The sequence below is a fragment of the Sprattus sprattus genome, assembly GCF_963457725.1.
Source record: "Sprattus sprattus genome assembly, chromosome: 2".
NCBI classification, from domain to species: domain Eukaryota; kingdom Metazoa; phylum Chordata; class Actinopteri; order Clupeiformes; family Clupeidae; genus Sprattus; species Sprattus sprattus.
Genome location: NC_137921.1, coordinates 37,232,834 through 37,363,423, shown reverse-complemented (window position 1 = coordinate 37,363,423; position 130,590 = coordinate 37,232,834). Strand labels below are relative to the sequence as shown.

At 43.6% G+C, this 130,590-nt stretch overlaps 4 protein-coding genes across 7 annotated transcripts; 2 read left to right on the top strand and 2 right to left on the bottom strand.

Moving 5' to 3' along the window:
- Positions 1–2,437: 2,437 nt before the first annotated feature.
- LOC308360014 (retinoschisin-like) lies at positions 2,438–5,619 on the top strand (the record flags this gene model as incomplete). Its single annotated transcript, XM_080831745.1, has 6 exons — positions 2,438–2,492; positions 3,076–3,101; positions 3,240–3,471; positions 4,617–4,758; positions 4,956–5,151; positions 5,467–5,619. 6 exons carry the CDS (start codon positions 2,438–2,440, stop codon positions 5,617–5,619), a joined length of 804 nt encoding a protein of 267 aa, XP_080687871.1.
- A 5,650-nt stretch (positions 5,620–11,269) lies between these two features.
- Positions 11,270–62,500, bottom strand: LOC308361348 (cyclin-dependent kinase-like 5). The gene is made up of 18 exons (XM_080833681.1): positions 62,452–62,500; positions 57,846–57,880; positions 41,558–41,603; positions 40,304–40,440; positions 39,924–40,044; positions 38,509–38,568; positions 36,913–37,003; positions 35,681–35,870; positions 22,971–23,051; positions 20,484–20,647; positions 19,219–20,359; positions 17,999–18,103; positions 16,731–16,836; positions 16,494–16,614; positions 15,325–15,430; positions 14,555–14,677; positions 12,766–12,933; positions 11,270–11,755 (listed from the first exon to the last, which is right to left on the bottom strand). Exons 1-18 carry the CDS (start codon positions 62,486–62,488, stop codon positions 11,393–11,395), a joined length of 3,195 nt encoding a protein of 1,064 aa, XP_080689807.1. The 5' UTR covers positions 62,489–62,500; the 3' UTR covers positions 11,270–11,392.
- A 9,095-nt stretch (positions 62,501–71,595) lies between these two features.
- LOC308361104 (sex comb on midleg-like protein 2) lies at positions 71,596–97,399 on the top strand. Of its 3 annotated transcripts, none has more exons than XM_080833359.1 (15): positions 71,596–71,680; positions 78,572–78,666; positions 78,783–78,851; positions 79,547–79,626; positions 81,425–81,659; positions 82,038–82,126; positions 82,348–82,591; positions 87,882–88,171; positions 88,416–88,536; positions 88,816–89,019; positions 89,514–89,681; positions 90,542–90,667; positions 91,466–91,684; positions 93,532–93,695; positions 95,497–97,399. In XM_080833359.1, exons 2-15 carry the CDS (start codon positions 78,636–78,638, stop codon positions 95,620–95,622), a joined length of 2,166 nt encoding a protein of 721 aa, XP_080689485.1. In that variant the 5' UTR covers positions 71,596–71,680; positions 78,572–78,635; the 3' UTR covers positions 95,623–97,399. The 3 variants fall into 3 exon arrangements, with proteins under 3 accessions (XP_080689485.1, XP_080689486.1, XP_080689484.1); XM_080833360.1 differs by having other exon boundaries at positions 91,463–91,678; XM_080833358.1 differs by having other exon boundaries at positions 91,463–91,684.
- Positions 97,400–99,079: 1,680 nt separating this feature from the next.
- On the bottom strand, positions 99,080–113,236 carry rai2 (retinoic acid induced 2). 2 transcript variants are annotated; one of them, XM_080833658.1, is made up of 2 exons: positions 112,971–113,236; positions 99,080–104,153 (listed from the first exon to the last, which is right to left on the bottom strand). In XM_080833658.1, exon 2 carries the CDS (start codon positions 104,061–104,063, stop codon positions 102,378–102,380), a length of 1,686 nt encoding a protein of 561 aa, XP_080689784.1. In that variant the 5' UTR covers positions 104,064–104,153; positions 112,971–113,236; the 3' UTR covers positions 99,080–102,377. The 2 variants fall into 2 exon arrangements, with proteins under 2 accessions (XP_080689784.1, XP_080689785.1); XM_080833659.1 differs by lacking the exon at positions 112,971–113,236 and adding an exon at positions 112,430–112,745.
- Between the last annotated feature and the right edge of the window lie 17,354 nt (positions 113,237–130,590).

The window sequence follows — 130,590 nt, the reverse complement described above, 5'->3', positions numbered from 1 at the left end:
TGATAGTACATGTACACGGTTTATATCTCCTACCATTCAAAATAAAACAAAACACCACGCAAAATTGATTCATGACAAAAATAGAAAAGGGTGAGGCATATTAATGCAATCAACAAGTATGGTGCTTCACCCACGTAATGGACAGTGGTAGAAGTGTTCTGGCTATGCTCCTTGCTAACTACATTTCATCATCTCTATTTAACTGGAAAAGATTCACTAACCGCCAATGACAGACCTGCACGCAGAGCCATTCTCTACTGGCACCAGGTAAAGAAAAGTATTTGGGGGTTTGTCGTTACCTCCCAATGTTACAAAACTGATAGATCTTTTGCTACAGATATTAAACCTACATTAAATTGCCACCTGCATTGGTTTGGTCTGATCTTAGCTCTCTGCAAACTGAGCATCTATGGGATCCCTGAGGTCTGGGTGAAATTCCACACAGGAAGAGTTGCAAACTCAACCCTCAGCCTTTCCCCTTAGCTATGCGGGTACTCTTCAGGTTCTAGTGAGAGGGGGGAGAATAAATCATGAATGATGGATAAAAGCAGTTATTTTTACATCGAGGCAGCTGCAAAACCAAAAATGGGTCTTCCAGAGGCAGTGCTCGGATCACACCAGGTTACTAAGCAACAGCCACATATGCAGGATTCCCCCTCCAACAGACAGTCAGTAAGGTCTTTAAATACAGAGCAGTTTTGAAGCTTTTACAGCTCTGAACCTATACCATGACTTGACCAGTCAGACCACTTGGGGCAAACGCATCGGGGGGAGGGGAAACATCATAGGGAAAGTAGTGCAGCTTGTGTTTGGTTGCAGGAGCAGCATAATGGTAAAGGTCACTTGGCTACACTTGTACTTGGAAGCAGTGGTGTAGTCCTTGGAAGCATGGGTGTAGTCCAGGGTATACGCAGGTATAACCACTTATTTTTCAGTCAGCATTGAGTATACCCACTTCTCAAAACAGGGCGTTTATCCTGTGCTGTATGGGCTGCTTTAAATTAAAAAAAAAAACAAGAGTATACCCACTTCTCCAAGGACCACTACACCACTGCTTGGAAGACAATCATGAGGACGCCTCAAACCCACCTAAATTTAAACATTGACATTTGACCAGTCAACATAACCACACTCTAGAACATTCACCAAGGCATTCTCTTCAAAGCAGAAACACTTTTATTCAAAACATAACCGAATTAGTCATAACGGAAACATTTACATTACATCAACATAAAAAGGTTTTTTTTTTTTTTTTTTTAAAAACGAACAAAAACTCAGGTTCGGTCAGTGTGGACGTCATTCCCCGCCTTGAACCGTATCATAGCTGAGACAACCTCTAGTTGGGTGATGGCACCCCGCTTGTTGAACTTCGACAGCCTGGCCGCTTCAGCACCAATCCACTCGCTCACTTTTGTAGCATCTCGTTTTGAAACGCACAACGTGTCGTTCACGTACGGGTGACTACCCTGTACCAAAGTGAAAATCATTGATGATCAGAAATCACATATCATGAGTTTATATAGCCTACCACATGGATAATGTTTCAACGAGGTTTTTTAACCAACCTCTTTCTGAAGCTTGTATATATAGTTTGAAAAAGCCTTTGTCCTCTTCTTGTCACTTCTCTTGACACTCCTCGGTTTCCTGGATTGTTTTGGGCACGGGGTCTTCATGTTTAAGATTTAGATGTGCCAAAAACCTCAAAACGGACGTTGTGGAGTTTTTGATGATAGGCTACTCTGCGGTGCGTCCTCTTGGGGAACAGGTGTAAGCACAAGCTTTATCCATGTATCTATTATAAAAGCAGCAGGTGTTTTCATTTTCAGATAATTAGCCTACTTCATCATGGTAGATTGCTGGTCCCAACACAGGAAAACGGGCTGTCTTCTCAACTTTTGCACACTTCGTCACGTAATCGTCATGAACACATCAATTACTGAAACTAGGTGGGAAAGAGGTATAAGATAGCTGTTTAAACTAACTGTCATTCAAGGTATCGTGATAAACAAATGTGATTTTTTTAATCAAATCTTTCGATTCTCTTCTGGTATCATCTAATCAGTTTGGCTCATCCTGTCCTTCCTCTGAGATTGCCAAACAGCTGGTCATACATTATTCTGCATTATCGTCCCCCAGCCCCTACCTTCCAAACACCACTTTGGACTCATGTAGCTTCGACCTGAGAAAACAAGTGAGCAATGGTATTATTGCCATAATCAGGCAATCAGGATGTAATTTATTTATTTATTATGTTATGTTTCTGTTGTAGTGTTACTCCACACTAGATTGGCCAAATTGCTGGTGAGCAGCTTTGGGTGGGGTTGCATTGAGAGATAAAGGGTATTAGGTGAGGCAACGGGAGCTCTCTGGATTATCCTAATCCAGTACAGTTGCCTCAGCCATCAGTGCTAGTCCTGCATTCAAGCTTGGGACAGCCATGAAGATCAATGCAAGATGTGTGGCTCTGTTGGCCATCCTGCTCTTAACCCAAGGTATGTGTACCAATCTGTGCGGTGATCCTCAGTAACGTCAGTGGCAAACGTGGGCGCAGAGGCTCAACTCCTGCCCTCCAGCCCAAAGATGGCCTTAAAATGGTCCTGAATGGATCCGTGCAAAATCCTCTGCTTTCTGCTCCTCTTTGTGCTGTGGCTATCGATGGGTCTCAATTTTGGTAAAGTAGTGAGTCTGCAGTTACTTTGGGTTTACATAACCCAAAGCCTTGCCCTGTAACATAATTTAACAAGATTATATGTTATTGTTTAAATTAGCAATGTCAAAAGAGGCACCGTCATGTCATTTTCAGGAGGAAAGAAATATTAATAGGTATCACTCAGGTATTCAGTTTGCATGCAGAGTTTAGTGCAGAAAAGTATGTATATATTCATGCACATTGCATGATAATGTGGCGTATAACTTTAGTGCTATTTCTTGTTAGCAGAAATTGGTTTTAAAAGTCTGGTAATAGCAGATGGTCTTCTCAGGTCAGGTCACGTCTAGTAAAAGTGCTTGTCATGTTTTAATGTCACTGATCCCTTTTTCGAACTGTCCTTCCATGCTTTCTACTTACTGGGACAGTCTTAATTGGAGTTAACACTCAGGAGGTAAGAGCTGCTCATCCCCCTGCTCGCTCTCCATACTTGCCACACTATATTATTATGTCCATGGGATGCACAGCACCTTCAGATTAACTGTTGATGCCTAGCACTCCTCTTTGATTTGTGAGTCTGTTTGTGCAACAGGAGGAAGAGCAAGAGGAGCCGGAGGTAGAGCAAGAACAAGAGCAAGAGGAACAAGATGTCGAAGATGTCGAAGATGTGGAAGAGGAGACCATCGAGAGGTGGACTGGGAGGGCCTGCACATGCGACTGTGAAGGCGGTTCCCCGTCCGGGATCCCCACCTTCACGGTTTCTACGCCCATCACCACCGTGGCTCCGCCCCTACCCTCCAGCCGCTTCCTGGAATGCATGCCAGGTGAGCCCTTGGCGTGATAGTGTGAGTGAGTGTGCATGGCATAAGCCAATCCGAGCCAGCGGGCTGTCTGCGGCATGTGACTTGGGCATGCAGCGGTAGGGGACAGCTATGATGGCAGTGGCATCATGCCATCGTGAGGTGCCTCTGTGCCACCGCTGTTTTGAACCTTGAGCAGATGAGGTATTGCTGTTGATGGATTGCAGCTATGTGCACACTAGTACACCTAAGAGAACATGACAGAGGGGCATGATTGGTGCTGCTAAGATACCCTGAGCCATGACATCACATAATCTATAGTACGAATAGTCCTCTCGACAGATCGTTAGATGAGTGGGGGCGATAAGGAAGAGTGAGAATGGATGCACTGAGCCTGAAGGAAAAAGCAAGATGGGTAAATAAAGCAAGAGGGAAAGACAGGATGGCAGAGAGGCAGGGTGCCAGGAACTAAGCTCATTACTTGTGCAGCAATGTGATGCACAGATTACAGGGCTGAAAATAGGGCCTGTCCTTCTCCCAATCCTAAAAAGAAAGCAGTGTAATGAAGGCACGAGAACGCACACAAGGAGCAAATGGGAGTCCCTGCTCTCTGAAGGGAGAATTAAGAGATAGATTGATACATTGTCTTTTGCATGCATGATTTATGTTGTACGGTCATTAAAGAGATAACATATCAGCAATTAGCTTTATTATGCTGTAAATACAATGAGCAGGATACATCTAAATTAATGCAAAGCAAATCAGTGCATTCATTGGTGAGCTTTGGGTTTTCAAGACATGCGACTGACTGCTATTTCTTTAAGTCTTATGAGCATCTTTGCCATGACCACAGATGATGCACTGTGCATAGTTGAAGCCCTAGTGAAAGGAAGCACACTCCAACTGCATGTTTTGTAAAGCACCCAGCCACACAGCTGGTACTTGGACCACATGCTGCTCTAAACGGCTTTCAGAGGAGTCACTCCAAATATCCCTCACCATGACATGAAGGCACGCATGCCACGAGATGGAGCTTATCTTGAGCTACTCAAAGTAGGAAATGCATAGGAAAACACAGAACAGTTGTCATGTTCTGAAATAGTGAATTTGTTTAGATTTGAATAATGAAATGTATGTTAAGCATGACAGTGACCTATGTTTTCCCTCAGAGTGCCCCTACCACCAAGCCCTTGGCTTTGAGTCCGGTGCCGTGACCTCCGATCAGATCAGCTGCAATAAAAACGAGCAGTACATTGGCTGGTTCTCCTCGTGGACCGCCGACAAGGCTCGCCTTAACAGCCAAGGCTATGGGTGAGTGCCTCCTCTCAGGTCAGCAGAGCTAATGGACATCTGTCCATCAGGGACGCTAAGGAAATCAAGGTCATGGAAAGTGGGGGACACTTTTAAATAACCTATTTTAAAATCTAATCTAATTTGGATTGTAATTTAAGTCGAATTGAGAATGTAGACACAAGATATACACTTAATATCAACTTTTATTTTCCAAGGTGTGCATGGCTTTCTAAATTCCAGGACATCACCCAATGGCTTCAAATCGACCTAAAGAGGGAGGGTGTGGTTTCTGGCATCCAGACCCAGGGCCGCTGTGATGCGGACGAGTGGATAACCAAATACAGCGTCCAGTACCGCACAGATGAGAACCTCAACTGGGTGTACTACAAGGACACGACAGGAAACAACAGGGTGAGGCACACTGTCATATTTAATAGTGCTACCTTTCCTGTACTCACATGGTGATCTGTTTTATCCAAAGCACTGGCAGTCCGGTGAAATCATCCCACGTTATCAATGCTCTCTACTGTACCCCCGCAACCTGTGAACTCGCCATTGATAGGCGACAAACATTCCTACTCTGCAAAGAGTAATTCACATACTTAGCCAGTGGTACTGTAAGTGACTACTCAACACAGCATCTGAAGACTGTTCAGATGGTTTTGTGAGGGGGTTATAGGAGCAAATCTCTGCCAGTTTTCTCATTGGCCCTTCCTGTTGCACTAGGTGTTCTATGGGAACTCAGACAGGACCTCGACGGTGCAGAATTTATTGCGCCCACCGATCATTGCGCGCTACATCCGCCTGCTACCCCTGGGCTGGCACACGCGCATCGCCATCCGTATGGAGCTGCTCATGTGCCTGAACAAGTGCACCTGAGCTTCTGGAACCTTCTGGGCCCCGGCCAACCACCCCTGATTTCCCCACCTTCCCCATTTTCCTTGACCTGGTAAATAAACCCTCAGAAAAGGTAGTCCTAACCATAGACATACGTATATACATAGTCTATGTATATACAGCCGCGGAAAAAATTAAGAGACCACTTCAAAATTATCAGTTTCTCTGGTTTTACTATTTATTGGTATGTGTTAAAGTAAAATGTACATTTTAGTTTTATTCTATAACCTACTGGCAACATTCCTACCAAATTTCAAATAAAAATATTGTCATTTAGATAATTTATTTGCAGAAAAATGACAATTGGTCAAAATAGCAAAAATGATGCAGTGTCTTCAGATCTCGAATAATGCAAAGAAAACAAGCTAATATTCATTTTTAAACTACACAATACTAATGCTTACACTTAGGAAGAGTTCAGAAATCAATATTTGGTGGAATAACCTTGATTTAAAATCACAACTTTCATGTGTCTTGGCATGCTCTCCACCAGTCTTTCACATTGCCGTTGGGTGACTTTATGCTACTCCTGGCGCAAGAATTCAAGCAGCTCGGCTTCTTTTCATGGCTTGTGACCATCCATTTTCCTCTTGATCACATTTCAGAGGTTTTTTATGGGATTCAGGTCTCGAAATTGGGCTGGCCATGACAGGGTCCTGATCTGGTGGTACTCCATCCACACCTTTACTGGCCTGGCTGTGTGGCATGGAGCATTGCCCTGCTGGAAAAAACATTTCTCAGAGTTGGGGAACATTGTCAGAGCTAAAGGAAGCAAGTTTTTCTTCCGGGACAACGTTGTACTTTGCCTGGCTGAGGTTATTAAAAGACCATAAGGATTGAAAAAAGCGGACTGGAGGGTCTTCTAGTTCGTCTTCTCTGATGAGTCCAATTTTCAGCTTTGCCCAACACATGGTCGTCTGATGGTTAGACGGAGACCTGGAGAGGCCTACAAGCCAGAGAATCTTGCACCTACTGTGAAATCGGACTCATCAGAGAAGACGAACTTAGAAGAACCTCCAGTCCGCTTTTTCAATCCTTATGGTCTTTTACAAACCTCAGCCAGGCAAAGTACAACGTTGTCCCGGAAGAAAAACTTGCTTCCTTTTGCTCTGACAATGTTCCCCAACTCTGAGAAGTGTTTTTTCCAGCAGGGCAATGCTCCATGCCACACAGCCAGGCCAGTAAAGGTGTGGATGGAGTACCACCAGATCAGGACCCTGTCATGGCCAGCCCAATTTCGAGACCTGAATCCCATAAAAAACCTCTGAAATGTGATCAAGAGGAAGAGGGATGGTCACAAGCCATGAAAAGAAGCCGAGCTGCTTGAATTCTTGCGCCAGGAGTAGCATAAAGTCACCCAACGGCAATGTGAAAGACTGGTGGAGAGCATGCCAAGACACATGAAAGTTGTGATTTTAAATCAAGGTTATTCCATCAAATATTGATTTCTGAACTCTTCCTAAGTGTAAGCATTAGTATTGTGTAGTTTAAAAATGAATATGAGCTTGTTTTCTTTGCATTATTCGAGATCTGAAGACACTGCATCATTTTTGCTATTTTGACCAATTGTCATTTTTCTGCAAATAAATTATCTAAATGACAATATTTTTATTTGAAATTTGGTAGGAATGTTGCCAGTAGGTTATAGAATAAAACTAAAATGTACATTTTACTTTAACACATACCAATAAATAGTAAAACCAGAGAAACTGATAATTTTGAAGTGGTCTCTTAATTTTTTCCGCGGCTGTATGTCTATGGTCCTAACAGCCAACCATGTCCCTTTGTGTCTGTGTCCCCACCTCTATACAACTTCTCACTTCAGTGATATGTTACACTTAAACATGTGGCCAATGGTGACGACGCACAAGAGCTTTCACTTGATAGGGTGGGGGGTAAAGGAAGAGTTAAAATTGAGTTTGAAGAATGTGTAATGTTATCTGTCTTGACCATGTGCACTTTCTGGATTAAACATTGGTGAGGTGATACAGTGTTGAAAAGTAGGGGAGACCAGGTACAGTAATAACATGGGGACAGTTGTAACTTGCTTATTTTCTCAGCTTGTGTGTAACGTAATGCGACGAAACTCACAGACAACCCAAAATAATGGCATCAGCATGCTACTTCAACAATTTCATCTTGTGTCTCTATGTTTGTCAAAAGTTATGGACATAAGTAGTCTTGTAGGGTAAAGACAGAAACACAAGTAACCTTACAAAGTAACCTTACAGCTGGTTGTAACCACTTATTTCCAAACTAGCTGCCAGTATAATTATTAGCTGCATACAATGTGCTATTCTAATTTTTTTAATCAAATTTTAAGAGAGGTCAACTGTAACACACAATACTATCAGCTGCAACCACCAAGTGTAGTTAGCAAGTGCAATAGTGAAACTCTTGGTTTGTAATCTCACAGGCATTCTGAAAACAAACATTAAAACAAATGCTGTGAACAGTACATTTTACAGGAAAACTCATGTCCATCACTATTTTGGTTTCAATAATTAAATAATGCTGGCAAGTAATTGTCCTTGGCCACTGTTACGACTGTCCCGAACACGTTTCAACTGTTTCCAAGGTGAATTAGAGAAGAAGAAAGACACATGTGCTAGTACCTGGTCTCCCTTACATTAACATGCTGTTAGTCTAATGAACTAAGCCAAGTGAAGGTTAGGATGGCTATACTTTAGCTTAACGTGTCTTGTTCTCTGTGTATGCTCTGTACTGTATGTGTTATCAAGTGTGTTTGTGATGTGTGGTGCTACCTGTACTGTGTATGGTGGTGTTTGTTATTTCTCTTGTGATGTATGGTGATAAAATAGAGCAAAACCTCTTCTGTTTTCCTGCAAAGCGGCTGTGTCTATTTTATACATTTCTGCGAGAGTAAGTAATGATAATTTAAGGGCAGTCATGTCCTTCAATAAACCAAAATTGAACTTGATCCTCATCTGAGTTTCTTTTGTCCATCTTAAATATTACATTTCTCAGAATGTAAATGTATCATTGTAATGGTATCAAAACTATGTGTACAATGCAATGTATAAGGAATCAATACTGCTAGCATTCCTTAGTACATATAAACTGTGATAACTTTCAGCTCTTGATGAGGGAGTCTTCACTTCCATGTGGCGTGAACAGTGTTTACAAGAACTATTACCCTTCATACGTTAGGAAATGCTGAAACTGATGGACAGCACTGTATATCTATACTTGCAGAGAATGCTGAGCACTTTTAATAATTTTGCATGGCAGAGGTTAATGAGACAAATAGCCTGTAACGCCACATAGCACACAAGCACAACATGGAACAGCTATTGTCATAGCGGGTGATGTGAACCTCTCTTTAAATGGCAGCCATGCAAGAGCCCCTGGAGCAATATAATTAATGTTCAGAACTGGGTGGCAGCTGAACATTAATATTCATTGTTTACAGTAACGGCACTAAACATGCTAATTGGACTCTAAGCTCCACTAGACAAAAGGATATCTGTGTAGGACAACTGCAAGGGGTTGGGTTGGTTCGTTCTGACTATATGAAGGAAATATGTGACTTTAATTGTGGTGTAAAATATAAGGGTGGCACTATTTATTCTAGTTGACCTCCAAATCCTCTTATGGTGGGACAAAGAAAATCCAGCGTTTTTTACAGCGGTACAACTCTGAGTCAGTTATTTATATTGCAAGTTTTATTGAGTCACTGTCGGTAACAGATGTAAACATAAAAATTGTTGTATAGCCAGGTTGCCAATAATATACCAATGAAAACAAGTGAACTGCTGCAACAGACCATACGTTAAAAGTCTACCAGTATGCTACTAGGTCATGTCTGTGTCTTATAATAAAACAACACATTTTCCAATACCTGTTTTCATTTCATTGCAGATAAACCTTTTTTTATAAATATTTCCAAAGACATGTTCTCACATTGGTATTAATATAATACATTTTTTTTAAATCCCAAAATAAAACATTTCTTCTATAAAGTAAAGTCAGTGACTGGTGGTTCTGCAGTATTATGTACTGTCATCACATTTATTTTAAATTGATCTGGGATATACTATATGTATACAGGGTATGTTCTATATACCGAACAGAAATACAATACAAAAGTTTGATTGCAGACAGCCTTGAGATCTGGCTATACGAGGCCCACCCCTGTGTTAGATAGTCATTTCACACTCAGCTGAGCACTGACCAAGAGTGGGTGGGGAGAAAGTACAAGAGTTCATTATCTGAACATATCCATGTAAGGTGCACCAATAAGGACCACAAAGTGAGATTTGTTTTTGCCAAGCTACACCATTGTAGACTTTGTTTGTTCTTCTTCCTAAAGTACTCTGAGACAGTTGCATTTCTGGGTCCTTCCATCTGACTGTGGATGCCCTCGGCCACAGACTGATATGATGAGGTCTTGAACACACTGGCCTACCTGTACCCAACTTCAAACTATCTCCCAGTATGAGTTTCATGTTAACCTGACCGGAGACGAAATGCCCTGCCTAAGGGATCTGTGGTGATTATCACAGTTGTTAACTGGTAGAGGGGTTATGCTGGTCTCACATAAACTAAGAGAGACTAAGAGAGAAAAGCAGGCTCTTGTGGTCAAAGGAATTACTCTAAAATTGGGAAATGCCATCCCGGATGTCTAAGATATAACAAAATAAACAGAAATGATGAGCATCTATCATTGTAGCAGTGCCCTTTTATAATTTTATGGGTGAAATAATTTATATAAAAAATTGCCTAGCCATTCATTTGTTAATATTGTCATACTTTAGTTTAAATACCTTCTGGTTACTTTACAACAGTAAAATACCTTTTTATTATCAATCTTATAGCAGATATAAAACAAAGTCTAATCTTAAAAATACAGTAATATATCTCTGTAGTCTTACATATCTATGATGCTTTAAAACGTGTAAACCACAGTGAGGACTAGGAACACATTTGAATGGTTCTACTGGTTCTAATATCTCAACAATGGAAGGATGATATCTTGTCTTGCAATGGCAATTTCCGACCAAAGAGTGGCACCAGAATGCAATAGCACCACTTTGGCCGCATCCCCTGGTGCATCAGGTAGACAACACAGAGGATGACCTTCATTTGTTCTCATTAATGGCTGGCCTTCATGAGCATGAGCTCAGAAAATCAAATCAGCACAAAAATGCTTATTTTGAAAATGGTTGTGCATCAGAAATCAAACAAGTGGCGCCAGTGAAAGAGCAGGGGCTGGCTTGGATTACCAGTCTGGGGGAGGACATCTACAGACAGACTGCCTTCATCAGTCCACAACTGAGCACAGGCATGTCTACAACAGAACGTATGTATATCTGAGATGATCATTTTTCATAAACTTAAATACTGCATACACATACCATTAAATACTCTTAATGAAATATATAATTATTATGCAGGATAATGTAATATTTCTCTCTATTATGTAGAAACTAAAGCTTTCACACTTATACTATACATCTTAGATTGCCATATACATATATTCATCATCTGTATCATATTTATTTCATAACAAAAATGATAATAATAATAATAATAATACATAAATAATATTACAAATTCTATCAAATATGGAAGCTTAAAAAAATTAAGACATTTATTAGGCCCACCGTTTCCCTGCATGAACAGAGTGCTTCCCCATCCCACCAGTGGCTCAGAGGCAATCTATATGGTGCAGTCATGGTCATACAGGACAGCAGGGGTCACTGTGGTGACAGTATGATAATGGCTCTTTCTCTTAAAGAGCTGTCTCTTTCAGGTCGTTGAGGTTTGGCATCCGTGAGCGAGGGGGCCGGCCAAAGCCGTGACCGTTCTGGCCCCCCTGGGCGGCCAGTTGGTCAGGGTAGGGGTTCCCCTCAGCGCGGCCCAGGGCCGAGGCGTGCCAGCTGGACTCCAGCTGCCCGGGGAGGGGGTACACGGCCTGCCTGCTCTTGGACTGGGCAGGGACCCCCCCTGGGTGGCCGCGGGCGTCTGCGAAGCCCCCGCTCTTGGAGGACGGCGGGTTGGGCAGTGCTTGGAAGCGCAGTTCAGAAGGAACAGTCTGGTTGGACGAGGAGCTGGAGAGGTGCAAGAGCTTCCTCAGGGACCTGAGATGCTGATTCTGAGCCGGGGAACACAAACAGGACTGTGAGCAACCAATCATAACGGTGAATAATGAGGCCTAACAATGTCTTCACAGTGAAAGACATTTACATAATATCTACATAAACAATGCCAGCTGAGATCTGAATTCGTCATCATATTTTGCGGTATCATGAACATTTGGGTCATTATAACCAAAGGCAGAATGATTAGGGAATCACTCTAACCATCCAGCAAAGAAAAACATCCCTCATTATCAAATACCAATACATTCAAGACTACTGCATGCTATGGAATCAGGGTGTATATTGTATTACAAAGCAAAACTTGTTTGTTACCTCAAGAAAACAAACAGTTTAAACATAGCACCATCAACTGGTGTAGTTCTGTCTGATATTCTCTACCAGACAAATTGCATTGGCTTAGGCCTATTAAGCACTTCATTACTCGCAGCCGAAGGAGAACCACTCCCCTAAGACCACCAGCTGAGCTGAGCTGGGCTGAGTCTGCCACCCTGTGAGCCACATCAGATGCTGCTGACACACACTTTCTGTCTCTCACACTGTAGAGTCTGGGTTGAGGCGAGCTCTGTGAGAGCGAGCATGCATGTACATATGTGTGTGCGCCTGTATGTGTTGTGTGTATGTGTTTAAGTATGTGTGCGAGCGTGTGCGTGCGTGTGTTTTTGTGTGTGTGCGTGTGTGTGTGTGTGTGTGTGTGTCTGTGCGTGCATGCACAGTGCTGGAGCTAGAGGTACACACACCTACACAGTGCTCTTTCAGCCACCTCCAGCTCTGAGGCTGTCTCCGCTACAGTCAGCCCACACCTTAGTCATCGCTGACTGTTTCCACAGCAGCAGAGAGGGCCTGCCCGCTCCCCAGACACTCTGCACAGCCAGTGCTCAGATGCTGGCTGACTCTGGGATGGATCTGTCTCAGATCTGTTCCAGATCCGGCTTTTGGACCGGACCTATTCCAGAATCAGCTTTTGTGTGAGAGACCCACTTGTTTTTGTCACAAGTTGCTGTACCTGAGGAGGAGGCTCTACTATCTTGTCGATGGGCCACTCGTCTCGATCTCGGTCCCGCTCTTGCTCCAGGTCTCGATCCCGCGTCCGGTTCCGATGACGGCTGCTTTGGTGTGAGGATGACCTTACCGACTTCTGCATGACCACAGGATCCGGCCCGTCGGTCGGGACCTGGCCAATCAGACGGAATTGTCAAAAAAAAACGTAACATGGCCCAATCACAGCACAGAATCAGCCAACTGCTTCAGAGCTCAAGCCTTAAATACCCCATAGACCATGAGGAGAGGACGGTACAGCGCAGCTAATGGCCACCTTGTTCTCATTAGACATGTGCTTCCTGTAGAACACAGGACATGACTTCCTCACTGCTTCTTCCATTAACAAAAAAATTGCTGGTCTGACATTCATTAACGCTCCAAGAGAGTTACGTTTGCGGCTGAAGTCTGACAGAATGGTGTGGAATGAAATGAATATTTATTATAATTAATTACACACACTGAGCGTAAGCCTCCGCAAACTGGAACAGAACTGCTGGGGGGACCTCTTGAGGCTGGAAATTAACTCACAATGTCACCATATGGAGGAGTGGGCAAGCTGTTGAGGCTTTCCGCTTTGGTATCACACTTGGCCCAATCATCCGGCGAGAAGAGTAATTTTTTTTTTTTAAACTGCCAACTGTCTCTCTGCTGTTTAAGCACAGGAACTGCATCCACCGCCCCCACCCCCCTGCAGCTTGCTCCCTGACATAGACAAGAGACGACGACCTGAGGCTGAGCTGGAGAGGTTATTAACATAAGAGGTTGACTGAATCTATTCTGGCCGTCGCCACTCTTTAAAACTCTTCCTCCCATCATCCCCCCCAATCGTCGATCACAGCTGGGTGATAAACGGGGGTATGGGGGGCTGGTAATTGCTAAGGCTTTTGTCTTGTTCCTCCGAGCTGAAACCGTACCATTTGTGCAGTCGGCACCCACTCTTGTCCAAGGCTAAAATAAGTAAACTCACTCATTGCACTTCTTCAGTAAATAATTCACTCAGATGAAGAACCCATTAAGCTACTTATGACTAATTGATCTGGCAATAGACATAGCACAGTCCAGCTCGAGTGTGTGACCTGTGAAATTTTGGGACTGTTGTTAGTGGCTGGCCATAGCTGGCTGTGGGACACTCCTCTCTCTGGTGTGATGTGGTGTGTTTGTAAAGGCGGCAGACAGGACTGTTGTGCATGTAAGCAGGCACTCGCTTCCAAAATGGCCTCTGAAATCATGCAAACCTTGTTCCGAGTAGACAGTCAACAGACGGCAATCCCCACCCCACCCCATCCCACCGACCCACCATCCCATCCACACACATGCTGAAGTCAGTTGAGATGTCACCACCCACCCTGTTACATCACTGCATGACCCCTGAAAAACACTCACTCCACCAGATCCACACTGGCTTGCCCCAAGATTGCAAAAGAGAGACATGGCTTTTCATAATCAGAGAAGTAAGCTCTCGGTAAACATCTGGTTGGAAATGTCTTTATCCATAAAAGACAGCAGGCACGGCTAAGGCTGTCAGTGTTTTAGAGTGCTTTTTGCCCTGGCAATATGTGACTGAGAGCTATCAGGGCTACCTCTCTGTAAGAGGAGTTGGAACCTCAAGGATCTGGTGGAATGTTGTAAAACAAAATTGGCCAGCAAGATTTGGGAGAAAAATAACGTTGATTAATTAAGTTAGTGGCATGCAATGGCACTGGATTGGTTTAGGCTAGTTAATGGTTCAGCGGTTTATGAATGTACAGATATACCATCGGTGAAGAGACTACAGGGAGGACTTTCATAGAGGAGTTATGCTTTAAGTGATTCTTTGAGTTAAACAGGGGGAAAAGACATTTCTTGATGATGGGACTCCGTCCTTCTGCGACATCCGCCTGGAATACAAGAGGCACAAGACCCAGGTGGAACATTTGGACAACAGAGCAGCATGATCCGACAACAGACAATATCTCACCTCACAGGGGTGTCTTGACACGACATGAGTAAAGCATGTTTCAGCTACTGACTGGTGAGTATACCGTGGTATTGCTAATTTACACCAGACGTACTGAGACAACACACAGAAAACATGTACATTTATAGACAATAACTCACAAAAAGCTAAATGATATAAAATATTGTCTACAAATAGAAAAGTGACTGGAGTTTTTTTTCTTTCTTATTCTTATTTCTTGATTCTTGCTCAGGGACAGATAAACACACATACACATACACATACACATACACATACACATACACATACACATACACATACACATACAGACACTCACAAACACACACACACAGACACAGACACAGACACAAACGCACACACACACACACACACACACACACACACACAAACACACACACACACACACACACACACACACACACACACACACACACACACACACACACACACACACACACACACACACACACACACACACACACACACACACACACACACACACACACACACACACACACACACACACACACACACACACACACACACAGATGTGCATCTGAGACCCACCGTCTGGGACTTCTTCTTTTTCTTCTTTATTGCTCTGAAGAAGCCCTGCTTCTCTTTCTCTTTGGCTGGCTCAGGGGGGTTCATGCTGGCTGCCTCCGGTCCTGTCCTGCACACATCAAACACAGAGCGCAGACTTGGTACAGGCCAGGGGTAGAGGGGGACTCCATGGAACACTCATAGGAAGGCTGAGACCCAGAGGGTCGCTCCTCTGCGCTGGGTTTTACCATTTTGTTTAGATTCAATTCATCTTCAGAGACATATTGGCCCTGCAGTCTCTGAGTATGCTTGTTTATGTAAACAAGGACATTTAATTCCGTATTTTTAGCTACGCTCATGTTTTGCTGTAAATATTCTAGATCTTACAAACACTACCATAGGTTCTATAATCTTACCTAACCTTACTGGCTACTTACTAATTATGCAACTAGTTCTACACAAGAAAATACATAGCACCTGAGTGGTGTATGGGGATAAGGTGAGTTCAGGTGTCAAGGTTAGCGGCCATTAGCACAATGGATATCCTGGGTTTGGGTCAAACATCTATTTTAGACTAGTGTAAATCAGAGAACTCCAATGCCCAGGACTGTATAGGGATTATATATATCTAATCATAGATTAGTGTACATCAGAGAAGGCCAATGCCCAGCACTGTATAGGGATTATATACCGTATATCTCTTATCATCTGTTATAGAGTAGTGTAGAGAAGGTCAATGCACAGGGCTGTATAGGGATTATATATCTCTAATCATCTGTTATAGATTAGAGTAGAGAAGGCCCATGTCCAGGACTGTATAGGGATTATATATCTCAAATCATCTGTTATAGATAAGAGTAGAGAAGGCCAATGCCCAGGACTGTATAGGGATTATACTGTATCTCTAATCATCTGACCCTGACTGTAAATGCAGGACCTTTCGTGACATTTGCACTGTGAAACCCAAGAAACTGTGGTTTATTAATAAAACATGGTCACCCCAAGTGCATTTAACCCCTGCATCTTTGAAGAGTATCTTGTTCAACCCATAGCTTAAATGCCCCTCCCTAACAAGGACACTATCTGTTAGAACTGCCTGAGATGGCATGACAGTCTTGTAACACTGTACACACAGGGGGCGGCACTCATCATAGTGTTAATAAACTGCTAAATCATGTGGATTGCACACTCACCAGGGGTCAAAGGCAGGCTGGCGTTTGGCGTGGTTACTCATGGAGCTGCTGTCTCCTGTCATCCCAGACCCACGACTCTGGTTCCCGCCATCATGAAAGTTATCTGGCCTCGGAGAGGGCACTGTCACCAAACCAACAAGGGGAAAATCATTACGCCTTAACCATGAAGGCAGACCAGCTCATATAAAACACCAAATAAAAGAATGTTCCAGAAGAGATCTGTGGGTGCCTGCTCACCCCTGTAGAAGCTGCCCACCCTGCGGGGCATAGACTCGCTGTAGATCATGCGGTTCTCCTTCGAGGAGCCGTTGTCCTCAGGGTGCTGCTCATGGTACATGCCCACCTGTCACACCAGAAGATGAAATACTGACACACTCTCACACACAAACACACTGCTGAGATACTCACTGTTTCTCAAATGCATAGACAGACTAATCAAAGGGGCAGTTTGTGTGTAGTTTGTGTGTTCATAAACATTTTTTGACCAGACAAACAGCAAGCTGAACCTTTAAAGCAGACTGACCAGGGATCAGTGTGAAGTTGTGTTTGTGGTTCGTTACAGTGTCTTTGAAGCAGAAAAAGGTTGCCAATGGGGGATCCAAGAGGAAGGGAGGAAGGAGATTAAGAGACATGGGAGACTCTCATTCCTTGTGAATTAATAATGAGGTTTAGGGAAACTGAGATCAAAAGAAGAATGAGGGGGAATGTCCTGAGCAAACCTGACTTGGGTGGGATCCCCCTACCGTAGGCTCTACATTTCTCTTAGGCAGGCAGCTTTAGAGATGCAGTCTGCCATTTCGGTTTTGGTTTTGCAAAAGGTTGTCGATATTTGTGCTTAACAGCCAATCAAATTACACCCTTCCCTTCCCTGCTCCGGAAGCACCTTATGGATTGGCCGGGATTGTTTATGGCTCGGCCCAAGCCACTATGCTTGTTGCTTCCCATTTACAGAGCAAGGACTGTACATGAACGGCAACATTTTTTAGCTTAAACACTGAATGCACAGCAAGAGAACCGTGAGGAGCAATTTGCAGAATTGTACAGAAAGTGTATTGGATTAGAATTGTGAACTCACTATTTAGGGGGTTTCCTTATCAGTATAATATATTTTAGGACAAAAGATTAAATAGCATTAGCTGAAACATTAAAGGAAATTAGCTGCATGAGTGGATGCAACCTTGGGTTATCGTCTGTGCAAAGGTTATAAAATCAGTGACATATTCACTCACACATTCATTGGCAATATCACCTGTCATTGAATTCTGGATCATTGGATCATAGTAATTAATCACACCTGAGATCACACTTAACCATATGCTGTCTGAGCTGCCAGCATAGCAAGGCACACAGAAAATAGCTAAGCATTGAGAGCAAATAACAAAGCGAGAGTGAAAGAGTGAGTAGCAGGTTAGGGTGGAAAGAGAGGTGTGTTTAGTCTGAGTTCAGGCAGGTGATTGTAGGTAGGTGGTGGGGATGGAGGGGGGTGGCGGCTGGCTGACTCGGACCTCGCTCTTCTGGCGTGGAGCGTGAAAGGGGGGGGTGGTGTTGTCCCGCGTGGAGTCCCTGATAAGGGGCCGGGAGTGGGGCGTGTCCGAGGCGGGTGGCTCGCCCTGTCGGGGTAGATATGGAGAGCCGGTGGAGCAGCAACGGCAGCCGAAGCACACAGTACACACACACACAAGAGAGACACGCACACACATCAGAGAGACACACAAACGTCACGCTTGTGCACAAATACACACACAGATAAACATAAAAAACATGTATGCACATACACACACACACACACACACACACACAGACAGAGCATAGATAAATTATATGCGCAGAAGCACAGATACAGTACATGAGCTGAAAGAGTGACACAAACTGTATCCACACTCACAGCCAACCCAACTCTGTACTGTTAAACCCTGCTATGACAGTTCCAAAACAGCCAGCATTAACTCCATTAACTGTTCCATTCAAAAGTTAAAGCATGTAGGCTCCAGGACGTATTATAGAGCTGTCTGTATCGAACCTGGCATAGCAGGGCAGTGTGAACAGGCTCGGCTCAGTGGGCCAGGCATGCTGGAACATAAATAGCCGTCTCCATTGTTAGGATGGAGTGAGCGTAGCAAAGCTCTCAAACGCAGAGCAGGAAGCCGCTGCAGTGCTTTGAGCTGCAGCTCCACAGCTCTGCTCTCAGGCCCACATAAAAACAGCGGTTACTGGACCAGTGGGAGGTCAGTGATGAAGTACGAAAGAGAGAGAGAAAGAAAGATTGGGGAGGGGGGTGCAGGTTAGGGTAGACAAAGGTGAGGGGACCGAAGAGCAAAAGAGGATGTGGAGGGACTTTCCCAGATAAATTATAAAGAAGGAGGGATGTAGAGGAACTTTCCCAGAGAAATAATAAAGAAAGAGAGAGGGAGTGCAGATTGGAGAACTCAAACGTGAGGTACCAGCAGTTACTGGACAAGTGGGAGGTCAGTGATGAAGTACGAGAAAGAGAGGAAGAAAGATTGGGGAGGGGAGTGCAGGTTAGGGTAGACAAAGGTGAGGGGACCGAAGAGGAAAAGAGGGATTTAGAGGGACTTTCCCAGAGAAATAATAAAGAGAAGAGAAAGAGAGGGAGTGCAGGTTGGAGAACACAAACGTAAGGTACCAAGAGTAACAGAGGGTAGAGAGTGGAGCGAGTGTCAAACGGTAATAATAAACAACAGGCAGGGAGGAGGACGAGACAGACCCTGTTCATGTCCTCATTCAGGTCCTCTCTGGAGACGGAGCTGCCCATGTGCCGGGGCAGCGTGCGGTGCTGCAGCTGAGGTGACAACATCTGCAGGCTGCTGGCTCTGACTGGCATGCCTTGCCCGACCGCCAGGCCTCCGCCGCCGCCGCCTCCACCGCTGTCGACGCCGTGGGGGCGACCTCGCTCCCGCCGCACGTACATGGAGTGGCGGTGCGGCCGCTGCTGGGAGGAGAAAGGGCTGGTGTAGCCCAGGCCGTAGGGGAACGCCACCTCATGGGGCGCCGAGAGGGAATGACCGTGGCTCCCGCCGCCTCCTCCTCCACCGCCGGGGTCAAGGGTGTCGGGCGATTTGGAGTCCTCCTGCTGCTGGCTCTTGTGACGTGATGATGAGCGGCGAAACGACGAGTCTAACGTTCCGCCCTCGCGTTCCTTGTTGCCACGGGATGCCGATGAGGAGGATGCGGCTGTCGGGCTGTGCCCGGATCGGTCGCTATGGCGCAGTGAAGGGCTGCCAGGCGCGGTCAGGCCTTGGTGCAGATCTAAGCAGCTAGCAGGGAAGTAGCGGCTAGGTGGCGGCTCGTCTGGGATCAGGCGCGGGTCACTAAGGTTGCCCACGGACTTGGCGTCACTGAGCGTGCCGTGGCTCTTGGACATGTTGTGGAACGAAGAGGTCTTTCTGTCACCCGAGGAGGACAGCACCTCCCCGTAGCCATGGCGCCCGTGCTTCTCCCGGTCCCCCTGCAGCGTGTTGGGCTTGCCATCCACAAAGGAGTGGCGGTTCTGTGAGCGCGAGCCTGTGGACTTGAGGTACTTGGCTCCAGGGCCGTCGGCAGGCTTGCCGGAGCCTAAGCCAAAGTCAAAGTCGTGGTCCTTGGAGCCTTGGTGCATGTGAGGCAGGTTGCTGTGGTTGGACATGGCCAGGTCCTTGCCACAGGAGGCCGAGCGGTTGAGGCTCTGGGGCTGGTAGCTCTTGGGGTGCAGCGTCGGGCTGAGGCTGGAGGAGACGGCGGCTGAGGGCATGTTGCCGTTCAGAAATGCCTCCGAACTGCCCGGCGGGTGCAGGTCCTCGTGACGTGGCAGGCTGGAGCAGTCACGGCTGTTGGAGCGGTGGTGACCTGAACTCTTCAATACATGGCCTCTGATGAATGAGAGAGTGAGACAGAGAGAGAGAGAGAGACAGATAAATAATAAAACTGAGTGCATTAAGCCATGTGTAATGTGTTAAGACATAGACTAGCGAGAAATGTAGTGCCCCTCCCTACCTGCCAGGGGCAGTGTTGTCATGGTGAGGCTTCCTCTTGGAGGAGCGAGCAGGAGTGGGCGTGAGGGGGCCGGGCCGCTCGACGATGCGCTGGTTCTGGAAGGCCTGGTGGTCAAGGCACTGCTCCGTGAGAAAGCGCTCGTTGGGGTTCAGCAGCAATAGATTCTAACATGCGCAGACACAAAGAACACCCACAGCTCAAGGCTCAACAAAACAGTTTTTATGGGTCTGTTCTCTGTTCAGACAGTGTGCAAAAGAAGAAAAACCTTGTTAGCTTTCCCACACAGATAAGTGTGAGATTAGTTAGCAGCAAGTGAAACATTGAAAAACTTTGCAGCTGACAGCGTAGACAACTGGGCTTCACTTTTCAGCGTAGGAAATGTTCCGACCATCATTAGCATTCTGACAACTTATCAAAGGGAGTCAGTGAGTCAGAAGCATTATCATATCTACTGATTAGGCAGGCCTATGAATCATGAGCCCACCCATTGCAACAACATACCCATAACCAAGGGTAGGGATATACAGTATATATTTTTAATTACAGAAAAAAAAACTGAAAAATTCAACAAAAATATATTTCTGGTCTTCCCCTTAGAGTTAGATGAAACGCCATGTTATGTAACCTTCTGACAAATGCTTGTGTCTATAAATGTTCTCATAATGTAGCCAAGGATGTGTCGTCTTTGCATTTCTCTCAAAAGCTATAAGATCAAACACTTAAAGTTTTTTTCTGAAGACTTCAGGTAGTGAGTCATCTCAGACCCTCTCTGCCTCTTTACACTCAGACACGGCACAATCTCCCTGAGCTCCATCCTCCCACCCACCAGTTGATATTAAACAGTAAATGTACTGAGTGCCATTTAAGCAGATTTATGAGTATGGCTTTTTCCAAATTGGCTTTGTGTGTGTGTGTGTGTGTGTGTGCGTGTGTGTGTGTGTGTTTGTGTGTGTGTGTAAAAAAGCAGGATGTCTGTATCTGACCATGAAAAGGATATTGGCGAGCGAGAGCGATAGAAAAACCGAGAAAATCCAAGTGAGCATGTGCAGCATTATAAGTGACCCTCGTTTGGAGTGGGAGACATGAGAGCGATCGCTCCTTTCTGTCACCTTGAACACCATCTCTCTCAAAAAACAACATAAAAAACAGGGGAAAAAGACCAGAATTAAAATGTCTGTCAGTAATGCATGACATTTTTTTTCTATATTATGAGGGTAGGAATGCAAAAACGCCAGGAGAGAATGGGGAGAGAGAAAGAGCTTGGGCTTGCTGTGGTGCTCTGGAGTGAGTTCTTGCCGAGCTGTAACGCAGGAAGGTGATTAGGCTTTTGTATAAGCTGTGAGTCATCAGCAGCAACAGGAGAAAGCACACTGCCCACTAGCCTGACACAAGCCTCCGCGTGTGCAGAGCACAACAGCATAACCAGCGCACACAAGAAATACCCAGCTTCTGCTGCACATGGTCTATAGATGCAAATTATACTTTCAGACTAGCACATGCTCACACACACACACACACACACACACACACATACAGACACATACACACACATGCATACACATGCACACACACACACACACACACACACACACACACACACACACACACACACACACACACACACACACACACACACACACACACACACACACACACACACCACACACACACACACACTCACACACACATTTAGTCCATGCAAACATACACCTGTACAGCACCCACATGTGCATGTGTAAATATGTCAAATATGGTTTCAAACTTACGGCACTTTACTCGATTCCTCAACCATAAGGCAAAATTGAGTTAAACTTCCTAGTTTAATCACATCTTGCTCCCTACTGCCCAACAGAGTCTGTATGTGATGTGTGTTTGCCATCTACCACATCATGTTTATAATTTTGTGACATTAGTGAATAGATGGAGGTTTTCATGTAAATAATATAGTTACATTAGTGAGTAGATGGAGGGTGGAAGTGTTTTACAGATATGATATTTTTTTGTGTACAGCAACATCTCAAGAGTGTGCTCAGTGTGTCAGAGAATAATTAGAGCATTTTTACATTAGGTAAAAAAAAAAACCTGCATAAAACTTCCAGTAATTCCTTTATAAATAGGTGGCTAGCTGTGGAGCAGAGCGTATCTATGTCTTAGGAACTGTGGGGAGCTTCTTCTCTCTTGGAGAGGCTTAGATTGGAGTCTGGAGTGTTTTCACTGGGACCAGCAGTGACGCCCGTGACCCATTTCCTCATCCAATCCAAGCTCCTCCTCTCCCCTCCCTGATCCCATCTCCCATGGACCCGGACTAGTCCTGGCAGGAGAAAACACGGCTCCATCTGTACAGCAGAAACACTTACGCACACACAGACACACACACACACACTTGCACACACACACACACACACATGCACAAATACACATGCACACCCACATGCTAACACACACACACACACATGAATTGTTGGCTGCGTCAGATGCCTTTCTCACCTTCATCAGGTCCTGCAAGACAGCATGTAGGATGCCCAGATATCTTCTTTCCAGGGTCTGGGGATGGTTTACTGTGGGGAACTGAGAGCACACACACACACACACACACACACACACACACACACACAATCACAAGAAGATGATCAAACATCGCAACCACAATCTCTTCACAACGCCTCTTGCTATTGATTACATTTGCATGTGGCTGTTGACAGGCACATTCCAGGCGCTCTTTGAGCTCAACCCTGTCTGTCTGTGTGTGTGTGTGTCTATGTGTGTATGTGTGTGTGTGTGTGTGTGTGTCTGTGTGTCTGTGTGCCTGTCTGTGTTCATGCGTGTTTGTGAATCTGAGAACGTGGGTGCATGTGTGAGTGTGCACTCATGAGCGTGTTTCTCTGTGCGTGCACATGTGCCTTTGACAGCTTTGCTGGTGTGTCTGCTCCTTGATTGCCGAATCACAGTGAGTCTTGGCTGCCAGTTGGGCCAGCTAATCCCATCCACTGGGCCTCTGTCAGTGGCTGCCTGTACTCACACTCTCTTCCCCTGCTGTCAACACTTGCATCCATCCATGCAGTCATCTGCCATTACGGCTCCCTTCCCACTGTCATTACGGTTCTCCAGTGTTCAATGCACTCCTAACTCAGACATGATTTTTTCCCCACATGGCACGCATGGGTTCTCAATGAGGTCTGCAGAAGGTGGGACACAGTCATGCACACATCATCACTTCGACTGCCTGAAACAGCTGGTATGTACATGCCTTTGACCAAGGCAAGTATTGCTTACGGGAGCAGCTCCACCACGCTTGTTTGGGGGTAATTTGCTGATTAACAAAAGCTGTTTGTTACGGAGACCCAAAGCAAAACATGCACATGCTGCCTTTCGTGGATATCGTTCCTCCCTGCAGAGATGACTTCCAGCTCTATTACAAACACCCTGATTCAGCTAATCAAGTCCCTCAGGGGTGAGTTAATTTTCCAACCAGGTGTGTGCGATTAGAGCTGAAACGAAAACCTGTGGGAGGGGTAGGTCTGCAGAGGGAACATGGGGCCTTCTGGTACGCACACATTTAGAGTCTCTCTTCCGTTTTAATATGTTGCACCCTGTGTCAAACACTGCCAGGAAAGCCCTGCAGTAACCTTGTGACAACAAGGGATGGCAGGCAGGCTTTTAGCTAGGATTTTTTTAGGGGGGGTCGTTCTGTCATTTAACCTAACGCGGTGGATCGCAAGTATTGTAGGGGGGTCTGGGGGCATCCCCCCCGTCAAATGTTTGATTCCTAACTGTCTGAAACGCTATTTTACTGCATTTAGAGGTGCACATTTTTTGGAATTCAGGTAATATTTTTTGGTGTGTCTGTTGCAATATTTTTGCTTAATTATCACATATGATGTACATCAGTGTACCACACAAACTGAAAATCATACCAACACAGAAGAAATTCAAGCCAGAACTGCCATGTACATCTTGGTCAGGTGATAGTAACATAGTGTTAGACTTGACTGACCCAAATAAGAAGTAAAAAAAAATGTCTTCCTTGACTAGTGATTACATATTCAATTAAGTTAATCTTTCATATATTTTGTGCAAGACACTTAGCAGTTATTAGCTATGTTTTTTATATATGCTACGTGTATTATATGCTAATATAGGGTGACCAGATTTGAGTTTGTGGAAAAGATGACACTTCGTCGGGGAACCTGCCCCCTCCCCCGCGACGGAGTTTTGACATTGTCGTGGCTGGACAACATGTACTGTCTTTACGGGCACGGGCTTTATGCCCTGTTACAAGTTATCTCGAACAGACTGTGTTCCGTCACACACCTGTGTAAATGCAGTCCCAACACAGAACAACGACATGCAATTAGTACAGTAAGGAACATTGTTGAGCACTAGTGCATTACAAACAGAAAGTATGCGCCCGCCGCACGGCATTATGGGGCGACTATGCCGGCACGTTACAATAGGCTCTTGTGATATTTATGAGTAGCATTTGATTTGCCTACTATAAATGATGATACCAGAGCTTCAATGAATGTGGCTTTATTGCTGGGGAACCTAATAGAACTCAAGCCCAAAACATGACGTAAGCAGTACATACAGGATAACCACGGATTCAGCCTACTGGCTATTCTGAATATTACATCACTTTTTTTTTTAACTCAAAGTTGTCTGTTACTTCCATTTTTGGTTACTTTGATTAATCTATAACTAAACATTCACTTGGTCTGTAAACAACAATAAACACTATGAAGTTCTGGTTACTTTGAATAATCAATAACTAAATATTCACTTGGTCTGTAAATAACAATAAACACTATGAAGTAAGCAACTACATTGCTTCAGTGTAATAAGTCAAGTAAATGCTTTCTTGAACACCATTTTAAACGTTTTTCTCAGGCTGTATCAAAGTCACTGAGGTACTGTGGAGGCTGTCGGTGCCTAGCAGGGTACCTTGCCAACACTGGGACTGTGGCTGCGGCGACTTCTCCATCTTCTTCTGCTGATGCCGATGTGTCACACAGGTTGAGCTTTTTGAAGAAGGAGGAGTTTCTAGTCACACGGTGTCCATTCCGCTCAGCTGTGACCATGGAGCCCTTGACGGCAGTCACTCTGTACGGCTTGGGATTGTAAGCTGCTGTAAGTTTGTTGCGCCTGGGTTGAGAGCACAACACCATGTCACCAGGTCGGAGAGGGTAGGGTGCTGCGTGTCGGCGAGTGTCTGAGTACACTTTCATTTTGGCTTTGGCCTTGCGGTCTCTCCTGCGAAGATCCATGTCCGGTCAGATGGGCGTGCTCATTGAAGGCATCTTTGTGTGTATCCTGCGTTTGAGCAGCAACTCAGCAGGTGATGTTGTTGTTGTGCTGTGTGGTGTTGAACGGTACTCACGCAGGAATGTGTAGAGATGTTGTTTCCACGGGATGTTCTCCATATGGGAAACACGGAGACACTTTCCAAGTGTTCTCATGAACCTCTCGGCAGTGGCGTTGGCCTGGGGCCATAGTGGTGTGATCTTTCGATGGTGAAACCCCATGTAGGCTGCGAACTTGCTGAACTGCTCACTGTTGAAGGGGGGGCCGTTGTCTGTCTTCACTGTTCTGGGAATGCCAAACATCGAGAAGACCTTATCCATGACAGGAATAACAGAGTTTGCAGAGGTGGAGTGCATGACCTCCATATTGTCTCAGCACAGTGTCTTTTGTGATTGTGTGCCATGTATTGTCACGTATGAGGGCACTGACCTTTTGTAGTGTTTCATCTTTGAGTGTCTCACACTTGATTTCATCCAGAGTCATTGCTTTTGGTGTGTCGTTCTGTATGATGAAGTTTACATACTCTTCAGCTACTTTTGTGGCACAGGTGTTCTTGGTAGGTGCCTGTCCTTGGATTGGGTGACGGGACATGTAGTCTGCTGGGTTGTCAGACCCTTTTCTGTATTCTACCTTGAGGTTGTATGGCTGCAGTCGAAGTCCCCATCGCTCGATGCGGGCGGGCGGCTTGGACCTCGGGTTGTTCCAGATGAGCTCTAGTGGCTTGTGATCCGTCACCATTGTGAACTCTTTGCCGTAGCTGTAGAGATGAAAGTGTTCGCAGCTCCATACGATTGCAAGCGCTTCGCGCTCTGTCTGAGAGTAGCGCCGCTCGACATTGCTGAGCGCTCGGCTTGCATATGCAATGATGTGTTTCTTTTCTTTGTCTTTTTGCAGCAGTATAGCCCCTAGTCCCACCGGACTAGCGTCGACGATGAGCTCTGTTTCTTTGTTGGGGTCGAAGTACGCCATCGTGGTCTCGCTGGTGAGACTCTCTTTCAGCATGCTCAGCGCTGCGTCCTGTTCTGTACCCCACTGCCAGGGAGTGCTTTTCCTCGTGAGCTTTCTCAGCGGCTCTGTGACTGTGGCGAAGTCAGGGATGAAACGTGAGCAGTAGTTGGCCATGCCCAAGAGACTTCTTACCTCTGCTGGATCCTTGGGCTTGTCAGCTTGGCGTATGCCATCAACCTTTTTCGGATCAGCTGAGACGCCACCATCGGAGAATATGAACCCGAAGAACTCTAATCGAGTCTTGTTGAACTCACATTTATTTCGGTTCAGTGTGAGGCCACGATCTTTGAGTCGCTGGAACACAGCTGTCAGGCTCTTGTCGTGATCAGTCTGTGTCGCCCCGTACACTGTAAACCCAGACAGTTCTACTAACTCATTAACATTATGTATTCAGTACTTAAAACCTGGTATTTAGTTGACCCAACTTAAAATGTATTAGTTTTCTGAGCAAGTGCAGACGTTTTAATTGTATAGGAATGTACAGGTGCATCTCAATATATTAGAATATCATCGAAAAGTTGATTTATTTCAGTAATTCTATTCAAAAAGTGAAACTCATATTTTATATAGATTCATGTCACACAGACTGATATATTTCAAGTGATTATTTCTTTTAAATTTGATGATTATAACTGACAGCTTATGAAAACCCAAAATTCAGTATCTCAGAAAATTAGAATATTACTGTAGGCCGATAGAAAAAAGGATTTTTAACACAGAAATGTTGGACTACTAAAAAGTATGAACATGTACAGCACTCAATACTTGGTTGGGGCTCCTTTTGCATGAATTGCTGCAGCAATGCGGCGTGGCATGAAGGCAATCAGTCTGTGGCAGTGCTGAGGTGTTATGGAAGACCAGATTGCTCTGATAGTGGCCTTCAGCTCTTCTGTGTGTTTGGGTCTGTTGTCTCGCATCTTCCTTTTCACAATACCCTATAGAATCTCTATGGGTTTTAGGTCAGGCGAGTTTTTCTGGCCAATCAAGCACAGGGATACCATGGTCCTTAAACCAGGTACTGGTACCTTTTGAAGTGTGTGCAGGTGCCAAGTCCTGATGGAAAATGAAATCTGCATCCCCATAAAGATGGTCAGCAGAGAGAAGCACAAAGTGCTCTAGAACTTTCTGGTAGATGGCTGCGCTGACCTTGGACCACACAGTGGACTAACACCAGCAGATGACATGGCACCCCAAACCATCACTGACTGTGGACACTTTACACTGGACCTCAAGCAACTTGGATTCTGTTCCTCACCTCTCTTCCTCCAGACTCCGGGACCTTGATTTCCAAATAAAATGCAAAATGTACTTTCATCTGAAAAGAGAACTTTGGACCACTGAGCAACAGTGCAGTCCTTTTTGTCCTTAGCCCAGGTGAGACGCCTCTGACGTTGTCTCTGGTTCAAGAGTGGCTTGACACAGGAATGCGACAAATGAAGTCCATGTTCTGGATACGTCTGTGCGTGTAGGCTCTTGAAGCACTGACTCCAGCTGCAGTCCACTCCTTGTGAATCTCCCTTGAATGGGCTTTGTTTCACAATCCTCTCAAAGATGTCGTTATCCCTGTTGCTTGTGCACCTTTTTCTACCAAATTGTTTCCTTCCATTCAACTTCCCATTAATGTGCTTGGATACAGCACTCTGTGAACAGCATGCTTCTTTAGCAATGACCTTTTGTGTCTTACCCTTCTTGTGCAGGGTGTCAATGATCGTCTTCTGGACAACTGTCAAGTCAGCAGTCTTCCCCATGATTGTGTAGCCTACTGAACTAGACTGAGAGACCATTTAAAGGCTCAGGAAGCCTTTGCCATTGTTTTGAGTTAATTAGCTGATTAGAGTGTGACACCAATGGTCATCAATATGGAACTTTTTCACAATATTCTAATTTTCTGAGATACTGAATTTTGGGTTTTCATTAGCTGGCAGTTATAATAATGAAAATTAAAAGAAATAAACACTTTAAATAGATCAGTCTGTGTGTAAACAATCTATATAATATATGAGTTTCACTTTTTGAATAGAATTACTGAAATAAATCAACTTTTCGATGATATTCTAATTTTTTGAGATGCACCTGTATTTGTTTGAGTTAACATTGCCTGATAACTCAAAACATTTTAGTATCTGACGTCATCAACGTCGTTGAGAACACCATTGCAAAAGCTCTTGCGATGAGAGAGGGACACAGCAGACTTAAGGTAGAGGAGTCGTTTAGTAATCCAGAGGTTGGAAGGTTGCTAGTTCGATTCCCCACTCCTCCTTACCAAGTGTATAAGTGTGAACCCCTAAACTGCTCATGATCTATGAATGCAAAACTCCTTGTCAATCGCTGTGGATAAAAGCGTCTGCTAAATCACAGATGTAAATGTAAATGCAGTGGCAACACTGGGAAGGCGGTCGACCCTCTACAGTAAGAGCTTGCGCAAGAACTTGAAACGTAAGGAAGGTACCCTTCCATAAACTTGTAAGGGCGTAATAAGTTTGAGAAAGACCCAGAGAAACACATATATCTGACGAGGCTAAATCCTTTACGATTTTGGAATAACATGAGTTCAGAGAACTAAAAATTTATGAAAATGATAAACACAAAAAATCAGAATAGCAGATGTATAATTTTTGAGTTAAGTTTACTTAAAAAAAATAATATATGTACTCAAATTTTCTTATGTAATCGGTTACATCAAAAGTTTTGAGTTCTCTGAACTTGTTCAGGTTTACAGTGTAGACGATGATGTCATCGCTGAGATTCTTTACCCCGGCGATGCCCTGAAGTGTCTGATGGATGGCGTTTTGAAACACCTCTGCAGCTGAGGAGATGCCGAAGTTGAGGCGCTTGTACCTCCTCAGGCCCAGGTGCGTTGTGAATGTAGTAATGTATCTGCTGTTGGGATGCAGTTCCAGCTGGTGGTATCCCGACGTCAGATCCAGCTGCTCCATTCAGTTCCATTCAGTTCATGAATGACGTCATCGATGGTAGGAGTCAGGTGACGCTCTCTTTGGACGGCTGTGTTGGCCTGACGCATGTCAACACATATGCGTACCTTGTCTGGATCTTTGGGCTTTGGTGGCATTACAATGGGCAAGACCCAGGGTGTTGGGCCTGTCACTTCCTCAATGATGTCCTCGGCTTCGAGTTTCTGTAGCTCAGCTTCAACTTTCTCACGAACATGAAAAGGAACTCTGCGGTGTGGCTGGCAAGTTGGCTGTATGTCTGTATTGATGTGTAATGTCACCTGAAAGTCCTTGAGCTTATCGATGCCATCAAACAGCTCGGGGTGGCTGTTCACAAGCTCATCTGCCACTGTGAGGCTCATTGGGGGAGGGCTGATGGAGTGTACAATTTTGATCAACCCCAGTTCATCAGCTGTCTGGTAGCTGAGTAGGGTGCAGCCATCACCTTTGATCACGTAGAACGTTCCACCAGTTTTGTTCTTGTTCCGCGCCTCCACACTGCCTGTGAACTTCCCTTGGATGGGCAGCGCATCTTTGGATCCATAGGCTAGTATTCTGAGATCTGTGTGCAGGAGGCGGGGCTGGAGACTCAGATTGTTATATGTCTTTTCACTGATGATGTTTACAGCAGCGCCAGAGTCGATCAGAGCTGGTACTGTGTCTCCATTTAGCTTTATTTTAGTCAGTGGCTGTTTAGTGTCACTATTGCTTTTGACAGTGTATGCATAGCATTCATCACTACTTGAGGATGACTCTCTCTGAGCTGGTTCACTTTGAGTTTCTACCTGGTAGACTTGTTTTCTATAACCTTTCTTGTATGGCCGTGTCTCGGTTTTCTGTTCTGTGTGATGTGGTTTTGACCTACACTGTCTTGCAAAATGGTTTTGATTCCCACATGCTTTACATTCTTTTCCTCTTGCAGGGCATTCATTTTTGTGTGGCCATTCGCCGCCGCAGTTTCTGCATAGAGCGTTGCTGCCACCTACTGGACGGTTTTGGGATGTCTTCCTCTGGGGTGGTCTATGCACTTGATTCACTGCGGCAGTTAGATTGGAACACTCTTCAATCCCCTTTGACTGTAGTTCAGACAGAGTCCTGCCGTATTCAAGGAGTTCTTTTAATGTCTTATTTGCCTCCCTCAACCCATATTTTCGCACTCTGGAGGACGTGCAGCTTTGGATGATCTGTGATTTTATTTCATTGTCCACATCACCAAACTCACAATGTCTTGCTAGCATGCGAAGTCTGGTATTATAAACATCCAAATTCTCACCGGGCAGTTGTGCAGCTTTCCTGAAGACGTAGACCTCGTACTGGACGTTCTTTGTAGGCGAGAAGTATTGGTTCAGTTTTGTTTTCACGTCTGCATACTTGTCTCCCTCTGCCGCCATTGTGTCGTATGTGTCGTGCACTCTTTCGCCGACTAGATGCAACAGAAGGGCTTTCAATCTTGGGTCCCCTGTTATAATCACAGCTGTAGTGTAGTTTTCGAAACGTTGAAGCCACTTGTTCCACCGTGGTCCGATAGAGCTGTGTTCACTCTCCGTATCAAACGGTGGTACAGACGGGCTATGTGCTAGCATCATGTTAACGTTCTGGTTGCTAACTAACTAGCTCACTCACTTTACTAACTGACTGGATGCTCCAAACTTGCTTCAAACTTCTTACAGCACGAAATTTTCCGCTCTTTGGGTAGAACGTTGGTGTAGTCGACTCGTTTTTAGATCCTCGTCGCCAGTGTGATATTTATGAGTAGCATTTGATTTGCCTACTATAAATGATGATACCGGAGCTTCAATGAATGTGGCTTTATTGCTGGGGAACCTAATAGAACTCGCGCCCAAAACATGACGAAAGCAGTACATACAGGATAACCACGGATTCAGCCTACTGGCTATTCTGAATATTACAGCTATGTATTAACTGAATTCAAATAATTTCAACTTGTCCCATGTCCATGTATTTACGTGCTGATCTGAAGTCACGTTGGTAGGATTTGGATATAAATACATTTTCATTTTAAGATATTCTTGTAATAGGTTTACCTGAACCAGCGGACAAAAAATTCAACCCGCGTCAACACTTCAAAAGTAGCCCGCGGGAAAACTGCGGACCTGGCAACACTGCCGTTAACGTTAACGTTCACGCATTAAGGCGGCTGCTTGCTTCTGCGTTGGGGTTAATTGTTGCGCAAAATGTAATTGTTGCGCAAAATGTTGTCATGAGCCTGCCATTTGCTTGGCAGATAGAAAGCTGTTTCCCTAACAGAAAGTCTGAAGCTTGAAGTTATTTTCAAACCTTTGCTTGGGTAGCACTGTTAAACTGAGCAGACGTGCAGACTACATTTTAGTAATCTCATCACGTAACATTCGTTTTCTAAAAACAATCACATAGTATTGCATGTTTTACTGTGGTAGAAAATACGTTAGCTTAATGCTAACGTATATGGGAAATCCTATAGACACCGCGCTAGGTATTAGCATCAATTAATTCACGTTAATGTTTTAGTATGAGCCTGACATTTGCTCTGCAGATAGATAACAGGTTCCCTAACAGAAAGTCTGAAGCTTGAAGTTCTTTTCAAACCTTTACTTGGGAAGCACTGTAAAACTGAGTAGACAGACATGCAGAATATTTTAGTAACCTTCGTTGATAGAATGCAGGCTGCGAGGCCCGCGTAAGAGCTTACGTAAAAAATGACGCAAGTCTAGAAAAAGGGGCCGACGCACGCAAGACGCGAAAAGTCGCGCAAGGGTCGCGCGCGGCCTCTTGCGCTTGCACTTACGCTTACGTCTCTGAGCATAAATCAGCCTTTAGACGTGTCTGTGTAGTGCTACGTGAACTATCTGTTCATTTCAATCTGTTATTATTTTTTTTTGTGATTGAAATATTATTACTGGAAAAACAGGGGATGAAAAACTCAGGGCGTCTGTAGGGCGTCTGCCTTAAAGTAGTGCGTCCAATTTTTTATTATTTTAGAACAGTGCGTCCAAAAGACGCACGGACGCATGCCTTGCTAAAAGCCTGATGGCAGGCTTCCCCGATGGTTTCCTGTGTGTGTTAAACAGTGGAGGTGTTTGTGATGATGGATGGGAGATGGTGAGATGGTGGAGAGGAAAGACGGGGGCTGAAGCACAAAGAATCTCTCCAGATATGAAACCATCCTCGTCTGATCTGCAGACTTATGGTACGTTCATAGCAAACCGTCCCGAGTGGGAGAATACATCTGAACACGTGTCAAACTCGTAAAACTAGCTTTGAGAGCTCGGAGAAGTAGGTTTGACGTCATTCGATACGACAACGTTTGTGGTGAAAGATAGAAAATGTACTCTGCCCACAAACAAGTCACCTCATTGTTTATTTAGGTTTGTACTCACTAGCGCAGGTGATTGTGATGTTTAAACAACGATTTTGTGTGACTCACGTAATGTTAACCTTCTGGCTAGCTAGCCTACTGAATGTTACCTAACTGTCAATACATTTCCTGTTTGTTGTCATTATGTGATCACTCACACACAGTGGGACGTTCTGAAATGCCTGCAGCCTGAACACATGAAACGCTAAGGCTAACCCAGCCAGGGCCAACAAGCAGAGCAACACTCACTAGCATCCACATTCAGAAGGTCAAGTGCAGACTATTTTGAAAGGTAAGCATTCCATGTTCATGATCACAAGGTCTGTTAGCTAGCCATGGTTGTTTCAGATTCTCCTTCAGATTAGTAAAACAGCAGGATGCAGGTGAGGGCCAGTGCTGTGACTAAATATTTCAGATGAAGCTCCTCTATGGAGTGGACGGCAGGCAATGCATCTCTGGGTAGGGGTTAACCCATTTAGGCCTAAAGCGCCTGGAAAAAATGCCTGTAAAACCTACAGGCGATTTCAGAAAAGCCCCCAAAACCTGAAGTTTTTCTAGAAATTCAGCAATTGTGTCAACGCCTACTACATTACTGATTTCTCAGCCCCTGTAACAGATAGGAACACAATTCAAAAAGTATTTGAGAGCTTACACCTGTGGCTTTCATGAGAATTTGAATTTGTATTTACAAATATTTACAATATTTACATACACCTTCTCAAAAGTAAAAGTGCAGGATCTGCACAAAACAGTAGAAAAAAATGTAAGCTATATGACAAAGTATATAACAAAGTGAAATAAAGTATATGACTATATAATTATGAATATATAATTCTTATAGGGAAAGTTTTAACTTTTGAGTTGTTTACTTGTTTTATTATGAGCAGAAGGGAATACGATTAACATCTATTTTGTTGTCCATGTAGTTTTTACATACCAGGGATATTTAATGCTCATTTGGACACTATGGATGGAGAATGGACCTGACAGTGTCAACCTCTGAGTTGTTTACTTGTTGTATTATGAGCAGAAGGGAATAAGATTTTGATCAACAATTATAACTATTTTGTTGTCCATGTAGTTTTTACATACCAGTGATATTTTTATGCTCATTTGGATACTATCACTGAGATACAGATGAACTAGTTTAGTGTCAAATATTCCATTAAAAGGGAAAAAACAGGAATAATTCAAATAAAAAACAAAACAAATTTCAAGTACATCTTATTTATCAACTGATAAATACTGTATGCTGGGCTGAAATGGAAGGCAACCAAAGCATTCACTATAATAAAGTCAAACGAGGATTCAGTAGCATTAACTGATTATAAACAACATTCTATAGGGACTGATTATTGTTTTGAAATACTAGAATATATAGTAATGCAAAGAATAGAGAGTTGTCGATATAATTCGCTCGTTCACACTCGCTCACTGGAGAAAGTCTTAACAACATAGCAAGCTAGCTTAGTGTTAATATAGCCCTCTATGATACCATATTCCCTTTCATTTACCTCGAGTAAACCTACATTTAAGCAAGTAACAATCGTTAACAACTACAGATAACCATATTCTGTAACTACCAGTACTCACAACTCACTCCTTGCCTAATTTACTTTGAGCTATAATCCTGGCTGTCGCGGAGGAGACGTTACTTAGCAAAGCGAGAAAGCCAACGATTTTTTTTTTTAAACTACTAATGGCAAAACATTTGAGACACTATCACATGTCTATTCTGATGCATTTCATTGGCCCAGAGGCCGACACTTTGGGCAAAAACCCCCCTTAGACAGAAAAAACGACACAAACGCTTTCCCGGCCTTAAAGGTAGAATGACGCAACAGCGCTCCCGGCTTTAATGGTAGAACAGCGGTAATGCTTTCCCGGCTTAAATGGGTTAAAGAGGGGGCCTGGAGCTGAAGGTGGGAGTTGGATGCCGGAGGCTGGTGGCTGGGGTATCGGCAGGTCCACCGCACTGCAGCCTCACCAGCCACAGCCTCTAAAGATCCTCTGTGCTTCAGCATCACAGCACAGAAAACTTGCATGCCAAGATGAGTCACCACGACCCAATCAGTCACAGCGCCAGGCTCACAGCCAGGGAGAGAGTAAGGCAGCGGGAGAGGAAGAGGGCGAGGGAGAGGGAGAGGAAGGCGCTAACACAGAGATGTGGATGGGTGGGGACAGCGCTGACTGAGAGTATGATAATTCAAGGGAAACGAGAACAACACAAAGAGTGACGGAGAGAAAAAATAGATGTGTGACACCATGATGATAACAAATTGACAGAAACTTAACGACAGTGAGAAAGTCTCCGAGTGTGTAGACACTAACACACAATGTGGCCCAAAGGCTAGACCAAACAATACAAATTACGAGAGATGACTGGAAAGCTGAGAGTGATAACTGGCCAAATTGAAAGGGGGAGACAGAACCATGGTGAGGACCAAAGGTGAGACCGAAGAAGAAAACATGCGCTAAAGAGAGTCAGTACTCTGAAGGGTGGTGAGGGAGACAGAGTTGTCGGGGTGGAGCATGGACGTAGCAGCACGGGGTGGAGCATGGACGAAGCAGCACAGGCTCACCCTCAGGCCATGGAAGCGAGGGTTGTTGTAGAAGAGCTTCATCTGCTCGGGGGGCAGCGGGCCCAGCACCTTCTGGATGGTGTAGAGCTGGTCGATCTCGCTCTCGCCCGGAAACAGAGGCTGCCCGTCACTCAGCTCGCCCAGGATGCAGCCCACTGACCACATGTCCACTGCCTTCCCATAGGGAGCACTGAGAGAGAGAGAAAGGAGAGGGAGAGAGAGGGGGGGAGAGAGAGGGGGAGAGAGAGGTAGAAAAGAGAGAGTGAGGAGGGAGGGAAAGAGTGGGAGGAAGAAGAAGAGCGAGAGACAGAAGGAGGGGGGAGAAAGACAAGGAATGGGGGGGTGAGGGGGTGTAAGAAAGGAAGGAGGAAGGAAGGGAAAGGGCAAGAGCAAGAGCCAAGATCTTCTGTATTATTAATGTCTCTGTATATCTCTGTATACTTAAAATTCCTTTCAAATCATCAGTATTTCCCCCTCTGAGATAGAGGGGGCATGCAGCAGGAGTGAGGTGGCCTCTCTCAGCTCCATGGGCACGGTCACCCGACCATTGCTAATGCATTATCCAAGAACATTCTGATGTAAAACATGGCATGTTCAGATAAGAGGATGCTAAATAATGAAACGTCGACCTTTTAAAAAAATCTAACTCGTACCTAAAAAAGCTCAATGAAACGTATCTTCATTACATCTACTTGAGAAAGGAGTCAGGAGCAGACGTGTTTAAACCACCAAACTGAAGAATTAATGGGAGGCAAAGAGTGACAGATAGCGTATAACCACTAGAGGTAAGAAATAGGCTTTATGGAGAGATGGCTAAAATATTGAAGCAGTGAGAGACAGACGGGAAAAAGGAGGAGGTGAGAAAAAGAGAGAATTAGACCGAGAGAGAAAGAAAGAAAGATAGAGATTAGACAAGGTAGAGGACCTGCAGTAGAGGGACTGCAATTTGAAGAGATGTTCAGCCAATGTTTCTCTTCCTCGCACATTTATCTTAAGCAGCAGGTGGAGAAAGAGAGAAGAGTGGTTTGTTTTTTCCTGAATTACCTCCCGCTGGGTGGTGGTAGGCTGAAAGTGGAGCGAGATGCTAGGGAAAGCCAGTCTTCTACCTGAGATAACAAATTAGCAGCAACCTCTCTCAAGCGCTACCTCTCAGAAGTAGGGTAAGGTATATTCTATTCAGACAGACAAACACACAAACACACACACACACACACACAGGGTCAAACACTCACCCCAGAAGCAGCTCTGGAGAGCGGTACCACCTGGTGGCCACGTACTCTGTGTAGTTAGCGTCATTCCCCTCTGATAGGTTTCGTGCAAACCCTGGCGAAGAGGAGAACATAGAAAGTAGGGGTGGGGGAAAAAATCGATTATTCGATTTTTCTTGATTCTATCTAAAACGATTCTGTCTCGATTCAGAAAAGTTCATTTTTTTTACACATCCATTTAATGTTGAAATGCAAGCTGCATCGATTATTGCATTTTCATAGAAAGACAAAATTGTAACAATGAAAAGCTTTTTCTCTTATTAGAAAAATAGAGAAGGTAATTCATCTGTTGATTTTCTTTAATTATCAAGTAGGAAGTAGGAAGTGATTTTAGACTCTGAAAGACTCGAAATGCATCGATAATCCTTTTATCGGTTTAGAATTGATAATCGATAATCGGTTTAGAATCAATAATCGGAATCGAATCGAATCATGAGGTGTCGAGAGATTCCCACCCCGAATATAGAAAGGGTGAGCACTTAGAACCCTGAGACCCAGAACCTCAGAGATCAACAACTAGATTAGGAGCAATTAAGCTATAATAACTATTGATATGCAAAGCCTCACAGTGACAACCAGAAATCTATATAAAAGTACTAAAAACCCATACTTAATAGTTAGTAAGTCAATAAATAAATCGGACAGAACAGGCCTAGCAGTAAACTGTCCACTGTCTGCAGCTCTCTCTAGTAAACAGCGACGTCCTGATACTGTAAGTAGATGACAGTGTGGACATGTAAGAGACAGAGATGACAATGACCCACATTCACAGTGTTGAGGACTCTCAACGCACCAAATGTTTCAGCGGGCTGCTAAGGCTTTCATGGCGTCCCAACAGGAGGGCCATGTGGCCAACATGATGTCGATGTCAATCTGGTGTATCAGACAGTGGAACTGTCGCTGCTCTCAGTGGCTTGTGTGTGTGTCTGTGTGTTTGTTTATTTATTTGTTTGTATGCATATGTGTGTGTTGCATGAACCTCCCAGGCGAGAACGGCTGCCTGTGCTTGTGAAGAGAGAGGGATGCAGTGACTGAGAAGAAGATGACAAGACAGGCGTAAAAATTAGCCCGTTGGCCGCTCTGTTATTTTTTCCCCTTCTCTCTTTCTTTTCAGCAATTCTTTGAAAAACATCTTGAATGCACACAATGCCTGCCTGTCACAAGTAATGAATATCACCGCCCTCCCAACGCCAAATGTCACATGGTGTGTTTGATTGCAAACAGGTTGCCAGAGGTGTCAGGGGGGTGGATGGGGAGAGGTGGCAGCATTAAACTGGCAACTGTCAAAGGAGAGTGAAGCGTGACGCATCAAGCGTGAAGCATGAAGTGTTTACTGAGGGGATGCGTTGTGTCGCTGTGACCTCCTTAGGCACCTAGACTGGCCTACAGGACAGGAAGTGCTGGTGCCAAGCAGGAAGAGTCCAACGAAGGCAGGGGAAGGGGGCACTGACGCACGGACAGGACTGGAGTGAGATGTGATGTGATGCGCACCATTGGTCTATGGCATGAGTGAGTGTGAGTGGCTCGTCACTCACTGGGCAACCATCTAGTTTCGCTCACCAAAGTCACACAGCTTAAGGACGTCGTCCGAGCTGATGAGAAGGTTCTCCGGCTTGATGTCTGGGGAGAGAGACAAGGAAATGAAGAGAGAGAGGTTGACCACTCCTTTTTTAAACAACTGTCTTCCTGTCTTCTGTCTTCCTACATTGAAATCCCCAACCACATGGCTTACATCCTCATATTGCAAAATAAACAACAGCAAGTGACCAAGCTCTTTCTCCTCACTTTTACTGAACCATCATGTGGACCATGGACACCTAAAAAGTATACTATGTGGTCATAAACCAACTATCCCAGCGATGCGGAAACAGGATTGTACCTCACCAAATAAATAAAAAGGTTGCAGACAAAGGTCTTCTTTCAATTGCTGATGAAGACCTTTGTCTAAACACCATTTGCAGGGAAAAAAAACAAAAAAACACCCACGTTGTTAGTGACTTTAAAGAATACATATTTAACTCTGCCTCTGGATAGGCCTCTATCCATCTCTAACTAAGGCCTTAAATAATGGATTCCCACTTTGCCCTTCCTTCTCCAAAATATTGCTCTTTCAGGCGCAGACAGAGAAAGAGATAAATAAAGAAAGAAAGAGAGAGAGAGAAAGAGTGAGTGAGAAAAAGAGACAAACAGAGAGACCTCCTAAGGGTTTTCCCATGGCTTCCCTACTGGTAGCAGTATCATAGCCATCATTAAGGGCTGCACTGCAGGTTCCTTTTGAAAAAAAATCAATGAGTAAAGATCTCCCAGTCCTACAGAGCTCTTGAGTCTGGCCTCAAGTCCTGATACAGAAACAAGAGCACACATCCCGGAGGATGTGACCTGAAAGCAGCACACTGACCTTTCTCTTCAGTCTCATGGACTGAAAACAAAAAAAATAAAATTGACTGTAGAAGTCTGCTCAGGACCAACATCGTCTAGCTCCTGGACGTTTGTATGACATAAAGGTCTGATTATGTGTGGGGACTCATAATATTGTCTCGTCTTTTTGTCTCTGTGAGTATTAGGCCATCTGGACACTCTTGCACCATTGCAGGATGCTAGCCAAAAACTCCTAGCATGCAAACTATTGAGCAGACTGGACTGCCACAGTAATCCCATTACCAAACTGGAGAGGAATGCTTTGAGACTGTCAAATAAACTGACACAGACACTCTGGCTCTATGGTTGGGGGCAGGGAATGTCTGTTTCTTCTGTCCATTTTGGTTGAAAGCTTTCAAGCTGACCTGACCTGACATTGATGATCTGTTAGAGCTGCTAGTTTGATGCTTACTTCACATTTCAGAAATTCACTTTTTTCTATTCCTTCATTGTATCTAAAAATAAACAGCAGCACCATAAAATATTTTAAACTGACTGGGCGTCTGTGCAATTATCCTTAACCTGAATTAGCTTGAATGTGATGTGGTGCTGCTTACCTCTGTGCACAATGTCATTCTTATGGCACCAGTGGATTGCTTTGATTAACTGGAAGATGTAGTTCCGCACTTTTTCCGGGGGAGCGCCGTTTGGGAACTCCTCCAGTAACTCCAGCATGTTCTGTTGGGCACATGTTAAATTCTTTACGATATCATTGAGTTAAGACAACTACCCCAATATCATCAAGCACATGGAATTCTATCAAATTCTACTGATCTGTGGATTCTATTCAGATCTAAATTACACTGCTGTGAAGTAGATATTTGCCAGATACTTTTTGAATGAGCAGTGAGGTATTTTTAAGAGCTGCTAAAATCTTGGCAGAACATCAGGTGCTTGTGGGGAACAGAGTAAAGGAACAGTGGCTTTGGGTCTCTACCTTCTCCACATACTCAAAGACCAGGTAGAGTTTGCCACGCCGGCGGAAGGCCTCCTTTAGCTCCACAATGTTCTCCTGCTTCAGGGTGCGGAGCATCTTCAGCTCCCGAAGGGTCGTCTCCTTGACCTCCTCATTCTCTGTGGCAGACACGACAGTGGACATGGTGAGGATGAGAGCATGAGAGTAAGGACAACACTCACAAAAAAAAGAGTTCATAAATTGAGGAACAGTAAAAAACAAACAAACAAAAGAACAGGAAGAATAGAAAAGCCTTTATTGTCATTGTATTTGCATACAAGGACATTTAGTGACGCTAAATATAGGGCACCATTAAAAATGTCACACAATGACAGATAACTGTATATAGCAAGACAATATAACCAAGAGATATGATTGGAGCAGAATCGACAAACACAGTGAACACTGAAATAAAAACTGAAAGTAGGATAGAGAAAACTTGACAGAGAGGAAGTTGAGTATAAAAAGAGATGCAGTGACAGGGGGAGGTACGTGAGGACAGAGGCCAGCGAGGACAAGAGAGAGAGAGAGAGAGAGGGATAGAGGGAGAGAGAGGGAATAATAAGGGAAGTGGTGTGAGGGAAGAGATGACGAGGGGCCGTGAAAGCAGTCAACCAAACAATGCAATAAAGAACAGAGCCACTTGAAGTGACATTTCTGTGGCCCGCACACAAGTGCAAGCTATGTGCGAGCTGAGATGCAGCACTGAGAGACACAAACAGACAAGTGGATGGGAAAGTTTACATGTGAAGAGGGAAAAATCAATAAGAGCAAAAGGCTGGGGAAGAACACCCTGCTTCATAGCAAGGCAGCTTTTAATAGACCTAATTCAGCCCAGCCAACCCTTTAGGGATATCTGAGTATCGCAGACAGGTGTCTTTGATTAGGTTTGCAGCTAAACCCCTCAGGAGAGCAGGTCTCGAGGGGAGAGGATCGTGCTTCTCTGGGCGGAGATTAAGTCATGCAAGGGAGAGATGGAGGAGGATGGGAAGCAACGATAGAGGACACCCAGCATCACAAGGATGATCTCATTTTAGAGTTGAACCACACAAACATTATGGAAATGGGTAATCTCAGTGGAGCTTTTTTCCCCAGACAGGATTGTTTTGGCCATATCAGCAACCCCTTGGCACCGTTTGGCAGTTGAGTAACATCAGTTGCTGCGTGCTGTAAGTGTACCGTCTTATTATACACAGGACTGCATTTAAGAATTCAAACGGCGGCTGATCTCCTTACCCTCACTGTCCTTGAACTTCTTAATGGCCACGATTTCATTTGTCTCCTGCAATAAAAAATGAGAGAGAGAACGAGAGAGAGGTAGAGAGAGAGAGAGAGACATAGAGAGAGAGAGAGAGAGAGAGAGCAACTAATTAGAAGCGCAGACCGTTGCTTGGGGGCCGGGACCCGGCTCTCTGTGGGTGTTTGCAACAGAAGTGCTGTAATGAAAGAAACACCTCTGATTGCATCTGATTAGCAGGGCCTCTCTACTACACTATGCCACGCGCCTCTCAATGAACCACGACACTGGTGCATGTCCTCCCTTGCCAACGCCGACTGCTACATGAGACACTACGATTGTTAAAAGCCAAGACAATACAGTTTGGTGAGATGAAGTATCCTCTAAAGCCAGGCTGGGGAAGAGAACCTCTAGCCAAGATTTCCCCAGGGTTAATTACAAAAATAAAGAAACACATCAAACACAACATGATGCGTACTGAAGAGGTAACGATGAAACGGTGTGGTGTCAGTCCTGGGTCCAGCCTATGATTAGTGCCATGTGAGAAGGTCTCTCTGATGTTCAGAGAAGGCCTGGCCCTCTTCACTGCTGCCAGAAAGGGGCGTGGATGAGAGCTACTCTCCTGTCCTCTTGTGTCTACTCCATGCCCTACTTTTGAGCCCAGCTCTCCCCAGCCTCCACTGTTCTGCTCCACTTTCATTCTCCATGAGAGAGAGAGAGAGAGCGCGAGAGAGAGAGAGAGATACAGGTGACAGAAGGAGAGAAAGGAAGAGAGACATGAGTATGAGAGTGAGACGGAGAGAGGGAGGGGATGAAAGAACAGGAAAATGAGAGAGGCACAGAGAGTGAAATAAATTCAGGGAGACAAAGACAGCAAATAAGTGTGATAAAAAGATAGAGGTCGGAAAGAGAAAGAGTGTGAAACAGAGCGGTAGCAACAGGTTACAGTGTTGTTTGCGGATGCTGGAACCCCTCCTTCAGAAGGTCTTCACAAGCCTATCGCTCACTGTAATGTTAGTCACGAGTGCTCAGATCATGAGGTGCCACGCACAGGCAATTGTTCAATCAAATTAACTTAAGACGAGCAGCACAGCATCCCTGATGGAAAAAATGCATCTCATAAGGCACAGTGCGCCGGTGAAGAGGTTACATCTTCCTGGCTAATCTCATTTTCGAGCTCGCTGTCAGACAGAGATTAGGAGAGGAAAGGGTCATCAGCGTGTGCCCGCATTTGGAAATGGAAATCTCGTGAGTAGTGAAGCATTTCGGGCGACGCGAGTAAGATGAATCTATTTCGAAGGGGGTGCTGAGCAGCCCTGAAGCACTGCTCTAATTTGGGACCTGAAGCCTTCGCAGTGTAAACAGGGGCGCCTCCGTCGCAAACACAGAGCAGAATTAACAGGCACTGTTTGCTTATGCAACCGACCTGTTTACGTATGAACTGCCAAGGCTACCGCGGCACCACTGCCGATGCGGTTCCCTGTGAAGCTCCGGCAACTTCTCTGATCCACCCGTCAGAGGGAGCATGGGTGAAAAGAGCAGAAGGTGTAACTCTGGAGCCAGCCACCAGCTTGTGACTCAACAGGGGCCTGACCTTCGCCCTCCACCCTCATTATGGAGATCTATTTGCAGGAGAGGAAGGAATCTGCACACCCAATCGAAGAGCACAGGGGAGGGGTGAAAAGGTGTGAGAGAGCGAACAGGGGATGAGAGAAGATGGATGGAAGGGGTATATGAAGTCAACAGCCTTCCTGCCATGAGGGAGCCCATCAGGCTTCTTTAAAATTGAGCCGTGTTTTTGGCTCAAGCCTTATTACCTGCCACACCGGGCCCTGCACTGTTTCAAATACAACTTGACAGGCTATTCATTTGAAGCAATAATGAGCGCAGCACTGTCCAGTATTTTTTTTTTTCTCCCCATCCCTGCCCTTGATGCGAGGGACGACTGCCAGATCTCCCTTGCCCTTTCACACGAGACCTCCGAAACCCTGTGGCACCCCCTTGAGTGCTCCACCATCAGGGGAGGGAGCCTCATTGATTGGCCCTTGATTGATTAGCCCATCATGTCCTCCATCAGGACTAGCCTCTCTGCAGCTGTGGGGCTCCAAAGCTGCCTCAGTGGCTGCCTGCCTGTTACGCAACACTTTTTATTTCAAACCCTTCCTCCAAAGCAGAATTCTCGTGTTTGAGAGTCCGAAGGGGCTCATTCATCTTCGCCTAGGCTGTGCTGCTGTCCCGCTCCCCCCCTGTGAGACATCCATCATGCCCAGGTCTATCCCTAGCTGGGATGGCAAGCAGGAGGACAGGGGGATTTCTGGTTTTGGGGATCAGTGATGTAAGTTTATGTGGTCATACATGCATCTCATGCAAGCGTCATCCAGGTCAGAAGCCCATGCTTTCAGCAATGTGGCTGAGAGGGGCTGGGGTTCCCATGCACCTGTGTCCAGAGTAGAGCCGCAGCTAATCCATCAGCCCTGTGAAGGTCCAGGGGGGAACACCGGGGACAGCGGCTCTGGCTGGTGCCAACAGAACAGGGACGGTGCTGCTCTGAGCCTGAGAACAGGAGGGGTTGTGTTTGTGATGGCGGGGAAGAGGATCAAGGCAGAGCTGGGGGGGCTATCACTTTGCTTCAGAAGCCACTTCAAAAAGGTGTGGCACCATGCCTGGAATGTTGGCAGAACCCACGGAGATGTTATTTTTTCTTCCTTATACGTTTTTTGTTTTGTTTTTGTAGAGTCATGCTTACACTGTAATCAAGACCTGAAACACTGGGAGGCTTTGTTATGGGTGGGGTGGGTGAGGAGGGTGCTGGGTGAGGAGGCACCAGGCTTTGATTTAAAGCCCCATTTTGAGAGAAATGTTTTATTTTTTTTGCTATTGAGTAGTATCAAAAGATTTTACACAAATATAACTCTGCATAGTTTTATTTATTGTGACTTTGGAGATGAACACTAATGTAACCAAAGAATAACGAAAACAATCAATGACAAATTTGACTTTTTTCAGCCCACATTGTTTTCTAAGCCTTTTAATGTTGATTTTGTGTAATCTAATATATTGTTGTTGGAGACATGCATAATATATTGGACAATTTATTTAATTACAAGCTAGTTGAGTTAAGTTTTCAAGGTTGCAACCTTCCAAGGCTTGTGCTTCCTCCGAAAACGTCTTCCTCAGTTTCTTCGTCGCCTCTGCCATAATGTCCATACGGAGAATACTGCGCTAGCTTCCTCTTATAGAATATAGCTAGCGCATGGGTCTAGTTGCTGTTGCGTGAGGTGGTGCCATAAAGCATTATGTAGTTCTGTAGCGCGAGGTATTGCGCTCTGTACCCCAAAGTTACATAGTCCAATACCAGGCGCACTGGGTGTGCTGTGGCAGTGGCACAGGTGCCATTCTCTGTATAGTAAGTCAGTGTACTACCAAAATTATTTTGAAGCTGTGTGACGATGTGATCGTCCCTACAGATGAATATGTGCTCTGGCTGCCAAGCCATCAAGCCGGGCTCTTTGGTGTGACGGTCAGAGCACATGTTTGGCACTCCATAAAACCTGGGTTCGAGTCTGGGTGAAGTGACCACACTCTCCCTTCGCTACAAATGGTGTCAGAAGTGGGATGACTCGCTGTGAGGTTATCGGAGGCCACATGTGAACACTGTGAGGGACCCCGAGGAATGTTGACCCCTTGTGAAGGACCCCATGGTTGGGTGAAGCACTTGTGTTTGTAGGGTGCTCTGGATGGGAGAAGCATGATTGGTGTATGTGTGAGGGATGACTGTGTGCGTGAAGCCGGGCTCTTTGGTGTGGCGGTCGAGTCCCAGTGGCGTGAACATGCTCTCCCTTCACTATAAGCTGTTATTTACTTTAAGGGAAAGATCCAAGGAGACACGAGCGGAAAACGCTCTCCTGCTCCCCACTTAATTGCAGGATGACAAGGTGCAAATGGGTCTTGATATAAAGACTTAATACCAAAAGGCACCTCAAATATGTATTTTATTCCTGTAAGCATTGCAGGCAAGAGCTGCACTGATCCCGATTAACCGCATTATATGAGGAAGTGTTAGCAGCTTATCTGGGGTAAACAAGCACGCTTATCTCACACTAAGCACTAAGGTCCTTGTGACATTGCTAAGGGTGTTGTATGCGAGCCACTACATATGCTGGTTTGAGTACATTTATGGTACTGCAATCCCACTGCTCCTCAGGAAAGTCTCACTAGGCGTACCATAAGCTACAAATGAATTGTGTTCGTCTAACACACAACAGATATCATAGTTGTAGGTCTGCCAAAAAAACAGACAAGTTACCAAAGGCTACAATGAATTTTGAATGGCCGCATGAGAGCACCCCAGTGAGAATGTCAAGTCCTGAAAGATTCATTTGCTGGCCCATTTCAATAGCAATTCAGCGGGACAAATATAGGTTAGGCACCACAGGGGTTAAAGATGAAAATGTAACATCAGAAAACAGGCTAGCCTCTCGGAGCTCATTTTCCTGTCAGACGTTATTAGATAGGATAAAAACCGCTCTAGGCCATTCAAAGGAAGAAACTGACAAGTACCAGAAACAGAATTGAACTGTATGCCTCAGTGGTATTGGGGTTTGCGAAATGTGATAGACTTAAGGCTTTGTACACTCCAGTAAACAGCTGCATACGTATCACTGGGATTCAAGTGGTTAAAAAGTGTCCTTGATACTTCCAGAAGACGAAGAATAGAAAAAAAAATTCAGATTGAAGGAGGTTAGACTGTCTGTGTATTCAGCCCAATGACTGCACAGACCAGAAAACTAAAATTAAAACACATCTATCGGGGGACAGCTGATCTCTCTCATTCTCCCTCCCTCTCTCTCGTCCTCCCTTTAACTCCCTCTCTCTCTCCCTGTTAACGCCTTCTTTACAGGTCTTTGCAGAGAAACGCTCTACTCAAGGTGACCCATTTAATGCGATGCCACACACAAGTCATTTTTTTCCCTCTCCTGACCCAGTTTCTGCTCATTTTGCTGAGAAGAAGGAAAGAAAAAAAAATGTTGCCTCCAAAAGTGGGTGGGACGATTTGTCATCATTAAAGTTCCTTCAGCGCCGAGCAAACATTACAACCACATCACAACTTCACGTCATCCCACTGTTGCAAACATTACAAATACGGCATCTCTTTAAGTCTATTTGTATGATGTTGGCAGACTTTTGTGTCAATGAGAGGGGGTAGGTGGGGCAAGCAGCAGCTTTTGTCTCTGCACGTGTTTGCTTTAAGTCACACGCAGGCTCAGTTCAGTCTTACCCGAACTACCTGGCCGTGCACAAACAGTTACGCTTTGCCAGGCTGGTTGGCACTGAGCTGGTCGGCCACTGTCCAATCAACACGTTCAGGAGCTCTGCGGGGTTCCTTTCCATCTCGGATTCCCATAAGAAAAGCTTGAACCACAGAGTGACAGTTGCATGGTTACAGTAGCATGAAGACAATGACAAGAATCCAGATGCATGACCGATCCGAGCGCTGTCTTATCACATGGCTGCTCTGATACGTAATGAGTGTTGCACATGCATGCTGACTGTCGACACATCCCATTTGTGCTGGTCCAATGACACGGCTCCATAGCTGCATAATGAGCTGATTGATATGCTGCTACAGCGCGCAACGCTTTCACAAGATTGACAGAAGCCGTGATCGACGTGACAGTGACCTTGGCTGGGGGATTTATAAACAGGCCTCTCATCGCAGGGCAACTTGGCAAGGCCGAGGCAGGGGGTGCTCGATAAAGGAAGCCATTACTGGCATAATTGCTTTTGTTCTCTCTTATTCCATTTGGACGATCCTCTGGGTGCCTCGTTGTTGCGCCCCTGTCTGATTGTGGACGCGAGCTCTTGATTTCCACAAGGGTGTCTCCTCTTTCCTTCTCGGCGCGAGAGCAAACACTTTGGCTAAGCAAATGTTTAAACTTCACTCTGTGCTTTTGTAAGTGACTTTTTCTGAAAAGCCGGGGAATGACAAAGCTTAAAATAACCAGCCTTTCTTCAAACCTTGACCTTAATTACCACACTGAGAGAAGGAGTCAGGCAGCACACACTGAGGGGAAAACGAAAGGCAGAAACCTTTTGATGCCCAGCGGAAGGTGGTGGCTTACGGGGAGGATAATGTGGTCTTGCCTTTGACTTTAGTGGCTACGTTGTAAGCCTCACCTCAGCCAGTCTTTCTTGCCATTCTGTTTCCCTGTATCCACTGCTAGCTCACTGCTAATCTCACAGGAGCTGGATACTGCAGGGTAATAACAGGGTGACCCCAAACTGGGCCACACTCTTACCTGCCTACAGTGCTCTCGATTGAGCGGACGTGCAAAGCACTCGTATCAAAATGGAGGCTTTAGTTCAGCTGTGTCTGAGTTTGTGTGTGTGTGTTTGTGTGTGTGTCTGAAGATGTCCACTCTCTTCCTCTCTCCCTCTTCCTCCTTCACTTCAAATCTCCTCTCCGATCAAATCTTCCAACCCACTATCTCCTCTCCTCTCTCACACCCTCAGAGAAAAAAAAGTGATGCAATCTAAAAACCCGTAAGGGTTCTTTGGCTTGCTTCAGCTTGTATCTTTGACCAACTGCACAGCACTTAAGACCACTTCAGTGTGAAAAGCACAAAGACCTAGCCTGACTCCAAGCTCAGTATTCACTGGGATTAGAGTCTGGAACTGCTGTTCGCATGATGAATCGATGGGCCCTCCAATCAGTGATTAGTAGGGGTGGCTAAGTGAAATGGCATTGAAATGCAGCATAGTTACAACAATGGCGGCAGTGCTAAAGCTGGACAGAGTGATACAAACAGAAGTAGCAATGCTAACAAACATTGAAGAATTGAAGCCAAGGCAAAAATAATAATTATTATATAAAGTATAGCAATCTCATAGTGGTCAATGCCGATTGGTTAAAGGCTGGTCCAATGGTTTTAAAATTAACGTGAAGTCCATTAGGATGAAACGATGGAGTGAGGCTATTCACAAAGTGAATTTGGGTCTGACTATACAAGGATAACAAAGACCATCTCATCTTGTGAAGAAACGTTTCTGTATTGATTTTTAAGCAGAAACTGGCATTGTCTTTTTTTTGTCTTAGGTTTCTTAGCCTCGGTGCTCACTGAGGTCCAGACAAACCTCCCCCACAGTGGGAGGAGACTGAGTCTCTGAGAAGTGCGGTGGCAGTGTTAGGTGAACAGCTGGCGCGTGTCGCGGCTCACTTTTCGCACGCTGTACCCGCCGTTGGCCAGACACACGTGGCAGGCAGCAGGTGCCTTACACACCAAACAAAACATATGATCAGGGGCAGGTGGGTAGATAACGGGAGCTTACCATAACATTTCCAGGGCTCCTGATCCCCAAAGGGCCTATAGGAGTTGGCCAGCTCAGAGTACATTTCCAATGACAAGAGATGCACCACCGGGCTGCAAACTAGAAACTGCTTACTTGCGACCCCCTCACAGAACCACTGTGATTGCAAGCAGTGCAGCCAAATTAGCTGGTAAAAAAAACCTGAATATTCAGATCAATGTTTTTACAATTGTGACTGCCATAATGTTTAAACAAACAGCTTCTTTTCTGTGTTTCTGTGGTTAAACAGGAAGAGTGGTTTGTTGTGGTATGCTAAAGCTTTGCTTTACCAGGTAGCAAACATGCTGTTAGGAGCACAAACTGTGGTGTCTTTGGTTCAAAGTTGTCTCAATAAAGACATGCAAATGTCCTCACCTTCAACTAAGATTGTCACTCACTGCGAGGGAAGACATAACGTCTCCTGAGGTCACGTCATTATGACCCCGTGTTCTGCGATAATAGTCACTAAAATTAGCTCCAAAACACTCCATGCTGAGCACACATGCATACAATTATGCAAAGAGTGTCGGTGTCTCTCCATCTCAGCATGAGAGTGCGACTAAAAGCGCATCCTCCCGTCCCTCCAACAGTGGGTAATCCTTCATTACCTTAGATCACGGCTCAACAGAGCAATATTTGTCAACCTTAACACTGCCAAAGAAAAAAAACAACACTAAACAAGAACAACCTTGAAGTGTGATTGGTGCTTTATCATGTTGTTTTTTGCTGCTTTGATTTACTTGTTTGTTTCCTGCCATTTTCGGTTGCTGGCAGGAGTGCAGTCTCAGCACTTCCTGTGACATAATACAGCTGCCGTAAATCAAATGAAAGAGGCGGCGATGAAGCCTAGGCAAGCGACATCAGAGGACTAAGAGTGAATTGGTACAGAGAAAGGATTCCCTACCTATGACCAAATGTGGTCACAAAGCCCAGTTTTGGACATTTTGGGACCCTGTAATATACACACACACAACACACACACACACACACACACACACACACACACACAGGAAGGGCAGTCTGGTGTGTACATTTGGCTAGCTCTCATTCACACGGCCTTTGCTTGCGGTTCTATCAGGTTGAGCCCATTTGACGAGGCAAGCAAGGCCCTTTAGTGTCGTCGTGCTCAGGGGACCCTTTTCCAATCTTCTCTGAGCAAACAAACACCATGTGCCATTAACCGCCCCGGCACTCTTGTCCCGCCCAGCACAGACAACACTGAAATAGGTGACACTGACGGGAAGGCAAAATATACTTTACTCTTCCAGGTGGTGTCAGTGTCTTATAAGTCGCCCATTCATGTGCAAATTTTCTGATAGAGAGGTGCTCTGCCTCTTGTATATCAGTGAAGTACCTCGTTTGCCATATTATATTGTAATTACATGCTTCAGACTGGAAAAACAAGGTCTTTCAAGGTTTTGGTGACGGGCTGTGACACGTTTGCACACATACTTATGACAACATGAAGCCTGCAATCAGTGTAACAAAGCAACAGGCGCCATTGATGTTGTGTACAAACACCAAGGGTTGTTTCATAGGCAACAACTTAGACTTATTTCACGAGCAAGTAATTATTTTCAGGATTATTTTGCAATTAAAACACAGTTCAGTGGCATAAAAACACAATGGAAGCATACACCGCACTTTTTAATCAGTAATTGTGAATGTCCAGGAGTAATGTCTCCTGCAAACTGCAAAACCGGCAGCGGTGTTAGTTTGCTGCATATCACACTGTAAGAGAGAAAACTTTGTGCTCGATGTCAAATTGCTTGTTGATGTAACATTCACTCCCTGTCAAATTATACTTTCAAGAAATGCCTTACAAACGACAGAGTTGTGATGACAGGAAGACAGCTTGTGTCATCCATGCTACAGGCTTTGTAGGCGTGGGATATAGCTGTGGTCACACTGTGTGATCCTCCGCTCCAGGCATTAGGATGGCCTCAGATCTTACTGAGTCACAGGCTAAACTGCACGTGTCACTTTTAAACCACATGAACCAAGATTTCAAGATCAGTTGATGGTCTGCAAAAACCACACCACTCTCTCAGAAACTCACCAACACCCAATGTCCTACACTCAGTGTCCCAACACCAAACTCACCAGCACCCTGTGTTCAAACTGACATCACTTTCTCTAAAAATACAGATGATTCAATCCTCAAACATAGTGCACCACAGTTTGCTTTAAAAAGAATCTGCAAATGTTTGAAAAGAATCTTTTAATGCCACAATCCCTAAATGAACCCTAGGCCGATTTGAGGTGTTAAACTGTTCACACAACAAAACACTTTTGTCTATCAAAAATAACTCTCTGAAAAATCAAGACCATACTTCTGTCTTGCACTGAAAGTCAGTCTTGTTATTTATTGAATGGTAAATTTCTTATCATAAGGTACTAAACACAGGAGGCATTATGCTCCGTAAGAGGTAATTTCCATTGATCAGGGCCCTTTGAAGCTGAATCTTGTCAGTGCTAATGCTTAAAGAAAGCGGCTGATGCCTTTAGTCAGTATAGATTAAAATAGTACAAGCATGTGACACAGCATGAAGCATCACATTAATTTCACAAAGTAAAAAATAGATGTAATGCCCTGTTATTACTCAAGTGCTATTCTGCTGGGAAGGAAAAAAGGGGACGGGGCAAGTCATTGTCAAAGCCTGTATGAAAATGACAAAAGCGGGGAGAAAAATAAATATTACTTCCACCCTGCCATGTTTAATAGTGTCTGACATAAACAGCTTTTTCGCATATGTGACATATCCATTATTTATGTCCCTTCCTCTGCATTGCAAAACAACGCGTTCACAGGGCATAACTCAGAGAGTGCTCCAGAACATTCAATAAACAAGAACTCATAGGGTTATTCTGAGTCTAATGTTGACCCCATTTCCTCACAGCACTATAAGAACATTCTGGAGGGAGGCAAAAGATGCTGAAAATGTGGATGGGGGATGGAAATGACTGTGCAAGGTTCAATTACGTGCTTGTATTGGCTGGGTTGACAAATCAACACATATAAATGGTGTGTGGTGTGCTTCACCAGAAAGGGGAATCTACACAGTGCAATCATATGCGTACACACCCACCCACACACACACACACACACACACACACACACACACACACACACACACACACGCACACACACACACACACACACACACACACACACACACACACACACACACACACACACACACACACACACACACACACACACACACACACACACACACACACACAAACACACCCACACCCACACCCACACCCACACCCACACCCACACCCACACACACACACACACACACACACACACACCCACATGCACCTTTTCCCACCTCCACCTTTTCATGTTCATGTGCAAAGGCATGCCTGGAATTCTCATTCTACACAGCCATTGTCTGCGGTCCTACAGGGAGGCTCTCTCTCATCCATCCCTACAGCAAAGAGGCTCTGATTGATCCCATTCCCCCTCTGTCCGTCCCTCCCTCTCTCCCTCCCAACGGCTCGTCATTCCAACCTCAATCCTATCCTATCTCATCTCCAGCAATTAGCCAGGCAGGCAGTGGCTTCCTGTCCTTTCCAGTGGGCAAGCATGGTGGCGGTGGAGCAGCACTGGGCGCCTGTGCAGCGGGTCATCTGGGATCCTTTGTGGGACATAATTAGCTTCTCCCTTCACGCGCCATCAGCTGCGGACGGCCGCCACGCCCACCTCTCTCCTCTCAATTAAGAGACGGAACACCAGGCTCAGGCTGGCGTGGGCATGCGTGTGCCGCATCTACTGGGCAAGGCAGAGTGATGCCACACACATACACACATTCAGCTTACCAAGGATCAAAACACACTGCTGCACGAGCACCTGAGCTTCGGGACAGAGCCGTGGCAATCCCTGCGTGGCGTGTCGGTGAAATGTCCCTTGTCACGTAGTTGAGTTGGCCATCACCGACATTCAACACTAAAGTCACTTAGACAAGAACAACTGCACGGCCATCAGGAGCATGGAGCTCAGCCACACGCAGGATGGCACTGGATGGCACCAAAGCTGATGTGAGAATTAGAGAGGAGGCTCTGGATGAATGAATGCCCTGCCAGGCGTGCCCTCCACAGTTGGCCTGGTGCTGTTCTAGGGCAGCGGCACGGCAGAGGGAAATGGGTGGAGCAGGGCGGCTTTGGTGCGGAGGTGGCTTTCATCCGGCCCCTCTCTGTGTGTGCCCTCGGAGAACTCGGAGGAAGAGGAGGAGGAGGAGGAGGAAGATGCACACCCTGGCTCGAGGTGTTACCAGCCACACCTCAGTCATACAGCAGCAGCAGAGAGCTGACACCTCCAACCCCCCTCCCTCGTTCTCTCACTTTCTCACTGCTTTTCCTTCCTCCCTTTCACACTGATGTCTCTCTCTCTCTCTCTCTTTCTCTCTCTCCCTCTCTCTCTCTCTTTCTTGTTCAGCCCTTACTATAGTACAGAAGAAAACAATACTATGAGTCATGTTTGCAAACAGAAATGTACCTAATGCCTGGACATGCAGTACACACACCCATACAACACGCACCACACAAAAAAACTCAACGTCAGCAAACAACTGTGTCATATAGTCTTGGAAGACGCAGAGCGCGAACAACAGATGACAGAGAAACGTGTCAGTTTCGACATGTGTTAACCAAGGGGCTATAAATAAAGGCTAAAAGTATGCTGAAGTGTAGCCTGCTTTTGTGTGGTGATAATCAGGGGCCTAATCATAGCGCTACAGCGGCTGGGGCTCTAATGGAGAGCCTGGCGTGTGCAGCTGCTTTTGGAGATGGCTTTGGATCAATCAGAGTGTGAATTATAAAGCACAGTAATTACAGGCTGGGGATGCAGACTACAGTGGGCCACACCACACCACACCACCACCCCGCCCCCCTCTCATTCATCTGAGTACCCAGTTCACCCAGAACACTGGCTCTCATACAGTCTCAACATGATACACACATACACACACACACAGAAAGACAGAAAGAGAGAGAGAATTCTCACTGTGCCCACATGAAACACACACACACACACACACACACACACACACACACTCAAACACACACACTCAAACACACAAAATAACAACATTCTCATTTCACACACAGTGCACTGTGCAGCTGAGCCCATAGAAACACAATATCACACACTGGTCAACCACTCACAACTATGCCATATCAAATGCGAAAGAGGATTCTAAGCACCACAGGGACCTCTACTAGTGTAGTACATTTGTTTTATGTAGAACCAATCAATGTCTGCAATAAGATTGGCACTATAGATTACCAGACTGAATGGAACCTATTCTCATTTGTAGTTCCACGTTGGTGGAACAAACTGCCTAGTACTACCAGAGCAGGTGCGTCCCTCTCTACCTTCAAGAAGCTTTTGAAGACCCCACTTTTCAGAGAGCATCTCCCTTCCTAACTGGCACCTTGACTAATACTTAACTTGCACCTCAGCAGTTACAGTCCCGCACTTCTTTTTCTTTCTATGTCGTTTTCTATTTCTTATGTAAAGTAGTATTTATTGTTACACCAGGTTTTTATTGCTCTTAGCTTGACTGTTCTCTCCTTTGTATGTCGCTTTGGACAAAAGCGTCTGCTAAATGACTAAATGTAAATGGAACCTATAGCACAAGCTTCATTAAGCTCTCAGACAAAGTAGGAGGCTGGGCACACAAAAGTAGGGCACTGATGACCTATCTATAGGATTCTATTTCTATGGTTGTACCTGTATGTATCCTGCATTAAGAGTAGTCTGCATGTCCTTCAGTTTAGCTGGAAAGTCAAGTGAGAATGCCCTACACATTTTTAATGACAACATAAAACAACATATGTGCTGACAATCATGGCAACAACATTGCTTATACAGCCAAGAAGCAAACGATATTTGCTAAGCCGTTATTATTATTTTTTCCTCTCTTTTTTTGATTCAACAAAGTAGATTGAATGTGACCTTTCACCGATGCTATTAACATAATAATATCTTGGGAAGATGTGAGCTAGTCTTTGGAGGGATATGCTACATTATTATTTACTTCAGAAAGCTCTCAAGGCAGGGAACAATGCTTCATTTAAATGGGCCGACAAAAGGGACCGGAGTATTAAATATAGAATGATTTCTTCCTGTTGTCTACAAGATACCACAGACCCTTAGTCTGGAGATTTGCACTGTACCATGACTACCCAAACTTTATGGCTTTACCAAGTAACAAAAACAGCCTGTTTTTTTCTTTCCAGCCATGCAGATGCACATAAACAGGCACATAAAATTCAGTGGAAAATCCTACCGCTCAGCCTAATATCCTGGGACATTTGTGTTACAAACAACTGCATTCTACTTTGCCAAGGGCTTGTTTACACACGTTTTCCTCAGTCATGGGAGACTTTCAGTGATTTTATTTCATCAACGGTTTTGCTGGTTTGCTATGGATGAACTTGCTGTGGATGAACAAACTGGCTTTCTATGGATGGCTGACTTACGATCTGATCTAAGCCAAGTATACAACTATGCGTCACTAGTCACAGCTTATGTCCAACTACGACTTTTAGTGAACTAAAGAAACTAGGTTTGAAGTCAAAACTATAGAAACACACCCTTACCATGAAGGGCCTAAGTATTTAATGTCAACAGTGCTCCGTTCAACAGAGCCACGCAACACATACAATGGCCCTGCACATGGTACATCTTCACGTCACCATACGCAGTCCCTTACCAACAGGGAGACACAGTTTATTATATCAATGTCTTTCAAGAGTAAATGACACTGACAAAGTGGCAGCGTCCGCTGGGCCTTTTGCCTCGGCTTGCACCAGATTTAGTCACCCTGTTGCCCTTTGGCCAAAGGGACTCAACAGAAACAGGTCGATGGATGATTTTACGCCATCAACAAACACAGCAGGAGCGGTTTGTCAGTTTGAGAGTCATGACCCACCAATCAAACGTATTGACACCCGTTTGAGTTTTCTCCCTGGCCGATCAATAAGCTGAATGATTGATGTCGGCCTGCCATTGGAGGCAGGTGAAGGACACAAGAGAGACACTCAGCCGCAGCCACTCCTGGAGTCGTTTGGTTTGCTCGCTTGACCTGTGAGTAACCTTAACTTTCAAACAGAGCTGCACTGTCCGACGCCTTAGTGTCTTAGGGATGGGAGCCATATCCTATGGCGCTAGGAGCAACATTGCTGGAGAGCCGACAGAGTGACGCACACGCTACAGGCGGCACCATAGTCTCTTCTCTGCAGCCACCGGGAGGTGGCAGAATGCGCGCTGGCCTTGCCCTGAAATAGAGTGACCATCTGCCCTGGTCTGCAGGAGAGGACTGGCAGGGGGGATGGAGGGAGGGAGGGAGGGAGGCTTTGTCAGGAGTCTGGCGATGTGGTGGATTCTAAATAAATCTCTCAGCCCGTGGCCGTCCTTCAAGTTTGGAGAGAGACAAAGAGAGAGGAAGGGGGTGGAGAAACGAGTGGGCAGCTCACCCATCAGCATAAAAATGTCTCTGCAGGAGCCGGATCTGTGCATGGCAGAGACCTGCGAGCATCAGATCCCAGCATTGTATTCTTAAGCCTCAAGGGTTTTGTGGGACAGGTTACCTGTCAATGTTAGCCTTAACACATAAAAGCTAGAATGGAATGAGTCAGTGAAAATACATGTCGCTTTACAGTTCAACATGGCACGTCATAAAGGCCTTGTACGGTTTCCCCGGTGATGACAATGGGTTATGTTGGCTTCCACAGTGGAACCCAACAGAGATGGAGGCGAATTCTGGCCTCACATTCACATGAACATCTGCTGTATCCATGTTCTCCTCGTGCATGCAATATGTCACTTTCACATGGCCTGCTATGCTTGAGGGGAGATAAGAGTGAGACTCAGCAATGCAACAACAAGGTTTCACATTATGTTTAGTAAATTATATAATGATTAATTTAGCAACCAAAAACAGAAATGTGCTATTTTAGTCTTTTCTTCAAGAGGCTTATCTTGTTATGTATGATACACTGACTTTGTCAAAGTTGAACACAATCATGTTTTCTGTCCTCATCGTGTTTTCTGTTTACCGTGACAAGCCACAGCAAACAAACCAGGATTTTCAGATTCTTTTCTTCAAGGGGCTTATCTTGTTACGTATGATACACTGACTATGTCTAAGTTGAACACAATCATGTTTTCTGTTCTCATATTGTTCTCTGTTGACGGTGACAAGCCACAGCAGACAATCCAGGATTTTCAGATCGTCCATCACCAGCCAAAAAACAGACATCACACTTCTTAAGGTGGATGAAAAACCCAGCAAGGCTACATGGCAAGGACAGAAGACACCAATATCAAAGACTTAGATACTATGCTCACATTTCCTCCTCTGTGACATCAGAGCGGTATAATTAAAAGCAAACAAACTAATGACTCAGCCATGTCTTAAACTCCCATCAGATGCCGAATCCAGCTTTAATTAATTGGGATCCTGGAGCATCATATTTACATGGCTGATAGATAGCTAAACCTCCCCCCCTGGTCTAAATTCAGCCCTCACAGGATTAAGGAGTGCCTCTATCAGCAGAAATACAGGCGGGCCCGTCGCCCCTGCTAATCCAAATGCCCCCCATGCTTGTTTCACAGCATCGGCTTTGAAATGTAAAAGAGAACTTCCTCCGTTGAGTTAGTGAATGGGTGTTATATATACAAAACACCAAAAAGCTTAAACTTATTCAGTTAAATACACACTCCACAGCATAGAAGGTTATTCGTCTCTTAAGAACGGTTTTATGGCAATATTTACAGTAACAGGTCTCCCTAACTTCTTCATTAATCAAGTCCGAGCAAAAATCTTCACACAATGTTTATAAAGGAAATTTACATCAATATGAAATAAAAGACTGTTTTAGTGTTGTGCCTTTAAGGCAGGAAAAGGGTTTATTTTTTCTTACCTTGTGTCGACACTTCAGGACTACACCATAGGCTCCTGAGGGGGAGAGAAATGTGCAAATAAATCCATCAGCAGTCCTATCACACTTCCCATAATCATACTATATTTTCACTGCAAATGAGATGCCTTGTAAAAGCTGACAGAAGGCTACTGTTTTATTATTGCGTTTTTTTCCCCTCCTCATTTTGTGATATGTGAATGAATGGAGCCACCGCACTGCTGATATGCACGTTGGAATAGTGTCACCTTCAGTGACAAATCTGACATTAAGACAAACAGGAGGGCATTAAAGGGGGATTTTTGTGACTACCGCCGCCGCAGCCGAGCCGTCTGTCCAGAAGTGCTGGGGGAATACATATGAGCTGTCTCTGCCCCACTGCAAAGACAGAGAGCCCTGCGTTGGGGAATTCAGTGCTCTCTGGTTTTAGCCACTGATGTAAGCCTGACCAGGCGCATCAGTTGAATTCAATTGTACAAATACAAACATTCCTTAGGCACTGAACCATCTGAAGGTTCAATTGACATATTTGAAAGATGAAGGAAGGAAACTGCCTGTTGACAACTGCTGCTCTGTTTAAAAATCAGCAAAACTATATATGGCCTCTCTAGTTGAAATATGACACTGTTTTTTTTGCTGTTTTGCGACGTTAAGTTCACAAATCCACATTGTGCTTTGCACAGTTAAATCTTGCTATTGGCTTAAACTGCTGCTGAGGTGAATTAATGATGACAAATGGACATGGGACCTCATTAGCTGGTCAATCTAACACCTATGCAAGCAAATAAGAGTCATGTCAATTAATGTGTCAGTCAGTAATTGCTTTTTTATAGGTTGCGGAACAAATCAATAGCCTAGACGTGCTTAATGGCATATAAATGCTGTCAAATGGTGGTTTGACACACGAGTCCAGTGAGGAGCAGCTGAAGCCTGGGCGCTAACTCAGTGAAGTGCGAAATAAAACTTGAATGTTGGAGCGTGTGCGTGGGGTTGAACTGGGTGGCAGGGGCCTGTGAGTCTAACTGGGGCACTCAGCAGGCGATGGCAGGGTCTGCCGGCAGCTCCGATAGCCGTCGGCTCTGGTGTGAAACTCTGCCCCCCCTGGGGACCACCCCCCCCCCCCCCCCCGGCTTTCTGGAGAGCAGCTCATCCAAATGCCTCTCCAGACAAATCAGCAAATCAGCGTCGAGCCTCTGAAGGCCTCGGAGATGGCCTCTCCAAATACCCCAGGGGCCAGAGAGAGTTTTGTGTATATTGGTGGGGTAGAGATTCACAGTGCTGAATTTGAAGGATATTTTCAAGTCATGGGAATGCAAACTTCCTTAGACATAAGTAGGTATGTAGTCAAAGAAATACCCATCATCTCAACATTCTTATCAAAGGTCAATTGATCAAAAGAGATTTGACTGTGAGGTGGCGTGAGGTATGAAGAAGGAATAAGAAGGAATTTCTTCTGAACTCCACTAATGATGTTTTAGGGCATTCATGAAAGTTTTCTCATCTGGGATTCGACCTGAACTTAGACCAGAATTTCAGAACGCTAAATAGCAGTTTTTTTTAATGCAATTCCTCAAAGCAACACCAGATGCCCCACAGGGCCGCTCCGTGTTTGTGATTGCATTCACATAAACTCTACAGACATCCTCGGATTTAAATAATTATAATAATAATAAATACGAGAATATTTGTATCATTAACAATTACGTTTCACATTTATAGTCATGATTCTACGTGGCATAGTGATGTCCTAAAATAAATAAAAAAACACTACACAAACACTGCAAATGTAACTTAATAAATAAATAATCACTAAACTCAATCGCCTGGATATAGCCATTGTGGAATAGAATGGACACATCTATATTCTGCAACAGTACCTCCACCTCTGCACCGGTGAAGTTAGGTCTGCATTTACTCGACCGGTGCTCGCTTTCCGCTTTGACATGACTGTCGCTTTCGAGTGGATTCTGTCGATTCTGACTGCACACTACGGTTGTGTGCCCTTATAAGGAGATGGCGGGGCGTGTGTGTATGCAAATCCAAGTGCACGAGAATGCGCGTGCAATTTAAGAATCCTCATTCAGGCAACCCATTTTCAGGCGTAAGAAAACATTTCAGGAGACAATTCAGAAGATGTTCGAGGATGACGCCCAATGATCCTAACTTTGTCTCTTAACATGCATGGGAATGAGGTCACATTAATGTAATAGCGCTGCAGTTCTACAGGTACAGACTGATTTCTTATGTGTGCTCAAGGGGATATTTTGAACCAACTCAACCCGATGGGCAATGTTTACTCCACAGTTAAAGACAACACAGGCAAATCAGACGGTTACTATATCATTCTTTCAACAGAAGAACATTCTCTCATTAGACCATGTACAAGAACATGAGCATTGTCGTGACATTGTAAGATTTAATGTAATGAAATGACATCACAATGAATGAGAAGTGTGTCATCCTAGATTGGATGGATCATTAGGTGTTTCAATAACAGCCTAATTCAATAAGTCAATTAGTAACACAATAAGGAAAATACATTTTATCAGTGTGAAAAAACCTCAAAGAGGAGAGGGTGTGCTCTCTCTCTCCTCCTAACTGCCTTTCTCTCTGCCCCAAATAAGAAAAAATGGTGCTCAGAGTATGTTATTAAAGTTGCACACCGCCCCTGCCTGCACACGGCTCCTCCATCATGCTCCAGTTGGAGATTTTCTCTCGACTCCATCCAACCCAAATAATTAATTGACCCTAGCCTGGGCCACAAACCCAACTAGCCATCACGTCCCACATGTGGAGCACTCAGACACAAATGAACACACAAGTACAGACACAGAAACACTTACATGCAAACAGAAACTCTCTCACACACACACACACACACACACATGCCTAACACACAGAAAAAATAATAATACACACACACACGTACACACATAAAAACACCTACAAACATCACACACACACACACACACACACACACACACACACACACACACACACACACACACACACACACACACACACACACACACACACAAGTGAACATGTTCTGCTGTTCTGCTATATGCCACCCTGTGTTTCATTGGATCGCTCATCCTCTAACTGACTCAATGCAGCATGAAAAAGCCCAATGATAATTTCGCAGTTAAATTGCATTAGGAGGGGGCACCAGAGCCATTAGCAGCACTAACTCATAGCGCCGCCGTGGTCGGCCGGCCAACGGGAGAGGGAACGGATGGGAGGCGGCGGCCCAGGCGGAGGTGGCGGAGGTGGCGAACTGGGGCTGGCGGGGTGGCCTGATTACCCCGTGGCTCTCTGCCACTTCAGTTCCTTCAATTAGTCACCGAGGAGTGGCGCACTCTCCAGCCCTGCAGGATATTTGGGTTTGAGTGACAGGCACAGATCTAACACCAGCCAGCCTCAGACGCAGGGTTGCCATCGTGTTCTTTTTGGCACTCTAAACCTTAGCTTGGGGAGAAGAGTAAATTATTTGATTGGTGCGTTTGTGCCCTTTTCTGTGCGCCGATATTTTCTGCTAGGCTGGGTTATATACAGTAGTATATATATTTTTTCCCTGCCAATAACCACACCCTCCCTGGACCACTGTAGCTGGTGTGAATACAAAATGCTTGACAGCATCAGCTCTGTCCTTGTCATTGCTCCTCCCATAGCGCAGGAAATGGAAATGACCAAGAAGAGAGCGATTAGAGTGTAAGTGAGGCCAGTCATTTTGTACTCCATTTCAGTTGAGCACAGACACCCAGATGATCAGCAGACAACGTTATACAAACTGCATCAGCAGTGAGGAAGCCAAGAGGGCTTTCAGTGCACCTATAAATAATTTCCTGAGCAAACAGACAAAAACACAGGTTTATTAGTCATATCCCAGAGGTATACGCTAAGAAAGAGAGAAACGAATGACAATTCTTTTCCATAATGTTCTCTCGTTTGTGTGCTTGTGTGTTTGTGTTTTAGGGGTTTAGGGGACTCTGTTTGATGCCATGAGAATGGATTGCTGCACTAGACTGGATATGCATTACAAATTTAACTTGCATGTTTGCAGCGAATGCGTAGCAGTGGTTTCCTTTCTGACATGGGAGACTGAAATCTCTTTAAAGTTAGGGACACTTCGTGCCTCTAAGCATCATCCAGGTAGCTGATGGGAATAAATACTCAGGGAAACGGCAGTGAAGCAAATAATGCTACGTGACAAGGCAGTGAACTGAAACCTGCTAATATGTGCATGAGCCTTTCCCTATAACACTGGTGCTGGAGAACTAGGGACGGTTAGATGCATTGAGGAGTATAAATAGCATTATCCCCTGGCATCTCCCTCTTCAGCCTCATGTAAAATGTAAAGACAGCAGTCATGGCAAAGGTGGGGGAAGAAGACGAGGCCAGTAATGCAGTGACATGGGAATCTCAAAATCCACTAGCAGGTTTTGTTTGGTTATAAATACACACCTCTCCTCGACTTCCTCAACAGGTGACTTTCAAACGCCTGTGCCAGAAGACTTGATGAGCAGGCTGTCAATTCCTCTGAGCTTTTAAAAAAAAAAAGATTCTCTGGACACTCTGGGTAAGAAATAAATAATTAAGTCAAACTTACCTTCACCCACGATTCCAAGCACTTCAAATTTATTCATCACATCACCGATGGCAGGAGACGTCCTGGAGAAAGGCAACAGGGGTGCAGGCTAGTCAGCAGGGAGAGAGAAGAGATGGAGCCTGGCTACAGCAGGTCATGGGGTGGCCCGGCGCAGGGTCCTGGGAGCGATCCAGAGGGTGTGGAACATCGCACACGCCACATTCTTCCCACAGTCACACACCCCTGGCTGGATATAAAAACAGACAACAAAAAAAGCACACGCTCAAAACTTTTGTTGTGGAAAAAGCCAGGAAGTAAGCAGGTGAATTGTCCCAAGCTGAACTGGAAGGAAAAATCGCCAATCCATTTTCCTACACTGATTTGGTTTGACTGCTTAGCTATTTGAAAGTCTGTTATGTAGCCTATTGGTGTTCCCCAAAGCTCTGTCTTGGTGCCTCTGCATATTTTTTCCCCCACACTTACCTAGGCTATTTACAGGGCCAAACATAATCTTTACCTGAGATAGCCACATATTCTCTTGTCATGACTAATAGTCGAACCACCAACACACTGTTCTTTTCACATTTCGAACCGCTTACACTGTAAAATTGGCATAATCATGTGTAGAAGCGGTGTACACTTGTGCATAAACGTACGTCACGTGTTGACATCAGACTTATAGGGCTACTGTCTCATAATATATTGAAATATGCATGAAAACATGCTTTTCAACCCCTAAAGGGTTCCTTCCACACATAACCAGCCACAATCAAGCTCATCCAGAGATGTGTCTGATATGACCTGCTACCCAATTCTTATCTCATCTCACAGAGAACACCTACAGACATCACGCTCCATCTTCACCTATCTGCCACCAAGCTTAAGGGGCTCAAGCTTAACTCTCTGAGGCCATCTTGCTCCTTTTCATCTATCCATTTCCCTTGCAGCCATGAAGCTAGCGGATCAACATGCATGCATGCAAAAAAAAGCCTCTGCACTACAATGAACTCGTGCTCGTAAGCCCCAGTAGCATGAAAGCGCAGCTGCGTGTGATGGCTAACACTGTTGGGAAACACAGCTGATTGATGGAAGTCACCACCTGGAGCCCCCGGGGTACACTGAGGACTCGAGCCGTACTACAGCTGGTACTATATGCACGTATGCAATGAACAATCCAACAGAGCGTTTCTAACAGATCTGCCTAGATGGAAGTAATACATGCTAGGCTGTGCGATGTGTACATTTTTGAAAAGGCTGCTTCCTTTGTTTAACTCCCCCTTTATCCATCTATATCTCTCTCTCTCTCCCTGTCTATCTGTCCCTCTCTCTCTAGCTCTCTCTCTATCTGTCCCTCTCTCTCTACCTCTCTCTCTCCCTCTCTCTCTCTCTCTCACTCTCTATCTGTCCCTCTCTCTCTATCTCTCTGTCTCTCCCTCTCTCTCTCTCCCTCTCTATCTGTCCCTCTCTCTTTATCTCTCTCTCTCTCTCTTCCTCTCTCTCTCTCCCTCACTATCTGTCCCTCTCTCTTTCTCTCTCTCTCTGTCTCTCCCTCTCTATTTGTCCCTCGGCCTCTCTATCTGTCCCTCTCTCTCTATCTCTTTCTCTCTCTCTCCCTCACTATCTGTCCCTCTCTCTCTATCTCTTTCTCTCTCTCTGTCTCTCCCTCTCTATTTGTCCCTCGGTATCTCTATCTCTCTCTCTCCCTCTCTATCTGTCCCTCTCCCTCTCTATCTGTCCCTCCCTCTCTATCTGTCCCTCTCTCTCTATCTCTCTCTCTCTCCCTCTCTATCTGTCTCTCTCTCTATCTCTTTCTCTCTCCCTCTCTCTCTATATCTCTCTCTCTATATATCTCTCTCTCTCCCTCTCTATCTGTCCCTCGGTCTCTCCTTCCTCATTTGCATTCTCTGCTGGAATCCAAACTGTTCCTGGCTCATTAACTGATTTTCCAGCAATCTGCAGAGAGCCTCACTGTGCTCACTAAAATACCACAGAATTCACAGAATTGGTCTTCCCACTTCCAATACACATGGTGGGAAGTGTTTTTATGACTGGCAGGTTGTGTTTAGCTTTCCCCTACTGAGAACATATGCAGCCAATGTCTGCCATCATGGCATCTGATAATAAGGACTTTGAAGAGAGAGAAAAACAGTCTTTCCTAGTAATCTTTATCTTTTCCATTCTATTTGTGACACATGCATTCTAATAGTTTCATTAAAAAAGACGATAAAACTAAGATCATGACAAAAATGGATTGGTGCACGTGGGAATAATCTTATTTCAAATGATCAAATGTTATGTGATGTCTCCATATCATGTTCATTTCATTTTCTGCCTTTCACTTTATCAAGGGAAATGGAGTATTTTTCTCCAGGCCAGATCTGAAACCCCATTTCAGAAATGTAGAATTGTGATAGACAGCCCATAATGAGGGCTATAAGACCACTCAAGAGTGTCCTACTTAAAGCATGAAACTGACAGAAAATTATACATAACCCCTTTGCATAGCATTTGCTTCTTCTGTTCTGAGAAACTCCAAATGTGCAATACCGCACACCTGTGCTAGGTGCTCCACAAGAAACATCAATGACAAAAGCCATACAAGTCTCTTCCAAAAGTATCTTTTAACAGTACAACGCATAGACCAAGACTCTGACTCTGAAAGGATGATCTTTAATATAGGGGTATTTGCACCCAAGATCTCCTGCACACCAAATACAATGGCAGAAATCACCGTTAAGTTCCTTTTACAGAGTTGTCCTAATATTTACAGACTACGGAAACTGTGGAACATAATAAACTTCACAAAAAAAGTTACAATACAGCCATAATATAAAGCCCACATACCATGCTGTGCAGAATATCAAACAGATCTGAACCGTATGGTCCTTTGTTCACTTTCTTCCCCAAGGCGAATGCTTCTATATTATTAAAAAAGCGCAACATGTCTTGGAGTCACACTGCCTACCAACAGCTTCGTGCCTTAGGGGGAAACTTTTTATCTATGCACTGGCATTGTACTTATCTTACATGGCGAGCCATTATAGGTTTGAATATTCTGTAATACCATGAGGACAGATGGATGGCATTGTCCATTGTATGTATACTGTGTGATTCCACTAGGCTACATCTTGACGTTGTCACAGAAATCTATAGTGAGACGTGTGAGATCTTACATTGAATTCAGCAGATATTTGGTTTGCACTCACTTAAATGAACAACTGTGAGGATAATATGACCACATCCAGACAAGATGACTCATATGTTCTGTTACTGATTACAAAGCGATCACAATTTTTATAATGTCTTTGGACATAGAACCATCCGCAAACAGATATGAGCAATAGGAGGGGCAAAAAAAGCAACAAGTGATTGTGAGCTGTGAAACTGCAGTTGTCAAGTCAATCAGAGTTGTCTCCAGCTGGGAGAAAAGCACTCAGCATTTGAGAGAGGCAGGACATAGGTGGCTGTGAGGGGACGTGGCAATCTGTTTTCTGCCATTCCCTGTTTAGGCTGACTGATGTGGCTGTCTCCCATATGGACCTGTGCAAGCTGTCTGAAGACTCGACGAGCTGCAGAGGCCTGGAGGCAAAAGCAGACGATGGCACGGAAGAATGTAACTCGGATAGGGGCAGTGACTGACAGGAGGTCAGGCCAATGAGTACTGAGTGTGTACTGAACTAGTGAATGAGTACCGAAGAAGGCGGAACATACTGATCTACCAGGCCCAGTCAAGTCAATTGGTCACACAACCTTCAATGTGGAGGTGAGACTGGGATCAGAAGCTTTCTTTCAAAGTGGGTTTCTATGGTGCCCCAGGCATAAAACTACTTAGTTACTAACCAGTCCAAAATTACCAGTTGGCCTCAGTCAGCTAACAAGCTATGGGGTTGGCAAGTCGATGCGTCACCAAGACCAAAATCGTCACTTCCGGATCCATCGCTAGCAATTTTAACATAGTAAACGTCAACATCGAACAGTTACATCAGTTTTCTAGTCGACACCCACATATTTTAGCTAATGTTTCTCCTCACCTCCACCTCATATTCTTTTTTCTTCATGGAAGCCTGAACTTTCCCTTTCAAGCTGCCACCTGTCATAACATTCACACTCACAACTCTGTTTGAAATTGTAGCGTGGCTAACGTTAGCACAAACAGCACTGGGTCCTTTTTGTTAGTCGCACTTTCATGGAGTTCATTGAATGAGATATAAAGGTCTGATCGACTTACTTTAAAATGTAGATGAATCCTCGTGGGCTCGTCTTTTCAACAAGGTGTTCCTTGCCTTCGTAACCTTAGCAGGCGTTTTACAATCCAACCGTAAATATTGGCTTTAACATTACAGTATACATTGGCAGCTGAGGATTTGGATCCGTGACGTCACACTTGCCAACCCCATAGCACACAAGTTTTCCATGTGTACAATGAGGTGTCAGCTGACGATGTTCATGCAACTGTGGACATGCTTTCGCTTGTTTACTGACCGTCAGTCCCCCATCAACAAATGAGGTAGGGCCTATTCCTACAGAGTCTCCTCCAACATGTGGCTTCCAATCTGTCAGAGTAAATAACATCTGCATGATGTGAGCAAGGGGAAAATTGGTAGCAAATTGTCTAGCTGACAAACACATACATCTTGATGAAGTGTGTGTGCCTGATGGCTATATTAATTTGAGCAGACACATCGAAAAGGGAACAGGGACACGGACTCATCATGCAGCGTGGTGGAATGCCTTTTGGATTACCTCCACAAAGAAAGAAAAAGCAGCACCAGCCAATCGTGAATGTCCATTTCATTATGAAGCGAGTTTGTGCCGTCTCATTGAACCTCAGAAGCAGCTATTTTCATGAATCAATTTTGTCGAGGCAGTTTACAGGCCAAACCAGATTAATTCTGTGAATTACTTTCTGCTATCAATTTACAGAGGGCTTTTGGCAACAGGACACTTGATTGTATCTAGGCTAATTGTTAAAAGGATTTGGAGGACAATGACCAACTGTCGTGTGTAATTTGATTGCATACGAGTCAGGAAAACATCCACATGAAAAGAGGTAAATTGACAAACAAGTTCTGTTTCCATAAAGCCCACTTTGCAAGGTCAACATACAAGATACTGTTTTGTACTAATGAGATGCATTAAGGATAATTGGTAGATGGCAGCTCATGGATTGAAATCATCACCGAAACATTATTCTTTCTGCCTGAGATATGCTTGAGTACAAATCATCAATCATCTTTCAATGCACTGGGCAAACTCATGACTTTGCGGACAATGTCAACATACTGAACAAAACTTCACTAGGCAGCAAAGGCAAACCTATCAGAGAATACACAGTCAAAGGTCCATTATAGTGAGTCATACAAAGACAGTTTGAGTTGTGATGTTGTCATCTTGTGATATCCAGGCCAACCCCCCCCTCCCCACACACACACACACACACCCCCCAATATTTTTCACGTGTTTACAGGAACACGTGAAATTGGGTTGAGGCCACTCAAGTATTATTAACATTTTTAGAAAAAAGACTAGTGCTCCGCTTTCAACACACTTTTCAAAACTACCTAAGGAAGATTGTAATGAATTCAGAAGAGCCCTGAACAGTGCAGTGAATCGTCATGATCTGCACACTCTGCGTCAAACAACAGGATGAATCATGCGTGGTAATGGATTGAGTTGGTGGAATTCAGATTCTCACAGCAACAACACCTTGACATTCTCATGCAAGTTAGGCATTTACTTTGACCGCTACGGTACTACTTAAACAGCTGCTTTTTAGAAACCCAAGAAAGAGGGAAAGAGAGAGAGAGATATGCAAACAGAACACAAGAAAACAAAGGCTTAGTTAATGATAAATGACCAGGTTCAGAGGAATGTCAAAGTGCTGTGCTTATATCATGGCCATTTTGATTTGCTAGCTTAAAATTAATTGGATTCTGAATGCCCTTCATTTGACAGCAATATTGACTTTGACAGGGATTTCCCAATTGTATTGGTCAAGGTGAGCTACTTCTCAAAATCTTCTCTTTGTCTGCTTGCAGTAAATAGGTAAACATGTATTTTTAACAAATTATGCCACAGATTCCTTATAGCAGAATTTCCACTGGATTATGAGAATAGCCTGTGAATACAGTCCAACAGTTTAATATGATTTCAATGGCAGATCAATTTAAATCCTCACCTGCTTGTGTCAGTGATCATGGCATGCCAGAGGACATGTCAAATGCAGGACAACTGTTACCACCACATGATTATCAATAGTTTTGCTAAACGCTTTGTCATTTCAAGCAATGATTACATTTTTGAGCAGTCCAAAATATCTCAATCTCCTGTGGATCAGTCCTCTTTCTTACATAACAGGATTCAGCACGAAGGAATGTGAACTGGTGATCTGGGAGGTTACAAAGATATTGTGCCTTTATTTGAGCAGGTCCTAAAAGCATGTGGGCAAAATCTGGTGTGTAACTCTGGAGGGATGTTTTCCACTGTGTTGTTACACATTACGGTCCCCAGCACATTTTTATCTGTAAGACAAGGCAAGGACCCTGTTGCTACTAGAGACAAATCCTTCTACTTCCCATCTCCTGAGCAACACTTAAACATAGGCTACCACTTTAACTTAAACATGTCCATTGGGGCATGAAATACATAAGGGTGAATGCTGTGTTTCTCTGGCACCAAAAAGATGTTGTCCACAACAATATTTTCATAGTCGACGCAATCTGCTCAGATGCGTAGGTGTTAGACAATTACTGACTGGAAAAATGTACTGAGGGGGAGAAACTTAGAGTAGACCAACGACGAATAATTCGGGTTCCATGCATAAACGTCAACACCACAGTACATAACAAAATGTATTATTTCTATACGCTAGTCTTTTACTGTTCTAAGAGCAAAAAAACGGACATATACGCAGTGTTAATTATTCGTGGTTCCTACATGTTCCAGATATGTGTCTGTATCTATGTGTGTGTGTGTGTGTGTGTGTGTGTGTGTGTGTGTGTAAGTGTGTGTAAGTGTGTGTGTTTGGGGGGGAGAGTATCTTTAACGAACCCGCTATGACAGGGAGGAAAAGCCTGCTGTTTTAGGAAACCAGCTAATTAATGTAATTAGACATTATAGGCTTCTATCGTTTCACAGGTAGAGGCGTCACGAGAGAACTATAACTGCAATTCAACGATTTGATAGCCTCAGATAGCCCTCTGCCAACTGTAGTCTACAGATGTGACTTCTGAACACCGCATTCATTTGGTGAACAGTTAACCATCCCTGTTATCATTCGCTGGCAACTAAACATGAACGTAAATGTTATCTATCAAAACCTTCCCCTTATATGTTACTTGACTAGTACAAACTATTGTCCGTTTTCTCAATTAAACAACGAGTGGAAGGTTTAAGATAACGTTGTTACCTTAATACGCTATCCTAGCCTGGTTAGTTCTGCAACTGTTCAAGATATTCTGATCTAAATTAAAATGTGGAGTTTTGAAAGAGTCTGATCATGACGCGATTAACCAGCATAACAACAACTGAATGAACCTCACAGAAAAACAAATAAAGGTACTTACTCAAATGTTGCTAATTAATAAACTGCACCCACTCGCATCCTCTGCTGATATTTTCATTGCAGCGGCAACAGTAACCAAATCCCTCAGTTGACAACCTACCACAGCGAATAGCAACCATTTTGACTGACGTGACAGTATCCAATCAAAATGTATCCCATGATATTATGCGAACATCCTTGTTCAGCTTAGCCAATAAAAGCAGGGGAAAGTCAAAGTATTCTGGAGGTGTTCCTTAAAGGCGGAGCTATCCAATTTCTCAAATGTTGATACATCATAGAAGTTCACTTAGCTGTGCAGAAATCCAAATAAACTGTAGACTTTATGCCATGACTGTAAAAGCAATTTCATTCAATTCACCAGTATACTAACATAGGAAGGAAGCTGATAAAGAATCGGATACAGCCATACTTTAACAGTCTTTTATCTCTTATTGTAAAACCTTACCACATTTAGACGTGGGTTTGGTTGTTATTTTGAAATGTCGAATATATCTTGAGCCAAACCATTCTAATAGCCTCAAGAGCTCTGTCCTTTTATTGTAAGGCCTATCACTGAAATGGTTCTGGTTGTAATTGTATTATTCATCATACAGCCTTCAATGTAGTGGCCTGGCTACAGTTCTACAATGACTAGCCTACTTTAATTTCCCCCTGCCATCTACTGGCCATGAAGAGACTGTGCAAGATCTTAGCCGACTGCGCCACTGAGGTGTTATTTCATATAACAAAGAGTTTCATGTTCTGGTATTAAGACATGGGCTTTAGTGATTTTGGTTGTATCGGTATTTAAACCATGTGAACTTTGAAAATTCACACGCAAGCAAGCCTATTGAAATTGAGCAGACATCTCACTAATGTTTGGAAAACATATCTCTATGAAAAACAGCAACACACTAAACAATGCATGGTTACAGTAGTAGGCTATGTGTATGTCAGTTGGTGATTTGTTTGTATGTTTTCCCAGCAATGTGCCAGTCTTTGGTTAAGACTCTATGTCTAAAGCACTCAATATGCATAGTATGGCCAAACGTGATGATATTCAAAACTGGTTGGTGTAGAAGGGTAAATAAATTGTAATTACACAGCCACTCATTACAATTTCTGGCTTGTCCCCATTTCCCTTTTGGCTGAATGCTTCCATCCTGCCATGGAGGCTATCAGACCTAAATCAAAATAGCAATTAGATGCTAACAGTTTTTGCAGTTATCTAAAATGAAAAACAACTCACCAGATTGTTCAGGGGGCTTATGAGAGAGGGATTCTGATATGATTGGCAACTAATAATACTAATAAGTAATAATAATTTAGTGTTACTGATGACTGGACTATAGGCCAACTGATGTGTAGCCTATTGCCTGACGGATGTATCTATTTCAGACTCATTTTTGTCATTTATTTTTCAAGGTCACACTGCCATTCCTCGATCCAGAAAAACTGGGTTAATGACATTGTGCCAGATGTGATCATATCAGACTTTGAACACAGATATAGCCACGATGGGAACACAACGTGAGAGGGTTGACGTCTGTGGGCGGGGACCCTTACTGTAATATAATTATCTTTGTGGAAAACCCTACACGTAATGTTGCTTCTGGCTGGACATGCGCGTAGCTGATCGAAATATGGCGGCCCAAGTCTGACGAAAACTATTGAGATCTGCCCATATTTCGACAAAAAATTGCCAAGGTAAGTCTGTTTTTACAGTGTTCTGTGTTATCCCATACGATCGGATAATGACAAGGATCCCATGTGACAGGTTTTAGCGTTGAATGTGCTCAAACGACAAGGAATTCACGATTAGGTCGTTTTTTGTCAACACTTCACACCAGTCGTAGCATACGATATTTCTGGGTTTGTGAGGCTAAACTACGGTCCACCGCTATGTAATCGGGCGTCCACTTTCACTACGCTTTACGTGAAATGGTTCAAATACTATAGCTTTATTGCTACGTAATATTTTTAAGTGCGTGTTTACACAGGACGTACGTTCTCATTCACATAAAGGCTACGCGGATGCGGAAAAAAGGCTAACCCTACACATACATCTATCGGTGTTGGCTAATATTTGTTTACTCGGATGAGTAAGACTTCTTGTCACATCAGTCGTGTTCGAGGTAGGTTACTCATCCACGATGTGAGATTGTAGATTACCACTAAGAACTTTTATTCTTAGTGCGTATCATTTTAATTACATTTTATTCGACTTTTCCCTCATATTTACACGCTGTTGGTAGGTTTCTCCACGTTGTTTCAAGTAACATAGCATGTTACATACATTTTAGAAAACAATTTAAAAAGGAGTCCAGTGTTTTGTTTTCACTATAATCAAATGAAATCAGTCGGGCAATGTTTTTTTCTTTAGCCTACATACAAATGTTATAGTTTTAACTATCTTAGCTGTTTTTTTTTAACATGCTTCTGAAAGTTGTATCAGTGTGAGAAATTGTATTATTAGTGATGTACAGATACGAATTTAAAGGTAGCCTGTAGCCTACATAAAACAAACTAAGTGTGTAAGTGGCGTGTGTATCTTATATCAGTTTTAAATAATATTTAAGACTTTCATCATCTAATAGCACATTCCCGTTTCGTATCATTATTTTGACAAAAGTGTTCATATTAAAGTTCCTAATCGTCTAACTCTTAGAGGGATGCTGTTAGGACATGTTGACTTGAGGCTCCAATATACTCCTCATGTGCATCCATACTAATACTGTGAAAGCAGACCATCTCAATGCCATGTCTCTTGTGACTATGGAAGATTCCCTCTTGATTCTGCTGGCGCTCAGGGCATATCCACAGGGTTGAGGCGGTTGTGGAGGAATGCATTCTTCCCTGTCACTGAACAGTGTATCCACAGGAGCCATGCTATAGTGGAGTGGAGCAGGAAAGTCAGTATTTTATTTGAATGAGATGGAACACCGCTTCCAAGATTCATTTGATAATATGGTACTGTGTTGTATTTAGGCCACATCGGTTCCCAGATTGTTAGCTCAGTGACATCCTGCACGTTTGTGTGGTAGTTCTAATATTTATTTCCATGTACAAATATAGACTCCCTCCCTCTCTCTCTCTCTCTCTCTCTCTCTCTCTCTCTCTCTCTCTCTCTCTCTATGTGACTTATAAACTTAAGCTTAAAGTTCAGTGAAAGCATGAAGACTATTCTAAATGGGTTTTTTCTGGTCAGTATGGTAAGCTGGAAAAGAATGCAGGTATGGGATCAGTCTGTGAAATAAATGTATTTTGTTAATTTAAAGGTAGGCTCTGATCTCGTGTGTGTGTGTGTGTGTGTGTGTGTGTGTGTGTGTGTGTGTGTGTGTGTGTGTGTGTGTGTGAATGCATGTTATTTTATTGTTTGTTTGTAAATGAGATATAGCTAGAGGTCGTTTTGGCATTCTGTAACCACAGCTGAAGCCCACCTTTGATGATATCAGGCACCTGGTCTACCCTTAGCTGTTTGTTCAGGTTGAGTCTAGTCTGCACAGGTGATGGGCTTCCGTCTACCGACTCTTTGGGTAGGAGCTGAATGTCCATGATCAATGCCATAGCGTTTGGTTTAATACAAAACAGCTTGTCTAATGTATGAAATGTGTGTTTCGTATTAGGCCCGAATGAAACCCATCTGTAGAGCTGCACAACACATCTCTTTTCTTTCTCTGTCTCTCGCTCTCTTTCTTTTCTATCAATAGCACCTTCACACTACAAAATCCCAAATTACCATTCCTAAAGCATCATTGCAGGAGAAACTAGACAATCTGTGGCTGTGACGTGCATTTTATTAAGATGGGATCTAGTTAAACTGCCTCAAGGAGACACTGAGAATTGACATTATAGCAAAGGGCAAATATAAAGACAGCTATCCCATTATAGCTTCTGTGATCCCTGTTTAACCACAACCCCCCCACCAGGAAAAAAGGAACAGAACTAGAAAAAAAACCTTCCCTATAGGCTTACCTGCCTGAGAATCACCTTTATCTTTGGCTGTGAGCTGAAGAATTTGGGGCATGTGCAATAGCTCCAACACCGGGGGAATTTTGTTCCTGAAAATGTGACATTTTACGCATAGCAACTGACTCTTAAGGACTCTGCAAAAAACACTGACTTTCATGTATGCCTATAAGGCTGATCCAGAGCATGGCGTCGACTGAGGCCTGTCCCCACACTCTCCGGCCTCTGGTCTTTACCCCTCAGAGGGATGTGGGGATGTGGTGAGCCTGGACCTCCTACATGACCCGCTAACTCCCTGGCTGTCTCAGCAAACCAACCAGGGACTACAGAACCCATACCTCCGCACAGCTTGTCAGCTCCTCTGTGTGTAGGATGTTAGGCAACACAGAGCATGCCGTCAAGAAAGGGGGACTGAGGGACGTCAGTCAAGAGGTCTGATGCTGATTCTCTTATACCCTCACCACCATTACGTCAAACTGCACTCAGATAGGTGACCACTTCCTCCTTCAGAGCAATGCGTTCATTGTCTCTAGCATGCCTCAGTACAACAGATAATAATAAAAGGAGCAGATAGTGGCGTAGTTCTGCATCTGTGTGTTCTTTTCACACTGTGGCGCAATCAGCTGTGCTGTATGAAGTAGTATGAAGAACGCCTGTTCCCTGGACCATGTGTAAAAAAAATACTCCTGCCATGCCACAGGCCTACACCCTGGCCTGCACTGGCTGAATAAGACCGCAAAGCCTCTAACTGCTTCACACCCATCAGCTACAGTGACAAATGGCAATGACACTCTAATGTTCTCTTTGGTGTGTAACAGGTCACGCACTTGTTTTTTTAGTTTTTTTATTCATTCTACTGCTCTTTTTTGTCTTCTTCACAGCTGTACTAGGAAGGAACTGAAAGAGCAGTGTGTGGGAATGAATGAAACAGAATAAAGTGCAATGCCGCCTTTCTCCTCACAAAGTTGTTTTATGGGTGTATGGTCAAGTCAGAACATCAGTGTAGTTACTTGTTTTTTCTTAACACATCTCTGTGCAAACAACTTCAGTTTCACAGTAGCAGAAGACTCTGATGGCATGCGTGTGCATGCACACAGGGGCGGTGTGGACGAACGAGCAAACCGGGCAGTTGCCCAGGGCCTCAGCCACCAGGGGGGCCTCATCGTATTTTTTTTTTTTTTTTTTTCTCTCAATAATTAAAATAAATAACTTGTCATTGCAAACGAATGACAATTCATAATAACCATGAAAACGATTATTTATTTTTAGTGTCAGCCTAAAATGTATCTTAAAGCCATCATGGAACAAATTATTCCAGGTCACGTGACATTCTGTCACGGACAACTTTTCGTGTGTTGACGTGTGTGGTTGCAAAGTTAACCATTACACGATTTCTAAGTGGCAGTGAGAAAAGAAAGAGGAAAGGGGAGGATGAGAAATTCAGTTTGAAATTATCTAAGGGAACACAACATTTCCAATCAAGGAATTCGTCCGTGGAAGTGAGAGAAATTTCTGATAATGTTTCGAGTTCATCTGATAATGTTTAAAGTGCTGCTGAGCCAAGTTTAGCGAATGCTAACAGCAGCAGATAAACAGCTTGTAGTAGCACCAACTAGCCCTGCCTGCTTTGCTTCTACAAACGGTGAGCCATCATGTACCACAGCTGCCCATATCCGGGACACTGACACCTGCACTAACGACGCACATGATACTGCCATGGTCATGAACACAGCTCAAGCACAGCTGAGTGATAACGAGAGCAGTGATGTCAACAATGTGAGTAACACCAATGGTGGTGATACAGTGATTAGTGAAGACCCAGTATTATGGTGTGACAAATTAACAGATAGAGAGAGAATTGTTCTTTGCCCAGGGCCTCCAATTTGCTAAAATCGCCCCTGCATGCACATATTAAAGCACCCCAGCCCAGATTAGAAACAGTCCCTGCCCTAGACTAGTGGTTCTTGACACAAGTTCCCATGTCAAATTAGCTCATTATACAAACATACATGTTGATTTCTTTACCACACACAAAACTGCATAACCTAGCCAGTCTCAGTCACATGCTAACCACAAATGACGAAGATACGTAGTATTGTCGAACATTTTACTTTTCTAACAGAATTATTAATTCTGGCACACAAGCAGGGGCCTCCCTGTAGAGCGCTAGTTGGCTACCTTGAAACGCTACCTGGTCACGTCACAGCCCTACTCCAACCGACACTTCGAACTCTTATACAGTAGGCTATTCATCTGCCGCTCACGCAGAACTTTCTCTGGCCCTCTCTGAGAGCTCCCTTCTCCCTTTGTGATTGAGGCATAATAACCGCAAAGACTCAGCCTTACCCATTTCAAAATAAATAAAGCCCCTGCTCAAATATATATTTATTATTATTATTATTATTATTATTATTATTATTATTATTATTATTATTATTATTATTAATAATAATAATAATTTGTACAGTTCTGAAGGAACTCCTAAACTTCAATTTCCTCCCTAAACCCCAATCACAGTGATCTACAGAAGGTTGTTCTCTCTGACAAAAAGAAGATTGCTGTGCCCAGAGTAGCCTACATTGAACAACATGTTACAGTGAAACACACATTTGTATGTCATTGAGGTTTTATGTTGTGGTGGTGATGGGGGCTGGGGGGAGTCATAAACGCATTACTGATTTATGAACCCCTGCTTGATGGACATGACTTCAAAATTGGTCAATTCATGCAACCTCTGAACCCCCTAATGATGGGTTGGGCGGGAGGGAGTGGTGTGTGATTTGCTGATCTGGTGAAACATTTTCCTATTTTGCTGTTAAGCCCGCTACCCCTGCAAGCATCCCACCCTTTCTGAGGGAGTAGGGGGTTGGGAGCTAGAGGTAGGAGGCCCACTGTAGTTATGAACGCTGTCTGGAGAGACTGGAAAGGAGCAGGAATTCTTTTCATGTCCAGCAGTCGCCCAGGCAGGGGAGGCAGCCCTTGGCGCAGGGATCCTTCCTAGGGATCCCTTCAAACAGTCACAGGTGGTCAGACACTGGAAAAAAGTTAGTTAGGGAGCGGGGGCATTATGGAAAGTGGTTAAAAATGAGAAAGTAAATGAGGGAATTTAAATAAAATAGAATATAAAATGCATTCAGAAAGTGCTTTTGCTGAGATCTTTATTTTTCATGTTGACTGTTCCAACCTCTTTCTCTAAAACGGCTCTTTAACTATCAGTAACATGCCATGCCCTTTATTAGAATGATCACTGGATGGTTCAGTTCATTGCCAGCCATTTCCATCTGGATCCTTATCGGAGGTGGTTAGTCCAGAATGTTATATAAACGTAAGGAATATGTAATAGCGATTTAGCCATTTCAAAATGGTTAGTGTTAGTTTCAAGAAGGTTTTGTTTAAACCTAGGCAGACATTTTCCCCATAGTATATAATAGGGGTACTTTTATTTATTAAACTCTATCGATTATCATGTGGAATACACATAATGTGTTGTATTATCTGGAATTGGATGAATGCATCTGCCAAATGAATGCCCATAAGTGTTGGTTGTCATTTTGATTCGCTGTGGAATAGTGCTATTGAAATTCATGTGTTCCCTTAGAAAAAAAATGCAATCATCTGCGAGATTCCACAGGCTGCCTTATTCCGACAAATTAACATTTCAATCAAAGGTGTCCTATTTGAAGGGACTCCTTTTGAAATCGTAAATCTCCCTTGTGTTTCCCTGGTTGTCACTTGTATCATTGATAAAGACCTATTTTTTTTGCTTTGCTTTGTTCCTCCTATGACAGCTTGAGAAAAGCCCCTACCTCCAGTCATAAGCAACATGAAAAGCAGCCAGGGTGTTTAGTGTCTGCAGTGCATAGGCCTATAATTTAAATCTGGAGTGGAGCCAGCCAGCTCGATATAAATTGAGTTTCCTCTGGTGATGTGAAAGACTGTATATCATTATGATTTTCAACACTCCCTCCTCATGCCACAACAGTGTAATGATTGTACAAAACTGGAGGGAAATGAAGTGAAATTCATTTCTTGGAAAATTAATAGAGATCTCTGAGATGGGGGGGGGGGGGGGGGGGGGGGGGGGGGACAGGTCACAATGTGCTCTATGACCTCAGCTCTAACTTCCTGGTAGTCGGCAGAAGTGATCTGTCATCCACAGAAAGTGAGAGGCAAGATGAGCACTTGATTGTGACTGACTTCAGTAAAGTGAGCAGTGACGTGTCGGCTTCCGGTTGTTATACATCATGCACATAGATGAAATCCCCCTGCTTATTCCCCTTCCGTCACTCTATTCTCATAATTCCTTTTTATCGGTTTCTCACCCCCTCCCACTCTTTTCACATTAGAATGTACTACGTGTGTGTGTGTGTGTGTGTGTGTGTGTGTGTGTGTGTGTGTGTGTGTGTGTGTGTGTGTGTGTGTGTGTGTGTGTGTGTGTGTGTGTGTGTGTGTGTGTGTGTGTGTGTGTGTGTGTGTGTGTGTGTGTGTGTGTGTGTGTGTGTGTGTGTGTGTGTGTGTGTGAGTGCGCGCGTGCGTGTGTGTGTGTGTGTGTGTGTGTGTTTGCTCAAACACGTATTGAGATGGAATGTTTTCTCACTCTCTCCCTCCTGTTTCCCTTCTTCCTCTCAGGACTGTTCGGCTTCAAGGAGGTCGAGAAACCAGTAACATATCACCAGGGTTGTGCAGCCAATAAATGGTCAACATGGGAAGGACCCCACTCAAAGGTAAGCCATGTTGCACTAGCAAATGGATTTACTTTGATGTGCTGAAGGTATACACCGTTTATACCGTTACGTAAGCCCTGCGTAATTGTTGAATAATGGCTGGTCTTTTTTTCCAGATCAGAAAGACAGTAAAAAGGATAGGCTGGGAAAGAGTGCTCCTGCGATGAGCCCTCCACCTGTCAAAGGTTGGTAGCCTGAGTGCTATATTTCTGCTAAGTGCTAGCAGAAATATAGTGCTGCTGTCTACTTTTGACTACATGATTTATTTGGCCCTACTGTTTGTGTGTATACAAGATAGGCTACTTGTTCTCCTTGTCTGTTTCCGGTTGTCCTCTCTTACTTCTCTCTCCCTCCTGTTAACCCTCCCAACCCACTCTGCCCTTCTTTTGGCCCTTCAGAGGGACTCTCGCTCTTGGGGGCAGTTCTGGTCCAGGTTTCTCTCTGTTATGAGAGGGCTGCTTTGCCACTTTTGCCACAGTCTACTTTTGGGGGCCTTAGCCATTGTGTTCTGCCTAGTGTCAAAACTCATATTTCATAATATATAATATTAAAAACTGTATTACATTTACAGTTAATGTTGAAAGTATAAGTATAAAGAAGTATGAAGATTTTTGGGATAAGAGTTGCAGTTGGGTTTAGTTCTTTGGTGATCACAGTTCATACAACAGGGGAAGCATCAATGCAGGTCTCAGACACATGTTTCGATTTTATCTTAATGACTCTTACTTATTTGTTTTGTTGAGCTTCATTGTCACCATGGGAAGAAGAGGATCTTGTTGGTGTTAGATGGGGTATTAGCACAGGCAGAGAGGAGGGGTGAGAAAGGAACAGGAACAGAAACGGCCCCTCTTGGCTCACGTGAGTTTATCTCTCGTTTCAGTACCAGAATCATCCTTCACTTGGGAGGAGTACCTCAAAGAAACCAACTCCGTTCCAGCACCCCCAGGCTGCTTCCGACAGGTAGATACAAATCTAGGTGGACGTCAGTCCCACGCCTGTGTTTGTTTTTAAGTGTGTGTGTGTGTGTGTGTGTGTGTGTGTGTGTGTGTGTGTGTGTGTGTGTGTGTGTGTGTGTGTGTGCCCTTTCATTTAAAGCCTGAGATAATGGCTGTGCTGTCTTTGTTGTATACTTAGAACTCACCCACACATGTACTGCCGTATAAAGATCACTATGACGTCATGCAGCCCTATTTTCAAACACAGAAGGTTTGCCCTTATACTCCAGGCAAACCTAAAAGTCCTATGATTCCTATTTAGAATACCTACTTCTCTCTTTTCACTCAAAACATGGCTGAAATATCCCTTTATTACCTAAACCAGGGATTCTCAAACTTTTGCAAGCCAGACCCACCCAAACTGTTTTACAGAAATTGGATGCTCCCCCATTGATAAGATAGATGGTTCAATCGATCGATAGACAGATAGATAATAACTATTATTATTGGTATCAGTAAGAATGCTCTAGTAATAATAGTAGTAGTAGTATAGTTGTTGTTGTTATTATTATTATTATTATTGTTGTTTTTTTTTAGCCTCTTATTATCATTCCTACAGAACATTTATACGTGAGCCTGCTTTGTTCTACAAAACTGTTGAATTCTCTGCACAATTTTGGATAAACACAGCTTAGTCGTCCTCAATCTGAGTGCGATTGCGGTCTTTTGTTTTGAGCGCTGTCTGTTTGGAATAGCCGGTCTCATATAATATGAAGCATACAGAAGAACAGAGGCTGTTCCTGCATTTCCATAGAGACATTTTCACTGTGCAGAAAAACATCTCATGAGCTCTGTGTGTAACACACATGGCTCACCAATGGTTCTGATGTGTCAATTAGTGGAAAACCAAAATGCAAACAGCAACAGTCGGAATGTATCCATAGTGTGTGAGCCTATGCTTCCCAAATTGAGTGATGATTTGGGATGATCTGTTATGAATTTATGTTTAGGTGTTGTTCTTATGTTGTAAGAATGTAATGTGAATAAAAAATATAATAATGGCAAGAAGCTACTTCTCAGTAGGCTAAGGGTGATTGGTCTGAGAATTCACATATGTAAGATTGCACTGTCCTTAGATACGGAAATGCAGGCGGGAAACGGCACTAACGATTAGCTCAGAAACCAGAGACTAAATAACTTTTTTAATGTTTATTGCCCAACACAGAAGTGTTGTGAAGCTCAAGGCTGAGCTCAGTAGGAAGAGATGGAAAGACTAGAATGTAGGCCTACTGCAGTGGAGATTGAAAGACAGGAACGAGGTGATAGCCTTTAAAAGGCTGTTTAAAGTACCTTTTAAAAAGGCTGTTGTTAACACTATCGAAAGACTGCAAAACTGATGAAAGTATGAAACTATCGATACGCAAGTGGTGTGCTTCCGATATCTGGACTGTCTAATGTGCTTGTGGACGTCCACTACAGTACACTACTTTCTAACGATAACTGCCAGTCTTTATCGGTGCAACTGTGATCTGGAAAGGTCCGTGGCCACATGCCCACAAGTGAGATCCTGCGCCCCTTGCATTTTGATAGTGAGATATCTATGACTACACGCCCCACTTGCGAGGTAGGCCCCACTGTTTGAGAACCACAAACCTTATCATATCCTTAGAAGAGAAAGTAAATACCCTTCCCAGCCAGTTTTTACATTTATATTTAGTAATTTAGTCATTCCAAAGCGACGTACAAGGGAGACAATGGCGGTTACCATTTAGGTCCACACTGAACGTACCCCCCATACACCTTTGTGTTCTGTGCCCCTGTAGTCCAGGATCCCCCCAAGTAATGACTTCAAGGCGGGCATGAAGCTAGAGGCACGCGACCCACGCAACTCCACCTCCGTTTGCATTGCCACGGTGATGGGCATGACGGGTACACGGCTACGCCTCCGTCTGGATGGGAGCGACAACACCAACGACTTCTGGCGCCTGGTGGACTCGTCCGACATCCAGCCCATCGGCACCTGCGAGAAGAATGGCGACATGCTTCAGCCGCCACTCGGTATGACGCCAATGGAACTCTGGTAGACATGAGACCATGGGGGACGGTGGAAATATGGACTTGGGGGTTGTGCTGGATTTAGGCCATTTTGAGCAACTTCCTTAAATGAAAGGATCACAGGAAGTTGTTTCAGTTTCCTTGTCAATGTGTTGGGCTTTCTTTTGTTGAACGGCCACTCCATTTTAGTTTCCTGTTGATGGCGTTTCCTTTGTGTTCATTATATTAACAGCTGTTATAGTACTTTGCGTCCAGATTTGTATGTACTGAGATATTTGCTCAGTAAGCACTGTTTTTGTGTTTTTATAAATCAAAATAACTGTGAATATAATGACGGGAACTTGTTACGTGCCTAACGGATGAACTGTTTTTTTTATTAAGGATTCAGAATGAATGCCTCCTCCTGGCCCATGTTCCTCCTGAGAACCCTAAATGGGGCAGAGATGGCTCCAGCCACAGCCTTTAAAAAGGTAAGCACATGCATTTATACCTTATTTATACTTGCCTTGTGTGCTTATTTGGGTCTGAACCTGCCCAGTGGTCGATTCCATTTGCACTACTGTTTGGATGGACATTTAAAACCCTGGGCTTCTTTGTATGAATTTAGTGTCTTCTCCAGATAATGTTGCAGTATGTATTCTGTGTATCAAAGTTCTTCTAAATTTGTACCTGGCTATCTCTGGGGCTGCAGGAACCTCCAAAGCCTACCCAGAATGGCTTCAAGGCTGGGATGAAGCTTGAGGCCGTGGACAAGAAGAACCCCTATCTTATTTGCCCAGCCACCATCGGGGAGGTTAAGGGGGAGGAGGTCTTCATCATGTTTGATGGGTGGCGCGGTGCTTTCGACTACTGGTGTCGAAACGACTCGCGAGACATTTTCCCCGTAGGATGGTGCACACTCACAAAGCACAGCCTGCAACCGCCTGGCAATAGTGGTAAGTGTCCACCAGGGGGAGATAGAGGTCCATATCATTTTTGATGTTTTGTGTCAAAAGCATTGATGTGCTTTAAATTGCAACTCCAGCACTATTTTTGGGCTACGTGCTCTTCAATTGTGACCATAATTGCACAGTTACTACAGCCACTGCTGTAATTATCATAACTGTTACTATTGTCATAATTTTGTGATCAGTTCAAGATCGTTTTGCCTCCTTGACATATAATTTTGGTTTGGACTAGGTAATGTGTACAAAACCAGAACACTCCTCACATAGTTGTAAAGCATGATAATCATATTTTTGAACCAAAAGAACATTCACTGGAAATGTGTCATGCTGTAAATTCTTTTAAACTTTCTCACACAACAATTCTGGAGATATTCGTTTAGTTTTTTGGGCACTTATTTAAAATACTGATACACTGAGCTCATGGTACCAGTGAAGACGGGGCTTTCACAAAATATCTCCTCATCCTCCGGTGATTTTCATTATCCGCTGTCTTCATCGGGGAGTCCATGACGCTTTACTACAGTACTCTTAATTTGAAAATGAAAGGCTCTTTTGGAGTTAATAGATACCTACTAATAATTGTTTCGTAACGTAGAATTGACACATGCCCAATGTGCCATATTACTATTTAGATAACCCCTTCAAAAGGTTTCTGTAAGGATACATGCTAAAGTGTGACATTCCTCGTGCTGATCCCTGTGGGTGAAACCGTAAGACAGAAGTGGCCATTTCATTCTATTACATACCCAGGCTCTTCCTGGCCTAATGGATCTTCACCAACTCCAAAGACATGAAGCTACCATTTCCTCGTCAGGGTTTGGGCCCCTGCTGGTTAAGTGCACATAAAATGGAATGGCACAGTATATCACGCTTGCATGTGTGACAACATGCCTTTGTGCAGCACACCGGAGGGCGAATAAATGTGATGTTTTTATGATCGCCTTGGTGCCTTGAGTGTTGGAGCCATGCTTTAACCAGTTCCTGGGCCTTGACAAGACAATTCATTTGATTCACTCTTATCATATTTATTTCCTTCTATGTTTATTCATGAAACGTATGTGTTATCTACAGTCACCAATATTTAACACATTTTATCCTCTGTGTGACTGGATTTTATCCACCAGCTGTTTAATTTAGCTCAGACACACATAGATGGTATCTGTCACTGCTAGATGCCGTGTTTTAGCATTACATGAAGCTGCTCGCTTGGCTCTGTGGGAGTGCAGCTCTCCGGGTTAAACATGGCCACCACTCCACTGTGTGTGTGTACACAAGCTTGGCTCCACCAAATGGCCACTGCTGTCTGGGGTCGCCGGAGCAGGATTCAGAGCCATAGACACTGGGTCAGAGCTGCGACATGGCCGCTGCCGCCGCCACATCATCAAATAGATCACTCTCCATTTAACTGCAATTAGATCCTTATTAGCTGGCATTAGCTCCTGTGCCAAGCCTGGTAGGGGCTCTGAAAGGGGGGAGTTGTCTTCATACACACACACCACACACACACACACACTCTGCTTGAAGTGGATGGGTCTTTTTTTCCCCCTTCCAGGAGTGGACCTTTTTATTGTGAGCACAAACTTGCAGAGGAATTGAAAATTGAAACTCCTCTGTAAAAGAAAAAAAAAAAAACTTCAGACCTTTATGGACCTTATGGATTGCCTGTGCTCAGTCTTACGGCCAGACGTCATGCAGGGCTTTTGAGAGCTGTTAACGGAGGGGTGTGTTCCCTGTCATTCTGAGCGAGATGACCTCCGGAATGGGGAAGCAGCCAACAGGGCGAGCAAGAGCAGAGAGGAAAGAGATTTACATCCATGCTTGCTTGTGTCAACCATACTCTAAAGTGTATTAACTGCTGTGGCAGCACAGATAAATAAAAGTATGCAGTGGGCTATGTGTTGATGTCTGCTGGTCTGAGCATCTGTGATGTGGCCATAGCTGTTTATATTAATATCCTCTATGACTCCAGTAAATCAAAGCATACTTCTCATGGTGGCAAATAAAAAGGCTGTGTCTTGGGATATAACCTAACAGGATATTGTGGGTAGGTTAAAATTTCATAGGGTAGGTCGCTCTCGTTTCTTCCTGCTGGCAGTCAGTATCTTGTGGGGTCCCTTGGGGAGTTGTCAGAAGGCTTAAGTTACCAGACCTTCTTGATTTAGCGACGGGTACTCTGCTGAGGAGACACACAAGAATCACTCAGATACCGTTTGTCTTGCAGTGCTTAACCGTACACTCAACGTAGCCAATCGTACATGCATATTTCTAAAGCGCCGACTCTTGAGTGGTCAACTCGCCATTACTGGCTTCTTAAGCACACTTTCCATAATGTACAGAAAACCCCCAGTCTTTCTTACGTCAAGCCCCTCTTTGCGACATTCACGCCTTCCCCTCAAACGAGAATCCACTCGCGCTGTTCAGTCTCCAGTTTGCAAACGGGGGCTCAGTGTAGTGGCAAGTCGAACCGAGGACAGTAACCTGGCACGTATTTTTTTTTTTAGCGCACAAGATATCGTGAGGTTGTAGATTAATTAAGACGTAGATCTGAGGGAGTCTCCGAAAGCGCTTTTAAAATTGATGCCACGGTGTATTTAAAATCGCTTTGTTTTGTCTCTCCGCGGTGAGTTTCCCGGCTTTTGTTCCGTTTCTATTTTTGGCTTAGCATTCCCTTTTACGCATTGTGTAGAACGTAAGAGGTTTTGAAATAGCAGTTTCTAAGAATGTAAGAAACATTAATTTTCCCCCTCGTAATTATTATAACTATGCATTTACTAGGTGCTTAAATTGAACTTCTCGTTTCGTGAAATTACAGTAGGCTACACACTTACAGTACCACTTGGGCGAGTCCTTATTTATGTATTGTGTCAGCAGATAGTGTTGGCCATAGCGGATATTATGATCTTCTAGTGTTTTAATGTTTTGAAAGAAAAGTCGCTATTTCTCCATTTATTTCAGCCTTATACTAATGTTGTATGAATAATTATATGGTGGTGCATATAGATGTAACAATTAAAATGGATAATTGATGTTAATATTCCATAATGGTGTTCATGGAAATTCATAATAAGATTAATTTTTAAGGAAAAAATGATGCGGAGTTAGTCGACTCTGTATTATGTTCAGATAGAGGTGCACTCAGTGATTTTAATCCCATACACTTTTTGTCAGACTCAGTGAATTGCTCCTCATGATCTTGTAGCTGTCCGTTCAATGTTGGCTCTCAAACAAACTCAGGTGTTCATGGAGTCCTGGCTCTGTAAATGGGAAACAAACGTGGATCGGATTAAACCATAAAAAAACTCAGCCAATCAACATGGTGCTTCAGCAGCACAGCAGAAAGGGGTGTCATTTGATTAGCAGTTGCGCGCTAATATCAGCAAACGTTTTGCGAAACCGAGACTAAATCGTGTACTTTTTTAAGGTGTAGAGTGTCTTGTTGCTGTATGTGTATTAATTACCCACTTGAATTACATTTCAGGCTATGTAATGTTTTAATTCAGTCCTAAAAAAGTTATTGTTAAATTTAATAGCTCGTACTTTCTTAAGCGCTGTGTCCCAGTTTCCACATGAAAAGACTGAGTCCAGCCTGAGCAAGTACACTGAACCAGCAGCCATGTCAAGTTACAGCATGCACACAAACAAGCTCCACTGTGGCGTAATGACATGTTTATTGCCACCTCTGTCATGGTTCTTCTCTTGCCTTTTCTCCATCTCTCTTCTCTTTCTCCCACCCTTTCTCACTCTCACTCTCACTCTCACTCACACGCACAGTCGCACACCCACACCCACACGCACACAATGCCTCACAAACCACAGACACACAAGACACTTTCCTCCCAGTACAGGGCACTAGGTCATAAGGAAGTGAAGTGACGTCATTATGATCAGTCCCATATGCTCTCTCAACTGGTCTTAAAGAACTATGAAAATAGGTTGAAATGCTTTATATTTAATCAGAGGTCTCTGTGGCAGTTCTGATGTCTGAAACAGACCTATACATATATTTGTACATAAAAATGAAGCATAATCAAGCACTTTCATCATTCATCATCTTTCTTTCTTTTATCATCAATCTTTTGTCTTCACTGTGTGTGTGTGAGTGTACATTTGAGCCAAAAACTGAGTGTGTCCTCTCACTGTATTTTACTGTCTCATTTTATCTCTTCCCTTCCGTACGTCTGTCACACTCTCTCTCTTTCTCTCACGCTCTCTCTCTCTTTCTTTCTCTGTATCTCTCTCTCTCTCTCTCTCTCTCTTCCAGCTTGTTCGCTGATATTGCGCCCTCTGTCTAACAAAACTCCCCTCTGTTCAGTGCCTGCCCCTGTCCCTGTCCCCCTGTCGTGCCCATCCTGTCGTGCCCATTCCCTATCTGCCGCTCTCAAGAAGTTCAAAGGGCTGTCATTCCCCAATCTCCCCCTCAAAAGAGCCCTGAAAGAAACGCTCAGTTAGCCCCGGAAGCCCTCCTCGATTTTAGAGCCTTGCATCCAGCCGCGGGGACTTATGCGGGATAGGAGATGTTTATCTGCTAATTATTTCAATTGCGCACAGACACACACACAGACACACACACAGACACACACACAGACACACACACAGACACACACACAGACACACACACAGACACACACACAGACACACACACACAGTATGTCCCCGAAGTGTAGGGACACTTGGGACGGGATGGGAGGTTGGGCCAAGATGGGAGGTTTTTCACTTGCGGACTTGACAAAGCTGCCTTTTCTCATTAAAAAACCTCTGTGTAATCACTGCATCATGTGAGTGGCAGTTATCTGATACTGTGCCAGTGGAGGGGATTGGTTTGCTCCCAGACAGAGGCCATTTCATTGAATTTAAGGGGGCTTTATTTGGCTATGTGACTGAGTCGATGCTGAAGTTTAAATTGCATTTCTGTTTAATGTTGCTTGAAGGGTAATGAGAGGTTCTCCGACTATCAACTCTCTGTCCTAGAGCTACTTCTTAACCTGCTTACAGATGATTACCCTTAAACTGAAACTGATGTGATGTATGATTAAAATGCAGTTATTCTCCCAGGGCCCCAAAGGAAAAGAATAAATGCTGAATTTATTGTGTATCATATATCATGAATAAATGGTATGATTGCTGTGCACTGTGATCAAAACTTGGGAAAAAGCCTATGGAAAAAATGTCGAGAATTAAGGAAAAAGATCAAGATCATCATGATCCAGTCAACGTTTAGTTGCATACATTTGAAACCCTATAGGTGTTTTGATGTACATATCTCTTGTGTCTGTTGCAGTGACTCCTCTAAAGCAGCCCATCCCCTCCACATCTCCCTCCAAGCCATCTCGCCGCTCCATGCAGACGTCTCTGTACCGGCTGCCCAACCCGCTGCCGCCCTTGCCAGTGCGCAAGGGGGTGCGGGGTCGCCGGCCCAAGAGTGAGACCATCGCCCTGCTGAAGGCAGTGGCTGCCGCTGCTGCGGCCCAGAACGTAGGGGGACAGCAGGATGGGGACATCAAAGTCACGTCCACCCCCCAGCTAGCCCCCAGACCCCATAAGAAGAGAGGCCCAAAGCCTGGGAGTAAGGTGAGACGCTGCAATCTTAGTTCACGTCAGGAGATGTGGTTCCGTAGATTATCATTTGGATTATGTCCTATCAGTCAATAGATTACCATTCAGTAAAACATGGTTTGTTCCCAATTTTAAGAAAAAATATTGGGCATCCTTTTGTACCCCTGAACCTGAATTGGCTGAGGGGGTAATACATTGGCTGGGGGGTAATACATAGTAATGAATGAAATGAAGAGAAATTGGAATATGTGTGTTGCAGCGGAAGCCCAAGATCCTCCACACCACCCTGTCGACTGCCACCGCTGAGTCCAGGCTCCCTGGTGGTCCGATGTCCCAGGATGGACCAAACCTGGGGTCTGGGTCCTCTGTGGTCTCCACAGGTAAAGCACTGGCTGGCCTTCAGCCTTGCCATAGAAATGTTAGCTAGTATACTTGAGATACTTAATACTCACCACTGACCTCAAATTCCACAGTGTCTTCTTTTCTCTGATAGAAATGAACATGTGTTGGATATGTGTGTATCCACGAGAACACTGACAGACATTCACTCACCAAAACATACACACACACATACACACACACACGCACACAACACACACTTTCAATATCCTGCGTGTTCGTGACCCATGACTAAGCTGGCCTTCCTCTCCCTGTCACAGTTTGTGTGTACGTCAACAAGCACGGCAACTGTGGGTCGCACCTGGACAGGAAGCAGGTGCAGCGGCTGCCGGACCACTTCGGGCCGGGCCCGGTCAACGTGATAATGAAGCAGGCCGTGCAGGCGTGCGTGGACTGCGCCTACCAGCCCAAAGTGCTGCTTGGATGCCTGCAGGGCCACTCGGACGGAGAGGAGGTGGTCAAAGGTAACGTAACCCAAAGCAGGAAGAAAGTGGTGTGTTGAAAGAGCCAGTAGTGTGTGGCCAGTGTGTGGCTATGGTGAACATAAACAGCAGTGTTGTGCTAGGTTGTGAAACCATTCTGGGGAGCTTCCGCTATCGTATTGTGCCGAGGTAATTTCTTCTCAGAAAAAAAAAGAAGAGAAATAGCCTGCCAAGCATGACCTTATTTCCTTTACCCACTGACTAAAACAGACTGAGCCTCGTGTATGACTCAGGTGTGTTGTGGTTTCAGAATTATATAGCAAAAATTGACCCAAATCTGTTTGAAAGTCCCTCAAGACCAAACAATAGGGTTGATTTTTTTTCAAATCCCAAACATGGCACAGTTTGCTTGGGGACTAAAATTGTCTTAAAGTCACATGTCTCCATCCTAATTTCCCTGCTGCACTTTTTAATTGCATTGTATTTCATCGTTAAACAAATGTGTGTGTGTGTGTGTGTGTGTATGTGTCTCTCAGTCAGGACAGATGGAGGCACCCGTACTGTGAAGCTGCCCATGGCTTCCAGCGCCTCCTACGTGCTGCGCTTCCTGGAGATGGTGTGCCGCCACCTGCAGTGCGACAACCTCTTCAGCAGCCAGCCCTTCAGCCCGTACTTTGCAGCCACTTACGACAGGAGCAAGTCAGGTACTACAGCAACAGCGTGCCATCGAGTGCACGAGTGAGTGGACAGACACAGAGGGAGAGCTGCTGCATCTGGGACCCATCTAGTTCTGGGCTGGAATGGGCTCATTGGACCTCAGCCAGAGCTAGGCCTTTGTGTTTCAAGCGACATGGGGCTCAGTACTAGCCTGGCCATTACCAGCCTGTGACTCCATTTCATTCCGCCTTTCAGTCTGGGCCAACCCAATGCATTTTGGTTTCCGAGATGGGCGGGTGCTTATCTTGAGGTTTAAAATCATTGGAGTTCCCTTAACCAATCAGCAACGTTTAGTAAGCATTCGGTAGATTAAACTCTTCCCAAAGCCAGTTGGGAGAAGAGCTACGACGTCCTTTCCAATCATAAAACTTACAAGAAAATACTCTTGTTCTCGTTTTAATTTTCTGATGTTCTCGAGAGTTGAGACAACTTTTCCGATAGCTTTTCGTGTCTTTTCCTCCAAGGCGAGTTTTGCGTCACAGCTCTGAACTGTTCGCTGATTGGTCCTGCAAAATGTTGAGTTCTGGAGACGATTGTCAATGGGGTTGGGCCAGACTGAGTATGAGCTTGAAATCAATTCAGGCGGAAATACGTAGGCTGGTGTCACCAGGCTAGCTCAGTACTTACTACTCCTGGGCCCAAATCTGGGGATAGATGTCCTTGTAGTTCTTGTAGTGCAGGAAAGTACTTGTTAGGGTGTCAAGTTCCCAGTGAACCCATGGGCTGCTGAACTGTTTGCCCTCATTAGACTGTAATTGCTCTTAATCCCAGATGTAAGTGAGAGCAAATGCTAGAATGCACTGAAGACTGCAGTTTGTGCCTCACACACCTCTCCCCTTTTTGGCAGTCAAAGAGGAGATGTCCGAGGCACCGTCGCTAAACCGAGGCACGAAGCGCATCTCCAGAGATTCACCTCCCTACGCAGCTCCTCTCTCCCCCAAGCTGCTGCGCACAGAAGCCCACCCATCAGAAGGTATTCCTCCCACCACAGCTCCTGTCTGACCATGACGGGAGACTGTTTCTCTATGACCACACAGTTCTTTAACCAGTACACCTTGTCTGTGACCACACAAACAGCTCCTCCATGACTGCAGATAATCAGTGATCTGAGAGCTCCTCTTTCACTTCTACTTATCTGTGACCACTAACAGCTCTTCCATGACTACAGATAACAGCTCCTCTTTCAGTTTCTCTATGACAACAGACAGCCCCTCTATGACCTCAAACTCTTTAATTACACCTCCCCAATGACAACAGACAGCTTCTCTATGACTACCGCTCTTCTGTAACTGTTGACAGCTCCTCTATGACATCAGCTCCTCTTGACTATTGACAACCCCTCTATGACCCCCCCACCTCCCCTGTGACCACCGATTTCTCCTCTATGGCCACAGACAACTTCTCTGTGACCACTGCTCGTTTATGACCAGCACTTCTATGGTTACAGCTGCTATGACGAGAGAGCTTCTCTATAACAGGAGAACAGTATGTCTAGAACAGGGAATCATTCCCATCTATGACCATCTATTCTGTTACTAAAACCCCTCTAAGACCATAGACATCTTCTCTGTGACCACAAATATCTCCTCTGTGACCACAGATACCCCCTCTATAACAAAAGTTCTTCTATTATTGCAGTCAAGCTCTATGTGACTGATGACGGCTGCTTTATGACAATGTTAAATTGCGTTACCGTGTTCCAAGTCTTTACCTCTCTCTCTCTCTCTCTCTCTCTCTCTCTCTTTCACTCTCTCTCTCTCTTCCTCAGCAGAGACCCTGCCTCACGAGGAGAATGGCCTCCTAAAGGAGCAGCGCTTCATGGACTCCGCCTCCAACTCCATGACGCCCCGCCCGCAGACGCTGAGGAGCACTTCAGAGTACCATCCCCCTCCCAGCAGCCCCTACTACCCCGGGCCGCCCCTGCGTCGCCACTCCTCCAACCCCCCAGACCTCACATCAGCACGCACCCACAGACGAGTGGAGGGTAGGCGTAAGACCACCCATAATTTTGTCATTACCAACACTGAATATTGGACGCGTTGTCCAAACACTGAGTGATGTATTTACTGAGTATTGTTTTATTGAGCAGGAAACCCTAATTACGTTTTTTTTTTTTTTTTTTCAATCAATTAATCAATTAATCACTTTCCATTTCATTGAAGTGTAAAGACTTAAGTCATCTTGCATTTTGGTGTCATAAGCTCAGTATTCTATCATCTCATAGCTTCTATGACCCCATTGGGTTAAGTTGTGTTGAGATATGGATATGAGCTTATGCTAGTTCATGCCAACCCAGACTCTTTGATATCTGCCTGTATACTTATTTTAATATCCACTGAGATTTAATGCCATGCCCTTGGCGGGCAGGGCGTATTTGAAGTAAGGCTTTTGAAGTAATCATATTAGTTGTGGATGGGATTAAACAGGCCTATATTTCCTGTGAGACCCTGAGGGGACTTTCCATGGGGCTCTGTCGCCTCCTGTGCCACCTCAGAAGACACATACTCTACTCTAGCCAGTCTAAGGTTCTGAAAGGTTTAGAACCTCTGTGAAGACACATACTCTACTCTAGCCAGTCTAAGGTTCTGAAAGGTTTGGAACCTCTGTGAAGACACAAACTCTACTCCAGCCAGTCTAAGCTTGGAACTCTGTCAAAACCGAATAAGTGGTTTGACACTTCGGTCACAGTTCTAGTTCCAATTCTGGCCGGGACATATTCTATGGGTGAATAATGTTTAAATTTATCTATTAGTTTGTCAGCTGATCAGTGTGGCTGCTGCTGTAATTCATTCAGACATTGTCTTCGTTTGGAAGCTCGGCGATAGGTAGCCAGACTTGATGATCATTTTCTAAGTAGTCCTTAGAGGGAGCTCTTTCACCAGACACAAAGTCACCGCTGACCTCAGATTCCCCCCTGACCAAACCACACCAGCATATTCAAACAAGCTGGGTATCCCAGCAATGTGTGTGACAAAGGCCTCGCGATACTGTTATCACATAGATTAAAGGGGGAAAACCTCAACCACAGGTTAAGCATCTACTACATGAAAGTGCCCACTGAACAGCCGTCGCTAAACTGACCTTGGATACCAATGATGTGTGGATATATTCAGGCAGGAGGAGTTAAAGGGGATGTGAGGTTGTGGTGTTGGAAAGCACTGATCTTTAGAGTGAAACATTTTGTGGAGTCATCTGCTCTTGTGATCCTGGCTAGATGAGTCACACACACTGAGAATCAGCGGACTTCTAATTTCACATGGCCAGACCTTACTCACAGGGCCAGACCTAACACAATAGTGGATTTGTACTAAATCTTTTATAGAGAAATGACTTTCCACCTACAATGTTTCAGCCAATGCTGTTACTTTGAGATCGAAAGCCATAACTCAATGGACTAGGAGCTAATATTTTAAACTTAGTGTACAATCTACTTTGTAGCCACTCACATTTAAGCCAGATCCATTCAATGCTTGTATATTAGAGGTGCAGATTAAATCCTCTGCTTGTTGGAAGTTGCTTTGATGGAGTGACTTTTAAATTGCTCATTTTAGCATGTGAGTTTTTGTAAAATGTTCTAGCCCTAGCACATTCATCTGGTGACCCACTCTTAAGGACAGTGCAGATACATGTATTTTATTTATTGATGGAGATTGTGATGGTCATGAAAATGTCCCTTGTCATAAAACGTTCCCTTTTTTTTGTCTATTCTCTCTCGCTCTCTCTCTCTCTCTCTCTCTCTCCCTCTCTCCCTCCCTCTCTCTCTCTCCTCTCTCTCTCTCTCTGCCTCTCTCTCTCCCTCCCTCTCTCTCTCTCTCTCTCTCTCTCTCTCTTCTCCAGCAGCCAGCTCCACCACAGGGCCGGAGTCCCAGGCAGGGGACAGGGAGGTCCCCAGGGGGTCCCACAGGAGCCCGTCCACCTGGTCCATAGAGGAGGTGATGCAGTTTGTGTGCGACGCCGACCCCACAGCACTGGCACCACATGCTGAGCTCTTCAGGAAGCACGTGAGTGACCATGACTAGAGTGTGTGTGTGTGTGTGTGTGTGTGTCCTTGTCTGTGCGTCCTTGTGTGTGTGTCTGATTTGCCCCCGCCCCCACACACACGTCTTTGCATTTTTCTCCACCTCACCCCATACATCTTTCTTTTCTCTCTCTCTCTCTCTCTCGCTCTCTGGAAAAGAAACACTTTAAAAGATTTGAGGATGATGTTGTTTATACTCTAAATGCCCCCAATATGTGATATATATTGTGGTTGACCTGAGCTAAAGCAGCTCATGTAGAAGAGTTGAAAGAGCATTGAGGAGTAGAGAGAGGGGGGTGAGAGCGAGAGAGAGGGAGAGATAGGGAGAGAGGGGAGAGAGAGCGAGAGCGGAATTGAGAGAGTGAGGGAAGGAGAGAGAGGAATTGAGGGATTGAGAGAGTGAGGGAAGGAGAGAGAGGGAGAGAGAGAGCAGATGCCTGCTGTTTGGAGAGACGGTATGAGTCATCTTTGTTTAGACTTCACCTGGCAGACACCCGTTTGTCTCCAGTGAACGGACTGGTGTCTCTGGGGAACATCACGTCTTGTCCTTCACAGGAACACAGAGTTGAACACACACACTGGCTTCACCCTCACCTCGCACTTTTCCACCACACCTCCTGCTTTCAGTTTTCCCTCCCTCCCTCTCTTTCTCTCCCACACACTCCCATATACATCTCTAATACTCTCTCTTCATTTCTGTCCACTGTCTCTCACAGGGGCAGATGTATGTACGTTAGAGAGCACAGTGTGTGTTTGTGTGTGTTTGTGTGTGTATGTACGTTACACAACACAGCGCAAACAGTGGCTTGGCCAGTCTGCAGAAAGTGCATTTTGTGGCTGATCGCGTGATGTCCCCACCCTGTAATCCCCCGAACTTAATGTAATCATTTAAATTACCGGCTGCTGACCGACATTAAAAGGAATCAAACGTTTGGTGATCAGGAAACGGATAGACATGCTAATAAGATGTTGTCAAACTGAGAGATAATACAGTAATTCTACACCCCTCGATAGAAAAAAAACTCTGACTATTTGTGCGGTTATAACAAACAAACTAAATAGTGTAGCAGGCATATACACAAAAGGGAAGTGGTTGAAGTGAAAAAGAGATGGCGAGACCTACAAAGGCAAACAACACTAAAGGTTGCTCTTAACATGTTACAAATGAGCAAAGCTGGTGCTCAGAATACAGCTTCCATTGTTTCTGGAAGTTTCTGGAAGGTGTAAAATGTTCGCTACAAAACAGACACATGCTGTCTTACATACAACAGAATATGTAATCAGTTACTCCATGCCTTTCTCTGCCCATGTGCGGCCTGTTTGGACATACCATGCCCTGTTTTAAGGTGCACGTTGAGGTGAAATTATGCCTTAAATGGGCACTGTTGTGTTAGTACATCTGCTGCACAGTCTGTTCTTCTCTTATTTTCTTTGTCTATTCAGTTAAAGCCAATAACCCCCTTTTGTTAAACAAAACAATCTCAGTATTGCACACAGTGTTAAACCTGTGCACCGTGTTAAAAGAGTTAACTACATATTCCTCTGTGTCATTCATCTCTTTTATATTACCACTGTCGGCTTTCACATGGGATTCACTCATGTCCATCTAGGCACGAGTGTTGATGTCTTGGGCTATCTCTGCCCCTCACTCATAGCTAGCACATTGTGAGGCAGCTTCTGCCTCTTCCAGCTGAAGTCTGCGTAAGGCTCTAGAGCACACTTCCCCCTGCTGTCACTGTTCTCTGATTGGCCCCTTTTGTGACATGTGGTACGTCTGTTTACAGGAGATCGATGGGAAGGCGCTGATGCTGTTGCGGAGTGACATGGTGATGAAGTACATGGGACTGAAGCTGGGCCCGGCACTGAAGCTCTGCCACCACATTGAGAGACTCAAGCAGGGGAAGCACTAAGTCCTTCACAATGCCAACAGACTGGACAAGAGAGGCATAAACAAAGAAAACTGCAGAGAAACGCAATAGACTTGAAACCGGGAGGGATGCAGGGGTGTGTGAGGCGTAGGTGTGGGGACAGAGGGTGATGAGATGGTAGCTAGCATTACATGGAGGATCCTACTACATCAGCTGGGTCCACAAGCACTACCACACAGAGGCAGAGACAGACAGACAGACAGACAGACAGACAGACAGAGGGAGGCTGGCGATGGGATGCATGGCCTTGGGAGACATGGATCCTCTGTCTGCGCTCACAGGCTGCCTCATCCCACAGAGAGAAGGAGAAAGAGAGAGAGAGAGCAAAAAGCCACCCGTTTCCATGGTAAACAGAGGCACAAACATAGCCATTAAGAGACACGAGAAAGGAACTGCAGGGAGAGACTCGATGAGGAAAGGAAAAGACAGAGAGAGACTCAGAGAGATAGAGGCAGAGTTCGTAAGGACAGACATTTTTCCCAGTTTGAGAAGCTTTGGTGAGTAAGAAGAGGGGAGGGCTGACAAGACAAAGAGTTGAGAAACAAGAACTTCAGAAGTCACCATTTTGATTTTCAACTGCCTCTGATCTGATGTGAATCTCAGATAGCTGGCCCTGCCTGTCAGTAGGATTCTAGACCAGAACCGCTGTACAGTTGTGTATGTGTGTGTGTTTGTTTTTGTGTATGTGTGTGTTTGTGTACGCAAATGTGTGTTAATGCTGCATGTGTGCGTGCGCGTATGTGTACTTGCTAAGAGACGAGACCACGTTACCTCATCAACTGTCGCATCAGAGAGCAGACTGTTGGTTCAGAGCCACTCTGTAGGCTCGGCTCCAAAACCCAAAGGATGAGGAAGCACCTCCCCCTCCCCCAGCCCCATCTCACTCCCCTCCCCACTCCATGTTTACAGAGCACTGGACACAACATGCACATTGACTCTGTGATGGTTTGTCCGCTTCTGCTTTCAACTCACTCGACCGTTGTGCAAACATCCAACAGGGATGTGTGTCGTCCTCCCTCCCTCCGAAAGGATGGTTGTGGCCCTCCCCTGAGCATTCAGTAATGGCGGTGGATGATAAAGACGGGGGTCAAACAGGTTTCTCAAATCAACATTCCCCCTCTGCTTTTCCAAAGAGTCGTCAAGGAAGACAGGAGGGGGGAGATCGAAAGCTAAATTATTTAGAAACGTTGCATCAGTACAAATTATAAACGTTTCAGTAGGATAAGCAAGACGTTTTTAAACCCTGGCTAGTTTTTCTAACCGCTGGAACTGGGAGAGTACATAAGTGCACTGCTTGTATAATGCCTCTTGAAAAGCCTTTTTCTACACCAAATACTAACAGACTCTCTTTAAACGAGAATGACCAGAGAGGAAAAACGTTTACTTCCCGGGAACCCAGCACAGACAAATAGAGGGGTGATGATATTCAGCAGACTAAAAATTATTTTGTTTTTGCATAAAGAAAAACCAGATTACTTACATTCCCCTCACTACTGGAAGCAACGACTTGCCCAAAGTACTTGCCCTTTTGGGGTTGTACTGAAACCTGGTTGTCACCATTTTTTACCCTCATTACTAATTCAAAGCTTATATCTCTGGAAGATGACTAGTCGCAGATTGTTCTTTATTTTTGTGAAACAAATTTGACTTTCAATCCGGCTATACATTACCTGTTGATTTAGGTCATCTGTGATGCCTATGAGTCAGGTATACATAGGCCTACCGTATATACATACATACACACACACACACACACACACACACATATATATATATATATATATATATATATATATATATATATATATACAGTAGATATATATATAAACATATATCTGGGGTTTTGTTTTTCCATTTGTGAAAAAAGAGAAAGGCTTGTTAAAATGTCCGTTGTGGAGACTTGCATGTAATTGCTTCCCATGAAGTAAGAAGTCAGAGGACCTCAACAAAAGCTGAACCCTCTCAGTGTAAGCTACTGTACAGATATAAAGAATGTCCTCACTTCACAGTGATTGATGGTCATACAATACAGAGACAGTCACAACAGGGTTAGGCAGCAATAGTGGACTTCCAGATCCAGACCTCCGTTTTTATATTTGCTGCTTGGACCCAAGCTCTCTGTCTGAGTTATTATTGTGTACAAGACGTTGAAGTGGAATACGGTCACATTTCTGGTTCTGTTCCATCTTAAGTGTACAAATAATGCTTTCTTCAGCCCTTTGGCTTCCTTTTTTTCTGTTTTTTGTTATTATGGTAAAGATAATCTGTGGTCTACATGAAATGAAACGTACTATCCGTTGTTACACTGATGAATAATTGCTTTTACGTGATTTCCAGTGTCTTACAAAAATCCAGAATATAGCCAGACAGTTTCACAACATTGTGAAGGACACCTTCATTACAGGTGACCGTGTCCTTGGTATTGGCTGTTAATCATGTACTGCAGAATGTCTCCTCTTGAAGAGGACCTGAACCTGAATTTTCCGTTGTGTGAGGACAAATTGCATCTCCAAATGGCTGCCCCCTGTTGTGCTGAGCACTTGACTACAGGTCAGTTTGCAGTTTGTTTATGCCCAGAGATGGTCTGTCGACTAAACTCTGCAGATGGCCTTTTTTTTCTCCTTTATTTATTTCAGAAGAAATCTGGCGTATAGACGTATAGGGGCTGTATGAGTACAAGGGCTTCCAGATAGCGTTGGCTCTAGTGGTTAGGCCAATCAGAAAGCAACCAAACCTCCTGCTCCAGTAGTGACTTCCCAAGCATTGATGTTATCGATATTGTCAAACAGATTTCTATAGTGTTTTATGGGTTTCACCATAAATATCAGCAACAGGAATGTACATTTTTGTAGAAAAGAAATATTTTAAGCATAACATTATATATGAAAGGGTAGAAAATGTGAAGTTAAGGGGGGTGGGGTGGGGTGGAAGAGCTGTGGGGGGGGGGGGGGTATTCTAGACAATGTATTTCATACTGCCTTTTAATACTTTATAACACACTTGTAGCTGAGAATATGACTCTGCAAATGACTACATCAAAAAATTGCCTTGCTTTACTTCAAGATCTCTCAGGTTGAAGAAGTCTCTGTTTTGATCCGGCTTTTGTAATTAAGCATTTCTGGGGTGTTTAATGTGTCCCTTCTCTGTTTTAATAGTCGCTGTCCATCTGTTGAACTTTTGTGATTTTTTTATTTTTTTTTGGTGCCATACATTAAACAAAAATGTCTGTATACTTGTCTGTTTTACACTTCAAGAAAAAAAAAAAACATTCATTGTCCCCAGCATATTTTTCTTCCAGTCAGATTATCCAAACATTGATCTGAGGTTAGTTAGTGTTTCAGCTAGCTGGCTAATCTAATGTTTTGAAATGGCAGAGGAAAACGGGAGGCATGGGCAATTTTTTGTACAATTATTTAATTATGGAATAATTAAAGGGTGACACCCTGACAAACACATTTCAACAGAAGAGTTTGAACAAATTAAAAAAAGATTGAACAATGATGCCAAACCATTGAATTTTTTCAGTCATTTTTTGCTTCACTTCATTGTTTTACAAAAAGTCACCATTTCTGGTTATCTGTAGAAAATCCTCATTCAGTACTTAAATACCAATACCTACAAAATATGTCTTGTACATTACAACAAGTATCAAGGACAACTCCGCCTGAAACATAAATAAGTTCACGTAGCATACAAACAGTCTCAATGTCCCTTCCTTCTTCAAAACAGAAAGCAAAAGGAAAGGAAAAGAAAATATGGCTCTGGCGCAGTATGTTTGTCAAAAATAAAGAGTAAAAGTACTTGGCATGACAACGTTTTAAGCCAACAGTTGCCACCTGACTGCTGATGAAAGACTGAAGTGGGGAGATTCCTTCTTTAAAACACAGGAGTCACATATGTGTGTAGTGAAAAGGAATGTTTTTGTATCTTGACATTTTCTTGTTCAATTACTGTGCCAAAACGTATTAAGGAATCTGCTGCTAATTTAGTTTATGTTGTTTCCTAGTCGAGAAACTGATTTGGCATAGTGTGTAGCGTAACTCTCAGATCTAACTGAACTCTGACGCATTTTGTTTCCTTTTTACTGCCCTGTAAAAAGTTAGGCCTACACATCCAAACAAGCAAGCTCACTAAACCAGCATATTTAAATGTATTCATGTCAAAGTTAACACTATATCAGTGGATTCCTTGTGTAAATTCATCTCTGTTTCCATAGTGGATGTGTTTTTTATTTAGATAGAAGGACTTGTACCACAGAGTCTCACAATGCTGCGCTCACAAATGAATCCAACAAGAAAAATTGAATTGATTTAGCCTATTCACTCACTCAACATGGTAGTACAGACATGCCATCATTAAGGGCTCTTTGATGACGCATCTAGAGAAATAAATAACATACATAACCCATAATTTATCAGTTTTCAGTCCCCAGTGCAAAAGGTGTTTTTCTTTTTTCATAGACACTTCGGCATAGTTTATTATGTCCATATATTCATTACCGAAAATGCCACTAACTGGCCTTTTTGTCTTCCATACTTCACAGTAGGCGATTTCAGTCATAGCCATTCAATACTATGTACATGATGGGCAGTGCACCCCAGGCCAAATGTATACTTCTTGGGCTTGAGTTGAAATCATGAACCCAAAGCTGACATCAAATAATTTTATTTCACATTACACAGTAGCTTACCAGCTTAGGAGCATACTGTTAAAGGTGAGATTCCACTATACAAGTTGGTAGGCTACTAAATTGGTGCATTATCTTTCAGTTCCAAACGAGACCATTTTGAAATGTACTCAGTTCAGCAACACAAGATTTTGTTAACTGCTATCAAATAAAGACACCCATTCATTTCAGATATTAAATTACCACTCTTTGGGAGAAAAACATCTGAAATTCTTCCCAGTTCGCTGAACTCCCCTGTATCCCTAAAGCCAACATTTACATGTCAGTTCTCATTACAGCGTGGGCTGCCATGGAAACGTCTTTCTGCCTTGGGTTAACACGCTCACATAAACACACTCTGTCTCTCATCAGCCTGTGAGATCATAAGACGGCAGGCATGATTACACAGTAAAACCATGAGGAAACAGACGCAGGGATGAAATACCACTTCATAGATGGGAGGAGACACCATCCCCGACATTTCGTCTCCAACCATGAGCGTCAATCTTCTTTGATTCACCCAGTGACATACAGACACAGATAGGCCTACACACAGACACACTTAGGCTACACACACACACACCACATCCAACCACATTTTCACATGTGAGAAATAAAGGACACATTACAATGGAGCTGGGAATAACAAAAAAAGATCACAATGTCTCATTAAAGTGTGCAATCGACAGACCTTTGATGATGGGTAGCCTACTGCAAGAGTGGACACTGCGGAAGATTCGTTTTTTGTTCTTTTACGGCCAACTTCGCAGATACTGCACTTTGTAAATGTTGTAAGGGCCATCAACATTTCTGTTTTCCTATATGGTCTGTTAACTTTTATAGATGAAAACATTTGTCCCCGTCTTCAGACCAGTTTGTATTCTGTCAAGCCAAATATCTGTCAGTTGCCTAGGAAACATTTGTGTCAGAGCTTGAATTTCATGTGGTGATTTCTGTAGTTGTAAAGGTCTGGAATGTATGATGAGAAATCTGCTCCTTAATTAACAGTCATACCTCTATGTTTATTCTCTCTGAAAATTAACTTTGCAAGAACCCAGCCTTAACGAGAGAGGGTTTGTAAAAACTTTTGCAGAAGAGGGCTCACCCACACCATCAAATCATCCTTTGTGTTTTCTGCAGTCTGCCCTTGAAGATGATTTTGTTTCAATTCCTAAAGGCAGAGAAGAAAAGGGATTTTTTTCCCCCTCTCCCTTCCTCAGGATGAAATGATGAAAACTGTGCTTTGTTGCCACTGACAGCCGTTTCCGATGTTCATTAAAGTTAATGAAAGTGAGGCCCGTGCCTCTGCCAAGTCATTATTAGCCTGCCATGCTAAACCCGCTCCGCATCAAAGAAGATGCTCCGGTTGACTGAACCACTGATTAATATGGCGATTTCCCACCATGGGTAAAGTTTAAAGGCCACATCCCCCCTCCCCCACCACACACATTCACGTCTCCTAAGCACAATAGAAATAAAACCACATATGGTAAGTTATATGGATATTTAGATTAGAACACACTGTGCGTTGAACAGAAATGTGATTTGGATTTTCCCTTGATACAGCAATATCATGTGTTGTTTGTCTGGAGGCGTTAGAGGAATTTCGCCGCTGGTGGCTAAAGGCAGCTGGCTGTGTTTCAGCATGGAGCCACATGAATATTAATGTCAGATTAAACTCTGGGATAAGCCTCATGAATAATTCATGGTTACATGTGACTGAAATGAAAATGCTTGTTAGGCACATGCTTCAGAAAGAGACCTCAAGTGAGTCTTACAGTAGTATATCGTTTTGTCTGCTGTCACAACTTTCCCTTTGAGTGTCTTTGCCTTTGATGCATTCTCTATGTTGTTGACTCAGCCCCTCTAATCATGCCACTGATTACATTATAATGAAAGGGGTCAAGTGTCTGTCTAGTGTACCCAACACTGCTTGGACTGGCTTTAATTGTTTGGACAGAGTGTCCCAGAGACTGGTTCATGTTCGAAGCCTCCAAGGCTGTCGTGAATGTCTGTGAAATCTGAATGCTGGGCTGCTCTCCCTACCCAACCATGTCCCAGGGCCGTACCCTCACTTCCTGGGGAGAAAGGCAGCCAGACGCTGTTTCTTTATTGGGAGAATGTGGATCTCCTGAGAGCTGACCTTCTTAAGTTTGATCGATCTGTTCTTGGACATTTTTTTTAGGGGATCATTGGGGTCGCTCCGCTGATCTCCTGGGACTCTGGGTAAGGCAGCATAGCCACCCTGGCCAGCATCCCGCTTGATGGAGAAGTTTTTGGTGGAGACACCAGAGAGACCCTTCAGTTTACCACAGAAGATGGCTGGCATAGCATCCTTCACGGAGACAATGACCTTGGCTGTCTGTGAAGTGCTGACAATCTCGATGTTCCCGCCTGCACCAAGTGTCGCGTCATGGACTGTACCAGCCATTGAGCTACTGCCGCCACTATCCACAATCCACTTGTGTTGCCGACTAAACTCCAAGGATGCCAGGCCACTCAGGAGCTTTGAGTCCAGCTTGGGAGAGCACTCCACTGGCCGCAACATCCCTAAAGATATTGCCCCCATGGCCTCACCTGAGAGACGAGTACGATCTCTCTCACCCTCCATGCTCCCATTTGAAATGCAAGACTGGATACAGGTCTTTCTAACCCCACCAACTGACAGGTCAAGGACACTATCTTGCTGACAAGGGGCTTCCTGTTTTGTCTTTATGGGCGGTGCTCGGATGGATAGGTCCAGAACCTCTCCTTCTGGCGCAGAAAGACAAGATGTGGAAGGGGATGGTTGCAGGAAAGAGCCAGTCTCGAAACAAGGTGATGGCACGCTGAGGGCAAAATCTTTTGTTGAAGTCTGCGTGCCCTGGCTCAAAGTGCACACTGGCTTTGGGGGATCTGCAGCCATTTTGGAGTCCTCAGCCTGTGGGACAGGGATAGGAATGGGAACAGGGATTGGGAGAGGCACTGGTAGAGGGACAACGATGGGATATGGGACCAGCAAGGTGGCTGGGGGCACCAGGGGAGCTAAGGGGGAGCTGTAGGGGTGGGGAAGGGGCGGTGGTGGGAAGAATCCATTTGAGAAAGGGTCTGGTTGGGGGGAGCCAGCAGAATGACAGGTGGGCGAAGGGATAGCCTGAGAAGGGAAAAGGTCCTGCAGGATAGCAGCAAAGTTGGGGTTCTGGAGAAGGGTGAGGAAGCTCTGGTCCAACATAGGAGCTGCTCCTTTCTGATCCAAAGGTGGGGGTGGTCCGAGTGCTGCTGAGGCATTCTGACACAGGATGTTGTTTGGAAAGGAGAGGGTCGGACAGGAGCCTGCTTGCGACAGAATCTGTGGCGTAAGGTGTTGAAAGAGCTGCTGCTCCAAACCCAGATGCAGGGAAACAGAACCTTGAGCGGTGACCAAGTACGGTGCTGTGCCTGTTTGTTGGGCCGCTGCTCCTGTCAGGATGGGTAACACCACTGGACTCTCCCCCAGGCAGATGGGCTGGAGAACCGTTGTGGCCATTTTGAGAGCAACCCCTCCTGGCGAGTCAGCTGTCTGCGTCACAACAGGCGTACCAGGGACACCTATCATAGGGGAGAGGGACCTCTTGGTCAAGGTTGGGGAACCAACATTCCATGCCTCAGTAGGAATGACCGGATTCCCCTCATCTTCTAACTTTCCGATTCCATCTCCTCCCGCTCCTACAGTGGAGCACATGTCACCTTGCGTGCTTGCCATGTCCACAGGAGTGCTGTCCTTGTAGGGGTCCTCCATGGCCTCTGGTTATCAAGATATTTTTCAGCTGCTGGTGGGTGACAAATGCATGGTATTCCTTTACTTTTCGAGGGCTGTGTTTATCCAGTCCTGGAAGATGAGGAAAATACAAAATAAATGTTTGACAGAGAATATTAAACGCACTGCATTGCTGATTTTTGTGCAACAGTGCATTCGTGTAACAAACAATAAAAGGCATTTTCCAGAGCCTCACGCTTGACGCTTGAACCATCTGGCTGCTGCAGGAAGATTAGGATGATGTAATTGCAGGGCCCACAATCAACCCTGAAACACAGCATACATGAGAGACTGAGCCCAGACAGAACGCTTCAGCATATCTGCCATGAAAAAAGGAAGTATGGCTTCAATTCTCTGAGGGGGAGGGGAGGGAATTAAATCAAATTAACTCTAAGGGAGTCTTGGTTATTTGTTTATATGCCAGTGTGTGTGGAATTTATTACATAAAATTCTGGCACTGACTAAACTAGGCCTCCCTTTGGCAGACAGACAGAGGGAGAGAGATACATGGAGAGCAAGAGAGAGAAGCGGAGGGAGAGCATGATGGGGGGAGGCTGAAAGAGGTGCAGAGCTAAACACAAGGACGCCACACTATTGTAAACAGTCTCGTTTTTTCCAAAGCAGGAGAGCTTTTTTCTGGAGCAAATTAAGCATATATTAAGAAGCAGTACGCTCTAAGCTAGGTACTTGTCTAGCTCTTACACAGAGGTGATCTTCTAATAACACAGTTATACTATACTGGACACCAAGGTCCTGAATAAAAATATACAGAAATACACTTTGTATTTTCGATGTAGAAAGTAACTTAAAAAGGTTAGATATAGTTTCTGAATGCCTTTCCTTTGGTTAAGCAACAACTGAAAACATGACCCTGTTAACTAAATAATCCTTGCTTACTGACACAATATTCTCATGGCAATTCCAAAGTGGTGATATAAATTTGAGACCGGTGGAAAAAATCAGACACATCCCCATGACATTTAGCTTGAGGGCCTTATCTTGTAGGGCCACTGGGCTTATCTGTGTGCTTTCAGTTCCTTTCATAAACAAAGAGGCATATGGGCAGACAAGCACATATAAAGGCTGCCAGACTGACTCAGGATCAGGCCTCTGCCTTCATCCCCTGTGTTAAACCCTCTGGCGTGTCTCAGGACCCCTGGACCCAGAGCAGTGGGACTTGGGAGAAGCCATAATAATTAAAGTTTTCTGTCCATAGCATGTCTGGTTCCCCCTGATTACAAGCGCAAAAAGCATTTTACTGTTCTATACCGTCTCTCTTCTCTTCCAACCACTCCTCCTATCTCCCCCAACCCATTCCCCTCCTGCGGCTTAAGCCCCCAGTTGAAGAGGTTAAGCTCAGGGTAATAAGCCATATGCAGTCACTTGCTGGGGGAAGCTTCTCATTTGAGCTCACAGACAGCCTGTGGTGAGCTATATTGAAAAAATGAAAAATATATATCTACATATATATTGGATGAATTTATTGATGGTTGTCTGGTCAGCCAGACTGCAAGAAGAAATATGTTATTCTGCAATGAAACCTGCCACCAGCACTGGGGAAAATATATTTGTACACAGTGAATCACTATGTTGGCAGTCTAAATTAGGTCACAGACTAAGTGCACGCATGTGTTGAATGAGTACCTCAACAAAATCTGTTCCTTCAGATAAAATAATTCCCACATTTCCTACAGAATTATCAGGAGGATGAGACACAAACCAAATGTATGACAAAGGGGTCTTTGCTGGGAGTATTCAACAACCACTACATTCAAAAGTTGTGTTGAAAGACGTTGAATGTGTGAAGGTGTGTAGCGTGCATCGAGAGACATTTCTCAAACCTGTCTTCAATTTATCGACAACATGTGACATTGCACTCTCCTTGCCAAGAACCGCAATTCATGTAATCAATAACTTGGCAAAAACCTGAAATGTTTGTTTCCAAATGTTTGAAAAACAAATGCATATGTCCAAAACGCTACTAATCCCATGAATCTTACTTTGTTGGTCTAACGTCTGTGAGTTCAGCCTTCCAAAAACTCTGACATAAATCCAAAGTGAGGTGAGCAGGGAAGAAAGTCTATAAATTATAATCCAGAGTTGGAAAGGCAACAAGGTGGGTTGCCGGCGCTCAAGATGATTTATCCCTTAAGATATTGCATTCCTGCAGAGACTCTTGTAAAAATCTAAACAATGAATGCCTCAGACTGGCTTCCATTTACGTAAAGCCTCTCAAAAAATACTGAGACCAAACCTACAATTAACAGTCTTGCCTACACTTGTTAACTGTTGCCTTCTGTGTCATTATAAGACTGTGAGTGTTATCACAGCCTTTTATAATACAAAATGCAGCATCAGTAAATACTGTAAAGTGATTTTTCTGCTCAGACCAAACCCAGTTGTCATGCCAACGCTGGTCTAATAAATCCATCATTGGCTTTTTGTGGTGGTGTGGACAGTTGGAGTCCTCCTCCTTATTGATTCCAGCTTGTTTCAGGGGGAGCAGCTCTGTTGGTGGTTCCAAAGTAGCTTCAGCTCTCAATCTGCGACCCAGGCCATATCAAGTGAAGAGCAACAAAGGGCCAGTTTGTGTGAGTTTTTTGTGTAAGTTTTAAGCACACAAAAAAGGACGCATACTGTAAACAAACTAGAGAGTCTTGGGCAAATAGCAAAGACAAATGACAACAAGCCTAAGAAGAGAGGCCTTGAGAGAGCAGTTCAATGTGGTGCCTAAAATTCGTCATGAGAGAGACTCCTGACTGGCCAAGCCGCTATAGGGGTTTAGATGCCACATCTCCTTGAGAAAATGGCTGCCATGTGGCAGGCTTCTCTACCAGGCAGTGCCGTGGTGAAGCTCCCTTTCCCTCAGGGTTTGTTTTCTATTGTACTGTGGCACGGCCGTGACGCAGTAACAGGACTGTGATAGATTAGATCTAAAATTCTTCGGGGAGACGGCCCACAATCCTCTCGTTTCCACTCACTGAAGCTATGGGATGGCCTAAGGAGTACTCTGCTTGAAAAAAAAGCTATTTGCTGGTGTGTTCACACAGACACACATATATGTAGATTCACACACACACACACACACACACACACACACACACACACACACACACACACACGCACATACCAGGATCTAGTACAAGCATGTGTGTATTTATAGCACCAACTCTGTGCTTAAACCTTGGCCTTCTCTCACTTCTGGCAGACACTATGCCTTTATTTATAGTGGTATAAATGGGAGGTGTCCACTCTATGAATGATAGTGTATGAGATCATCAAAGTGGACATGAAAACGCACATAATAACCACTATGCCCACACATGCATGCAAACACACACACACACACACACACACACACACACACACACACACACACACACACACACACACACACACACAATAGACACACATATTCAGTGTTTAAGCAGCTGGTTGTCAGTGTTAGCCTTTGCTGGCAATGACTGTGAAACAAAATGCCACAGCACTGTGAGACGGAGCACTGACTCTTGGGTAAACTCGCTTTGAGGTAAACATGCTTACGGGTGTTGAACCCAGGTCAGTGGGTCCTGACTTTGGCCATGTGGAACGGTTTCTTTCAGCTGACTGGGCTTTAGCTAGTCAGACAGCACTGCAGCACAGAGAGCTTCATGCTTCACTGATCTCTCGCTCTCTCTCTCGCTCCAGCCCTCTTTCCCACCCACCCAACACCCTTGGCTTGGATCATGTGAGTGCAGCTCTGTTGTATCCCTGCTACACAGACTGGGAAAAACCACTGGAGGAAGACAGAGAAAAACAGCAGCAAAACGGATAGTAAGCAAGACTTGAGTCATCCTACTGATCCCAGTGTGAAGGGGCCCCATCTAGACTCTGATCCGTACTTACAACAATTTGTCATCAAACAGCGCCCTTACAGAGATAACACAGAGATGATGAAATTAGCTGAAAACAGGCCACTAATTCCTGGAGCATAGGGGGGTTAAAAATGGAGAAGATAGCAAAGCGCCAGTAGGCAGAAGGCCTATTGGGAGCGCCAGCTGCCTGGCTCTTCTTGCTCCATTAGCGTTTACATTGATTCATGCAGCAGATGCTCCAAAGTGACTTACAAGGCGGGGACACACTTTGCACGACGGGCGCTAGTTCCTGTGAGCGTAAGGCGCACGTAAAGCACCCCCTGCCCCGAGACAGCAGCAGCTTCCTGGCAGAGATGAGCTCAGTCAGCCCACCTGCTGAACAGGCCAGGAGGCCCACTCTACTCTTCACCACCACCCACACCTCTAGTCCAAACCCTATCAGGACCACCTCTGAGGCCAGACCTGCAGAACATGTGCTGATCTTATCACAGAGAGCCTCATTTGGGCTGCCTGGGGCTCCTGTGTTCTGGGCCAGATCTCTGGACTAACATCAGTCCCGGCCATCTCACATGAGTCAGGGGCTGGAACATTTCAGCAATTACAGCACTATGGTAGAAGATTTGTAGTTCATCTTGCACACAGATTACACATGCAAACACATGCAAACACAGTTGGACATTATCTACACAACATGCATTCAGCTATATGCTTTGCCTCACAACTTTGAGGCAATGAGCAAAGAAAATACACACACGCACACACACAGGCGCACGTGCATACATGTATGCAAGCAGGCTGTGTTAATAATTAGAGTTAAGACCAAAGGAATGAGGGAAAATGGGGGTGAAAGTGCTGAGGTTGCTTGTTAACTGTGGAAGCTTTCCATGAAAAACACATTATCATTAAAATGACCTCTCCCCAACGACCGTTACCTGACCAGAATATTAACACACGGGTTGACCTCTGACCCTGTTAACACGGCGATGTCTCCACTTGACCCCAGGAGTTTTCCCAAGATCCTTCTGATTGTCATTTTCCAATTCCAGGGACAACCGGGATGTCAGGGGTGGAAGCTATAAATACCCTCGGGTGCAACAGATCTTTAATTAAATATGAGGTAACACAACCACCAGCTCAGAAACCGGAGCGCCTGTTATTGTGCAGTCATGATCATTACAGCCATGCGGCTAATAGCCATCCCTCACTGTTATTCAACACCACTATTATGACAATAGGGTCAGAGACTTTGTCACTGTAATGTATAGTGTCTCAAATGCAAGATGTCTGTCCCGGAAGAAACTTAGGAGGCAGTGGTAGAGATGAGGTAGAGGTGGTGGGTGCCTGATGAAGGCCTGTTTGCCAGTGCAACTACTGTGACTTCTCATGGAGAAGCTAGGGGAAGGAATGGGCTAAGCAACACCAAAGCAAGACGCTCACACAACCAACACTGCGTGCTGAAAGGGCCACATTGGATTCCTGCCCCCTTTTCTGTAATAGTTTCCACATTTCACTCTCCCTTTTAAGGGGGGTTGAGCTCTAAATAGCGTTAACTCACAGGGAAGAAAAACAACAAACTGCTCAGGCTGTATGTTGAAACCACACACACAGAAGAGAGGTCCTGACAGAACATTCTAGATGTTCTGCCATCAGTTCGCCCTCTCCTTTATGTCTCCTTACCCTCTCATCTCGCAGAATCGATAAAGAGGATCTGAGTGGCTTGGCAGCTGGTGTTTCGCTGCTTGTTTGCTGGAAGCTAACTGTATCACAGAGAAAGCTATCAGCTCTCCAAATAGGGCATAATGTACAAAGCAAATGGGCCAGAGACTGAGTAATGTATCTAAACACAGCGAACCAAAGCTTTGTGGCTGAGGGCAGGATGATGCAAACCTACAGGTCATCCGATAGACATCCACTCTTGTTTCCTCTCATCACAGATACACATTAAAGACTCTGAAATTATCCTTTTCCTCTTCCTCTTCCTCTTCCTCTTCCTCTTTCTCTCTCTCTCTCTCTCCGTGTTTGTTTCACCCTTTTTTGTGTTTCTTTGTCTGGCTTGTACTACATGAATTACTGTCTGCCTCTTTAAATATCCCCTTCTTCATACAACATCCCTCACACACTAGGTATACATACTGGACATATCTCATCCAGAAGATATTCTCCATGATCCTGTCCAAGGTATCACCACCTTAGGGTCTGAATGTATGCACATAAGGCATGTTAAGCTTACAAACCCACCTTACCAGCCCAAAGTAAATTATAAACGCCCCACCATGCAAGATGATCAAGCTAATAACCTCATCTCCTGGCCAAACAAAAAACAGAGAAGGGCAGAGCCCTTGGGTCTAATCTGAGATTAACTGAGTTACCAAGAATTAATCCATCAATTGTCTGTTTTTCTAAGGCCCATGTCACGGGCATCAGTTTGATTTTATACATGCTGGGGACAAAGATGTGCTTTTTCAGAGGCCATTCGACCTGGAACTACTTCCGCTATTAGGCCCACATCATTAAAAGATGTGTCTTAAGACTTAGACTTACGTTACACATTTTTCATTTTCATATATCAATTCCATTTGCATCTATAAACTGGTGATTAGGCACTTTGAGAAGCTATTCATTGTAGTGAGATTTTATTTTCAGTCGGTCAAAAGTGGTGGGGATAAAATTGGTCATGGCAAAAAGTGGTGGGGACTGTTGTCTATCTGATGTCAGTGTTTGCTACAGCACAATAGTCTGTGTTTATCCATTTCTAGCAATGTAATACTTAAACAAATGTGATGAAAAGACACCAAGGGTAAACTGCAATTACAGAGCTGAGACACACTTTATGGACTAGTGGTATGAGACTGACATTAAGTAATGCTACCCAAACAAGACCAGATGTCGATACAGGAAATAAACCACACTCTAACCTGGCTAGACAACGCTCACAGGATGGATGGTATGACATTTGCAGAGTGTTTGCATGCCTGTGTGTGTGTCAGCAAAAACAGACATACATTCTGCACTTCCCAACTGCGATGACCAATAAACTGCAAACAGAAGCTAATGCTTTTAAAAGCCCATATGTGAGTCAATAAAGTGCAAGACCACTGATCAACTTCAGCTGAACCTTTAGTGTGGACATAAATACTGTTGAGTAAGACGGTAACCCTGACACCACTTAACACCCCCCCTCCCCCATACACACAAACACACACACACACACACACACACACACTGACCTTCTGGTTGTCCCTGTGATGCTGCAGCACAGTAGCCTGCTGTCTTTGCTAACTAAACTGTTAAAGCTGCATTTTTAGTCTCTCTCTGCATCTTACTAAGGACCACAAATTAAATCTGGAGGAATGTCTGGCTTTGCACACTGAGTGATCACAAAGCTAGCATTGATTTAATATAAAGCATTCATTTATTTATCGTGCTCCGACACGCCAGATTCAGGCCTTGTCCAACACTGCCAGGCTTTGAGAACATGTGAGCAACATTTTGCCTGTTTCTGATAAGAGGCACCTCACTTTCTTTTACTGATAATGTTTTTGATGTGATGTTCATGATGTGAGTGTTTCAGACAAGGTAATGCATAACTATAATTGACTATTGTCATAATGATTGATACATAAATCTCTCATTTTTCTTTATATAAAAATGAAAGAACTGAAAAACAACAGTATAATATCAATTTGACACCTATATCCATGATCAGCTCAGCCATGTGAAATGACTGTCACAAACAACTACTGTTGTTGTGCTTTTCTGTCTGTTACAACATTTATGTATGGGTAGGCCTGGATAACTGAGCATAAATTACGAGACGAATGTGAGTACTTTAGACTGCTTTATGTTTTGCTGAATCATTATTTTGGGGTGGAACAACAACAATCACCAAACAGTAATGAAGGCCTACAAAACAAATGCAAAAGCAAGATGTGAATAATTAGCGATAGGCCTCCTCCTTCAGGCGATGGCTGCAACCAATCAGCAATAAAAGACACACACAGAGAACAGTGTCTGCTTACATTACTACCAGGCCTACAATTGTAGTCTGAAATACAAGTGAGCATATATTGTCAATGTGTAATTCCTTTCAGCTAACCTCTCAACAACTGCCATCAAATTGAACTTCATGATCCAACTTAAATTAGACATAGGGCCTATGTTGTGACGAATATTACATCACCAAATGTTGAACACTAATGGAATTGGTCCTATTTGCCGGACATTAAATTAGCCTATCCTAGATACTCCGTTTTTTGGCCGAATCTAGGAGCGCTGGTAGTATCATTAACGTTGCGCCTCCGGGTACAAAGTCCTCGTGTTGGACATGTTCACCGAACATCGGTCTTATTACCATTATCTGTAAATCCTCCAAAAGGATATCTACTTCTCATAGAGAAAATCTGTTGGGAAACGGTTATGACCGTATCCTAAACATAACAAAACCTGTTTGTTGCCAAAGAAAATTCACATTTGTTTTGTTTTGTGTACACTTACACGCCAGCTCATTGTTCTGTCGTCTGAGGTAATTCGCTGCCTCGTCCGAATTTTGACAGGCCATATTGTGTTATACAGCATTGCACAAAATTAAATTAGGCTATCGCAAAGTCTTAAACCTGGGCCTTGTCCATTTCTGAAAATGTAATATTTTGACTGGCACAGAGAAATAGTGCCAGGTGATGGTAAAACATGTTCTGCCTCTTTAAGACATACTGCCTTTTAAACCCGGTGCATAACGCACCTGCGTGGCTAAATGAACCTGTAAAAGCATTTCGACCACATCATTAATAATCGATGGGTTGTTCCGTGTTAACTTGGGGTTGCTGAATATGAGTCGCCTTACCCACAGTCGGATAGTTGTTGTACACACGCTAAAAACGTAGCCTACAGATAGTAGCCTACCCTCAGCAATAATGGGCAAGGGGTACGACTAGACGTTTGGATGTAATGCATTCTATTTCTATTATGTCATCCAACTGCGTACAAATAATTCCTATATTCTTGTATTATAGGAAAGCTACATCAGATAAAAACATACCCTTTGGTTTGTTTTCTGGTCCAGCCACAAAATAACAGCAAGCTATTGGGGATATCCTTAATCACGCATTATTCCAGGCTTCTCTCCGTCTCCGTTTCATGCATCCGCGCAGCACCATAAATTGCCCGTTTTCCCTCAAGACGAGCGACAACGTGACAGTTTCTGACTGTGTCCTGAAAACACACGTTGGCGTCTAAGCCAAATCACTGTAAATCAAGCAACTACGAATATGATTGCTGACAAAAGCAAGGCTGATGGACTATACGGCTAAATCGTCATAGTCCCGATGCTGCTGCAAGGAAACTCGCTCTTCCACCCCCCGAAGAAGGATGTAGTCCTGTGACAGTGAAGCTGCGCGCGCAGCCTCCTGGCTCTGCAACCCATAGTCCTCCCCCGACTATTCAGCGCGCGCGCGCGAGCGTAGACGCACGCGTCTAAAAGGTAAATCCTTGGTCAAATCCATGATACACTTGTCATGATGACCGCATATGAACCCGTCAAGAAGTTGTATAAATAACAAAGATGATACTAATTATAAACAGGCAAATAAATAAGCAGATATATTGACACATTGGTTATTACAAACACCGGTATGCGAATTTGTAAAAATCACTTTAAATATCCGAGATGCAGCTGGGCCCTGTGGGGGCAACCTAGCAGCTAGTGCATCTGACATCTCCGCCAACCCCTGCTTTTCAGCGTGTGACAAATGGCACCACGAGTACCAAAGCCTACGTGGTGCTTTCTAAACGCCTCTGAGAGGAGACCCAGGTGTTATCAGGGGAACACAACACTGCAGAGCACCTCTTCATTCAGCGAATGGACAGTATAAGCAAATACATTTACACCTGATATATGCATTAGCTATTCTTCTTTTTTGTATGCATTTACATAGAATTATAATCATGTTGGAAGACAAGTCTGAACAGAGAACAGGGTCCTATTGAGCACTGAAAGTCATGCTAAAAGTCATGAAAATAATTAAAATGTATGTTTTGAATATACAGCCGCGGAAAAAATTAAGAGACCACTTCAAAATGATCAGTTTCTCTGGTTTTACTATTTATTGGTATGTGTTAAAGTAAAATGTACATTTTTGTTTTATTCTATAACCTACTGGCAACATTCCTACCAAATTTCAAATAAAAATATTGTCATTTAGATCATTTATTTGCAGAAAAATGACAATTGGTCAAAATAGCAAAAAAGATGCAGTGTCTTCAGATCTCGAATAATGCAAAGAAAACAAGCTCATATTCATTTTTAAACTACACAATACTAATGCTTTAATGCTGATCACATTTCAGAGGTTTTTTTTATGGGATTCAGGTCTCGAAATTGGGCTGGCCATGACAGGGTCCTGATCTGGTGATAATTTCACAGTAGGTGCAAGACTCTGTGGCTTGTAGGCCTCTCCAGGTCTCCGTCTAACTATCAGACGACCATGTGTTGGGCAAAGCTGAAAATTGGACTCATCAGAGAAGACGAACTAGGAGACCCTCCAGTCCGCTTTGGTTCAATCCTTATGGTCTTTTACAAACCTCAGCCAGGCAAAGTACAACGTTGTCCCGGAAGAAAAACTTGCTTCCTTTTGCTCTGACAATGTTCCCCAACTCTGAGAAGTGTTTTTTCCAGCAGGGCAATGCTCCATGCCACACAGCCAGGCCAGTAAAGGTGTGGATGGAGTATCACCAGATCAGGACCCTGTCATGGCCAGCCCAATTTCGAGACCTGAATCCCATAAAAAAACCTCTGAAATGTGATCAAGAGGAAGATGGATGGTCACAAGCCATGAAAAGAAGCCGAGCTGCTTGAATTCTTGCGCCAGGAGTAGCATAAAGTCACCCAAAGGCAATGTGAAAGACTGGTGGAGAGCATGCCAAGACACATGAAAGTTGTGATTTTAAATCAAGGTTATTCCACCAAATATTGATTTCTGAACTCTTCCTAAGTTAAAGCATTAGTATTGTGTAGTTTAAAAATGAATATGAGCTTGTTTTCTTTGCATTATTCGAGATCTGAAGACACTGCATCTTTTTTGCTATTTTGACCAATTGTCATTTTTCTGCAAATAAATGATCTAAATGACAATATTTTTATTTGAAATTTGGTAGGAATGTTGCCAGTAGGTTATAGAATAAAACAAAAATGTACATTTTACTTTAACACATACCAATAAATAGTAAAACCAGAGAAACTGATCATTTTGAAGTGGTCTCTTAATTTTTTCCGCGGCTGTATATGTGGAAAATATTCAAGTAATACAAAGAAACGGCTGACAAAACCACATATTCAAAGTCTGCAATAGGCTTTGGTGACGTGAGGCACCTGCAGTGTGAAGGACAGAGGGATGATGGAGGGATCAGAGCAGGCTGAGGTGTGGTGGTGACAGGACTGGGGGAGGGGGGCTTAGGAGGGGGTGGGGGCCCCAAGGGGCTCCCTATCATTGCCAGGCAGCCTGTGGCCTAGCCTCCAGGCTGAGGCTTTGCCATTGTTCTGCTGAGGGGGGATGCTGTTAAATGTGGTTTAATGAGTTGCGTGTGCAACATCTCAGCCTGTTCAAAAAGTGCTGTGAGGCTTTAGGGATCTCTCTCTCAACCTCGGTCACTGGTCGCTCTGCGTTTAGTGTCACTGGTCTTCAGCTTAGGGTCGCATGGTGTAACTCTGTGTGCTTCAGAATGGTCAATTGCCCGCCCTGTCTCTGACACTATTGTGTCTTTTTTTCTGGACGGATGCTTGGCAATAGGATTTTGGACAGGACCCACCATTTGTCACGCAGACGTGTAATGACCAGCTGAAAGAGATTCAGTCACAGCAGTCTGTTTATTTCCTGTGGTAAATATACTCTCAATTTCAGCCAAATGTTGCTTACATTTTACAAACATTTAGCTTGAAAATTACCATAATATGAGGGATTTAATTTATACTATACTTGACCCAAAAGAACTGGACTACACCCATGTTAGTGAGGCAAATTGTGGAAGTCATGTCTTGTTGAAAGATAAGCCAGTGTGAGTTGTGGCAGTACAATAGTCATTGTGTTATTGTTTAATATATAAATACTTAATTTCTGATTAAAGAAACATACAAGGGGAGGAGTTGCTCATTTCAAATAGAGAATGAAAAAAGACGAGTTTAAGAAAAACAAGACAAAAATGAAGTTCATGCTTAGAAGGAGATAGATAAAGAGAGAGGAGAGAGCGAGAGCTAAACACAGGGGATTGAGGATGAGACACTGATGTTACCCAGCACAGCCACAGGATGCTGAGTGAGGAGTAGGCCTGAGTGAATCTAGATTTAGGTCACCCCGACACCCCACCCCCACCCCTACTGCCACCCCTCCTCCCCCTCCATCAAAGATGGATTCAGACATTACGCAAGCCCAAGCAGCCCTCTGTGTTCAGTCTGGGCTTCCTGCAGTCACCCAGTAAATGCCAGTGTCCTGCAGTAATGCTTCGAGACTGGGTTGACATATTGCATTGACTACAGGCAATGTCTGTGTTGCATGCACTCAGGGAATGTGTGTTTGTGTGTATGAACTGCATGTGTGTGATAAAGCTTCTGCAATGACAAATATCAATGTTCATACCCTTGAAAATTACTCGAAATTAACCAGATTTTTGGTATATTTACCATGGGTGTCTCCTAGCGTTTTATGAAGACATAAAAGGTATACCTTACCTAAGTTGTTAACTTTTACTCGTTTCCCAAGAGAAACCTTCCTTTGTATACTTTAAGTTGTTGAATCCATGTTTCTGGGATCGATTACTGTCACTCGCATAGGTTTGAACATGCATGGGATGAGTATGATTGGCATGACTCAGATTGGAGTGCAGGTGATCATTATTAAGTCTGCTGCTGCACTTGTAAGTGATGACATAGTGTTTATCAAAGTACATCACAGATTATTGGTTGTCATATGAAACTTGGCATGATTGTAGACCCACATGGCTGATACAGAATATAAGGTTTGTGTCCCAAGGTGGGTGTGCCCCCTGAAGGGGAGGCTTAAATAACTTTTTCAGCAATTTTGACTCGTGTCTGGAATAGCGCCACCAAGTGAATAGCCAAAAGTTTTGTGAAATTTCGTTCATAGCTTGATTGGAGCCGTCTTGAAGACTCCAATGAGTAAGTGTGAATACATTGCTAAAGCTATAACGCCTGTTGTATCAAATGCTTTTGAGACGTCTACATCATCATGATCAATCCTTTCTTGAAAAGCCTTTTGTATGCAATCTATTAAACCGAAATAAATACGCAAAAACATTTTGTTTTGTTTTTCTGCCAATATAAAAAGTTGTAAATAGGTTTTTTCCTATTTGAAAAAAAGGAAAAAAAGAACCAACCGACATGAAATAATCCAAAATGTTCTATTTGTTTTTTTAAAGTAACACTATGCAACAATTATACTTCAGGATTAGGGTTAGGATACACAGTTTTACCTTAAAAAAAGAGCTTGAAAAAAATTGGGGCGCTACAATGACTTTTAATATGGAGAATCGCCTCCGTGCCATTGCCATACCAGGGTCCATAGGCACATAACTTCGTTCTGTTGTTTTGCAGGTGGCAGCCCGACTTGTTTACTGTCTGCCGATCTAGTAAGTAGCTTATTTGCCGTCTTGCTTTGTCTTGTGTTGCACTTGCTTGATGTTTGACTGTGTAAGGACAGTCTTTGAGTAACTAGTTTGTCATAATGTCAAAGTCAGCACATTTCAAGAGATTTCGTTAGTTTTAGCTGCTAGCATACCGTTAGCGAATTGATCCGTTGTGCTGCTTTAAACAAAAAAATGGATTAATAAATTGCCATAATAACCTTATGTATCAAATATGATACAGAACATCTTTATCTTTATCTTTAGGCACTAAACATTTGTCTTACCTGAAAACTGTGTTATGGTACAGGTACGAATGGTCCAGACCAACCTTCTGAAAGTATCTCATTCTTTAACTAAGGATCTCGAAACCTTAAGATACAGCTTAAAGTAAAATATACAAATGGCATGTCGTTAAGGAGGCTCACCCCATAGTCTTTGTCAACATATTGACCCATATGATACTTGAGTAACTACACAAGGGATGTTGTAACAGTCTACATACATAAGCAATAGACTATTGTAACATAAATATGTACTGTAGCACGCTAGCATGGAGGAAGGCAACATGAGTCAGAGATGTTAGTTTCTTTACAATTCCGCGCTGCTTACGTCGTCCCAGGAATACTGTTTATAAACAGGCGCACAGAGAGGAGAACTCATAACAATACAGGTCCATAGGAGGGCAGGTCTTACTTGGCATTGACACTTACACTGACAGTGGACAGATAACGTTAAACTAACACAGGGGATAAAACAGCATAAACACTGAGGAAATGATAACAGTTACAAATGCACCAGACACCAGACATTCATTCTTACTGGACACAGAAGGGATACACTACCTGAACGGTAACAAGAAATTCACTAAACAGTCCAACACCAAGGCCTGCTGGTAGGCTGCACAACAGCGTAAACCCTCAGCACGCCCCAGTATTATTACATATTACCTATCCTAAGTAACAACAAATAATAATGTCAAATATTGATTTATTACACTTGTAAAATAGCTAATTAATTACACAGCAAATAAGGAAACTTGATATGAAGCAGAACTCTTAAGTCTGTTGAAGACATACGTTTATGTTTACATAATATCTGTTTTGCAAGTGAGAGGCTAATTCATAGACTAGCTTTGTTTTGAATCACTGTCTCTGAGGCTCAAACCGATCAGAACATTGTTTGTGTGTCTTGCTAGGACCTCTCTCTCCCCACTGATAACGCATTGGCAGTGAGTACAAAGCATGTCTGTACACAATGAAATAAAAGCTTGGCTGCTTGGTCAGTTGAGGGTTATCACCCTTTGAATCCTGCAGGGAGGAAGATTCCATGGCTTCCGCTTCCTCCACTTGATGGCACAGTCACAAGGAAACTGTACGGGGTGAGTGATGTGATGTTCCACAAGATTATTTGTCAGCCATATATTTGTGATTATTAAAATGCATTATCTTCATGCTAGAAAATACATTTTGAGGAAAATGTATGTGTTAGTAATTCCTTAAGGCATTTATTATTTATCATCCCATTATATTGTCTATGGGTTATATAACCAAAACTCTTCTTTCAAAGCGCTTTTATCGTGGCAAATTTCCTGTGTTCAAAAACTAGGGAAGCAAGAGGTCGGACAAGTTCCTCTCAAAACATGCCATGAGCCAAACTCAACGATAAGATTACCCAACAAACAGAGGCTTCACTCAGAAATGAAATTAAATCCTTGGGTTTACTTTGGTTGCCTAAGCCAACTTGCAAATGTACAAAAGAGATAAAATGCGGGTTTACCAAGGGTTATAGCTGCAAAAAATGTTAAGTCTGTTACTTATATTATAGATCTGATAATAGATTACCACAGTACATTTTATGAATATGCAATGCAAATTGTGATGGCAGGTTTGACTATATTTCACTACTAAAATATTCTTCCCTGTCATTTCCCAGACTTTAGGGCTTCAGAGGCTTTAGTGGGACTTCAGTAACTCAAGGCCATTGGTCAGATAATGAGCTGATAAGTGGTTAATGATAAACATCATCAATAACTTTTGCAAATAGCTCTTCCTCTGACACTACTTCTCCCTGAAAAGGCAGGAAAAGATTAGCTTTGGTTGAACAATAACCCTTACAGATCTCTGTTCACAAAAACATCCAGACACAAAAACAGTTTCTTCCCCCTCGCCGTCTCACTATTGAACAACTCAAAGCAACATACATATTTATCCATGTAGCATATATATTTATCCCTGCACTTCTTGCATTTCCACTTTCTTTGCACTATTGTAAAAATGCACAGCTCCTGTACATACTTTGTCAAACTTTCATAGACCATTGCACTGTTTGTTTTTGTATTGTATTGTGTTTTATTATATGGCAACGACAGTACAAGCATTCTGATTGGCTAATGGGTAGTCATGCCAGCCGCGTATTGACGTTCTAGCCGGTCTGCGGTCTGATAACTATTGTTATTGCACTCCGGTGACATCAATCTTAAAAATGAGTGATACCATGTACCAAGTAGGCTACTTAACATTAAATCCTTAAAAATTTGCGATAAATCAACAACCATGAGCATGTATTGATAGAATCAGGACTCCTATGAAATTATCTGAGAACAGGAAACCAGTTGAATGTGGTGGTACCATGACAGTTGATGACAGTAGACTCAAGAATTCGCGAACATTTTGATATCGGGTAATACTTTATAGGACTTAGTACAGGTCAGTACAATTCAGAAGCAGCGAAAATATGTTATTGAAAGTGATGATGAAGACTTGACTACTATAGTTTGAAAACCTTGTGTTTAACTGTAAATTAAAGCCATTTAAGCTGAGCCCTGTTGTCCGTTTTCTATTGATCATTGTAACTTGAAGTTAGCAAGTCATTGTTTGCTAGGCAACACCTGAAACACTGTGTCGTGAGAAGACTGGAGAGCTGAACAAAATGACATGTTTTCTATTTACAATTACCATTTATTCTCAAAATGAAAAGAGTTAAAAATGCCATATAATAAACAACTTACTAACCTCGACCGTTCGGTCATGCAGGTAAATTATCAGACTTCGGCTTTGCTGGCCTCAGTCTGATAATTTACCTGCATGACCTCACTCTCGGTTAGTAAGTAGTTAGTAATGTATATTTTGTGTAATGTATTGTGTTTGTTTTTGTATTGTGTTGTAATGTATATTTTGTGTAATATATGTGTAAGCACATTGAGAGTCAGTTCACCAGGTCAAATTCCTTGTTTGTTCTAACTTACTTGGCAAATAAAATCTGATTCTGATTCTGATTCTATATGCTACAGAAAAAAAATGTTTTAAACTGATTTAGACCTATCCATTTGTATAAATATATTTCTGAGATTCACTATAAATGTAAGGGGAGTTAGGACGTGCTGCTGTGAGCATAGCATCAGTGAACTCAGCATCAGTCAACTCTATTTCCCACATTATGGCATGCTTCATACTGTCATCTGGCTTACGGTATTTGTAGTTTGATCAGTCTTTGAAGGCCATAAAGGATGTCTGATACAATATGGCATAGCCAGAACTGTGTTTATGAGACGTCTGAGGGGGAGATGGACGCTGTATTGCAGTACAGTCACAGCAAGAGCAGGCAGACACCCTACTGTGCTTGTGATTGATCTTCCTCCCCAAGCTTCCCGTGAGGGGGAGGATGGTGGAGAAAGGGAAAGATGGGAGGAAAGACAGTGGGGGAAGCTTGAGTGCACTTTTGTTTGGTGGTGCAGAGGTGAGTGGGTCTGATGCAAAATTGCACCACACAAATATAAGGGGAGGTGGATATGAGGACAAAAAAACAAGCTATGTTTTTGCCCTTTCAAGAACATAAAGGGGAAAAACTAAAAAGCTCAGTCGATGTGAATATTTAATTATTCATGCATAGCTTATTACCATTTCTTTACAGAGAGGACACAAGAGACTGTGAAGAAAATCCCCACAATCCTTTTTTCCATTATTCAAGGAGAAGAGTGAGACACATATTTAACAAGGCAAAATCAATCGTGTGCACGATTGATTGATTGAATTTCAATACACAGATGCATATTTTACTAGCACATTTTTACATTAGTTCATTTATCAGATGTTTTTTTCCTATAGTCCTGTGACTTACAAAACTGGGCAGGCGTAGAATCAATCTGTGCTGGGTAAGACATAAACCGCATGGCCTTATAGTCCAGGCAAAATAGCGTTTTACGATAGACTAATTGTAATAGAATTTTTTTCAGCATAGATCATTTCTATGAGGTGTCCAGAACAACATACTAAAAGTCCTAAGAAATCCAAGTTGAGGAAATAGGTTTAATTCTCATCTGAGATGTGTGCTAATAATGCATGGTAAAAATATGCCTCAACATTTTATTTTTTTCCTTTACTCCTATCAAAATGAAACTTTACACAATGAAAGTACCCATGAAAAGTAAAAAAAATTGTATTACAAGTTTCTTTTGAAATTAATTTGAATATGCACATGAGCTCCACACTTATTGAATATGTCCATAGGCAGAAAACACCATTCATATGTATGACAAATACATCGGCCAAAACTTCATCCTATCATCCTACTGCCAATGGGAGATGGCAATGTTGCTTTTAGACTGGCCTCTAACCTGAAAACTGCCTGGCTTGGTAGTACCTGCCAGGGGTATGGTGTTTCTGACTATGCAATCAGGACATATTCAATAAGTGTGACGCTCATGTGCATATTCAAATTCATTTCAAAAGAAACTTGTAATACAAAAAAAGTTACTTTTTATGTATACTTTTACTATGTAAAGTTTTACTGTGGTAGGAGTAAAGGAAAAAAATTAAGCCCATTGGGTGTATTTTGGGCATATTCGATTAGTGTATAGCTCATTTGCATATTCAAATTCATTTTCAAAGAAACTTGTAATACAAAAAATGTAAATGTTCATGGGTACTTTCATTGTGTAAAGTTTTATTTTGATAGGAGTAATTTTTTGAGGTGTATTTTTGCCATGCATTATTAGCACACATCTCAGATTGATGAGAATTAAACATATTTCCTCAACTTGGATTTCTTAGGACTTTTAGTATGTTGTTCTGGACACCTCAATTATCTATGCAGAAAAAAATTCTATTACAATTAATTCCATTTTTGGCTCCAAAATGGGCTATTTTGGCTATCAGCACCTTGCTCCTTTATCAGTTCAGCTACACTGTCTCACCACAAAATCTCAACTCTGCTTGTGAGATTCCAAATGTCATAGGACATTAGCAGCTCAGGATATCACTGTGGCTTGAAAGCCTGGTGGTGATGACAAATACGGAATGGTATTATTTGTTGTTGTAACCTTTCCCAAGAAACATAATGTATCAAGGGAATCAGCCTAGGCTACGTACACATTACTTAGCATGCTTTGCATAGCAATAATGAATGGTTTTCATCTGTTTCTTTAACTGCACTTATCTGTGTCAAAACATTTCAGCATTTTTACTTAACTATTTAAAGCCTGTTATTAAGTCAATTAGTGTAGTTGTCCAGTGGTTCACCCGTGTCTGTGGCTGTCCACACTGCTGATACAGCACTTAACAACACGTGGCTACAGGCCAAAATACTGCAGTCTTTTGTTGCCAATGGGTCTAAGGTTAATAATATGTAACATAACATCATGTAAATCTGTCGATGAACAATAAAGAAAAATATTCTTACTCTTTACCTGAAGGCCTACAGAAAATAATGGAATAAGGGAAACGAAATGTACCGACTGTTTAAAAGCCCAATGGCGCCATCTCCTGGATTATTTTCTCACACGATGTTGACAGGGAATAAAAGATAGGCTAGATCACTTTCACAAATTAGGCTACAGTTCAGCAGGTCTACCAACATTAAAAAACAAGAAGGTCTAGTTTTTAATCTTATGACGTAGGCCTAGGCATAATAACCAGAAAATAAAGAACGTGTAAAAGAGCCTAATAACAACATAAAGGTAGAAAGCAACATAAAGTTACAAAAATTGAATATTTAGAATATATCATTAAAACAGCTGACATAACGTTTGGTGGTAACCGTACACTGGAATCAAGACGAGTGTCATTCCCAGCACAGACTTGGACTACAAAATAAGCAAGCTAGGCTAACATTTGCATCAATTCAAATTTGAAAAAACTTTACAGGAAACTTGTCCACAAGTCACAGCATCAAACCAATCACCGTTACAAACCTGTCTTCATTAGCTGGTTGCACGTGGGTGGGAGTCAGAATCCTCCCCTTCTGCGCGCTATTTAGGAAGTTTTACCGTGCTCCAGATAGCGTAGGCTAGCTAGCTAATGGCGTTAGATAGAAGATAACTGGCACTGACTACAGTAGTATAGACATGTTTCAATAATCTTTTCCCCCTATTCATTTAGTTTAGTTTATTAGAATAATCAGAAGCGTTGTTCAAAATGAAGGTAGAGTGTGGACAGAGCACACAGGACAAAACAAATGTAACTTGTCATAGAGGAGGGGTCGGCTGTGCTGAAAATGCAGAGGGAATGGAGCCAGGAATGTTTGAAGTTATTGTCCAGCTTGAAGATGAACAATATCCTTCGAGCCCAGAATTTTGCTCTTCTCCAGAAACCTCCTCTTCTCCAGAAACCGACATGTTATTATTCGCTCCTGTTTCAGACTATGAAGACGGCGCTGACAATGATTCGGATTCTTCAGGTGTTCCTACTGGTAAACAACAGTCCTGGCTTCGAAGTAACGTTGAAGGTAAAGTTAAAAGAATCTGAGTAGCCTATCATTAACTGACATTTTAGGTATAGCCTTCTACAACTCCATATACATATAATTATATATATTATGTTAACAGTTAATTCATGCTGTTGACTTTGTGTGATACATCTCAAACAGATGATGCTGCCATGGCAATTCTACTGTTGCTAGGTCTGCATGATGCTGTCCATCTAGTTAGAATTGATACGCTTAACTAGTGAGCTAGCAATGTAATTGCCATTTGAAGCAAGATTAATTATCTATGGCTTTGCGTAACACTCTCCTCTGATATGTTGGACAAGGCAATCAGAGTTGAATTCTCTCTCAGTTAAACTGACTAACTGAGCTGCAACAGTAGGCTATTTGAATGTAGGCTTCTGGTGAAATCGTATAACTTTCTTACCTAGCCTACTTATATCAATAAATAAGTACATACATAATAAACAAACAAGTAACACATCATTACACACAATAGATGGCTATACCCGTAATACGATATGTGAACCGGCTGGTTACACCACAAAGCTGGTGTCATCGTGTTTTGCCGGGCATAATTAGTAACTGAATAACTGAGCTGCAACGTAGAGTTAGATGGATAGACTATCCTTGCCGTGTTGGTACTTACTGAGTAATTCGTGCCACCTTTTTTGTTATCGAAGACACGAAGACCGAAGCCATTGAGCATTCATCTCTGCCTGCTGAAAACGCCTTGGCTCAGAAGATCAATTCTGTGATTCCTAAGAGTAGGCCTTCATCTTCCTACCTTTGTGCCAGTCATTGTAACAACCTGTCATGCTATATATACTCAACAGTAAACTAAGTCTTCATTTCACAGCTTAGATGATGAAGCAGTGTACTGTTCGATACTATCACATGACCAATAGTATTTAATCTAAACTATCACAGATGCTGTAGAAAATGGTGTTCTTCCCAGGCCTGATAGAAAACCAAGGCGCAAGAAAACAAATAGTCCATTACCAAAAGAATGTAGTTCATCATCCTCAAATGGCCAGGTATTTCCACCTCAGACTTCATTCTTGCGTAATATATCCAGTTAATATTTGACATTAAATCCTATCCTTATACTGTCAGACAACTTTGTTAATATGGTGGAAAAACGTAGCTGGAACAATAAAACATCTGATCCGATATGATCTGATCTCTTGGTCTGACCTCCAGTCTAAGCGCCATGGGAAGAAGAAGTCACCTCTTAAGATGCAACCATATAAATCAGACCAGTCGTTGCAAGACCGCAAAACGTCTGGGGAGACAGCAGGCTGGATACCTGCTCCCTACACTAAGCAAGAGACTGCCATCAGCCCACAAACAGCCATGGAGCCTCCTGGCTTACCCTCTTTAAAGGCCAAGGTTAGTGATGTGACTCCTGGTTGTCTGCATTTAACAGGTGGTGATTGTTCAGTGAGATTGTGATGTAGTTACACTTACAGAGAGTTTGTTGGGAGAACAATCCATCACAATGATAAAGACCATTTCAGCCACTTCAGACTATGATGGATTGTATCAGTCAATGTAGTGCATGCTGAAGCACAGTGTTTCTGTCCTTTTGATTTCCCTGTTAACTCTTTTTGTACAGATTGAGGAGCCTTTCTTTGACAAGAAAGACAATGTTCTGCTGCAAGTGTTGAAATATTGCCAGGTATGGTTTTAAAACTTTTAAACAGTTAATATTTCAGTTAAGATGTACAAGCTTCCAGTGCTGTTTCTTGGTGTTAAGTGCTTTCTAAATGTGGCTTATGTGTAAACAGTTAAATGTGGTTTGTGTGTTAACTAAAAAGTATGCACCCAGACCTAGGTACACAGTACAAATCCTCTTCGATAACCAATTTCTGCTGTGCATTATTGTACTGTTAGATGTTGTAAATTGCAGTTAGTTGTATAAGAGTAGTTTAGTCAAATCTCATAATAATGAAGGGTCAATTGATGATTCTTTCTGATAGACACTGTGCACAGCTGTACAGAGGCTTGAGCAAAAAGTTGACAGTCTTCAAGCAGAGTGCTCCAAGTTATATCTCCACGTCAACAAAGAAAACTCAAAGGAGGTATACAGCCTACATCCTGCTTTATTCTTAAATATGTTTCCGGGTTGATTGTTCCACATTATACTGTTTTGTACAAAGAGAAACAATCACACATTTAGCCAGCTTTTTTATTTGGAGTTTATACTACTATATGGTATAACAGCGAAATTAGAATACAGTACACACAGTTGCCAAATATAAAGTTAACATTACAGAAGTGTCATTAGATTGGCAAATTCAGGTAATGCTTTGCATTCCTAACTGGGCAGAGTGTTTGCAGAAATGAGACTTGATCTAGTTCATCCTCTTGGCTTAATTGTTTTCAATGTTTAATTGGCTTATTCCATTATGGTATTATCTTTGCATTAGGGATACTGCGATGAAGCTTTTATAGTAAGATTAATTAAAGGTGCAATATGTAGGTTTTGTAAGACAACATCCCCATGGCTTACAATAGCATTTTCATACATTTTCTTGACCTGCCCAAATCATGTGAAAAAATGCTCCTGAATGAATCAAGGAAAGTACATAGTAACGACAGGGACATGTTATTGCAGTTGTCAATAAATAAATATTTCGCTGTTAATACTGATTTAGTCATAATAAACTCACTTAGTGCAAAAGACAACTGCAGGAAAAAGAAACCTTTGTAGTTGCTCAGGTGTGATTTCTCACAGTTGAGAGGAGCCGTTGACGAGCCCTGCTGTGACTGTGATTAAATCCAATTACTGCTCAGTGGCAGTGCCATCGGATAGTGGCCCAAATTGTGTGTCAACATTAATGTGTTTTGGTAAACAGTATAGTCAGTATTTCAGTCAATTCTGTCCATGTGGTCTATGTTCATTCACTCCAGTGATGCACCTCTAGCCATGTGTTCATTACACTGAGTAGTATTTCACCTAAATTGTTGCTGATGTGTTTTTGTTGGGGGGGATTTGAGAGAGAATGTTTTGCACAAAGTATAGGAATGTTACCTACACAGAACTGAAGAGAGGTGAAGTTAGAGTTCCAGTTGTATCCTGAAGTGTCTTCTCCCAGCTGTTTTTCAGCAGTTGAATTGTCATATGGTACACACTGGGGGTACCAGTTCACTCCATTTATGCCTTTGTTCCTCAGCGACATACTCTGCCATTTTGGGAGAGAGACCAGCCACCCTGGCGACGGGGACAGCTAAACGTTAGTGCTAGAACCGAAGAAAACTGTCCGTGCCTACTTCCAAGCAAAGAAGAAACTGATACATCCGGCTCAAACAGACTTGACTCATTCCAACCTGATGCCTACTTGAAAGAAGCAGACAAAACTAGCATGAGCAAAATTGCAGGAAGAGGTAGAGGGAGAGGTAGAGGAAGAAGAGGAAGGGGCCAGAGTAAAGGAAGGAGTCGAACTACCAACAAGCAGAAGGATCCACATCTTAGCAAAGTGCCCCCTGTAAGGGCAAATCAACCCAAACGGAGAGCAGCCTCCACTTTCCCTGATGACCAGGGGCCATGTGCCAGCAAAGTGGCCAAGATCCTCTCCAAGCTGCAGGAGAGGCGATTGGCAGCAGGGGGCTCAGTGGAGGAGGGCTGTGAGGCCCCTAAAAACACCAGTGCCTCTGATAAGGGAGAACAACAAGGTTCATAGAAATAATGGGTCCTTTTCATTTTTGTCATCACCTGACTTGAAATGGGACCAGAACTCATAATAGTACACATAAGCCACTGAACACTAGAGACTAATGCTATTGCTTCAAGTTTACAAGATAACTTATAATCTCAGACAGGTCTGTTGGACATATCTGTTATGTTGCTAGTTAATGAGGCGTATGAATATAATAGTTAACTTATAATATTCTATTATAGTAATATTGAACATGCATCTAGTTAAAATGATAATGGATTAAGTGAATAAATGAGCTTCAGGAGCTTGTTGTGCACATTGTGACTTAGAACTTGTATGATTGTAAATGTTCTCATTGGTTTGCAGTGATGATTGGCAGTGCCTTCAGGAAGGTGTGTATCCCTTACTCCGTGTACATGGAGGCCTTTAAGCTGGATGAGCCGCAGAGAGCCGTGGTGCCAGTGTTGCATGCAGTCTTTCCACTAAGTGTCCTTACCTGTAGTGCGGTGGTTGGGAACCCTCAGAAGGGCATCCAGGAGCTCAACCCAAACAAACTAGAGGCCATCCGAGGTGTAGTATTGATTTTCTTCTATTCGGACAATTTATATAAATTTCGCCACCATATAAAAAAAAATGTATTTGTTTAAAGTCAACAATATGCTTAGCCTTTAGCAATAACTTTTCCTTTAGTGATGAATTTTTGCACTTATGTGATGTGGTTCAATGACTGTCCTCCAAGACATGATTAAGGGATCACAAAATTAATATTTGCATACAGAGTGGCTGGCGGAGATGTACCCTAGACATGAGATGGAGGTGAAGGGAAAAGCTTGGGCAGAATGTTTGGGCATCCTGAACAGTATCACCAAAACATTGAAAATGGATACGACACCAGCCAAGAAATCCTCACACAAGGTGCCTTGAAATTAAGCAGATGGATACAAATTAATTGGTTGGATGTTTTGTTATACTTTGATCTCAGGTGCTACAACACTGTTTGTGTTATATTTTTGATATCCTATGCTGCTAAAATTACTTTTTTATAAACTACACACATAACAGAACATTTTAAGTGTTGACTGATAAGAGAGCAACCCCAGCGTTGTAGCCAGTAGAGATTTTGAGCTGGACTTTTCTTAATGACAAAGAATTTATGTTTATCTTTTTGTATTACCCTTAATACAGAGGACTAACAAGCTATTTTGTGTGTCTCACATTATTTCACTCCAGTTTTAGAGGCCGATTGTCAGCGGAACTATTGAACTTCATCCAACTTACCCTTAAAGAAGCATTATGGAGTTACTGTCTACTCTAAAACTAGTGCGCTACCTTCCTAAACAAATATGCAAGACTGGCCAACAACACAACAAACACCCAAGCTGGTACTGATCAAAGCTTGCTAACATGCTAACTGGTGTCTTTTGTTGATTGTTGGTGATGTCGTGCAAAATTAATCCCAAAACTACATAGTGCATAGCCTGGAAGGCTAGTGGGAGCAGCAGGTGAGTTTACCTGTCCTTCACAAGACCATATTCCATCAAAATTATTTTGAAGATGATAGTAAAAATTGTTGCTCATAAAAAACATACCACAAAAGTTGCAAATTAAAAAAAAAAAAAATGACCAATACCAAATACATTTTTTATTCAGTTCTCTATATAATCTGATTTACAGCATTATTGGTAAATAATGCATATACATGTAAATAAATACTACATTAACAAGTAACAAATAACAGAAGACGATCCATGTTATACCTCCATCAAATACCTTTTATGATTCAGTATAATTTCTTTAAGGCATTAGCTGTTATTAATGGAAGTATTTAGCACAAGACCTAGGTTGCACAGTTTCAGAATTACTCTTTCAAAAGTGTGGAAATGCTTCATTCAGTCAAAAATACAAGCATGTCACCAGACTTGTGACTTGTTCTCCAGTACAAAAAAGTGTTGAAGCAATGTGAAACCCTGTAAAACCCTCATGAACTCCAAGGACCAATACATTTGTCAGATTCCCTTCTTGCGCCCCTTGCCTATCTTGAGCTCATGTCTGAACTTGCGGATGGTGCTGTTGATGGCTCCCACGCACACCTTCCAGTCCTGGCCATCCTCCTCCAGCAGTAACCAGGGGAAACGCTCCTGCAGGTGTTCTGACAATGCCCAACACAAATGCAAAATGGAGAGATTAGCCAAGAACCCAACTAATTCAATTTATTTAGCATGGGGTGTTGATTGCATAAAACACTGGCAATCCTATTCAACAGCCAGACATTATTGCCAGGGAGCCAGCACAAACACTTGGCCTCACCTCGGAGGGCGGACAATTTGTTGTGGTCCAGGGGTCGGATGCCACTCTCAGGGTTGCCATAGACGTTGCTCACCACCAGCACGTCCTCAGGGAACATGTATTTGATGAGAACGCGTGCTGCCAACTCAGGCCTGCCACGCTGCAGGGCTGTGTACATGGCATACTGCGGTACCTTCACCTGCCGCTGGTGGTTGCCCAGATACTCTAGAAAACAAACCCATTTAGTCAACAGCAGAACAAGAGAGTCGCTGTATCAGCATTTGTGCTTAAGAAATTCGGAAATTACCATAAACAATATCTGAGCAGGATGTCGGACTACTTTCTTCTTCTTTTTGTGTCCGTTTCCTAATGGTTGCA

Bases quoted from the DNA above. Each gene is read 5' to 3' on its own strand.
- LOC308361348 (XM_080833681.1), bottom strand. From the start codon at position 62,488: ATGAATAAATTTGAAGTGCTTGGAATCGTGGGTGAAG. The intron at 23,052-35,680 runs GTGAGCCTGTGC...GTGTGCTCTCAG, and splicing joins CTCGCTTCCATGGCCTGAGG to TTCCCCACAGTAAACCATCC. The intron at 11,756-12,765 runs GTACAGCAACTT...TCCCCGGCTCAG, and splicing joins TAGTAGAGCCTCCTCCTCAG to AATCAGCATCTCAGGTCCCT.
- LOC308361104 (XM_080833358.1), top strand. From the start codon at position 78,636: ATGGTCAACATGGGAAGGACCCCACTCAAAG. The intron at 88,172-88,415 runs GTGAGACGCTGC...TGTGTGTTGCAG, and splicing joins GCCCAAAGCCTGGGAGTAAG to CGGAAGCCCAAGATCCTCCA. The intron at 89,020-89,513 runs GTAACGTAACCC...TGTGTCTCTCAG, and splicing joins CGGAGAGGAGGTGGTCAAAG to TCAGGACAGATGGAGGCACC.
- rai2 (XM_080833658.1), bottom strand. From the start codon at position 104,063: ATGGAGGACCCCTACAAGGACAGCACTCCTGTGGACATGGCAAGCACG.